The sequence below is a fragment of the Muscardinus avellanarius genome (genome assembly GCF_963383645.1).
Source record: "Muscardinus avellanarius genome assembly, chromosome: 14".
Classification (NCBI taxonomy): Eukaryota; Metazoa; Chordata; class Mammalia; order Rodentia; family Gliridae; genus Muscardinus; species Muscardinus avellanarius.
In genome coordinates, this window is record NC_137800.1 from 13,628,896 (window position 1) to 13,771,582 (window position 142,687).

At 49.9% G+C, this 142,687-nt stretch overlaps 1 protein-coding gene across 1 annotated transcript; it reads left to right on the forward strand.

Moving 5' to 3' along the window:
- Window positions 1-21,491: 21,491 nt before the first annotated feature.
- Window positions 21,492-105,313, forward strand: GFRA2 (GDNF family receptor alpha 2; the record flags this gene model as incomplete). Its single annotated transcript, XM_080710574.1, has 9 exons — window positions 21,492-21,531; window positions 26,619-26,933; window positions 33,706-33,789; window positions 56,451-56,805; window positions 93,680-93,789; window positions 94,489-94,629; window positions 96,552-96,724; window positions 104,303-104,356; window positions 105,191-105,313. 9 exons carry the CDS (start codon window positions 21,492-21,494, stop codon window positions 105,311-105,313), a joined length of 1,395 nt encoding a protein of 464 aa, XP_080566700.1.
- Window positions 105,314-142,687: the final 37,374 nt, after the last annotated feature.

Consider the following 142,687-nt stretch of genomic DNA (forward strand, 5'->3'; position numbering starts at 1 on the left):
TCCAGAACCAAGCAGAAACTGGTGGCAAGCCGATCAGCAAAGCTGGCTATGAGTTCCTGCTTCCTTTGCAGGTAGCAGCCACTCAGCCTCTTACGGGAAGGAGGATTAAGTAAATATACACAGTCCCTGTTATTTTTGAGGATATTTGGGAGTTGGATTGTGGTTAAAAGGGTAGGGACTCAGTCGGGCGTGGTGGTGCACGCTTGGAATCCCAGTACTTGGGAGGCTGAGACAGGAGGATCGCAGGTTCGCGGCTAGCCTCAGCTACACAGTGAGGGTCTCTGAAACTTAGTGAGACTCTGTTTCAAAATAAAGAATAAAAAATAGGGTTGGGAGTGTAACTCAGAGGTAGAATGCCCCTATTCAATCCCCAGTACTGAAAAAAAAAAAAGGTAGGGACTCAAAGCCACTGTAACTTGGGTATAAGAAATGTGCCTCCCAAGCTGGGCATGGTGGTGCACGCTTGTAATCCCTGCGCTTGGGAGGTGGAGACAGGAGGATCTCACAGGTTCGAAGCCAGCCGCGCTGGTTTAAGAGACCCTGTTTCGAAATTAAAAAAAAAAAAAGGTCTGGGAGTGTAGCCCAGAGAGGTAGAAGGGTTCCATCCCCAGTACCACAAAAAAAAAAAAAAGAAAGAAATAAGAAAAGAAATGTGCCTCCCTCCCTTTATACTTACAGACTTGGGAGGCCTAACTATTTGGTTTGGTCAATCAATGAACTGATAGTATAAAATCACTCCTGGCAGCCTTGTGAAAAAAGGAGACACTGGCATCCAGTTGGCAGTGCACTTGGGCGCGCTAAGCCTCTGAGAAATCCTCTCTGAACAGGGTTGCTTACCTTGCAGATCTCAAACTTCTTCACTGAGAAGAGACCCCTCAGTGCACCACAATAGTCTATCCCAACCTTGTTCAATGCACTGATTTCATCTATGACGTGGATGAAGACTCAGACAGCAGGATTATTAAATTTTTTCGATGACAGTTAGAAGGGATAATTGAAGTCCAGAGAGATAGCCGAGGGTTTGAAAACATCCTGACAAGCTTAGAGGTTGCTTGAAACAAACAAGATGAAATTTAACAGGGACCAATATGAAGCCCTATATTTAGGTAATAAAAATGAATTATGTAGGTACAGGATGGGGAAGCATGACTTTAATTTCAAATTAAAATCCTGGAGCCCGGTGGCTTTGAGTGAAAATTGTCTGATGGGGGCTGCCTCAGGGGCTGCAGGTGGCCAGTGGACTGGGAGGGGAGCTGTCCAGGGCAGCAATGAACATGGAGTCTGAGTGGGACAGGGAGTGATCAGGGAGACCCCAGATGGCCAGATCAGAACTGAGCCGCGGTGTTTGGGCTCCAGGTACGTGGGCTGTCTGCATCCAACAGAGGCAGACAAGGTCTGGGGTCACTTTGTCCTGGGCCACCTGCTTTGGCCTGTCTCATCTCAGCTACGATACTGTGAAGTGGTTTCAGTGGCCACCGTTGAATGGGACAGAGACTAGAAATAACAAAATGTCAGAGATGGAAAACAGATTAGCCAGGCAAGAGGGAGGGAAGGGAAGAGAAGGGAAGGGAAGGGAAGGGAAGGGGAGGGGGTCTGTGTGGTTATAGAACCGTTCTGGATCTTCATTTTAGTAAAGGCTACACAAATCTATGCTTTCCCCCCTCTTTTTGGTAATACTAGGGATTAAACCAGGAGCATTCTACCTCTGGGCTACACCCCCAGCTCTATTTTTAATTTTAATTTATTTATTGTGCCATTGGGGATTGAATCCAGGGGAATTCCATCTCCAAGCTATACCCCCAGCCCTTTTAATTGTTTTTGAAACAGGATCTCTTTAGGTTAATGAGAGTCTCGCTGTATTGCTGAGTCTATTCTTGAACCTGTGATCCTCCTGTCTCAGTCTCCCAAATACTGGGTTTACAGGGGAACCACCATATCTAGCCTTTCTTTCTTCTTTCTTTCTGTACTGGGGATGGAACTCAGGGGAATTCTACCTCTGAGCTACACCCCACCCCTATTTTTTGTTCTTTATTTGGAAACAGGGTCTCACTGAGTTTCAAAGGGCCTCACTAAGTAGCTGAGGCTGTCTGAGAACCGCGATCCTCCTGTCTCAGCCTCCCAAATGCTGGGATTACAAGCGTGCGCCACCATGCCTGGCTTGACTGTGAAACAGGGTCTTACTAAATTGCTAGGGGGTCTCACTAAGTTGCTGAGGCTGGCCTTAAACCTGTGTCAGCCTCTCAAGCACCAGGATTAAAGGTGTGCACCACCATCCCTGGCTTACACTTAATGAAATGGCACAGAAGTACACATACACATTGTACCATGTGGATTTCCTGGTTTTGTTATTATAGTATAGTTATGTAAATTGTAACTATTTAGGGAACCTGATCAAAGGGTCTATGAGCCGGCTCTGTGCTATTTTTACAACTTCCTGTGAATCTCTACATTTTAAAGTTTTAATAAACAAAACAAAACATAGCTAATCTCTCCTCTGCACTGAGCATGGGGCTGGGGTACTTCCTTCTGGGGAACCTAGCTGTTAAGACAGCCTAGGGTTTGGAGGGGGAGATTTTTTTGTGTGTGTGGCACTGGGGGGAACCCAGGGGCATTCTACCTCTGAGCTACACCCTCAGCCTTATTTTTTTAATTATTTATTTTGAAACTGGGTCTCACTGAGTTGCAAAGGGCCTCACTAAGTAGCTGAGCCGTGAACCACCATCCTCCTGTCTCAGCTTCCCAAATACTGGAATTACAAGCGTGAGCCACCACACCCAGCTCCAGAGGAGTAGATTTAAATGCAAGAGAACCCCAGGGTCCCAGATACTTGAAGAGCTGTGACGGGGGCTTTAGGACATTAAGACTACAAGTGTGAAACAAGAGGGAGGCAAGGGCTGTTGGCCAAGCTGACCCAGGGGGAACCCAGACATTCACCATCCCTGAATACCTGCCTGGGAGTTTGGTGAGTAGCTGCTCAGGGGAGAGGCTTAGGGATTGAATCCTTGAAGGGACACTTAAAAGTTATTTGATCCAGCGTGGGAAAACACTCCCAGAATTCTCTAAGAGCTGGTAAAGCAAACTGCTTGGTTCTCCTGGCCTGGGAACTCAGCAGGGAGGAACGGGCCTCAGGCACAACCTACTGACCAGCCACAAGGTCACCTCCCAGGGAGTCTGGTCCTTGCCTCTGATCCAGGGAAGGTGGGGCAGAAAGTGCAGGGGAGGCTGCTGGCCAGGCTTCCTCAGGGTCCTTCCTGACTTCCCAGGAGGTGGATGAAATCTGCCTGCGGTCTTCTCCCCAGGCTTGAAGAACCCTGCTCTCTGCAGGCTGTTTCTTCTGTCTCCTGGGGCCTGGCGGGCAAGGAGTTGGGGGGGATTCTTGGGCCTGTTTCCAAAACCAGTGCAATTTGAAACTGGATTTTGTGGAGAGGACAGGAATGTCAAGGGAACCGAGAGGCAGCCCTTCCCCAGATGTCCTGACCGGAAGTCCGGCAGTTTTCCCAGTCTCTCGGCCTCTCAGGGTTGCTTGGTGGCCAGGGGCTTCTCCCTGCCATCCCCCACCCCAGCCTGTGCACCAGAGCATGAGCCTCATGGGTGCCTCAGGGTACCTCTCATCTGTTTTCCTGGGGGAGCCCCCTTCCTGGAGCCTGTACGCCTCCTCTTTTTTTTTTTTTTTTTAATACTGGGGATGGAACCCAGGCACATTCTACTTCTGAGCTACACCCTCAGCCCTATTTTTTATTCTTTATTTTGAAACAGGGTCTTACTGAGTTGCAAAGGGCCTCACTATTGTAGCTGAGGCTGGCTGCGAACTGGGATCCTCCTGTCTCAGCCTCCCAAATGCTGGAATTGCCAGCTTGTGCCACCACGCCCGGCTCCGCCTCCTCTTTTGCCACAGGGTGTCTCAGAACTCAGGCTCTGCGTCTGCCATCCTTGCCACCTCCCCTTGGCTCCATCCATGGAGTGCCCGCGGCCCATGCTGCAATGGCGTGCTCCACAGCCCTGGTTGCTGCCCCCCCGCCCCCCCGCCACGGGTCTCTGAGTGACAGCTCCTTTGATACCCCCATTCCCCCCAGTCGCAGCTAGAATCTGCTGCATCCCTGTTCCCCTCGGACCACTATTTTGTATCCTCAGCACGCCAAGCAGTTGGCACCAAATGATGGTGAATTCTGATCTCCACGGTCAGGGAATAAGCAGGCAGGACTCTGTCAGAGAAAGACTCGAAGAGATCCGGGAATCATGTGAGGCCAGGGCTTCATTCATTAGGAAGGAGGCGAGAGGGAGGGTGTCTGGCCACACCTGAGCTAGAGACCTGGCAGGAAGGCAGTGGAGAAGGCTTGCACCCTGTGGCTCATGTCCACTCCCTAGATCCAGCATTGTGGGTGGCATGTGGGGATATGTGTTTGGGGCACCTGTGTTCATCAGAGAAGGATGCAGAAGAAAACCCACAGTGGTATCAGTGTGGAAGGGGTTGGATCTCCGGTTCTAGCTGAGCTGAGCTGCTGAGAAGCCATGGCTTGTTGGTTCTGCAGTGTGTTTCTGACCATGTGATCATGGGGATGCTCAGACAGGGCTGAGTTGTAACTTAGAGGCAGCACCACCTTCACTGGTGCAAGATGATACAGCCTGCCGAGAGGCGCGTGGCATCTGCACCTGCTGGTCTCACTTCCCTTCCCTGGGCTTCTCAAGAAATCACTGTAATGCTGACGTTCGCAGACCAGACAGGGGTTGAAAACTCAAGAGTCATTTGTGGGCCAGATAGCCCTGTCAGCGTGTGGGAAACCATGTAGGGAATGGTAGGACCCTCAGGGGAACCTCGGGTGCGTGCGTCACCCCAAATCATTCCGAGTGAAATTGTTCAAAAACTCAGTGTCTCTTGAAGAAGGTAGATCTGTACGTAAATGAAGCCTGTGTGCCTTTCCCTTCTGTCCTCAGAGGTGGAATCTCTTCTGGTCCAGTTCTCCTGAAATCCAGGGACAAAGAGGAAAGAGTTTGGAGTGTATTGGGCATTCCTGTACGATTCTGAGGAGACACATGAGCTCTATCTTCCTTCCCTCTTCTGCCAAATGGGTACAAAGTCCTCTTCAACCACTTTGAAGCTTTACCCTGAGGGCGAAGAGAGATAGTGCGTGTTTTTAGAATTCGTGCCCTGCTTCATTTCACAATGCATTTGAAGCAGCTTCTAAAAATATCTATGAGATAAAGAGATGAAACTAAATACTATGTGAAATCCTTTTGTGATTGTATTCTAAGCACGTTTTCCTTAATCGTCACTCAGAAAGATACGGAAGTGATAATAGGAATATTCCTGAACTCGTTTTTGACGTAACCTTGGCCTTCAGGGCTTTAAGTGAGACCTGAAGCTGGTCACTTACCAGGCTTTTGCTTGAGAGGGTTCGGGTGGCTCAGTAGGGGTCAGTCCTGACTCTTCTGCTGCTCTGGGTAGAGCTTCAATTAGCTACTCTGTTATCAATAATGCCCCACCTCCCGGTAACTGTCCCCTCTCTGCCTTGTCTTGTGCTGGGTGCTCAGAGAGAAGAAAACCACCGAGTCCCTCCAAAAGGGCTCACAAGGAAAGGGCCTGGGAGAGAAAGCCACAGCCAGATGTAGCTTGACTTGGGAAAATTGATGAAGTCTTTCTTATCTCAATTCTTGGACCACAAGATGGACATTAAGACGCCTCCTCTTCCTCCCTCACAGCCAGGCTGAGAGGATAAAACCGAGACTGTGCTCTGATAGGAAAAATTACTATGCAAATGCAAGAAATCAGCATCTCTATTCAGCGATGCTCTAAAGTGATTTTCAAAAATAACAGAGCCATTAGGATCGGGAAGCAGAGCTGACCAAGTGGCTTTGCCTTAAATACTCCAGCAGAGTTTCTCAGGGCTGGTGCAAGGCTGGGAACCCAGACCACCAAAAGAGCCTTTGCCACACACACAGGAATGCTACCAACTTTGGAGCATGTATCCAATATGGATGTGTGCCCAGTGCTGAGGGGTAAGAAAGGGCTATGGGTTAAATTGTGCTTAAATTGTGTGACCCAAATTCACAAGTCTTACTTAATCTTGGCACCTCAGGATGGGATGGGTTGAATTTGCTGATAAAAATCTTTAAGGAAGTGATTAAGTTAAAATGAAGACATTGGGGTGGGTCCTAATTCAATGTGACTGGTGTTCTCATAAGAAGAGGAAATGTGGATGCACAGGGATGCACGTGCTGGAGAAAAGGCCCTGTAAGGACACGGGGAGGAGGCAGCATCGTGAGCCAAGGAGAACGGCCTCGGGAGACAGCAGCCCCGAGGACACCGCCATCTTGGACCCGCAGCCCCTAGACTGTGAGCAAGTAGATTTCTATTGTCTAAGCCACCTGGTTTATGGTATTTTGCTATGGCAGCCTGGGTAAACTAGCGGTGATTTATATAGAAAGGTATGAATTATTCCTTCATTTCTTTAATAAGTACGTCTGAGCTAGGCATTGTATTAGGTCCAGGAGACTTAAGAATAATGAGAAAGATGTGGTTTTTGTTCTCAGGAAGCTTAACATCCAGTGGGGTCAGCTGCCTTTGAAATGGGGAGCTGAGACCATCACCCTGAGAAAACAGGATGGCATTTCACTGTATGTGCTGCCTCATAGGAGGCAACTTTATATTAAACCGAGTGGTGCTGACTTCACGTGGCGGAAGCTCAGAGAAGATAAAAATAGGAGACCATGAGGCGCAGGTTTGGTGAAGAGAGGGCTAGTTATAAGTCCAGAAAGATGCAGTGCCTTTATAGAAAGCATCCGCTCCCTGGGGACACGGCTGTGCTCCAGGGGACCGGTGGAGGCAGCTGCCCCCCACCCCAGGGAGCTGCCACCCTTTCCTCCTGCGCTAGAGCCACACGGGGCTTGGCTGGCCCTCCTGCGTGTATTTGCTGCCATTTCTCCAGGCAGATGGGGACTGCTGGCTGTTCATCAAGTTAGCAATTAACAAGTAATTCATTAGGCGCCTAATGAACAAATTATTAACCTGGCAAGCCATGTCCAGCCACTGACTGGGGAGAGAAATGGCTATTAATAAGGTCTTGGAGTGGCAGCTGTGGTTTCGTGGTTAAGGCATTGGGCAGGACAAGAGATGTGGGTTCTGGACTCTGGGGCCAAATCACTTTTCCTCTCTCGGCCTTATTTGGCCGCTCATGTAGTAGGGGCAATAAAACCCAATTAGTGAGCAAATTGAGTGTCAGAAACAGTTGTATGAATGTAGGGCACTGGATTACATAAACCTAAATTCACTTAGTTTTGACCTTCCATGGCTGTCTTTTCAAGCCACTGTACGTGGCACCAGGGCCATCCTCATAATTCTCTAATTGGTAAGAATAGTTAGCCCTCTGCATCCACAAGAAATTCATCTACAGAGTCAATCAAATGCAGGTCAAAAATATTCTTAAAGTTGGATGTGGCGGTGCACACCCTGTAATCCCAGTACTGGGGAGGCTGAGCAGGAAGATCACAGGTTTGAGGACAGCCTCAGCAACATAAAAAGACTCTCATCAACTTATAGAGAGTTTGTTTCCAAACATAAAATAAAAAGGGCCGGGGGCATAGTTCGGAGGTAGACTGCCCTTGGGTTCAATCCCTTGTACCAAACAAAAAGCAAAAACAAAACCCAAAACCAACCAACAAAACCCCATTGTGTCTGTACTGAACATAGGCAGACTTTTTCTTGTCACCATTCCCTGAACAATACAGCATAACAATTCTTTACGTAGCATTTACATTGGATTGGGTATTCTAAGCCATCTAGAGATGATTTGAAGGATATAGAAGGATGTGTGTAGGTTCTATGCAAATATGCCATTTATATAAGGGATTTGAGCATCCTTGGATTTTGGGTGTCTCCAGGGGCCCTGGATCCACTCAGATGTGGGGAGGACCGTGCTCACTCACTGCTGTGTGGAGGGCTGCGCAGGGTAGAGGAGATGCGGTTAATGTGTCCCCTGCTCTTAGGGAGCTTACAATTTGTCTGAGGATATCAGATGTTCACACACAACAAACTAACTAGAATATAAAGCAATTTATGATAGGGCTGAGAGCTGTAGGATTTCACAGAAGAAAGGGAGCTGTCAACTGGGACGAAGGGGAGGAGGCTCACGGGAGGGTAGGGGGCAAAGCATGACTTCTTGTGTTTTTCTGATTATAAAAATAAGTGCTTCTTCCTCAGATCTGCAAATAGAGGAAATTGGAAAGAAGGAGATAGAGATAATCTGTAATCTCATCACCCTCAGGTAACTGCTGTTGACATTTTCATGCGTGTCTGGGGAGGGCTTTGACAAGCACAGGCAGGTGGAAGAGCAGAGGTGGGGGAGCGGAGGGCTCTGGGTTGATGACAAGAGACATGTGGTCCCCAACTTTTGGGGACAAATGTGTGGAATGGAGCGGAGGTCCTGGAGCAGAAGGGAATCCAAGGCTGGCATGGAGGAGAAAGGGCTGGAAGGCGAGGCAGGGGCCAGGCTTTGGGGTGGAGCAGTGGGACCTGGAGCCCAGCCAGCCGGCCAGGCCCTCCAGTCTTCCGTAACCCCCTGAGGCAATGGAATTTATTGATATGGCTGTCCCACTTAGGAGAAATACTGCAAAACTCTCTGCAGGAATAACAAATACAAGGCTGTGGCAGAGGTGCCAAAGAGAGTATGGCTACACTCTCTCTTAGCTTTTGGTGGGGACTGTTTCAGGTGTATCAGCAAAGCCTCACGTGGCAGGGATCTGTCTCTTTTGCCCTGTCCAGCAGGTGTGTCCTCCCTGCAGACAGCTCTTGCCTCATCCCTGGGGGACACCTGATCCACAGCTCTTTCTTTCTTTCTTTCTTTCTTTCTTTCTTTCTTTCTTTCTTTCTTTCTTTCTTTCTTTCTTTCTTTCTTTCGTATGCTATGTAATAGTAGAGCATTTTTAGCTGACAAAAATTCTTTCCTATAAGATAATGAAAGGAGATAACAGACATTTCTATTATGTCCTTTTTAGAAGGGAGAAGGTAGTGGGGATTGAACTCAGGAACATTCTACCTCAGAGCATACCCTTTTTAAAATTTTTTGTTGTCAAACAGAGTGGAGGGTACTGGGAATTGAACCCAGGGACATTCTACCTCCAAGCTATATCCACAGCCCTTTAAATTTTTTTTGTTGTTCTCAAACAGGGTCTCACTAAGTCACTTCTTGCTAAGTTGCTGAAGCTGGCCTTAAACCTGCAATTCTGTCTCAGCCTTCCAAGTACTGGGATTATACACATGTGCCACCACACCTATTATATCTTTTTAATAGATGAGAAAATTGAGGTTCAGGGAGATAAAGTGACTTACCTAAGGAAATATGGCTAGTGACAGAGGCTGATTATACAGATCTTAGGATTGTAAATGTAGGTGTGTGTGTGTGTGTGTGTGTGTGTGTGTGTGTGTGTGTGTGTGTGTGTAAGGAGTGGACCCATTCCTGTGGAAAGTAGTAGAATTTGGTGGTAGAGTGAATGATGTTTGGAGACAGGGTAGTCCTGCAATCAAGTTTTTGCTCTAATATTTTGCTAACTGAAGAATATGAAGAACCTTGTACTTTTTCTTTATTTTCTTCTTATGTCCAATGAGCTATCAATACCATTTATCTCCTTGGACTATTATTGGTGAGGCTTAAATATGACACTACAGGTGATTTGAGCTTTGTGCACGCTAAGTACCCAGTGCTGACTATAAGTACCATTGTGTTAATTCTGTGCTCATTGGAGTCACAGAAACAACTTGAGTTGTGTGGTTGTTCCTCAGTTCTCCACCGTGGCCAGCCACTTAAGAAGAATGTCCGCCCAGTCCTGAGCCTCGGAGATTGCTTTTCATTAAGGGAACCAGACTCCGAGTTCTCTAACAAACCCTCCAATTTGCCCAACAACCACCTTCTGGGCGACAGAGTCTGTGACAGAGAGCTGATGCCCAACAGACATTCCATCTGTTTCCCCCATCTACTAGTCCCAGTGTTGTTAGACAAGACCATGCAATTGGCCCTGACCAATGGGTCATGGGTGAAAACGATGTGTGTCATTTCTGGCCAGCTATCTGTCCCCCAGCTAGCTCTCCTTTTACTTCGAGGACTAAAGGTGCCTCGTGTTCCAGGAGAAGCAGCTCTAAGATGACGATGCCCGAGTCAGCCTGGATTCCTGAGTGACTGGCGGAGCAGAGAGGTCTCTGCCAGCCTGCGCTGAACATGTTGCATGAAGAAGAAACAGACTTCTGTGACATTAGTCCTCAGAGACTTTGCAGTTGTTTGTCGCTGCAGTAACAAACATAACTTAGCTCAACTAATACAACATAATTTGGCTGGCCAGAGTCTGACATTTTACATGAACACCTTGCATGGCGTAGCAGTCCTACAGCTTTTTATAGAGTAGATCCGCAACCCTCATCTCTTTCCATCCTTAGAAATTATATGGAAATGCCCCCTGTTAAAAGAGTTAGCAAGTGTTGTTTCTTTATGAAATGACTTCTCTGAAAGCCCTATTTCTCTATATACCCATTATTGGGTCAGTCTCTCCATTACTCCCTAACTCGATCACTGTACTTTCCAACTTTATTGCGCTTATTTATTTATTTATTTATTTATTTATTTATTTTTGTACATCTTCCTCTCCCTACAAGCTGGAAGTTCCTGTCCCCTGCCTTTTGAAGATAGAGTAAGTAGTGTATTGTTCCTTTAGACAATGGGAAAAGGGGCCAAGGCAGGGAAGAAAGGTTTAGCTTGAATTCTAGAGAGACAGGTCTCCAAAGGGGGTGGCTGGGGTGGAGGACATGCCTAAGTCCCCATTTTTCACCTCCCTCTGACTGTGTGAATTTCCTGGGGTCTGTGTCAGGTCCCTGTGAGCATGGCAGGGCTGGGCTGATGCCAAGCAGGTAATATTGAACATGGCTGGCTTACTGTTGTGCCTGTGTGACCCACTTAAGCACGTATGACCAGCCTCCTCACAGCTGGCTGGCTGGCTGGCTGCTCCCAGGCACCTGATGGGAGGCCCGTTCTCCATCTCTGGATGTGAGGAGGGTGATAGAGCATCTAGTATGAAAGATACAGCAAGACCTGTGAGTGAGCCCTTGTAAAGAAATCCCTGCTTCCTCTGGGCTGTAGGATGCAGAAGCCCTTCTGCAGCAGGGATTTGTTTTAATTGGCAGTCAAGCTGGACATGGTGATGCATGACTGTAATCTCAGTACTTGGAAGGCTGAGACCAGAGGATCACAGGTTCAAGGCCAGCCTTAGCAACTTAGCAAGACCCTCATCAGCTTAGTGAGACCCTGTTTCAGAATAAAAAGTAAAATAGGGATGGAAGTATATCTCTGAGGTAGAGTGCCTTTGGGTTCAGTCCCCAGTACCATATACCCACACATAATTAGTAGTCAGATAACAACAGGGGCTACTTGCTTTTCCTGGTGCTATAGGTCTCCTACAAACGCCTTCCCAGGTTTCCCTGGGGAAGTAGGATGATCTCTCTCTCTCTCTTCCAAAATTCTTCGTAGATGTCTCCACTGACCTATCATGGCATGGCTGGGCATAACAAGGGTCAGCCCATATGCCCTTTGCAGGGTGCAGAGTGCTGTCTCTAGCTGCCTCAAAGAACCACAGATCCTGGAGCTGGGGGATTGAGGATTCCTGAACTTAGAGATAAATTAGATGAACTTGTGTGCACACTCCAGTGACAGTCATGGCTGTAGTGCAGGAGGTCTTAGCTTTGATCAGTGAATATCTGTGGCACGGTTAGGCACGGGAGCCGCACATGAACACTGCCTATTCTCCTTCTCCCATCTCATTTCAATCCCTCTCTCCTGGTGCCCAGTTTCTTCTGTTAGCCATTACCTTGCATTAAGGTCTTGTCTATCCGTTAACATTTTTAAATGCATATGTGTCAGAGAGGAGTAATAAGAAGGCATTGAAGAATTCAATAATTGATTGAGATTGATTGCAAAAGAAAGACCATTATCAGTTTTGCTGGGTCTGGAAAACACAAGGCCCTGGCAACTGGAGATAAGTAGATTGTCACTTTGGTTAGGATCTGTTTACTACACTGTCTTCCAGAACTGCAGCGGGCAGAGAGGAAGCAAAATGAGTGGTTAGTTTGGTGGAAGGCGAGGTGGAAAACTTGAGGTTCCCTCTCTCATGCCAAAGTGCCCCCTGTAATGAGGACATCAGGAGCCCAGAGTTACGGAGGTGCTGACTCCTGTGGATGAGCCCAAGATCAGCCCTCTTCTTTTCTGTTTCTAACTGGCTCTTGACCTGGCCTCCACCCCAGAGCTGTGGTCATTCTGTCTGCAGAGGAGGGTGGGTTCTCTTTGCAGGGAGGGGTTCTAGGTTCTAGTGCCTCCCTTACCCACTTTAGGGGGTAGCCAGGGGGTAGAACTGAGCTGGCTGTTCTTTTATTTTCTTCTCCAGATTCAAAATTTATTGGGGTCACTGGGCTGGAGCATAGGGGCTGGGGGATTACACTGCTAACAAGCAAGAACAAGGCGGTTCATTGTGTTGATCAGGAATGCTAACGAGTCTGACTTCCATTAATGTGCTAAATCTTTATAGAATTAGACTTTAAAGTCAAGAGCCTAAGCCAATCTAGTTTGAATTAAAAGAACTTAAATGGCCAAAAAATCCTCCGGTCAGATTTATCAATTTTTCCTAAGGATAGCAGAATGGTAGGAAGCCAAGCATTTATTATAAGGGTCAGTTAGACCCAGGGAGACCAGAAGCAGGGGATGAGTGATGGGGATCAGGCCACGAATCCCGAGTTCGAGTCCCTATGCTAAGGTTATTTTTGGATGAGAGGCATTGCTTACTCATTCATTCATTTGTTCGTTCATTCATTCATTCATTCATTCAACAAATAGTTTTTCTTTTTCTTTTGTGATCCTAAATATTGAACCCAGGGGCATTCTACCTCTGAGCTACATTCCCAGTCCTTTTTTTTTTTTTTTTTTTTTTGGTGGTACTGGAGTTCCTGGAAGCCCTTCTACCTCTGGGCTACACTCCCAGACCTATTTTATACTTTTTTATTTTTGGAAACAGGGTCTCTTAGGCCAGCGCGGCTGACTTCGAACCTGTGCGATCCTCCTGTCTCTGCCTCCCAAGTGTGGGGATTACAAGCATGCGCCACCATGCCCAGCCTCCCAGTCCTATTTTTTATTTTGGGAGAAGGACTCACTAAATGGCTGAAGGTCTCACTAAGTGGCTGAGGCCAGCCTCGAGCCTGAGATCCTCCTTTCTCAGCCTCCCAAGTACTGGGATTACAGGTGTGCACTACGTTGCCTGGCTTGAGCATTAATGAACCAGCCCCTGATGGTGATGATGGAGATGTAATTTCTGTCTGTATAGAGCTTTTTGGGTTGAGTGAAAGTTACAGATGTGAACATGGGCATTTTCAACAGGATGTAAGAAGGGTCACACACTGTAGGACCTGGGGGCCTCAGTCTCCCCACCTGTGAAAAGGGCATGTTCCTCTTTAACACAGAATTCCAAGTCACTAAAGTAGCTATCCCAGGTAGTACAGTGGGCACAGGACACTCACTCTGATTGAGAAGGGTGGTCCCCAGAACTCACCACCAGGCTGTGTGCTGCTAGAAGAATGCCATAGTCTTTTGCACCTGTGGGGTGGTGTCTCCTACATTTCTTTCTTCTTCTTCTTCTTTTTTTTTTTTTTTGGTGGTACTGGGGTTCCTGGAAACCCTTTTACCTCCAGGCTACACTCCCAGACACCTATTTTTTATATTTTTATTTGGAAACAGGGTCTCTTAAGCCAGTGAGGCTGGCTTCGAACCTTCGTGATCCTCCTGTCTCCGCCTCCTAAGTGCAGGGATTACAAGTGTGCACCACCACGCCAGGCTCCTACATTTCAAAGTGCTGTCAGGTTCAGCATCTCATTATCCTGCTCCCTCGTGAGCTCTGGGAGCAGGAAATTGCTAGCCCAGAGAACCTCAGGTCACGTGGTCAGCTGGCAGCAGAGGGGGCAGCTAAAACCCATGTTCATTTTGCTGGCTTATTCCAGTGGGTGAACTGGATGGATGATGGATTGCAGGAGCTGGGATGGAGCACAGAGACAAGATTGCAATAATACACATTTCTCCTCCCCTCCCTCCTTTTTCTCTTCCTCCTCCTCCTCCTCCTCCTCCTCCTCCTCCTCCTTCTTCTTCTTCTTCTTCTTCTTCTTCTTCTTCTTCTCTCTCTCTCTCTCTCTCTCTCTCTCTCTCTCTCAACTTGTGGGGGCTGGTGTCACTGTTATGGTGCTGTGCTAACTCCAGAAAGTACCTAACCATCCTCTGAGCTGACAGCAAGCCCAGGTCCAATCTGGAACAATCTGGAACTCAAGCCTTCATCTGGGCTTTCCCCACAGTGCCGGGCCAGCTACCTGGGGCAGTGTCTCAGGAGCCAGGGAGCAAGACAAAGAAAGGATGGAGTTATCACAGGCAGAGGCTCATTTTCTTGGGTAGCTGGGAAGCTTGCCCAATGCTAAGCTTCCTCTGAGGCCAAGAGAGCAGACACCCAGCCCAGCCAGTCTCTCCCCCTCTCCTCCATTTTGGAGCCCAGAGGCAGCAGGTGCCTCTACTTCTAGGGATGCCCATCCTGAGGCCCACTTTGTGAGTGCGGTGACTTGGGTTGGAGCCTGGGAGGTGATGGGAATGACCTCTGTCTGTCCTTCTGAAAGCAAATAGCACCCACACCAGGGTGCCTGTGTGCAATCTGTGTGATCTGAGGGGCTTCCAGAACACTCTCCTCATATGTCAGTCCTTGAGAGGGATGTTTATTATTGCAGCTGTGGAAGTTTCCTTCCATCCCTAAGAGGTTACAGCCGGAGGGCAGATGATGGTCAAAATTCTACTGTTAGTGATTCATCCTTTTGGGTTAAACATTACCCTTCCCCTTGGGTTGCCTATTTTGGTTTCAGTGAGTGGAGATGGCAGAGTAAAGAGAGATGATTGGAAAAGAAGGTCCCAGTATAAGAAATACAGGTAAATGTGCTTATTTGGCCAAAGTCCACCTGGGGCCAAGGGAATGCACATCTGCTCAGGGAATACTTTGGTCTCCATATTCTGTCCAAAGCTCCCTGTGAGCTGGCTTCCGAGCCAGGAGACGGAGCTGCGCCCTTCCAGTGACAGTCCATCTCAGACCTAGGCTGATGCTTCACCTGCCTGGCCAGCTTGGCTAAATAAAGACATGGTCCCAGCGGGGAGCCGCCGGGGCTGAGAGCTCTCCTGGGGCGCACCAGGCAGCAGGAGCCAGTTCCCTGCGGCTTGGCAGAAGCAGTCGCTGCCCCTCTCCCTTGATTCTGCCTTGGCCTTGAGTAACCTGGCAGATGGCCAGTGCCCGAGAGCTGGGGAGGGTTGCATTGCTGGGGGGGGGGCTGCCAAGCACAGCACTGGCACCAGGACTAAGCTGGGCGTGGCCTGTAGGGTGCCAACTGCAGATGGGGAAGTGCAGTGGGGCGGTGGGGGAGGCTAGGCAGTGAGCTGGGCTCATTTAGGCTCAGTATAGCACAACAGAGGGGCCATTTACTAGCCGGGCTCTGCTGCCTGGGGACTTGTGAAGGGGCAGGCGAGGCCCGGGGTCAGCAGTCTTCTTCTGGGATGTCTGATGAAAGAGGCGTTTGGAGCAATACTTCTCTCCTGGCTTGTCTTGGCTGACAGAGACAATGTCCCGCGAGGCTGCCTCCGGCGCCCTCTCCCTGCCCTTCCCTGGGCACCTCCGGAGGATGGATGCTCCTTTCCCTTCTACTTCTGGAAAGCAGACTGGAAAGCTCGCTGGCCGAGAGTGTGGAGGACCAGCCTTATAGTCCTGCCTCCTGCACGTGCTGGTGGGATCCTGACACTGGCCATCTTCAAGCCCGAGAGTTTGTTCACTTAGGAGGAAAGTGAATTTGGCCACGCCTCTTCCCAGGTGTTATACCTGGAGGCCTTGGATGTGGAAGAGACTCTGTGCAGCTGTGAGGGGTGGAATTGAAGCCAGGGGGTAGGTTGAGCACCTTCCCATTTCTGCCCTTTTTCCCTGGGGGTGGGGGTGCAGGGGAGACTGCAGCAGCAGCAGCAGCAGCAGCAGCCCCTCCCCCTCTAATGGGCTACCCTGGAGCTGGGGGCGGGGGGGGGGCTCCCCAGGTTGGGTGGGGCTGCAGAGAGGGCTGGGGGGAGGTCCTCAGAAGAGGCTCCCTAAAGCCAGTTCCCACCCCCTGCAGCGCCTGCCTCTAAAGGGGAGGGTGAGCACTGAGAACATGCATTGAAATCAGTTAGAGCAATCAATGCCCCAGTGCGGCCTCTCTCCCCTCCTCCCCTGCTCACTCTCTGGGAATCAGAGAGTTTGGTTACATCCCTGCTGGTCTCCATTCCCACTCTAGCTTGCTCCTTCTGGGCGGGGCCTCTGGGATTGAGAGGGATCCCACACAGGCAGTGTTGATGAGGGAGCCATCAGAGGGAGAATGGGGTTGCAAGAGGGCTGGGAAAGCCCAGGAAAGATCCAGGCCCGGGCACAGAGCTGGGCACAGTGCAGCCATGCTTGAACTCCAGGGCTGAAGCCAGACAAGGCCCAAAGAATAGGCCAAAACAGGAACTTTGACTCGATTTTTTTTCTTTCTTCTTTTCTGTTTTGCGGTACTGGGGATTGAACCCAGAGCCATTCTACTTGTAAGCTACATCCAGCCCTAGTTTTTAATTCTTTATTTTGAAACAGGGTCTCACTAAGTTCTAGAGGACCTCACTAAGTAGCTGAGGCTGGCTCAGAACCTATGATTCTCCTGTCTCAGCCTCCTAAGTACTGGGAGCCACCATGTCTGGCTCTCTTGATTTTTTTCATAATGTTTTTAGACAGGGCAGGGAGAAAGAGATTATCTTAGATGTTCTTAACGCAGATATTAAAATATATAGGCCTCAGTAACTGTCACCTTGCTTATTTATATGGGGGCTGGAACTATTACACGATGCTGGATCCTCACTGCCTGAGTTCTAATCCTAGTTCTGCCACTTAAACTATGACCTTAGGGGAGCTAAATCACTTCTCTTGCCTCTATTTTCTATCTCCTCCCATCCATACTCACCGCCATCTCCTGTTTCGGGCCTTCATTACCTGGGGCTGAGACTGTCATCATCTCCTCCTAACCGGTCTCTGGTCTCCGGTCTCCATCCCTCACCCAGTTGTCAGGTCAGTCTTGCAAAACCACTGTGGTCATGTGACTTGTCTGCTCAAACTCCTTTATTGACTCTAGGGGCCCATGACTCGGGCCTGCAGTACTCGGTCCCCCTCTAGGCATCTCAGATGGGCTGCAGACCTTCCCCTGCAAGGCCATCTCACCCAGGCCCTTGGTTCCTCCTGACTGTTGGGTGCTCCTGAATCTTTCTCATCACCGTGGCCTTGTCTAGGTAGTCCCTTGCCTGGAATGCCTTCATGCTCGGCCAAGTTCTGCTTGCTTCCAGGTCCCTGTGAGCAGCAAGTCTTCCCTGAAGGCTCTTCCCCTCTCCCTAGGCAGCAGATGCTCTCAGGCTGCCCATTCTCCTTGCAAGGGCGCATGGCCAATTCCATCTGTAAGTGCTTCTGTGGCGGGAGCACCTCTGCCCTACTCTCCTCAGCCTTTGGCACTGTGGGGGGGGGGGCAGGGAAGGAGATCAGTCAGTTTGTGCTGGTTGCCCGGTGGCGGGATGCTCTGGGTCAGTCAGGATGCTGTCCCAAGGCCTGGGGCACCTCCGCCTGGCTGGCTCTATGGTTCCTGGTGTGTCTTAGCTGGACGGTGAGGCTTGGTTTTCTTTTCATTCCTGGATTATCTTTTCTTTCTCTTTCTGGGGCAAGGAAACTGTTAGTCTTCTTCCCTCCAACAAAGTAAAGGAAGGGATGAGATTCTGGTCACTGAGCAGGTGTTATGCCCTGTGGTGATGCATGTGTGTACATGTATGTGTGCACATGAGTGTGTATGTGCATGCGTGCATATGTGTGCCCCCCATAGTCATAACAAGCTGAATGTTGTTGGTGGGTGCTGTCCACTGTCCTTGTGATGGGTGGGGCCGTCCTGAGGAGTCTCAGCCACTCACCTCCTGCTCCCAGACTCTCCTGTCCCTGTTCCCATGGGAACTCAGTGGGAGCCATCCCTGGGTGTCCATTGCTGGTTTCTTGGCCCCCTTCAATGAAAGGGTGGGGGAGGCAAAGCTCTCAGTGCTGCAGTTCTCTCTCTTAAACTCAGCTGGGGTTAAAAGAAAGTAAAATTGTATATATATATAATGTATTATGTATATGTTTGTATTATATAACACATGAATATATGAATTTTCACTTTAGTGTGTGTGTGTGTGTGTGTGTGTGTATGTGTGTGTGTGTGTGTGTATAGGAAGGGAGAGGAATTGCTGAACAGTAACTTTGGAGTCTGATGGGTGTCCTTGGAAGGGGGAAGGCTTGCTTGTTGAACAAATGGGTGGAGGTGGGCAGTCTTTGGACCACCAGAGGCCCTAGAAATAGGGGAGGGAGGGAGAAATGTTTGTTTTTTTTGGGGGGGGGGTTACTGGAGGTTTAACTCAGGGGCATTTTATGTCTGAGTTAAATCCCTGGCCCTTTTTATTTTAAAATAGGTTCTCTTTAAGTTGCAGAAGCTGGACTTAAACCTGTGATCCTCCAGTCTGAGCCTCCCAAGTACTGGGATTCCATGCTACAATGCCTGGCAGAAGAAAAAAAAATAATAAAAAAAATGATTTCTAAACCCAGGGTGGTGGCGCAGGCTTGTAATCCCAGCAATGGGGAGGCTGAGACAGGAGGATTATGGTTGCGGCCAGCCTCAGCTACTTAGTGAGGCCCTTTACAACTCAGAGAGACCCTGTTTCAAAAATAAAGAATAAAATACAGGGCTGGGGGTAAAATGCCCCTGGGTTTCATCCCCAATACGGCAAAAAAAAAAAAAAAAAAAAAAAATCCCCCCTAGGCTCTCAGCCTCTCCTCTGGCGGGAGACAGCAGAGTTACTACTATCTTTTAACATATGTCGTCTGAGGCTGTTTCCTAAAATCCCTAATTTTTGGAAAGCAGCTAGGAGACCTTGCCATATGGGAAGTAATTTCCTAGAACCTGAAGGACCAGGAAGGCAGGTCTGTAGGGAGCTCCAGGCCCCAGGCCCTTTGTGGGGTCTACTAACCTAGCTGGTCTCTGGAGGACACCACCCGCTGGAAGGAGGGAAGATGCGAGGCAGAGGGCCACTGCCCCACAGTGGGCCAAGCGCAAGGGGCAGGTGGAAGAGACCAACATCAACATCCTGCGCTTTCAAAGCACAGAGAAGCCGCGTTCCCGCCTAAATCCACAAGATGGAAGGTGCTCCCTCTAGCTTTCCCACTAGCCCAGGCTGCTCGTTTTGTGAGTGACCCCTCCCTTCGTCCAGTCGATTTTTATCATTCACTCTCTTACAGACTCTTGCTATTTAAAAAATGGATCTTCAAAGGCACTACTCCCAAATACATCTTAGATACAGCCCGGGTCCGGTTCAGAGCATCTCCGGAAAGTTTACGAGGCATTGCGCATCGCCCCAGCCAGCATCCTGCGTGCGCGCGGAGCTGCACGCGCGAAAGCCCAGGGATTCAGGGCAGCGCTAACCAGCTGAGGGTGTGTCGGAAGCCAGTGTGAAACCAGGGTGCCCGGTGTGCGTGGGTGTGTGCCCCGTGCGCGCCGCGCCGTGTGCACCAGCGTGTCTGCAGCCCGCCGCCTCTCCCGGTCTGGTCTTGCCGGAACGTGTCAGAAACCTCCCTTCTCCTTCAGCCCTTTCCCAGCCAAGCGCTTCCTTTTCCATGTTTCTGGGCGTTTATTGTAAATTCCGTGACTTAAAACACGCCGGTGAGCCCGGCCCACGGACAGATGGATCCATCGCCCCCTTCCCGTCTGGGGGAGGGGGGCCCCACTTGGAGCCTCGGGTACCCGGAGCTGTTTCGGGACGAGCTCCTCGGAGCGCAGGGGGCGGTGGCCGCCGGGACTGGCGCGGAGCCCAGGCCGGGGTTGGTCTGGGGCGACCCCGCCGTGGTGGGATGCTGGCCCCCGCCCGAATCTTCCTGCGCAGCTCGGGCAGGTTCCAGCGCCTGGGAGGCGGCGGTCAGGGCGCCCGGGCACAGCGGCGGTCTCCCTGATCCAGGGTGCGGAGACCTACTGGGGAAGGGGAGTCTCCAGGGCTGGGAGGCTGGAGACGAGCGCGCCGCGGCGTGCGGGGAAAGTTCTCGAGCTCCGCGTGGAGAGCACACGCGTGTGTTCACGCGGGGCTAGACCCGGGTCTCGGGTGCCGGCGCCGCGGGGTGTCCCCCTGCTCCGGCACCGTAGGGGACGCGCTCTGCCTCGCCTCCCGGACAGAGGGACCCGCCAGCCAGCGGAGGTGGAGCCCCTCTCCAGACCCGGCCACAGTTTCCCCAGCGCCCTCTCCCCTCTCTGGCCTCCGCAGGCCTCGAGCCCCGCAGCCCAGGGGTCGGGCGGGCGTGGGGTTGGAGGTCGCAGCCGGGAGGGGGGCGCGGCGGGGCGGCGGAGGGGGATGCGGGGGCTTGGGTGGTTTTGAGCGCGAGCCGCAGCCCCGGGAGCCGGCCAGTTTGGGCCAAGGCTGCAGGTCAGTCCGGGGAAGGGCGGGCAGCTGAGCGGAGCAGCGGGCGGCGGAGTCTCTCCCGGCGCCCGCGATCCTCGGCGCCGCCGCCGCTGCAGTGTCGCTGCTCCGCCGCCCGGGAGCCCAGCGCCAGCCCGGGGCGGAGGAGAGGGGCGCGGAGCGAGCAGGGGGAGGGGGCGGGCGGAGGGCGGGAGGGGCGGGAGGGCGGGAGGGGCGGGAGAGGAGAGCGAGGGAGAGCCGGAGCCGAGAGCGAGGGCCGGGAGAGGCGGAGAGGCGAGGGAGGGAGCGGAGGGAAAGGCGCACGCAGAGAGAGACACGCACGGTCGCTGGAATTCCATTAGAAAAAAGTGAGCCGAGCAAGGGTTAGCGGGAGAAGATTTTTTTTTTTAATCTCTTCTTCATCTTGGTGCGAGAGAAGCGACTCCGGGCTCGCGTCCTCGAAGCTCCGACTGGATCGTTCCCTGGCGCTCACGCCCGTCGGTGGATTCCTTCCCCATTTGCATTTATTCCGACCCGCTTCCTCGCCGCTTCCTTCCAGCCCCCCACTCTCCAGTCGCCTCGCCCCCTCCTCCCCATCCCCTCCTGGGAAGCGCAGGGGAATTGGACCCGCGGGGACTTGCGCCTTCTGGGACGAGCCGAGGGGAGGACCGGGCTGTTGGCTTATAAAGCGGTCAGAACCGCTGCTACGTGCGTGTTTGGTTTCCGTGGGCCAGGGGGCGTCGAGAGCAGCCCACCGCCCGCCTCCCACCCCACCCCCTCCAGCCAGACGCGAGGATCGCAGGACCCTGGATCTTCAGCGGGCGGACTAGCTGGATCTCCGCATTGGATTTGGGACTGATAATCGCTGCTTGGCTGTTATTATCGTTGTTATTTTATTTCATTTTTTTTCCCAAGGGAGAGAGACAAAAAAGAAAAAAAAAACTGTGGGATTTATTTAACATGATCTTGGCAAACGCCTTCTGCCTCTTCTTATTTTTAGGTGAGTACCTGCGGATGGCGAGTCTGGGGGGCTGCGCGGAGCCGGAGCCGCGCACTCGGGAGGGGGCAGCGGGGCGCCGCAGGAGCCGAGAGCGAGCCGAGCCCGGGGAGAGCCGGACCTCAGCTCCGCGAGCGAGCTGCCGGCGCTGTGGACCCGAGCCGTGGCTGGGTGGCTGAGCGGGGGATTGGACAGGAGACTTACAACACACACACACACACACACACACACACACACACACACACACACACACAAAATCTGGCTCATTCGCTCTCATTTCCCTCAAAATAATGGGTTTAAATGACAGCAACTTAAGAATAAAAAAATTCCAACTCCTAATCTGGAAGCGAAGGAGGGTGGGGAGAGGCTAGTGCCCGGGAAAGAGAGACAAATGCCCGTCCCAGCTGGTCTCCTCTGCTCGGCTTCCCGAGTCCATAGCCCTGGAGGGCCAGGGATTGTGCAGGAGCTCCTGCTTGGACATCCGTGGGGAGCCTGAGCAGTCACTCCCCGCCTGCCAATCAGCCTCTAGAAAATGCACCCCACCTCCCTGCTCCCTGGAACACTTTGTAAGTTTCTCCCACCCTTTGCGGGCCCTCCCACCCAGACCCGGGTCAAAAGGGTGGGCCGGAGGGCTGCTGTCTGTGCCCAGGTTGGGGGCAGCCCTGGAAGGCCCCTGTTGCCCTCCAGGGACCTGGGCCCAGTAGCTCAGGGAAGAGGAGGGAGGAAGGAGGCCAAAGTTTGGTTCTTCAGGTGAAGAAGATAGTGAGGGCAAGGGAGGGAAACCGATTTTGAACCCTGACCTCCAGGGCAGAGAAAAGAGGCTGCTCTGTCCCAGGAGACAGCAGTGTCTTTCCCACACCCTTTGCCCTCTTTTTGCTGTGAAATCATGTTGTCTGAGATCTGAGCTGCTTGGCAAATCGGTCTAGAGAAAGCAGTTTCTGGGTGCAGGTGAAGAAAGGAAGGTGTTGATAAGGTGGTGTGCTGAGCAGAGGTCCCAGGCGAGGCTGCTGCCAGGGGCAAGTGTTCCAGAGAGAGAGAGAGAGAGAACCAGTGTGTGTGTGTGTGTGTGTGTGTGTGTGTGTGTGTGTGTGTGTGTGTGTTGAAGGAGCACACATCTGCTTCAGTGCGGGTGCTGTTCCAGCCATACTGGCTTGCTGTAGTGGGTGGGTGGTGAGCCAGGTTGCCTCGTAGGGTCTTGAGCCTACCTTTTTCTTCCAAGCAGGAGGGGCTCTGGAAAGGCCCAGATGCAGGAGGTAGATGCTGGTCACAGAAAGATGTGTGCTTTCCAGATTGGGATAGGGGGTTGGGAGTCCATGGGAGTCAAGGTCCTAGGTATGAGTTTCCCAGGGGCATGGTCTTGCCCTGGGGTGTGGCCTTCAGGGTTCTACCTCCATAAACCTGTGGCAGCTTTTCTCTGGGGTGGGAAGTGCAGAGCGAGGAGTCTGGAAGGTGCTCTGGGCCCCCGGAAATCCTGCAGCCCTTCCTGGCAAGCCTCTGGAAGTGGACTCTCATTCTGAAGGGGCTGTTATAAAATCTGACCTTTTCTCCCACTGCTGGTTTGAAAACACAGCTTTGAATGATCAGGACCAAGAAGAAAAGAAAATTGTATTTCTGGCAGAGCAGCCAGCTTGCCTGCCTGCTGAGCTGCACACACCTCATGCCAGCAGAGCTCCCAGGTGTGGGCGCCTTCTAGGGCTAGGGGCGAAGAGCGGCCCCCTCCAGGCCCACACCCCCATAGTCCAAGCTGACTGTGCCCAGTTGAGGAGTCAAGTCTCCTCTCTTTCCCAGAAGTGTGGCTTTAGGGATGCTGCTCATGGTGTGTGTGTGTGTGTGTGTGTGTGTGTGTGTGTGTGTGTGTGTGTGTCTGTGTGGAGTACGGGCAGAGATGCCCACCCAGTGTCTGTGACCTGGGGGATGAGCGGTGGATGGGGAGAGTACAAGAGCAGGAGAGGACGGGGTGCTCAGCAGCCTCTTGGGTCACAGCCCTTCCGTTCCCTGACCCTTGAGAAGCCCCTTTCCAAAGCTGGGCTGAGGACTTAGCTGAGTGATCACAGGATACTGAAAAGCTCTTTAGAGGATGGGATGGATTGGTGCTAAGGAAACTTTAGCCCTAGGGCCCTTTTCCTAGGGAGGAGCCCATACTGGGAATTGCTTGGCAGTTTTGCTCAGGGCAGAGGGTTTGAGAAGCTTGGGACTTGGTAGGTAGTTTCGGCTGAGGGCACGGTGAAGGGTGCTCTCAGTAGCACGGACTTTCAGGGTGCTCTTCCCAAGGTTCTGAGTGAGGTTTAGGGGCAGAGGACGGTGGCAGACAGAGAAGCCTTTACACCCAGCCATCCTGACCTCTAGTGTTGGGGTGCAGGGAGGGAACAGGATGAGGGAGTGGCTGGGGGCCCAGAGGCCCACTTCTCAGCTGCATTCTAGAACGCATTCTGGCTTTTGGGGAGGGGACATTGGGTGCAGGAGGGCAATTGGGGCTCCATGGGGTCTCTTGGTCTCCCCTGTGTCTCTAGAAGCTGCTCCACGTGCCTCTGCTTGGTGAATCCCAGTTTCCCTCCTCTAGGCTTTGGAGATATGCCAGGATGCTTTCTGTCCTTTTCTCTCCTAAGATTCTTGGCTGAAGGCTCCAGGTTGTCATGATTGCCTTCTCTGGTGGGGTTTGGTTACTCTTGGCTGCAGAGTCAGGGAAATGGGCAGCCTTTTTGCAGAGTGTGTCCCAGGGCCCTCGTGAGGGCCAGCGGGTAGGGTGGACAAAGGCCTTGTGTGAGGACCATCCCTCGAAGCTCTTGGCCCGCATACAGGACAGGCAGGCTGAATGTCCGTGTTACCCTAGTTACCGAAGCTAACACCCTGACTTGAAGGCTGCCGTGGATTCTGAGCCACAGAAGGTGGAGGATGCGAAGACGGTCCCCTTCTCAGTGCTCCTAAGATAGTGCAAAGCCAGCTGCCTGCTGGGACCCTGGGGTGAAGTCAGAGGAGAGCCGGGGGTTTGCTGGCTGGGAGGGGGCAGCAGGTGTGGGTGGGGGTGTGGGCTCAGCTGCTCCTGGTGGCCCAGAGGCACCCGGGGCCTGCTTGGGGTTGCAGGAATCCGCTGAAGCTGAGCAGGAAAGGTGCTACCTCAGCTCCTGTGGAGGCCACATCTCCAGCTGGCGCCTGGGCCAACCTGCTGCCCCCTCCTACTCCGCAGGGCTGTTTCTGCTCCTTCTTGTCAGCCTGGCTGCATCTTTCAGCTCTTCCGGTGGTTCTGGGGCAGAGGTGTGGTTAATGTGAGAAGGGAGGACTTTTGCCCTGTTCCGGAAGGCCTCCTCCTCCCCGGGCTGATCCCCTGTGCCTCTCCTCCCTGTCTGCTTGTGGGGCAGGCCTCCTTTGGGATTGATTCCTTTTCCATGGTGGCTCTGGAGAGCAACCGGCTCGCTGTGCAGTGCTCTGCCTGTAGGTGTCGCTGTCCCCCTGCGGTTGCTCCCCCCCCTGAGCTGGGCCTCCTAGGGGAAGGCTCAGAGTGGCTGCTTTTGGGTGGGGATGGAGGAGATTCTGCAGTATTCTGAGGAGGGGCCTAAGAGCCCAGAATTTTCTTGTGTTTTTGTAGAGAGAGGGAGTGAGGGAATCCTTCTAAGTCATTCTTTGGGCCTTAGAAAAGGGAGTTGTGGCTCTGGCTGTTATGGGGCTTTTTGGGGGGCAGGGTCTGGGGTTAGGGGTGTAGAAAGGAGAGGGAGATGGGAAGAAGATGTTCACATCTGGGAGAAACCATTTTTGGAGCTTGGCTTTGAAAGGGCCAGGCCAGCCTACCCCTGCACATTACCTCCAAATTTCCCCACCCCCTCCTTTAGGAGAACCCTGGGGGCAGAGGCCAGAAGGACCTGCTGACAGGTGCTCATTCATTTTTGAGAAAGTGGGGCTCAATTTGCAAGGCAGGGCCTGAAGGAGGGAAGCTCTGTCTGTCTTGCAATTGATTTGATATTTGGCTTTTGGAAGGAAGAAAAAGTAGAGAGATAGAGGGAGAGGGTTTCAGGAGAGTATAGGATGGAAGAAAATAAGAGAGGAGAGAGAGAGAGAGAGAGAGAGAGAGAGAGAGAGAGAGAGAGAGAGAGGAAGAAGAAGAAGAAGAAGAAGAAGAAGAAGAAGAAGAAGAAGGAAGAAGAAGAAGAAGGAGGAGGAGGAGGAGGAGGAGGAGGAGGAGAATGAGAATCCAGGAGAGGAGAGGAGAGGAGGGAGGTGAAGCCAGGCCATTTCAAGAGAGAAGGCAGCAGCAAGTCTGTTGGGGAGCAGAGCTCTTGGGAGGTAGTGAGCAAGAGCAGCCACTGGTGGAGGGTGGCTGCCGAGAGGGTGGAGAGCGGACGAAAGTTTTTTTTCTGGAGGGGCTGGGGGGAACTTGACCATGGCTGGCAGGCTCTCAGGCCTCAGTCTGGTGTGAAGTTGGATGGGCAGCTGTGGAGAGGCTGGACCCAAGCAGTGGCTCCTCCCTCTTGGCCAGCCATGACCACAGAGCAGGGCTTGGCTACCACTGTGTTCTCGGAAAGCCTAACAACTCAGAATGAGGGCTCAGAGGGGGCTTTTCCATCTCTGTGTACGACCTTGAGTTGTCATCTCCCTCCTCTGGGCCTCAGTTTCCCTAAGGTATAGGGGTCGGACTCTGGGGTCTGCAGAAGGCTGGGACAGGTTCTGAAAGTTAAATGACTCTCTGGTGCCTTCAAGGCTTAACCACAGTTCCTCTTGAGCTGGGCCTCAGGCTGGAGCAGAGGGACTGGAGGGAGGTCGGCTGAGATCAGCCCTCTGTATACCCTAGCAAACCCTGCAGCCCCAGCTCTCTGATGAGGCCATGATAGTTCTGGACTCTTGGCTTCTTAGACTGCTTGTGGTCTTGAGTGAGGGTCTTCCCGGCTCTGTGCTCCCAGGTCCAGGGCCTGTGTTGAGGAGGAACAGCATGCAAACCACAGGGCCTTTGGGTCTGAGAGGACCGATCCTCTGAGACGGCTTGGTGTGCTTTGGGGTAACGTGTGTGATGGTCCCATTAGGGCCTGAGCTCCAGGCCTGCATCCCTGGTCGGAGATCCTGGCGGCCCTCATTCATGCTTGTCTTCCCTCCCCACCACCCAGACGAGACCCTCCGCTCTTTGGCCAGCCCTTCCTCCCCGCAGGGCTCCGAGCTCCACGGCTGGCGTCCCCCGGTGGACTGTGTCCGGGCCAATGAGCTGTGTGCAGCCGAATCCAACTGCAGCGCCCGCTACCGAACGCTGCGGCAGTGCCTGGCCGGCCGGGACCGCAACACCATGCTGGCTAACAAGGAGTGCCAGGCGGCCCTGGAGGTCTTGCAGGAGAGCCCGCTGTATGACTGCCGCTGCAAGCGGGGCATGAAGAAGGAGCTGCAGTGCCTGCAGATCTACTGGAGCATCCACCTGGGGCTGACTGAGGGTAAGCCCCGCGGGCCCCGGGAGCGGTGTGCGGCATCCATGGGAGCCCTTGGTAACGGGGGGGCTTGGCCTGCTCCCTGTCTATCTACCAGCAAAGCCTAGAACCCAGAGGAAGGGACTGGCCCACTTAGGAGGGCAGCACGGACAGCTGGAGGAGGAGAGAGGAAGGTGATGGGAGGATGGAAGCTGGAGAGAGGGGACTGTGGGTGTTCAAGCAAGGAAAATGTGAGTGGTCTTGTCTCTGTGGGGTGAGGCAAGAAGGCCCAGGCAGGTGGAGATAGAAAGAGAGAGGCAGCCATGTGCATACCGAGCCCTGCTGTCCAGAGAAACCAGCCCTGCCACTCCCCACTGTCCTGTCCTCAGACCACAGCCCAGAGCCTTGCTCCCAGGAGGCCTGCCCTTCCTGTGGCTTCTTGACCCCACAGCTGCAGGGCTTGGGGCAGGGTATGGGAAGCAGGCCCCATGGCCCTTGGCCAGCCTGCCTCAACAGTGCCCAAGGCAGAAACAGTCACAGCCCTTACGCCCCTCATTCTAGGTTGGGGCACAGGGGGTTGCATAGACTTCAATTTTGTGTGTGTGTGGTACTAGGGGTTGAATTTAGGGCCTCACACATGCTTGTACCACTGAGCTATATCCCTAGCCCTTGCAGACATTGCAGGAACGTTGGTCACCTTGGCTGGATGCTCCTTTATTAATTCAACATTTTTAAAGGAGAGTGTTGCCTGCTAGGTAGCATGGGAACAATGGAGAGAGGGTGGGTGCAGCCTCTGCCTTCACAGAGCTCATAGTCTGAGGCGGGGGGCGTAAGAGGGGATTCTGTCATTTGATGGAGCTAGGGCTGTGGTACAGGGTGCAGTGGTAGCACCTTTGAGGGGCATCTGACCCCTTGTTATAACATCTAAGAGCCCTTCTGGGAGAGGCAGCCTCCATGAAGAGGCTGAAGAGCAGGTCCCAGTGAGTGAAGAAGAGTGGGGAGGGTGACACAGGTGAAGGGTGTAAAAGAGTGGGGAGGTGGGGGGAGCAGCATGGGCAGGTCCAGGTGTGACGGCCAAACCTGCTGGCAGAACTGCAAGTAACTCCATAACATAAAGGGTAGAGTAGGAAGGGTAGGGAGGTGTGGGTCTGATGGGCAGGGAGCCCCAAAAGATCTTAAGGGTGATGATCAGGTCTACGTGTCAGAAGAATGTTCATGTGGTTCCAGTGAAGAGGCACTTATAAAGACTGCTTAGAAGTCACACTGTGATACAGGTCAGGAATAATGGTGGCAGGAACAGGGCGGTGGCAAAAAAGGGGAGAGGAAGCTGGTGTGATAGTGTGTGCCTGTAATCCCAGTCTTTGAGACAGGAGGATTGCGGGTTCAAGGCTAGCTTCAGCAATTTAGCAAGGTCCTCAGCAACTTAATGTTAAAAAAAAAGGCTGGTAGCTTGAGGGTAGAATCACCTGGATCCAATAGGCAGTATAAAAAAAAAGGAAGGAAGGAAGGAAGGAAGGAAGGGGGAGAGAGAGAGAGAGGAAGAAGAAGAAGAAGAAGAAGAAGAAGAAGAAGAAGAAGAAGAAGAAGAAGAAGAAGAAGAAGAAGAAGTTGTCACTCCATTTCAGCCAGGGGCATGGTGGCAAACACCTGTAATCCCAGTACTTGAGAGTCTAAGACAGGAGGACTTCAAGATCGAGGCCAGCCTTGCAATTTAGCCAGACCCTGTCTCAAAATAAAAAATAAATAAATAAAAAAGAGCCAGGATGTAGCTCAGTGGTAGTGTGCCTCTGGGTTTAATATCCAGCAATGCCCCCCCCCAAAAAAAAAAGGGAAGAGGAATCTAAGAGCTTTTACGAAGATATAATCTATGGGTCTTGTTGGCTGATTACCTGTGAGAGGGGGAGAGAAGAGCGGGGTGAAGGAGGGCACAACTGTGCCCTGTTCTGGGCATCTGGGTGGGGTAAGGGCTTCAGCGAGGATTTTGAGTGGAAGGGGTGGTGAGGTTATTCGGAGGCCATATGGTTACTGTTGGCCATACCCTGCTGACATGCGGATCTGGAGGGGAGGTTTCAGAGTGGACATCGGCCTTGGGTGGTAACCAGAGCCAGGGAAGTGGGTGTGAACAAAGTTGAGGGAGGGCAGCCAAGGAGCCAGGACCACTGACATTAGAGGATGGGGTGGGGGCTGGGAGTGATTGAGGAGGCTCCAGGGAGACATCAGGGGACCAGTGGGAAAACAGGAGTGGCCATTCTCAGAAGGAAGGACAGTCAGAGGTGTCCTATATATTAGGTCAACACAGGGAGTGTCCCCATTGCCCTTGGGGTGAACATCAGAGGTGGCTGCTGGAGGCAGGAGCGCAGCCAGGGAGTGGATGGGAGTGTGGCCAGGGAGCAGGGGTTTGGAAATGATGAATGCAGACAGCTTTTTCCAGAATGAGAGAGAATAAAGGATGTCGTGTGTGTGTGTGTGTGTGTGTGTGTGTGTGTGTGTATGGATATATAGCCCCTTGTGTATATATACACATATACATATATGTACATGATATATACATCTCCACATACTTGTAACCTATAACAATATATGCACATATACATATAGGTTACATGTACATATATACATATGTAATATATAAACAATATGGGTATGCATACATATATAACATAAACAATATATATATATGTGTGTGTGTGTGTGTGTGTGTGTGTGTGTGTGTGTATAAATATATTTAAATATGGGAGAGAGTAAGCCAAGTGTGGCACATGCCTGTAAGCCCAGTACTTGGGAGATTGAGATAGGAGGACTGCAGGTTTGAAGCCAGTCTCAGCAACTTAGCAAAATTCTGTTTCCAAATTAAAAAAAAAAAAAAGACAACAGATCTGGGAGTGTAGCTCAGAGGTAGAATGTCCCTGGGTTCATTTCCTAGAACTACCACCACACATAAACACACACACACAAAAAAAAAAAAAAAGAAAGAAAAGAAAAGAAAAGAGAAGAGGAGAGGGTGGGGGAGTTCAAATTCTGGGGTGGAAATGCAATGGAAGGAGACATGAAGGTCCCCATGTGGCCCTGGGTGCAGGACCAGGGCTGGGGATTAGCCTTAGGTCAGACAAGAATTCCCTCCAGGGCTTGAGAAGGGAAGGAGGATTCTTGCTGTAGCTGTGGTGGCTGGAGAGAGGGGGAATCCTGAGCAGTCTCTAAGATGGCTCAAATATGCTCTGAACATAGAAAGTGTATATAGTCATTACTATTACCACCATTAATATCAAAGGAATTCCTCATGTATCAGGTGGCCACTTCTTAGCAACTGGAATTTCTGGAAATAGAATAAGCAAAGAGGGAAAATGGTCTTAAAGCGTGTGTACTTTGTTCTGGAACTGCTTACCCAGAGGCTGACTGCATCATACAGAAAAGGAGGCTCCTGGTTCCCGAGTGGGCTAGTTTTACTTCTTATTTTCTTTTTGGCCACCTTCACTTTCAACGCAGCGGACAGTGGGCAGCTGGCTGGGGTGGCTTCAGAGTGGACAGGGACAGGCCGGACAGCTGCTGCTGGAAGTGTGGCTGTCGCCTGGGCCTTTCAGCAGCACAGCCCTGTTTATCTCGGTGGCTTTCTCTGTCACTGCGCTCAGCAGGAGCCTGGTTTGGTGACCCCAAGGAGCCTGATATAGCTGCACACTCTGTGGGGTCGCCAAGGTCCCTTTAGACCTGGGACTGTCTCACTGCAGGGGGCTAACCCTGCTTCTGAGCCTTGAGTTGTTCTTGCTGTTACAACCATCTATTAAGCACCTACTGTGTGCTTCACAGGTGGTGGTCCTGCTAAAGCCACAGCCCCATGCTAGCACCATACAGGTGGGGAGACTTTCCACGGGCCTCATCCAGAAAAGCATCCCCCGCGTGTCCCTTTTCTCAGAAGCCTGTCCGCTCCCCCCGGGGGTTCAGCCTTCTCCTGGCTCTTGGAGTCAGAGATCATTCTGCCCAGGGTTGACCTGGGGAAGCCAGGAGGCCTTTGAACAGCAGGTCACGGCCCTGTGACAGCAACGAACTGAGTTAATGATTCCTGCTAGCATTGAGCAGTCTCCCTGGGGAGGCTGCCAGAACCTCCTCCCTGCTCCTTAATAACACTTAATAGCAAGCTTGCTTGGGCCTGGGGCTGAGGGGAGGGCAAGACTCCCCAAGACAGGAGAGATGTGCATAGGTTTGGATTTTCATTCTGGTTTGCCACTTCTCTTTGGCCCCTGTGGGTGGGCATGGTCCGTGTGGGCCTTTCCTCTGCCTTCTCTCCTCTCAGGCTGAGCTCGCGGTGCAGGGCCCTCTGCCTGTGCAGAGAGCTGGCGGCAGCAGTGTTGGGAGTGGGCTGTGGCAGGCTTGTGGCCTCTGAAGGGGTGGCTGCCAAGCTCTTGGGGTCTGAATTGCAAAAGACTTGGAGATCGCTAGGCTACCCCTTGTTGAATGGGGCATAGAGGGTGGGACGGCTGCCCAGGGCCCAAAGGAGTGGAATCCAGGCCGGGACCCAGGGTTCTCAGCCCCTAATTTAGATCTCTTACCACGGCCTTGGGGAAGATCCTATGGCCTGGGGTCTGTTTCCTTTGCCATTACCTCCTGCAGTGTTGACACAGTGGGGCTCCTAACGGTGGGCTCCATGGAGGTTTGAAGCCACACTTCACACTTTCTCCAAAAGCTTCACTGAAATCTACGGTCCCTGATCCCAGTCCTGAAGAGCAGGGGCTTCTTCTCCCTTGGGTCTGTTTCCAGCATCTGACATTCTAGACTTGGCTTCTGCAGCCCAGGCCTGGGATTTACCGCTGGTGCGCCCTGCTGCAGGAACCAGGGACTTCAGTGGATGCACTTAGGATGGGGCTCTCCACACTGGCCCCGGCAGAGGCTGTTTCCCCCAGGGATCCCTTTAGTCCAGGATGCTGGTTGACAGGACGCAGGTGGGTAGCTGCACTAGATGTGAGCAGGGGACAAGCCCTGCCCTGGGATCAGTCCAGCTGGCGGCAGAGCGCTGCTCTGAAAAGTGCAACCACAGTGCTTCGTTAAAAGTGCTTTGGTGTCAGTAACACTGCTGTTTTGGAGACGGTGTTCATGGTGGGGTACGCCAGGCCCCGGAGCCACCTGCCTGGATTTGAAGCCTGGTTCTGCCTCTCACTAGCTGTGTGACATTAAGCAACCTTGGGCAAGTTACTTAGTCCTCGTGTCCCTTGTTTCTTTGTCAGGACAAGAAGGAGAATAATAGTGCTCAGATCACAGAGGAGAGAAGAGGATGGAATGAGTTAACGTGTCTAAGCCACGTTCAGGAGCGTGGGCACACAGAAAGCACCGTGTAGCCTTACTTTTATAATAAAGGGGATTCCTAAGCTCTTCTTTTGTTGGCCCCAACACAGAGCGATGCTGGTGGTCCCACCACCAGGCATTTACTAGGAGAGCGTATAAATGCCTGTGGGTGGAAGCAGAGCACTGAGATCATGTAGGCTGAAGGCCCAGGGAGAGGGGCCTGGGCAGAGCACGTAAAGACGGAGCCTTCTGGATCAGGTCAGCTGGCAGATTCCACTTGGACACCCACTGTATATCCTGGATGTTCCCTCCACCCAGCTAGCTTCATCTCAAGTCCTGGCCTCTGGGGGGCCTCGCGGGCAGCCCTGAAGCAGCCTCCTACAGGAGCATCCCCAGGCCCCTCTTCTGGGCATGCATACCTTCCTGCAGGTGGACCCCTGCACGCTCCCCTGGGCAGGAGGTGCCTGTCCTTGGCATCAGAGCTGGTGGATAGGGAGTCAGTGCATGAGGCTGTGGGTTGTTCCCTTCCTCCCCACCACCTCACTGCACACATAGAGCAAGCAGGCATTGATTTCTCCTCCTCACTCAGGTCTCAGGAGTACCTTTGCGTTCCCGCGAGGCACTGGCAGAGGCGGTGGGATTCTTCACGGCATGGTGGGGGTCCCCAGGGCAGCCTTATGCCCTTTATGTCCTGTCCTTCACTTGCATTTCCATTCATGAGCTCTGATGCACCCCCAAACCTTGAGAAAAGGTCTGAGGTGGGGGATCCAGCAGACAGGTGCAGAGGGTCAGGCTCCCACTCAGCAACCTTCAGCCCCTCCACCCAGATTCTTGTGGCAATGTGACGGGAAGCAAAAAGAGGAAATTCTGTCCTCTTGAGCTGGCTGAGAAGAGCCAGTGTGGAGTGAGGGCCAGAGACCGGAGTCTAGGTGTACCTCTGCCACGAGAAGTTGGGTGACCTCAGACAAGTGGCTTTGCCTCTCTGCACCCCTCAGAACCCTCCCTTGTGAAAAGAGGAAGTTGCCCTTGATGGTCACGGGGCCCTTGGGCTTCAGATCCTGTGATTTGTGCTTGGTCTTTTGCAGGTTACTGCTTCACCTCCCTAGTCTTTCTTTCTAGTGACTTCTCGGGGTTGAGGGTGTAGCTCGGTGGTAGAGCGCTTGCCTAGCACAAGGCCCTGGGTTGTTCATTCTTCAGCACTGCTGAAACAACCACCACCACCTAGTGATTTCCTGGAAGTCCTTCTGGGAGGGCTGGTTGTACAGTAGGTCATGAGAGAGAAGTGTCGAGAGAGAAGTGTTGGGCAGTTCTGCCTACTCTGTTTGGAGAGCAAGAACTTGCCCAGGTGAAATGTTGGACATGTCCTTTTAACTGGTCTGCACAGCCCTTTTCCTCAGGGAGGGGCTGCCCTTCTCTTTCCTCCTTAATGGCCGGAGCCCTAACTGTGGAACTTTGTTGGACAGAGTTGTACACGCTGCAAATGCGCGGGACAGGAGGAGCCTGTGTCTGACTCGGTTCTTTCTTCCAGGTGAGGAGTTCTATGAAGCCTCGCCCTATGAGCCGGTGACCTCTCGCCTCTCGGACATCTTCAGGCTCGCTTCAATCTTCTCAGGTGAGTGTCTGTTCCGTTGTCCTTGTGGCGTGGCCCACGGCGCTCTGGACCTGGGCTTCGTTGGTTCCGCCTCTCATCAGCCATCACTAAGGGCTCTTAAGAGCACATCACTACGTCCCTTAGTGTTTCTGAGCCTGGGTTCCTGGCCTGTAAGGAAGGAGACCATCAGGCCTACCTCCTTCGGCAGTTGTCTGGACCAAAGAATTTGAGGTCCTTGGCCGGCATGATGGCTATCATGGATAGGTCTTGAATCTGAAGCCCAATGTCATGCTCCTAGTACGCCATCCATCTTGACCTTGTTCCTTCTTTGCAGTTCCCTGGCTCTTCTGCTTTGGAGCTTTCTTCTCCTTGTTCGAGCTGCTGAACCTCTCCGTGCCCCAGTTTCCTCAGTTGTGAAGTGGGGGGAGTAGTCGCGCATACCCTGTTGGATTGTCACGAGGTCTAAAGGACTCAGTAGATCATAAAGTGCTTAGCATACTACAGGGCTGTGTGAGCATCAGGAAGCGTTAGCTGTGTTTGTTGGTCCAGGTTGAGCATCCTAGATCCAAAATCTAAAATTTGAAATGCTCCAGAATCCAAACCTTTTTTGAGTACTGACATGACACCGTAGGGAAAGATTTCACATCTGACCTCATGTGACGGGTCACAGTTAAACCTCAGGTGCACTAAAAATATTGTATATGATTACCTTCAGCTGGTGTGTCTCAGGTGTATGCGAAACATAAATGAATTTTGTGTTTGGATCCTATAGCCACATCATCTCATACATATATACAAATATTCCCCAAATCCAAAACCTTCCAAGCAGCACACTTGGACCTGAGAAATTCTTTCTTACAGGAAGAACTGTCCTGTGTCTTGTGGGATGCTTAGCGTCATGCCTGTTCTCTGCCCACTAGATGTACAAACATATCCCTAGGTTGTGACAACACTCTGCTTCCAGACATTTCCAGGTGTCCCCTGGGGGGCACAGTCCTGCTGGTTGAGAACTACTGCTGCATGACACTTTCCAGTGGGACTCTCACCCCTTTTCTATGAAGACTTCTAGACAGTATTTCTCAACAAATTTTTTTCTTTACTCTTGTTCCCTTGAGGAGTAAAGTTAATTTTCCCTAACTAGAGAAATTAAGTACCAAGAAATAAAATTTATCACAAAAGATTGAGTTTTGGATGACTGAAAACTGTTATAATATCTACCTTTTGTTTTTGCCTACCTAGGAACCAGTTTTTGCTCCCTTGAGAGGACAACCCCTAACCTCCCTCCAACCACACTGAAAATGCTGGTGTAGGTGATGGAGATGGGGATGGCGTGTGTGTCCTTGCTGAGAGAAATACTGGACCCGTGTGAGAAGGGAGCACTGGCTAGTGTGTTAGTCAGCTTTCTATCACTGTGATGAATACCTAAGATAGTCAACTTATAAAGAAAAGAACTACTTGGGCTCACAGTGTTAGGGATTTCATTCCATGAGTTTTTTGGCTCTGTGGTAGCACATTGTGGTGGGAGCATGTAGCAGAGCAAACTTCCTACTTCATGGCTGGGAGATGAAGTAGAGGAAATAGAGGAAAGAGAAGAGACTGGATCCCCACAGTCCCATTCCAGGGCCTGCTCCGAATGACCTCCCATTAGGCAGTTTCCTCTGCCTCCCAATAGTGCCACGCTGAGGATCAAGCCCACAACACATGGGACTTTGGGGGACATTTAAGATTTTAAAAAAATCTTAAATTTATTTAATTTATTTTTGGTTCAGGGGATTGAACCCCAGGCATTCTACCTCTGAGCCACACCCCTAGCTCTTTTTATTCTTTATTTTGAAACAGGGTCTTGCTAAGTTACCCAGGCTAGCCCCCAACTTGCCATCCTCCTATCTCCACCTTCCAAGTGCTGGGATTACAGGTGTGCAACACCGTACCTGGCTTTGACCTTTAAGATTTAAACTATAGTGGCCAGAGAATGTCTGACTGGACATATCCTTGGGCTTTAGCTGTAGTTGGCAATTGTGGGAATGGAATGGAGACCTGAAAGCCGGGCAGTTACATGAGTTGAGTGCCCTGCCCTTGGCTCTTACCAGCATAACCTCCTAGTGGGGCCCCAGCAGAGACACTGGGTTCCTGCTGTGTGAGTCTTGTGAGTGCTGTGATAATTCAGATAAATTTCGCCCATCCCACAAGGCTGGACTAGATGATGGGCTGACTGAAGTCCCTCTAACTGACATTCTGATTCTCACATTTCATGATTAGTTTTTAATAGAAATTCACCTTGGCTCAGTCCTTTTGAGACAGTGCCCTGGAATTCAGATTCAAGATGAGGACATTGTTGGCCTGTCTGTGCTATGGTGGTGAAACCCTGGATGCCCAAAATGCGTCCATGTCCTGCCTACCTGCCCCTCAGGTATCAGCTGCCTGTTACTGCATAGGCAGGTGCCTTTGGGTTTATTTCAGTAAATAAATAATGTTGGCATGCTCTCTGAAAGCTAAAGCTCCAAGGTCATTCCCTTAACCCAGGGCCCTGTTGCTTCTTGGACTCAACACTTAAGTATCTTCCTAGCAGAAAATCTTTATGTAATGGACTTCACACTCTATGGGACAAGGATGCTGACAAGACAAATGAGGAAATTACTGGATGGCAGCTCACTGAATCGGCTCCCTGTTAACCTGCAGCCCGGAGATAACTGGGCCCCACACGTCTCTGGATCTCTGTTCTCTGGGGATCGCTGCCCACTGTGAGGGCCAGGCTCTGGGGACTGTGGTGGTCTCTCCTCATTGCCCTGTGGACTATGCTTCACCCAGGAGCATCCTCGAGTGGGTGGCTGTGTGTGTGTAAACTTGAGCACAGTTGGAAGGGATAGCTCTGGCCGTGCCACCAAGAAACCAAGCAGCCTGATGTGGGCAGCATTGAGAAGCTGGGCACAGGAGCCCGGAGGCTGGATTCCAATGTAGCCTCTGCCCCAAGTGACCATGGCGCCTTCGGCATGCCAGTCCTGGCTTTGGACCTCAGGCTTCTTTACTGAAGAATGAAGACATGGCTGAGAACAGGGCTTCCTGTCCTCTGTCCCAGAAAATGGTGGTTTGGTAGGGTGCGGGCCAGTGTGGAGCTCATGGGCCCCCTGCCTCTGCTGTGGGCTTACATCGTTCTGTAGGATTGCATGCAGCCTGGTGGGGAGCTTCTCCCTGCTTCCGTGTGCCCAGAATTGGTTGTTTGCTGTTTTTGTGGAAAGGCTGAGGGAGGGTGGAGTCTTGTGGCTCCAGCCAGGGCACCAGGGAACGGGGCTGTTGTATCTGGGTGGGGGGCAGTTGCCTCTATCTCTTCATGACATTCTGTGTGATATTTGGGGCACATTCTAGGGGCCTCCTGGAGTGTATTCTTCTCCACTTAACTTCTTTCTCTGTTGGGGTTTTGAGAGGTCCTACTGGGATTCTCTTGGCAAGGAAAGCTGCCAGGTGTCCCGCAACACCCTCTTCTGGCCAGATGACTAGCCCCAATGGCAGGGCCTGGGTTTAGATGCAGGTCACCAGGCCAAGGCCAGGTGGGGCCAGTCTGGATGAGCCCTGACCATGATGTTGGAAGCATCCTAATGTCCCACGCTCACCTTAAACGTGGGAAGAGAGATTTTGTGGAGAAGCAAGGCCTGTTGGTTCCTTGCAATACAAGCTATCCTTGAAAACAAGGAACAGAAGTTTGTTTATTTAGATACTAAAGTTTTAAAAAATTATTTTAGTTGGTTTTTTACTGGTGCATTGTAATAGCACATCATAGTGAGGTTGCAGTGATACATTCATGTATGCATACAGTGTCACTTGGTCTGTTTCCCTCCCCACATCTCCTCCCTCCTTTCTTCACTTCCTGTACTTGTTAGTGAGATTCAGAGTGATACGTTCCTATACATACCCAATAGTATTTAGTCTGAAACAGAACGCCCTGTGCCTGGGAAGGGCATGGGCTGGGGCCAGATGATCTTGGGTTTGTATCCTGGCTTAGCCTTTTAGGGTGTGTGACAGTCAGCTTTCTGTTGCTATGACAAAATACCTGAGATAAGAAACTTATAAGGAGGAAAAGTTTCTTTCGATTCATGTTTTCTGCCTGTAGTTGTTTGGTTGTTGTTTTGGGCCTGTGGTGAGGCACGGCACTGTGGTGGAATTGTATGCCAGTGAGAAAGCAAAGACAGAGAAAAAGGGGTTAAGGTCTCAATTTCTCCTTCCAGGGAACATCCCAATGACCCCAGTGAAGATTCTATGACCACCCAATAGCACCATCAGCTGGGACCAAGTCTTCAATACCCGAGCCTTTGCAGGACATTTAAGATCCAAACCCAAACAGGGTGTGTGGTCTTGGGCCTTGCTGTGACCTTTTTGACCCGTGGTGCCCTGTGTGTCCAGTGGACATGTGCTCCCTCCTGACATGGCTGGTGAAGGGGATTCAGTGGGCATAGACACGGCTGTGGGTGTGTTGAAGACTGAGCCAGGCTGGACGGGAAGTGGGCCTCCCTCAGCTGTGCATGCGCAGTGGACGCAGGAGGTAGTCTAGAGGGAGTGAAGGAGTTGATGAGAGGGCCTTCTGTCCCCAGGATTCTGGGACCCCTGAGCACAGCTGGGGAGGGAGGCAGGAGAGGGTGGAACAAGGCAGAGAAGAGGTCTTTCACGCAGCGAGCGGTTGTCCTGGGAAGCAGGTTCTGGGAGGGTGACCAGGAGCCAGCGGGAGTGTGGGCCCCACTGGAGGGTAGGGTGGGGAGTCGCTGGAGGTCAGTAAGGATGAAAAAGACAGGCTGATATACCTTGTAATCCCAGAACTTTGGAGGCTGAGGCAGGAGGATCGCAGCTTTGAGGTCAAGACATAGTCACTTAGAAAGACCCTTTTTCAAAATAAAAAATAAAATAGGGCTTGGGGGTGTCGTTCAGAGATAGAACACCCCTGGGTGCTCAATCTCCAGAACCATCCCCCCCGAATATGAGGGGGACAGTGAGTAGTGGAATCCCTTACAGGGGCCAGGCTGAAGGCACAGGGACAGGGAGACACCGGGCACATCGCCCTGGCTGTCGTCACGTGTCTGAATTCTGGATGAGGCTCTGGGGGTGTCAAAGGCCTTGGCTTGGGACGCCAGCCTTGCCCAAGGTGTGGACATGGAGCCAACTTATGGACCATCTTTCTTTTTTTCCTTGTGGCTGGAAGGGAACTAAGGGATCATGTAGATCCATCTCTTCACCTGATGGTAAAGGAAACAGGCTTCCAGAGATGGGGCAGAGGTAGGTCAGAGTTCACACCTGGCTCCAGCCCCAGCCCTTGTGTACCTTAGGCCAGAGCCTCACCTCGGAATCCTACTTTCCTCTTGCTCAACACAGAGCTGGCAGAAACATCCATTCTAGGATTCATATAAGCACCAAATGAGATAATGCAGGTAAATAGTTGGGCCCCTGCCCGGAATGTTGCACGGAAACATGTTAGCTATTTAAAAATGATCACAGGGTGGTTTCTCCAAGGTTGGTGGCAGACGGTGGCGGGGCTGGCCTGGCAGCCGGCATTTGGGAAGTGGTGGCATACCTCTGGGTGGTGGGAGGCCGCCTTCCAGAGAGGGGGCGACTGGGTGATTTTCAGAGAGCCGCGGGCCTCTGGGCTCAGCAGCGGTCTCCACCAGTGGCAGCCTTCCTGTGTCAGGGAGTGGGCAGAGGGAGGCTGCTGAGATGCCTGGCTTGGTGGTGTTTTCTAGATCAAGGTGGACAATTGGGTAGGGTGGTCAGCTGGGTGGGCCATGGTGCTTGGATGGAGCCAGGTGATGGCCAGGGAGGGTCTTGCTACAGGCTCTGTGGTTTTCTTTTTGGTTCAAGAGAGGCGGGAGTCAGTGCTTAAGCCTTCGCCTTTACAAAGAAGCCTTTGATCCTCCAAGAAGTGAGTGCCTTCCCCTCGTGTCCTGGCGTGGTGTCCTTGTCGTGGTGTTTGCTCTCATGTGTTGGGGCCCATGTGTGATTGTGACATTGGTCTCTCCATGTCTCCTGGGTGCTCAGTACTGTGCTTTAAGGGCTTACGGTGGAGGGACACGGATGTTGAAGCTGGCCAGCCCTAATCTTGAATCCCGGCCTGGCGCTTGCTACCAGCTGTGTGACTTCAGGATCACTGATACCGCTGAAACACATTCTGCTCATCTGCAAAGCGGTGCAGTTCGGCCACCCTGCAAGGGCCAGCGTGACACAGGGCAGCTTCTCAAGTGCTGCCAGGTGCATGGGAATGCCCTCGGTGGGGGAGGGTGGGGGTCGGTGTGTGGGTACCGAGGGAGCGAATGTCTTGGTGGGAATGTTAGACCTGCCCAGGACAATGTAACCAGAAACCCCAGTGACTGTGAGGCATCCCTGTGTGCTGCGTCTTAGGAGACCTAAGGTGTAGAGATGTGGTGGACCCTGTGGGGACGTGATCATGGGAGAGGTGGGGTTGGGGCTGGATCCGGGAGGAGCATGTTTTGTTTAGTTCACATGTAGTGTATTTTGGAGCTGGTGTGGGCCACTGCTGTAAAATGTCAGGCCCATGTCCTTACTGCCCAGTGGGGCAGCCACAAACACTGGGACACCGTGTAGGTGGTTTATGGTCCCTGCAGCGTAGACCGAGTGCTGCCCCAAGACCTCCGGGAGGCAGAAATTGGCAGAGCCCTGGGAAATGGGGGAAGCCTGGAAGAGGGGGATATGCGAGCCGGCAGTGGCTTTTTTGCGGCATCGTGGCAGGGAGGCCTGGCTGAGTTTTCTGAGCCTGGTGAGTGAATAGTGACCCTTATGGCAGACAGGGGAATGCCCCTCTGTTTTTTTTTTTTTTTGGTGGTACTGGGGTTCCTGGAAGCCTTTCTACCTCCGGGATACACTCCCATGGGCTACACTCCCAGACCTATTTTTTTAACATTTTTATGTGGAAACAGAGTTTCTTAAGCTAGAGAGGCTGGCTTCGAACCAGCGCGATCCTCCTGTCTCCGCCTCCCAAGCGCAGGGATTACAAGCGTGCGCCACCACGCCCGGCCTGGGAATGCCCCTCTGCGCGGCTCCTGTCCAGGACTTCCTTATGGTAGAGCTCTGGGTGACTGCCTGGTTAGGGTGCTGGCTTCCTGGGGAGGGGATGGGCTGCCTTGGAGAAAGGAGGGACATGTCCTTGGAGAGGCAGTTCCCCATTAAAAGCATCAGGGAGGCCCTAGTGGGGCCAGGGAGGGAAGCCCCCACCCCACTGAGGCAGGTGGCCTAGCTTTGTACCTGGACCCCCTCCCCTCAGGCTGTGAAGGGGGATGGGGAGAGTGGGCCGTGGCTCCGGGGCCAGCTGTGCCTGCAGAGGCCCCTGCGAGGCGTCTAGGGGATGTGGCTGTAGCGGGCAGCCTCTGTCCCTGCCCCCCTTCATGGTGGCTCAGGCGATAAACTGCTTATCCTCAGGTTGTCTTCCTGAGCTGCATGCACAAGTGTGTTATTTAAATTTCAAAATCACATTCTTCTTCTAACAGCTGTCAGAGACTCTGAGTGTCAACGAAAATTGGGCTTTAGCTGCACTCTGTCACCTCTCCCACCTCCCCTGGAGAGAAAGCCTCTGCTGATCAAGGGCAGGTGGGCTGTCTCAGGGCTGGGGCCTGGTGACCAGTGGCCGTCACCTTGCAGGTGGGTGGCTGGGACCGACGGGGAGGGAGTCAGCTTCCCCACCCAAGAAGGCTGGGACTGGAGAGATCTAGGAATCCTCTCTTTCCTTTCCATTTTCTCTCTCCCTGTAAAAGCAGGGACCTCCGGCTCCTGTCAGTCAGTGGGAGGATTTGCGTGCACCGAGGTGTAAGCGGGATGTTGGTGACTTCATCTTTTGGTAGCCTTTGTGTCCAAGGAAGACATTGCTACGGACAAAAGCACCAGCAGGGAATAACTTTAACCCTAAAGAAAGCCCTTCTCATGGTAGAATTTCAGGTGCTGTGGTTGGGGTGAGATTTTTGGCAGTGTATTCTGGTGCCCTCTGAGGAGCATCATCTGGGCAGCCACCCGTTTGCTTCTCCTGTGTCTCATGGGCTCTCCTGGCAGCTGGCATACGGGCGGTTCTTAGCTGGACTCTTCCTGTCACTACCAGCTCTTGGGGGGGTGCCCCTGGCGGCAGGATTCTGTGCTTCCTAGGCATGCTTCTCTGGCATAGCCACTGGCTGCACGCACTCTAGCGTGTCCTGGTAGAGAGCAGGATGTTGGTCCATGCTGAGAACTCTGCTCCCTCAGGTCTGCCCACATGCTCCTGCAACCCCGTGTGTGTGTGTGTGTGTGTGTGTGTGTGTGTGTGTGTGTGTATGTGTGTGTGTGCACTGTGTGTCACGGTGTGTGTGGTAGGTATGTGTGGATATTTGTGTGTGAGGACCACTGTGTGTGTGTATGTGTGTGTGTGTGTGTGTTAGTGTATGTGGAGATGTGTGTGTGATATGTTCTTGTGGAGTGGTGAGTCTTTATGGGGTGATTGTATGTAGGTGTGTGCCCATGTGTGTGGGTATTGTGTGTCAGTGTATGTGTATAGGTATGTGTGTCAATGTGCATAGCTGGGGGTTTGGGGTGGTGGCCTCCTCTCTGCAGGTGTGGAAAGAAGGAAAGGATGAAGAGGAGGAGGCCTGAGTGGGATGGTGGAGATGAGAGCCCTGCTCTCCCCTGGTAGGACAGAATCTTCGTTGTCATCCCCCAGGGGAACAAATACTCTTGTAGGCCCCTGTCTCGTCCATTTGGACAGCTCTGGGACGAGTGGTCCAGGGATGAATCCTGAGCAGTATGTGAAGGCCATGTTGACTTGACCGACAAAAACAAGTAGACTTAGCTATGTGTGTGCAATTTGGGGCATCTGGTCCAGAGGCTGCTTCCCTGAACTCTGGCGCTCAGGTGTCCCCACTGCAGGAGGACTGGGTTGTGAATTCATCTCCACACAGTCCCTGAGCATCCTTGGTGGCTCTGTCCTGTTCCGGCATCTGAGGCTGTGTCAGTGGCCAAAACAAAGGAGGCTGCTGCTCTTATAGAGTGAATGTTTTATTAGCTGGAGACAGAAAAATAGAAAACAAGTCAATGAGTAAATCAACAAGAAAGATGTAAGATTTTGAGGCATGCCAAGCAGAGATTAAGATAGACGATGGGACAAGGGGACTGGAAGGTCCAGCTGTGGGAAGACCTGAGAGGTAGGGAGAGGTCCCAGGTGGGGACTGTGGGTGGAGGCGGAACCTGTGGCTGTGCCTGAGAGTGGAGCCCAGGCAGTGGCGTGGGAGATGGACAGAGGCAGGCCAGACCTCTGAGTTGTTGCAGGTCAAGTTAGGAGTTTGCATTTTCTTTTAAGTACGATGAGAAACCATTGGGGAATTCTTGGCAGTTGAGCAGCACAGCATGATTTATGCACTTGAAAGATACTCTTGTGCTATGGGAGAATGGGTCATGGGGAGGAGGGGGCACAGACACCCCCGTGAAGAGGCCATTGCAGGGGATCTGGCTGAGGGATGGTCGGAGGGGAGGTGGAGGGAATGCATGGCCTTGGGATGTATCTTGGAGGTGAGTTGAGAGCTGGAACTGTGGCTAACTCTTGTACTTTCATCTTGAATATCAATGATGCTACCATTAACAAGGCTGGAGAGATGGGGGAAGGGGCAGATTGGGGTGGGGTGGGCAGACATCAAGAGATCAGTTTGGGCCATGTTAGGGTTGAGATGTCAAATAGACCTCCACCTGGAAATGTCAAGGTCAGGGTTGATATATAGAGATCCATTAGCATATAGATGGCATTTTAAGCCATGGAACCAGGAGGGCATCAAGGGAGAGAGAATAGTCAGAGAGGAGAAGGAGGCTGGGGCTCTCCAAGCAGAGGGGACTGAGACGAAGAGAGAACGGTTAGCAGCATCTGGGATGCTGAGACAGGTACAGGTCTCAAGAAAGGAAGCAGCGATCCGTGCCAGAGGCAGCCAGAAGGTCAAATAAGAGAAACAGCAATGCCCCATCTGACTGGCCAATGTGGAGCTTATGATCTGGTTAGAGCATCCTTAGGGGGTGGGGTGGGAAGGGCAGCTGGGGTGCTGGAGGAGGAGAGGATGTGAGGATCTCAGGTCAAAAGGTAGCCTTTCAGTCTGTGCTATGGAGGGGAACAGTCAGTAGGGACCTGGGTGGGACCAAGAGCAATTTTTTTGACTTGGGTTTTGCTCTGTTTTGTGATGTGCAATGATGCCGGCACATTTGTACACCATTGGGAACAGCCCATGAGAGAGGGAGAAATTGAAGGGCACAGGAGGGGAGGGGTGACTTCAGGATGGCATCCTTGAGCAGTGAAGAGGGCTGGGGTCCCAAGGCACACTGGAGCACACGAGGCAGGGCGGTGTCCCCCTAAGTAATGGAGAGATGATAGAGCCGGGCTACAAGTAAGATGGTCTGCTTGGGTGGTTTGGCTGTTGCCAGGGTGGAAAGTTGAGGGAATTTCTGTACAAGTCCTCTTGTTTTCTTTCTCTCTTTTTTGTGGTGTTGGGAATTTGAATCAAAGTGTGTTCTACTTCTGAGCTACACCCCCAGCCCTATTTTATTTTTTATTTGGAAACAAGTTCTCACTAAGTTGCTGAGACTGACCTCGCTAAGCTGCTGAGGCTGACCCTGAGCCAGGATGTGTTAGCTTCCCGAGTACTAGGATTACAGGTGTGCACCAACATGCCCAGTTCCCTGTTTTCTCTTAAAACACAGGAAAGTTGCTATGATCTGAGTGTTACTGTTGTCCCCATATTTCATATGTTGAAATCACAACCTCTAATGTGATGGTATTAGGAGGTGAAGCCTTTGGGATGTGTGAGGTCATGAGGCAGAGCCCTCGGGAATGGGATCAGTGCTCTTATAAAAGAGGTCCAGAGAACTCCCGTGCCCCAGTGGGCACACCGTGAAAAGATGGTGGCCCATGACCCAGAAAGCAAGCCTTCACTAGATGCTGAATCTATAGTGTCTTTTTCTTGGGCTTTCCAACCTCCAGAACTGTGAGGAACAACTCTTTGTTATTTATATACCACCCAGTCTCTGGTATTTTGTTATAGCATCCTGAACACCCTAAGACGCAGCACAGTTATATTAGAACAAAGGAAGAGGAGACCATGCAGGGAGACTGAGGCAGGAGAAGGTGTGAGATGACCATCTTAAGACATGCGAGGCACGAGGGCAGGAACTTGGGATGATTCCAATCATCCTGGTTGTGTGTCTCTTGGTGACACTAGGCTGCTTGGGAGTGTGCACGGGGTAGGAGGGTGGCTCGGCTTTGCCAGGGTTCTTGGTCAGAGAGCTTGAGGAGGGACCTCACGGTCTCAGATGGTAAGGGACCACCGGAGGATAGCAGGAGCCCCAAGGTGTGAAGAGCATCCCTGTCCAGTGGGGGCCATGGGAGTGGTGGTGGGAAGGGGGCTGGTGAGCCAGATGTGAAATCACTGGTCATGGAAGGACAGGGTGGTAGGGGACGGTCCCACAGGAGAGTAGGGGTGGCAGACAAATGGCATGACTGTCACAGGAAGACGGATGGCACATTCTTGGTGAGGCCCCTCCACCTCTGTGGGCCTGGGGGTCGGTCATCATGAACTGCCCAGAGGCCCTCCTTTCACAATTAGTATGTTAAATGATCAGGTCACCACTCTTACCAGAGGCATCGATTTACTCAAGCTTATTTCTGTGAATTATTTAAAATGTTCTTAGAAGTTTATATTGAATGTGTTTCATGGCAGTGGAAGATTTTTCTAGATGGACTTTGCATTGTAAGATATGTTCCTTTTTCCTTTTTTTTTTTGAAATCTAAGGGCCATGAGTTAACGTAGACTTCCTAGGGTGAGCAAAGTATAGTTTATAATCAGTAAACAATGTTTTAGATTATTATTGACACCTCAAATTGTGCATCCATTCACCATAAATTAAAAAAAATACTGAGGGAAGATTCGGGTCAATCACATCAATTTGATATGCCTTGATTTTGGTTTTTAGTTATCAATACAAAATTAAAACTGATATGCCATTGTGAGAATTGGTATGAAGGTGATTAAAAAAATCCTAAAAATAAAAAAATCCCGAAGACTAAAATTCTGTATATTTAAAAGGAAAAGAGCATATGTGGTTAGAAAGTCTCTTCAAATGGGAAAGAATGAACCTTAAATTTTTAATTGTTAGAACCACAAAATTAAGACTAATCTGCCTTTTGAAGAATTAGAGAGGGAATTTAAATGTGGTTAAAAGCTGACAAAATATAAAATGATATTCAAAGCATCCAATTGATTTTTGTTCCCTGTCAGCTTTCAATGAATTTGCCATTCGTCAAATTGATTTTTGGTGGGTTGGCCTGCTTCCCCCAGAGAGGCCAGGGTGGCGGGGAGGGGAGGAGAAAGTCCAGAGGGGAAGACCAGGCTGTAACAGAGCGTGTGCCAGGACTTCCAGTGCAGGTTTTAGGTGCAGAGGACATGCAGAGCGTAGGGTAGGAGTCCAGGTCCCTGGTTTTGAGTGACACCTAAGAGGACTGGAGGGTGGGGAGAAGTGTCAGGATTGGTCCTGTCATCCTGGGGAAGCCAAGATACCACTTCCAACTACAGGTTCCTGGCCAGTGCTCCTGAGCTAGTGGTGCCCAGAGGTGAGAAGGTACCTGTGGTCCTGCTCTGCTGGGCTTCCTAGATGGAGCAGAGATGCTCCGGAGGCCACTTCTTGCTCATGGAGAGGAATCTGGGGACCCTTTTCTCTCTGGGACATGGGTGCAGAGATCAGAGTACATGGGTCTGGACTCTACTCAGAGCAGGGTGGCATGCAGTAGCAGTAATGTAGAGATGGGAGGGAGGAGCTTTCCAGCCAGGTGACACAATTTTTAAATTTAATTTTTATGGTATTGGAGATTGAACTCAGGGGTGCTCTACCTCTGAGCTACACCTCCAGCCCTATTTTATTTGAAACAGGCTCTCACTAAGTTGCTAAGGGCCTTGTTAAAGTGTTGAGGCTGGCCCTGAACCTGACACCTTCCTGTCTCAGCCTCTGAAGTACTGGGATTATAGAAGCATGCCACCACACCCAGCTGATGAGGTGACACATTTTTACACAAGCCCTTACTGCATATGTGCCATGGGTTGGAAACTCTGAGGCCCTACATTAGTCAGCCTTGTGTTGCTACAATGAAAAGCCCGAGGCACCTAACTTATAAAGAAGAAAGGTCTATTTTGCTCACAGTTTTGGAAGTTCAAAGTCCAAGCTCAGGCAGCCCCATTGGCTTGACTTCTGGTGAGTGTGTGTATGACGGTGCAGCGGGCATAGGAGCAAACAGTCACATTCTGAACCTGAGCAGAGAGAGGGTGGGACAAACTCAGGCTTTTTTACTACACACTCTTGAGAACTACCCTCCAGTTGAACATTCCCAGTGACCTAACGTGCTCCCACTAGGCTCTGCCTCCTAAAGGCTCTGCCACCTCTTAATAGCGCCACCCTGGGAACCAGACCTTTGCACATGGGCTTTAGGGGGACACCCAAGCCAAACTGAGCATTTTCATCTCCATTATCCTGTTCTGTGTTTAGTGTGGTCCTGTGTGTAGGCAGGGTGGGTATGGTGTCCCACTTTAAAGATGTGGTAAATAAATGAGACTCAAAGAGGTGACGTAACCTGTGTATACTTGTGCTGGTCATGGGCCAGCTCTGGCTCACCCTCCACCTCCCAAGCCCCTGCTGGGCCACGGTCCCCACTCTCAGCCAGCAGCCCCTGCTGGATGGAGAGAACCTGGGCAGTGGGGACGTTTTCATTTGTTTGCTGGACTCTAATTCCTTCTTCACTTAGAATGGATGCTCTGTTCATCAGTCCAGCGGGACTGGGCCCATGGCGGGAGCTCAGTATGTTCTGAAGTGCATCTGGGATGAGGTCCCACGTGCACTAGGCTGGGGTGATGTCTGGGGTGGCTGCAGCCCCACAGGAAAGGCTGGTCTCCATGATGGCAGCCCCTTGAGATCTCTTCTCTCTGCCCCTTCCTTTCCCTAACTGTCCTTCCTGCCTCCATCCAGTGCCGATAGAGCTTGTTTATTCTAAATCTCATCATTTGGAATAAGTTGACTGTCCTCCTCCTTCCTCTTGGAAATGCTTGCCTTGATCCATGGAACCAGTGTCTGTTGATTTTCTGCCAACTCAAAAGCCATTCCTCCTGGTCTCCCTTGGAGATTATCACCCCAGCTTTCTGTCCTGGCTCCTTTTCTTTATTTCCACCTTCCACCTAGATGACCTTGCTGAGTTATATGGCTTTAAAGAGCCTCTAATGTTATTTATGCATAGTTTGGGGTCTCTTTCTCCAGCCCTTTGTTGGTATGGTGTCCATCTCTTGGACAAAGGCTCCCTGGGCACTCTGCCTCATCACCATCTCGCCTTCATACTTCGTAGACCTCAGGCACTTCCCAAGCCCACACTGAACTCTCCATTTCATTCTGCTCCTCCTTCTTCCAATTTTTTCCTATTTTCTAAGAGGCTAGCCCCATCCTCCTGGGGCTTAGCCAGAATCCCAGGGCTTTTCCTGGAGTTCTAGCTCTCATCTGACTTGCAGTCTACCGCTCCTGAAGATAACCTAAGTTATCCGAGCCCCCACCACTTCCTCCTGCTACAGCAGCCTCTTACCGGTCTCCTTTGCCCACCTCTCCTGCTCCAAGCATGTGTTGTCTCTCTTCTGTCTGCAAATAAGCTCATGTGGCTCCCCTCCTTCATGTTATCCAATCACTTAGCATTTTAGAATAAAACCTAAAGTTCTTACTCTGCCCTGCAGGCCCCAGAGACCTCCCCTGACTGTCCCTCTAATTTCTTTTCCCTCTGACTTTTGCCTCCTTCTGGAAGCTCTTGCAACCCTACCTCCTCCCCTTTCTTTTTTGTTACTGATTATATATGAGGCTCCTTTACACGTGCTCTCAGGACCTTTGCATCCGCTCTCCCTTCTTTCTGGAATTCTCTTACATTGAATTTTGTGTGCATTTCACTCCTGTCTAGCATTTCATCTCAACTTGTTGGAGAGACTCTCCTTTTTCCCTTCTCATTCTCTTCTGATTTTTTTTAAATTTAATTCATTGCCCTTATCGTTATTTTATTTTCTCGGAACCAGTCTTCTTTTTGCTAGAATAGAAGCCCCTGGAGGGGAACGTTCTTGTTCACATTCACAGAAGCTTTCTAGGGCCTGGTGGTTGATGATATTTGTTGGCTGGTTGCTTTTGGATCAGCTGCTAACTGTAGGGTCAGGGTGCTGTCATGGAGCCTCAGGTGTGGCCAGGAGCCATGGTGTGTGTGTGCGCATGTGTGCGTGCATGTGTGTATGTGTTGCTGTGTGCACACATGCTGTTGCATTTGCAGGGTAGACTCTTCTGAATCTGCCGTGGTTGACCTCTGATCCTTGGTTCCAGAAACCTGGTGGGAGAGGGCACTTTCCTAGTCCTCCAGCCCCCCCGCCCAAATCTTATATCTGGTGGGTCGCCGGGAGACTCATCAAATGTTTCCACCTTGTAGCCCCAAACCCATAATTTTTCATGTGGATACATGAGACCAAGAAAGGAGTAGGGGGTTCCCTGGGGTCTTTTATAACTGGGAGAGGCAGACACAGATTTTAGGATCCAGGGTTCTCTGACTCTCCCCTTTAGTGGCAGAGCTGGAGAGCCTGGCCCAGGGCCCAGGAGGGCTCAGACACTGAAGCTGCAAATGGGGTTTGGGGGCAAGTGACCCGCTGGCAGCTCCCTGGAAGGGCAAGAAAGAAAGCTGAAACTCTGGCTCCCTGTAGGCTTGGGAGTATTCAGAATGGTGAGATTCTTGTTTTTCCTGCAGGCCTGTGACTGTGGCTGGGGAATGGGCCTCGGTGGGCTCATCCTCGCATTGAAGTATTGGTTCTTAAACTTTAGAGAGTGGCTTTGGAATCATGGGGAGCGTGTGAACCCATATACCTGGACGCTGGCCACAGAGCTCCTGGTTGGTGGGTCCAGCCTAGGGCCTGTGAGTCCCAGCTGCACCAAAGTTTGTGCACCTCTCTTGTAAATCACACCTCTCTCCAAGTACAAGGTCTACCACAGCTGGAAAGTGAGGTGGGCCCGGGGAGAAATATTTAAATTTCTACAGTGTGCCTTTCAAGATGCTAGAAAAATCAGAACTAATGGAAATATACTCGTTTAGGATAACTCAAGGTAGGCCCTGAAAAATTTAAAAAGCGAGTTGGGGAAATTAAAAAAATAATCCATTTTAAAAGAATTAAGGGTTGTAAAGAAATAATTAAATATGGGTACAGGTGATCCTATTAACAGGGCCCAAATTACATAGGCAAGCCGGGAGTGGTGGCGCACGCTTGTAATCCCTGTGCTGGGGAGGCGGAGACAGGAGGATCCTGCAGGTTCGAAGCCAGTCTCACTGGCTTAGGAGACCCTGTTTGCAAATAAAAATATAAAAATAGGTCTGGGAGTGTAGCCCGGAGGTAGAAGGGTTTCCAGGAACCCCAGTACCACCAAATTACATAGGCAATACTTGAGTTATGGACGTTTGGTTGAGCCCAAAATATTGAGTAACTGCAGAAATATTGAGTAACTTAGAGAGTGTCAGTTTGAAGGATGCTAACATGGCTGCTGGCTGAGGGGGTGACTGGGGACAGCCTGGTCCTGCAGATGGGCCACTGGTTTGGGGCAGCACCCCTGGAACAAGAGAGAGATGGGACTCTGTCGGCCAGGATGCTTGCAGGGGTGTGGAGTGTCTGGTGGTGATGCCTGGCTGGCCCCTCTGCAGCTGGCCGGGCCCCTCCCTCCCCACAACTGCCTGGCCCTCACAGAGTGAGGGGTAAAGAACCCCAGCTGTGTCCTCAGGGGCTGGGACAGGCAGGATACATTTATTGAGGTTTTGGAAAGTGCCAAGCCTTATTAAATCCCGCCTTCCCCTCTCTTGGGCAGCTGTTTACCATTGACACCTCTCCATCTCGGCTCTTCTCTGCAGGCTTGGAAGACCCACATGGGGGAGGGGCCGGGACAGGCGTTGGGCACAGGCCACCCCGGCTCAGCCAGGCCTGGCGTGCATTTCCAGCTCTGAGTCCTGTCAGGTCCTGTGTGGTCTCTGCTCTCTGCACAGGGAGGGGGTGGGGAAGCTGGAGGGGCCCAGGTTTCCAGAATCCTCATCCCCCCTATGCTCTCTGCATCTTTTAGCTTAGGGGCTGTGGCCTGCGGCAGCTGGCTGAGAGGAGGGTGGGGGTCCTGGTGGGTGAGGTTTGTGTTTAGAATCCTACAGTCCTTCCCTCTGCCCGGTGAGGACTTGCCTTCCAGATACGAGGGAGCGGCGCCTCATGGGGGTGGCTGGGGTGGAACGGCAGTGGGCGCTCTGGGAAGGGGGAGACAGTGCATGACATGTTCCCCATGGCTTGTGTGTACTTGGCATGTGCTGAGCCCTGTTCTGGCTGACGGGGCTTGAGACTGAGCCCGGGTGAGTGGGCAGCTTGCTTGGAGAGAGACCTGCAGAGCCGGGTCATTTGCTTCCGGTGAGATCAGAGGGGCATCTGCTCAGTAACCAGGCAGTTGCTGTGTACACCGCCACTTTTCTTGATTTTTTTTTTTTCTAGGAAATTTACCAAGTTCGGGCCCAGGGGTTTACATTTCCCACCCCCTAGCAAACGCTTTTGCTATTCAGGCTCCAAATGGAAGCCACCGAGGCTATAATTACCCTGGCATTAGCTCAGGAACATGCTGCTAGGAGCGGGAACCGAGCACCTGGGGAGCCTAGAAGCAGCCACAGGCTTAAATTAGCTGCTGTTCCGCTTGCAGTTGTTGCTTGATCCTCAGTGGAGTCCCTCCTTGCCTTTCCTCCACCTCGGCCCCAGGCCACTCCACTTTTCCCCACATCTGCCAGGTGCACGGGCCCCTCTCCTGAAGGCAGGGTCCCGTGAGAGCCTTTGTGATGACAGTCATCCCTGTGTCCTTGTGGGGCGTGGGAAGGCCGGGCTCCGTAGCAGCTCGCAGCACTGCCTGGGAGGCCGAACGCCCAGCGCGGCCCTGGCCTGGCTCCTGCCTGGCTCTCCAGCCCCCTTGCTTGTCGCTTCCTTGCTGGGTGTCTCTTTCCACTCGCGTTCCCCTCTGCGGTCCCTCTGCCGGGCACCTTTTCTACTCCCTTCGCTGATCTGACTCATGTGTCTTTGACCTGCCCCCAGCTCGGGGCAGAGCGGCTCTGCCTGCGCCCTGACTTCTTCAGTGCAGTACTTAGCACTACTGTTGGCATCAGCTTCTCTGTCTGCAGCTGAGCCTCAGGCAGGGCTGCAGACCCAGTGGCTGTGGAAGTGTCTCACACATAGTAGGCTCTCCAGAAAAGGTATGTTCATTACTTGATTAGGAAAACAAACCTTGATTCCTTTTCTGCCCCAATTTTCTCCTAATCCCCCCCCCCCTTGTTTTGTTTTTTGTTTTGGTGGTACTGGGGATGGAACCCAGGGGCCTTCTACCTCCGGGCTACACTCCCAGACTTATTTTATATTTGGAAACAGGGTCTCTTAAGCCAGCTGAGTCTGGCTTTGAACCTGCACCATCCTCCTTTCTCAGCCTCACAAGCGCGGGGATTACAAGTGTGTGCCACCACGCTGGCTAATTCCCTTATTTTTTTAAGGATGATGTTTTTAGAGGAGTTTCGGGTTCACAGCAAAACTGGGGGGAAGGTCTGGCGCTTCCTCATGCCCCCCTGCCCCACACACGCGTAGCCTGTCTTCCACTACGGACATCGGAGCGGTGCGTCTGTTACAGCTGAGGCTCCGACAGCCACGGCGCTGTTGCCACCGCAGCCCTTAGTTGAGAGCAGGCTTTGCTCTTGGTACGGTACATCCTCTGGTTTGGACAAATGCACGATCGCACACGTCTACCTTTATAGCATCAAGAGGAGCCATTTCACTGCCCTGAAAATGCTGTGCTCCACCTCTGCGTCCCTTCCTCTCCCCCAGCCCTCAGTAGCTGCCGATCTTTTTCCTGTCTCCATTGTTCTCCCTTTTTCAAACTGTCATATCTGGGATTATACTTCTTTCATGTGTGGCTCCTCCGTGTCATTTCCTGGCTCAATGGTACATTTCCTTTTATCACTGAACGATGATCTATTGTCTGGGTGTGCCCGTTGCCCCTTTACTTTTACAGCAAAGAGTGGGAACTTTCTCTTTTCCGCCTCTGCGGGGCTGCTGTTGGCTAGCAAGGTGCTGTGTTGTCTGTCTCTGCCCGTCATCCCCAGCTTTCGCTTCCCAGCTACTTCTGGCCCGGTGTTCATACTTGGCTACATGTGGTCCTGTCTTGACCGCTTGGTGGCTGCTCAGGGTCCTTAGTCCTTCCTTAATAATACTGGTAACTTTTGGGAGAATTTGCCATAAATCTGACATTGTTCTAAGGGTGTCTGTTCCTTCAACACTGGTCAGCACCCTTGCATCAAACGTGATACCCTGAATGGATGTAGCCGGAAGCTTAACCTACAAAGTACCTGCCCTCATGGAGCTTGTATTTGATATAAAAAGTGTAGGTGAGTACATCACATGGCAGGCGGTGAAGAGTGCTTTGGCGGGGATAGACCAGAGTAGGGTGAACTGAAGTATGAGAGTTGTTATGGCTTGCAGGGTGCTCAGGAAGGACTTACACATAAGATAACATTTGAGCAGAAACTTAAACCCAATGAGGAAAGCTGTTGTGTAGTCTTGGGGTAGGAGGAGGACAGAGCCTTCCAGACCAGGGAGCAGCAAGTGCCCAAGGCCCACAGTTGGCACGTGGGGTATTGGAGTAGAGTTAGCAGGGGAAGCAGTGGTTGCTTTGGGTTTTAGGAATGATATCTGTCTGCCCGAGGTTCTAGAAGGTTCTCTCCAGCCACCATGATGAGGAATTTGCTGGGGTTGGGCATGGGGGAAGGAGGCAGTGCAGGGGGCTGGGAAAGAGGCTTCCACCAGGCATAGAGCGATGGCAGCGTGGACCAAGGCTGCAGCAGTGGTGTCGGCAAGAGTGGTGAGCAGGGATGTATTTTGAAGGTAGAGCCTCTGAGTTTTCCTGGAGATGTGTGATGGGAGATGAGTCAAGGGCCTGCAGAGAGCTTCAGCTTGGGCTGCTGAAGGGTGCAGCTGTTTGCCACCCGCCCAGGGGTTCAGCTGGGTGGAGGGCAGCCTTTGGGGATCCAGGTTTGAGATGTGGGTGTTTTCAGGTAGTTGTTGAGTAGGAGTTGGACAGATAAGTCTGGGGTTCAGGGCAGAAGTCTGGTTTGGGGAAGCGAAAGCTTTTTGATGGTGTTTAAAGTTAAGAGAGAGGAGGGCTGAGCACTGGGGAGGGAAGGTGGGAACCAGCAAATCTGGCTGGGTGGGGAGTACGGGGAGATGGCTGGCATGATCCAGGCTGCTGTAGCTAGGGACTGTAAGGCCTGAGGCTTCCTGGCCACTGATGACAGAGGTGGCCACAGATGCCAGAATCACGTTGGTCCAAGAGGAAATGGGAGCCGAGTGAGAGATAGTGGTTTTGCTTTAAAGGGGAGCAGAAAAATGGGTGCTAGCTTAAGGGGATTTATGATCATGAGGAATCTTTTTTTTTAATTAAAATGGGCAGTGGAATAGCCAAGTGGGTAGACAAGGCAAAGTCTTGACGAGAGAGAGAGAGAGAGAGAGAGAGAGAGAGAGAGAGAGAGAGAGAGAACAATGAGCTGTCTCATCCATGCTCACAACGGCCCTGTGCAGTAGGCGCTTTTTTAAAATTCATTTTTATTGGTGCATTGTAATCATATATCACATTGGAATACAAGACTTGAGAGGATATACAAACACACATCATCCAATTAGCCCTCATCCAACCCCCATCCTATTCCCTCCCCCTCCCTTGGTCCCATGCTTCTTTGGTGATTAACTTTGATCCATATGTTTATGTACCTCCTGCTTTTTAAAGAGGCTCCATCCTCCCCTATTCCATACCCTCTGATTGGTCACCTTAATTGCTTCACTATAGGGCCCTTTCTATAGTTCGACCACTTCCTGTTGCCCCTTTCCTCCTAGTTATTGCTGATTAGGGGAAGCATCTGGTTTTAATTTTCTGCGATATTTCTCTGTGCATGGGTAGGCGCTATTTTGCAGACATGGAAACTGAGGCAAAGGTGGGTTCAGTTACTTGCCCTGGGTCGCACAGCTAGTGAGAAGCGGGGCCTGGAGTTGAAGGCTGGTGGCTCAGCTCTCGAAGGCTCGATCCTGGCCCCTGTGCCATTCTGCATCTTGGTTTCTTAGCTAAAAAAAAAATCAGCCCTTCTAGAGCAGGGCTCTTCTACCACGTTTATATGCAACACAGCACTCCGCAGAGGACTGTGCAGAGGGCGATTTGATAGAGCTTTAATGACCAAGCAATCAGAACACTAGGAACAAATGCTCAGTCAACAGGCCCCCCAGGGGCCGGAGTGCAGCCTCCTCCCAAGTCCTCCCCACCCTCTTGCAGGGCCATGCATGGAGGGAGGGGCTCAGGAAAGGCCTTGAAGTATTGCAGGTGGGTGGAGAGTGGATGAAAGGTCTCTGCTGTCTCAAGGGGCTGACCGAGCTCCTACTGTGGCTTGCTGCCAGTGCACCTGGGACCCTGGGCAGGCCTTTGCCCACCAGGTCTGCATTTTTCTTGTCTGTAAATAAAGAAGTTGGGCTGGATGGTCTTCCATCTGGCTCTCACCATTTTGGGAGGACACAGACAGCCTGGACCCTGCCCCTTCCCTCTGCCCATCCTCAGCCAGAAGAGGTGGTCTGAAGGTGGTAACTGGCTGGGGAGGACCAGCTGGTCCCTGTGCCATAGGCAGTGACCACAGAGGGAATCTAGCAATTCCTGGGAATACTGCTTTGTAGCCAAGGTGTTTTTCTGTGTGGGCACTGGTTGGGGTGTTAATGTCAGGGTCACAGTACATCTACCTTGTGGTTGGTGATGAGCTCAGCCCTTTAGGGTCCTAGGGTTCCCAGCTCAGTGCTTCCTCTTTATGTGGCAATAGCAGTTCCCCTCCCCACTCTGGACACAAAGCAGATGTCTGAAATGTCTAGGGGCAGGTGTGGTGGTGCACGCCTGTCATCCCGGAGGCTGAGACAGGAGGATCGCAGATTCCAAGCCAGCCTCAGCAACCTAGTGAGATCCTGTTTCAAAACTAAAAAATAAAATAGGGCTGGGGGTATAGTTCAGAGGCCGAATACCCCTGGTTTCAACCCCTAGTATAATCACACACACACACACAAAAGAATGAAATATCCAGGGACAGCTTCTATGGGGGCGAGGAGGGTGCTTGTGTTTGTGTCCTTGCTTGTCCCCTGGCTGCTCGAGACTCCATGATAAGCACTGCTCCCCTCTGAATGCCCACAGCACCCTTCCCTGTAGCCCCCTGCCCAGTGTGCTGCAGGGTGGGGGGCTTGGGGATGCCCCCGTTGTACGACCTTGACAATTGCATTATTTCCTGCCTTGTGAGCAGGGCCAGGCACACCTGGATGCTGCCTTTTAGGCTTGTGATGAGTCTGAGAGAAAACTTCGGATTAATACTCATCCAAACAGCTCAGCACAGTTGCCGCATACCCTGCGCCTGGCACTGTCCCTTTGGGTCTGGTATTAACCCTTTAATTCTCCTCACAGCCTCAGAGGCAGGTCCTGTCTCACAGAGATGGAAACTTGAGGCAGAGAGTGGGGACACGAAGGACGATGGTCTGGGGCGTCTGTGTCCTCCGTGCGGGCCTCTGACCTGCACACTCTTCCTCCTCCAGGGACCGGGGCAGACCCGGCGGTCAGCGTCAAGAGCAACCACTGCCTGGATGCCGCCAAGGCCTGCAACCTGAATGACAACTGCAAGAAGCTGCGCTCCTCCTACATCTCCATCTGCAACCGCGAGATTTCGCCCACCGAGCGCTGCAACCGCCGCAAGTGCCACAAGGCCCTGCGCCAGTTCTTCGACCGGGTGCCCAGCGAGTACACCTACCGCATGCTCTTCTGCTCCTGCCAGGACCAGGCGTGTGCCGAGCGCCGCCGGCAGACCATCCTGCCCAGCTGCTCTTACGAGGACAAGGAGAAGCCCAACTGCCTGGACCTCCGCAGCCTGTGCCGGATCGACCACCTGTGCCGGTAAGAGCGCGGTCTCGGCCTTGGGGTGTCGGCTGCAGGCTGCTCGCGTTGAGAGCCCATGCTGTTCTCTCTCTGCAGTCCCCGGGGTCCCCTGGATTATGACCCCAAGTCCAGCAGAAGGTGTCAAGAAAGTTAGAAACAACGTGGACATGTGCAACAGCAGCTGTTATCCATCCATTCATCTGTCCATCTATGAATTCGTTAATTCATTTCATTTAGTCATCTGTCCATTTCTGAAATAATCGACTAATTAGTTAATCCACCCATCACCCACTTATTCATTCACTCAACACGGGTGTTTTGTTTGCCTACTCTGTGCCTGGCTTCATGCTAAGTACCACGAGGGAAGCCAAGATCAGCCAACCAAGGAACTTATGCTCTAAAAAATCATAGACTCCTAGTGTCTTGGAAGGAGGGACCTTCAAAAGATTTGCTTCCACTTCTAAAGGAAGCCTCTGCCTATTGTCCCAGCAGAGGAAGGGGCTCTCGTAGACCAAGAGCCAGCTCCTTGCAGACCGCAGTCTGAACCAGGCTGGTAGTTGGGTAGAGGATGGGTTCTGGAGCCTGATGGTATTGGGTTTGAATTCTAACTTGGCCATTTATTAGCTCTTGTGACTTTGAGCAAGTTTAAAAGACTTCCTCAGCCTCCATCTTCTCCCCTGTGAAGCAAGAATAAAAATATCCATGTCACAGGGTTATTGTGATCGTTAGATTACAGTGTCCAAAGCTTAGCACACAACATATAGTGAATGCTTAATCAGTATAGCCTAATTATTAGCAAGTGGTTTTTTTTGTTGTTATAGTGACTTGAAATTTGCCTCTTTATAATTCTATGTTGTCCTCGTTTGCTGAGTATTACTCGAGCCCCTCTTGGGTGCAGCACTTGGTTCTGCGGCCTGTTCATACAGAGGTGGACATGGTGACCGCAAGGAGACAGGCAAGGAGAGAAGTGGTCCTAATTTAGATGGATGAAACTGAGAGGAGGGAGCTCAGGGAGGAACATCAGCCACAGCCTTGGGCAGGGGCTTCCAGCGAAGCTTGGGAAATGAGATGAAGACAAAATCCCAGGAAGAAGTCATCCAGAGGATGCTGGAGGGAGAGAGCCTGGGCTTAAGGGAGCTGCAGGGGGTGTGTGCATGTGGAGTGGGCCCCATGGGGAAGCTTCTGGAGAAATGGGGATTGACAGAGTTGCAGGTGTTCATAGATTGTCTGCTATGTTCTGGACACTGTGATAAAATCTTCACATCTCATTTAATCCTACTATAAAGCTATGAGGTCGGTGCTGCTATCATCTTTATCTATCAGGTGAGGATACAGACAAAGTAGCTTGCCCAAGGTCGCGTGGTACTCACATCTCAGAACTGAGATTCCTGTAATGCTGTTTTCTTGTCACTAGTGACATACTTCCTTGGACTGAGAGAGTGGCTGTAGGGATGGAGAAGAGTGGATTGTTTCAGAGAAGCATGGTGGGTAGATTTGATGGGACTGGTGGTTGGCTGAAAGCCCCCTGGAGATGAGAACCATTTCTGTTCTGTTCCCTGCACCGGAGCCTGGTGCACAGTGAGCACTCTGTGTTACTTGAGTGGAGGAATGGATGGCAATGGCCACATTTCCCAGTTGGGTGACTCTGGGGTGACAGAGCCATTCATTGGGGATGGTGTTGGACATGCAGTGAATGAGGTGCCTGGGGGATGGTTGCTGTTTCCATGGCAACATTTGGGGGTATTAGAATTCTTGGGTCTAGAGTTCAGTAATGAGGCTAGAGAGAAGGGATAGGCTTGGGCATCTTATTGGTGACTAAAGCCACAGTGGTGGGTGGTGTCCTAGCATAGGGAGGCTTGGAGGAGGTCCAGGCTGGAGATATCTGTAGACCTGGGCATCCTCAATGCTCAGGGGGTCAGTGCAGCCATTGGCAGGGGTGGAATTTTGCTGGAAACACTGGTGCATATGTAGAGGAGGTGAAGTGAGAAACAGGAGGGTGTGGAGGTTGGAAGATGAGGGAGAAAGGGGACTTTGGAGAAAGGGGTGGGAGGGGAGAGAGAGACAATGAGAATGAATGAATATGAATTGTGAACGCTGGTCCAGGTCTGCTAGGGAGTCAGAAGAAAAGGCATTGAGTACCGACTACCCTCTTCAGAAGGCAGCAGGGCTGGAGCCAGGCGCTGCAGAGGGACGTGGGATGTGGGGTGGCTTCTTTTTAGCCTGGGCAGGTTGGTTCTGTGTATACACTGGAGGGGAAGTGCTGCTTTGTTTGGTTTGGGAAACAAGCTCAGTTGGAGTTCAGAGACGGGCTGAGTGTGGAGCTAGCTGCAGGGCTCCAGGAGAGCCTTGTGAAGATGATAAGATTTTCTCTTCTGCTTACTTAAAAAATACACCTGGTACACAAACCGAGGTGATCTGAAATAAACCCATGCCTACAATAATAGAGTAAGGTAGGCAGTAAAAGCTGAGAGCCCTAGAAAGCAGGGTGCTGAACTTGAGCCGTGAGCTTCTTCTTGGTCCCTGGGATTGAAGGGACCTGTATTTCCCAAGACAGGATGGAAGGGAGCATGCTGATTCTTAAATGGAGACACACTCTCTCTTTGGGCTATCCCCAGAGCAGGTTCCCCTGCTTAAGGAGTGGGTCAAGTAATGCCCAAACTTCTTGTGGAGTGAGTCTTGGCCCAGGAGTCTTGGGGCAGCTCTGCCAAAGCCTACCTGGCATTACATTAAAGCCAGGGCATTGATTTGCTGCAAGGCACGCCTAGTGGCAGGCCTCATACATCACCTGTGTGATGTGTAACAGACTCTGCTCTGTGGTCTTATTAAATGTCACTACTGATAAAGTGTTGGAGCTTTTCCTTGATCTGGGGTTTGAAGAAGCCTTGGTTAAATAAGGATATCTGCTTGCGGGGCCTCGGGGTTATTGGAAGCACTTCTGAATCCTCCCGCTGTCCTTTGGACCAGGGTCAGACGGAGCCTCTGGGAGTGGAAGCTTCCTGTTTTCCCTACAGTTCCAGCTGGCTTAGCAGCCACAGCCCAGGAGCCCCCTCTGCCCTTCTCCTTAGTGTACTTCACACCTCCGGAGCCTCGGGGCTATAGACTTAAGCTAGCCAGAGATCCAGAGAAGACCAGGAGAGACATTTCCTTTAAAAGGTTCTGATAGGGAGTCTGGAAAGCCCCGGGGAACTTGCTGGAATGGATCCCTGGAATTTGGGCTGGATTCTCTCCAGCTCTCCAGGGGGCTGTGATATACATCATAACACACACACACACACACACACACACACACACACACACACACACACTTTTAGTTTCTATACTCTCAGCTTGTACTCATTGCAAGAGTATGAGCTGATTGTGTGTGTGTGTGTGTGTGCACGTGTGTGTGTGTGCGCGTGTGTATGTGCGCGTGTGTGGGTACACGTAGTGGTGGTTGGGGGCCTTTGGGAAGGATGATTCTGGTGTCCTGTAAACTGTGTCCCTTCTAGGCCACATTTGGAAGCAGTCCTCTGCAAAGTCCTGTTCCTCTTAGTCTGCCAGAAGGATATAAATAACTCCTTGCTGGCCCTGTGCCACGTGTGTGGCTGTAATTTAACCTCTGGGTGCCAAGGCTGTGTATAAATAGATTCCAGCCAGGAGCTACCCTGTCATCCAGGGCCCCTTTGTGCGGTGGACACTGTCCATGTCTACTGGCATCGTGGAGGTGCAGAGGGAGTTGGGGATATCTTGAGGAATGGACAGAGCACCTTCAGTAAGCACTTCCTCTTGTCTAGCTTGGGGAGTATTCTCTATCTGTGGGCAGTGAGGGTACACGGGTCTGGGATTTAATTCTCAGCTCCTTGGGACTGTCCATCAGCTTCTTTTAGACTCTATAGGATCTGTTGGCTGATGTTTTTAGCAGATCATTTCTAAATGGTAGAAAGTGATTATTTTAGGGGAAGGTAGACTTGAGGGACCTCCAACCCTTTTTCCTTGAAGGGAGAAGTCCTTGGATATCTTGAAATTATATGCCATATTATGTTGGCATATCCCAATTGTATGTTGGGAATATCTTCCAGAGAGAAACTTGTTGCATCCATTAGATTCTCACAGGGTTCCTTCATCTCCCAAAGCTTGAGAACCTCTGCCTTCTCTGGAAGATCAATTTGGATGATCCTGCTCCCTGGATGATCCTTCTCCAGAAGGATCTTGGATCTACCTCTGACTCAGTTACAAAGAAGGCTATGGTTGATTAGTGAAGCCCGACACAGGCATTCATGGGGCAGCATGGATCCCAAGCGGGAACTCAGCTGGTCATTCCTGGGGCCATTGGGTTGCCTGTAGCAAGGGAATGGGGGGTGTCTTGTGGCTATTCCTTTATTAATTTCACAGTAATTTATGGTTGGCCACATCGGGCCTGATGTGTTAACGAAGGTGTTTAGAGTCTAGGGAAGGGTCGCTGTCTTTATTTCCTCTGTGGTGGAGTAGAGCCACGTTACAGTTAGATGGTAGCATTCCATTCTGCTCCTCTTGGAATCCCAGTTCTGCTCTGCCATCTATAAACTGGTCCACTCTGGTGGCCCCGTAGAGCATCCCCATCTCAGGCGAGGTGAGTCTCATGTAGACAGACCTCACTCAGGCTAGAGCAGAGTGCAGAGCCCAGCCTCAGCGCCCATCTGCACCCAGAGGGTTGGGGCAAGGCAGCCACTGTCTTCCTGAGCAGAGTCTGCGTGGAGGAGGCTGTCTGTGGAGGGAGGCACCGCCTGTGGGAGGCGCTGTGGTTCCTCCGCCCTGCCAGAGACCAAGACCTGCCTTCCCCTGAGCATCCCGTACCGGCTCCTGTTGCTCCTCTCAGTAGGGCCCTGCTCACCTTTCACTCTGGGCCAAGGGCACCCAAACAACTTTTCCTGAAACTTCCTATGGCTTGTTGAGGCAAAGCTGGCATGCTGAATATGACTTTACTAAAGGCTCTGGAGAAATAAACTCAGAGGGAGGCTCCAACCTACATATATGCAAGATGGGATTTGTGCAGCTTGCTGCCATGGCCGAGGCAGGGGTCGCAGCCCGGCTGTGCAGGGAAAGCCTTTGACCTTTCCTGTGTAGCCCACTCTCCAAGCCTTTGGGCTCGGCTAAGCTCACGCCCACACAGATGATGTACAGGCCGGTTCAGGGAGGGCTTCTAAGCATGCAGTTGTGATTAAGGACCTTCTTTGGGGGCTTGTGAGGGGATGACATTTAAACTGAGACCTACAGAATGAGGATCCAGATGGAAGAAGGAATGTTAAATGCAGAAGGAAGGGCACGGGCAGGAGCTGCAGGAGGGAAACACTTGGGGTTCCTGGAAGGAGGAGAGTGGCTGGGGTGGAGGGTCCTTGGGGCAGAGGCAGGGGACAGGGCTGGGAGACAGGCAGAGCCAGAGGGCAGGGGCTTGGGGGCTGTGGTGAGGGTTTTGCAGTGACTGAGTACAGGTGGAAAGGAGCTCCTGAACCGTGCGTGATGTTACTAAACTGATGTGAAAAGATGACTGTGCCTGCTGTGTGGTGATGGAGAGGAGGCGGCGAGAGTGACTGCAGGAGGCCAGGGAGGTTATGTTCTCATCAGCCCAGGGTGGGGGGTCATGTGGAGATAGATAAATGGATCATTTGGAGAGATTTGGGAGATGGGAGTGATATGCCCAGAATATGGGGCTGAGGGTGATGGGGAACTCAGGGGTGACTCAGGTTTCTGCTCAGTGGGCGACCATGTCATTTTCTGCTTGGGGTGAGGAGATAGATCAGGAATCCCATTAATTTGGAGGAGTCTTTGAGACATTCCTGTCTGGTGCTTGGATGGGGTTATGGATTCTGGGGATCGTCAACATGGTGATGGGAATTAAGCTAAAGGGATGGGCAGGACTCTACTAGGGAGAATTGAGCTTGAGAGAATGAATTCTGAGAATGTGGGCACGCAGGAAGTGTTTGGCATTGTTATCATCAGGCCCAGGAGTCAACAGAACATTCTCTGAAAAAGAGGCAGAGCCAGGCGTGGTGGTGCACACCTGGTAGTACTGGTATCTTAGTACTTGGGAGGCTGAAACTGGAGGGTTGCAGGTTCGGGGCCAGTCTCAGCAACTTAGCAAGGCCCTCTGCAACTTAGCAAGACCTGGTTTAAAATAAAATAAAATAAAACAAAATAGGACTGGGGTTGTAGCTCAGAGGTAGAATTCCCCTGGGTTCATTCTCCAGTACCCTCCACCCCCATAGAGGTATTGGACAGCTAAGCCAGATACTGCTGAACATTCAAGGAGCTGGCTCGCTTGCTTGCTTGTGTGCATGTGTGCACACTCACACACACACACACACACACACACACACACACACACACACACACGAACCACTGGGTTTGGGAATATGGAGCACCGTGGTGACTTCTACAGCAGTTTTGATGAACCCAGAAACCTGATCAGTGCTAAAGAAAGTCTGGCTGATTGGTCAGAGTCTGCTGGGAAAGTTGCCAAAGGACAGGAAGACATTGGTTGTTCAGTAGAGGAATGACCACGGAGAACCCCGGCTTGGCTTTGGCAAGTATGGGGTGGGAGCAGAGGTGGGCAGAGAGAGAATGGTCTCTACCATCATGGGCAATCCCAGATCCTCTGCCCTGGAACTCTGTAGTCTGAGGACAGCAGCCTTATCCTCAAAGAGTGACATATGTTCAGTAAGAAGTGTATTTTGAAAAAAATATTTTTATGATACTGTGGATTGAACCCAGGGTCATTTTACCTTTGAGCGCTGATCATTTAGAGTGTGTGTGTGTGTGTGTGTGTGTGTGTGTGTGTGTGGTAAATTTTATGGTAGCTGCTTCTACCCTGTCTGTCTGGCCTGAGTCCTCCTGAGCTGGCAGTTCCTCCTTCTCTCCATCCTTGGAGACAGCTCTGTGGGGACTGTCACTTGCTCAAGAAGAGAGACAAAGAGCAGCTCAGAGAGGAGTCAGACAGTCCCGGTGTCAGACCCTTAGTTGCATGAGCTTGGGCACATCTTTTTTTTCTTTTGGAAGTGGGGATTGAACCCAGAGGTCTTCCATCCTACCTTTGGACCATACCCAGAGCCATTTTTACTTAATTCTTTTGAGAGGGGGTCTTGCTAAGTTGCTGAGAGACTCACTAAGTTGCCAAGGCTGTCCTGGAACCTGTGACCCTCCTGTCTCACACTCCCAAGTATTGGTATTACAGGTGTGTGCCACCGGGCCTGGCTGCGTTCTTTAATGTTGTTGGAGGAGCCCGTTTTCCTTGTTGAAGTAGGGGAAGCTAATGAGAAAATACGGAAGAAAAAGGAGTGCAGATAAAAGAGGAGAGAGACCAGTAGGGTAGTGGAAGGGGACCTAGGGAGGGAGGAGGGGAGGGGAAAAAGAGATTTGAGGACAGAAGCAGATCAAATAACATCATGTTCCTATTTGAAGGCACCACTACCAATCTCCCTAACGTGTATGGGGCGGGAGGAGCGGGGCGATGGATGGGATCCAGAGGGAAAAGTACCAAGCGATGTGTGCATACATAAAGGTATCACTTTCACTCTCCCTGTGATGTATAATTAAATGCATCAATAAAATTATAAAAAATAAGGACAGTGGCATAGCATCTTCCTGGAAGCTTCACAGCCCATCCAGGAGGGAGTGTGTGGTGCTCTCCTTCTGGGTGCTTAATAGCAGGATGCTGGGATAGACCCCAGGCCTGCCCCAACCTCTGTCCCACTCCCAGGCTGGTCCTGGCTGCAGGGAGGAGGGCTGGACCGCTGGGCTTTGGGGCCATCAGGGAAGGCTTTGTGCAGGTGATTTCCCTGCTGGGTGTGAAGGAGAAGTAGGCTTGCATTAGTAGGTAGCTCTTCTTTTTTATTTTTATTTTTAAATATACCTTTATTGATGCATTTTTTATTGGTGCATTGTAATCATATATCACATTGGAATACAAGACTTGAGAGGATATACAAGCACACATCATCCAATTAGCCCTCATCCAGCCCCCAATCCATTCCCTCCCCCTCCCTTGATCCCATGCTTGTTTGGTGATTAACTTTGACACATTTGTTTATGTACCTCCTGCTTTTTAAAGAGGCTCCATCCTCCCCTATTCCATACCCTCTGATTGGTCACCTTAATTGCTTCACTATAGGGCCCTTTCTATAGTTTGACCACTTCCTGTTGCCCCTTTCCTCCTAGTTTTTGCTGATTAGGGGAAATATCTGATTTTTATTTTCTGCAATATTTCTCTGTGCATGCCGTGTTGCAAGTACCGATCCCACTCTTGACGACCCCAGTAGTGGCCTGGCTACCTGGTGGACTGATACAGACCTCGCTGGCTCAAGCAGTGACCTTGCCTCATGGGAGGCCCCGATTCTGGTCTCGCTGGCCCCGACACCAGCCTAACCCCTCAGCTGGCTCCGATCCTGGCCTTGGAGGCCCCAATAGCGCCCTTGCCTCACGGCAGGCTCTGATGCCAGCCATTGGCCCCGACACTGGCCTAACCCCTCGGCAGGGTCCAATCCCGGCCTCGGAGGCCTCAGTAGCGGCCTTGCCTCACGGAAGGCTCCGATGCTGGCCATTGGCCCCGGCACCGGCCTAACCCTTTGGCAGGCTCTTATCCTGGCCTCAGAGGCCCCTGCACTGGCCTTACCTCATGGCAGGCTCCGATGCTGGCCTCGCTGGCCCCAGTACCGGCCTAACCCCTTGGCAGGTTCTGATCCTGGCCTTGGAGGCCTCAGTAGCGGCCTTGCCTCACGGAAGGCTCCGATGCCGGTCGCTGGCCCCGGCAACAGCCTAACCCCTTGGCAGGCTCAGATCAGGGCCTCCGAGGCCCCAGCACCGGCCTAGAAGGTAGCTCTTCTGCTTCTTGCAGAGGGGATGGTCTGTGTGAAAGAGGGGTGACTGTGGAGAGCAAGTTTTGCTATGTAGTGTGATTTTCTCCAGAAGACGGTGGGGAGTCATGGGGTATTTTATTTTATTTTTTGCAGTACTGGGGATGGGACCCAGGGGCATTCTACCTCCAAGCTACACCCCCAGCCCTATTTTTTATTCTTTAGTTTGAAACAAGGTCTCACTAAGTTGCAGAAGGCCTCACTAAGTATCTGAGGCTGTTTGTGAACCGCAATCCTCCTGTCTCAGCCTCCCAAAAGCTGGGATTACAAGCTTGTGCCACTCAGGTGAAGAGGCAGATAGGAGCAGGGAGGCAGAGAACCTCAGAGAACCTCAGAGCTCAGTCTCTGGAGAATCATTGCAGGTGGACAGTAAAGGGGGAATCCAGGGAGATGTCTCTAGGTGGCCAGCTGGCTGGCGACACCATCACCTGAGAGATGCGAGGAGGCAGTGGTCTGGGTATGGCGGGCAAGATGTGTGCATCTCAAATTTGTATTTTGAAAGCCTTTGAAATGTGGGCGTGGAAATGCCAACTATAAAGTATTTGTTATCTGGGACTTCAGGAGAGAGGCAGGGGATAGGGGAGGAGTGGGGTTAGCGTAGCAGTGGGTAGCCTTAAGCTACCTGTGTGCACCTCAGTGGGGAAGAGGAGGCCCCTCTTCATTCAGTGTTGTGAGGATCCAGTGGCCGGCTGCAGGCCTGGTGTAGGGCAGGCAGGGGGCCTGCAGCTGGGTCAGGAGGGAGGGAGATGTCCCATGGCAGCTTGGCCCGAAGGAGGGACTGTTTTGCCCAGAGCAGAAGGTACCAGTTTATGGAGTGGCCTAGGGGAGTGTGAGACTGGAGCTCTGAGATGCCCTAGGAGATCCTGAGCAGATGGGTCTCCCCCAGACACTCTCCCCACCCCAGGACTCCCTGTCAGTCCCTGATGTCAGCAGGCTCAGGGTTCTCACTGTGTTGCTTAATAAGGGGACAAAGCCGGCTGTGGTAGCACATGCCTGTAATCCTGGTACTTGGGAGGCTGACACAGGAGGATGGCAGGTTTTAGGCCAGCCTCAGCAATTTAGAGAGATCCTTAGCAATTTAGCAAGAATGTTTCAAAATGAAAAATAGAAAGGGCCAGGGGTGTGGCTTAGAGGTAAAATGCCCCTGGGTTCAATCCCCAGAACAACAACAACAAAACCCAAAAAAACAACAAAGAATACAGTCAGGTGGGATGGGTTCTAGACTAGGAGTTATTCTAAATCCTAAGGGATCTGGTCATTGGTGTCCACCCAGAAGCTTTACATCTATGGTTTCAATCAATCACACATTGAAATATTTAAAAACAAACCCCACAATAAAAATAGCATAACAATAAAAATAGAGTATAATAACCATTTACATAGGATGTACATTAATTAGGTACTATAAAGAACTCAGACAGGATTTATGTGTACAGGAGGATAGTGTAGATTATAGGCAAAGTCTGCATCACTTCATTTCAAGGACTTGAGCATTCTCTGATTATGGCATCTGAGGGACCCTGGAACCAGTTCCCTGAGGGACTGAGGGAGGACTCTACCCCCCTTGCTGATAATGCCCTCTGTGATCTTGCTGGAAATTAGAACAAGTGGCCTTATTAGGTGGCAGGTCTCCACCCTCAGCCGGGCAGAAGCAGGAAAGAGGCCCCTGGACCATCAGATGAGTGTCTGAGGCCTGTTCAGGTCCTTTTTGACAGTGGAAAACTCAGACTCCTGTCTCTTGGGGCAGGTGACCGAGTAGACTCTGCGACCAAGGGGCTTCTTCTCTTCTTGTTTTCTCTCTTTTCCTTTTCTTCCTTTTTTTCTCTTTTCTTTCCTGATTCTCAAAAATTAAATTCAGTTCACTGTGTTGCTGATTATAAAAGCAGTATGTGCTCGTTATAAGAAATAATGCAGGTGAGACAGAAAGGGAAAGAAAGTAGATATCATCTCCAAGTCGAATACCCTGGAAGAAGCCTTGGCTAACACTTTGGAGAATATACGCTTCCAGACTTTAAATAAATGTACACACACACACACACACACACACACACACACACACACACACGTGCACACATACACACACACTACATATATATTTGATGTTGTGCAGTACATGCTGTTTTATAAGCGATTCGTTTCTCTGAATACTCAGTCCATATTTTTCCAACTTGATCCATACAGGTGTACTGGTGTTTAATGAGTGTCTGGTTTCCCGTGTGGACTCTGTCCCTGTGGATGGCTTGCACAGTTTGTTTTTGTACTCTTACCATCTAGGAAACATGTCTGGATGCAGCCTGCTGGGCAGTGGGCAACAGCCACATTGTAGGCTTTCGGGAGAGAGGGGATACTAAGACAGCAGACACTCAGGGAGCTCTTGGGACTTACTTAGGACTTGCTGGAGGAGCAGAGAAGGACAGGGAGGTGGACTGAGGGCCCTCTTCATGTCAGGAGAAGTGTTTCTGGGCAGCCCCCATCTGTGGCTTGCCTGCTGTCTGCTGGGCAGGTCAGGGAGGGGAGTGTGGTCTGTTTTCCTGTAACTGAATGCAGTGCTTACGGTGAGGGCTGTAATGAGCCTGTGGATTTTAGAAGTATGTGGAGGCCTCTTTAGCCACCATCATGAGACTCAAGAAGAATCAATGCCCAAGCCAGGAAGCATGGCCCACACCTGTAATCCCAGTACTTGGGAGGCTGAGACAGGGGGATCACAGGTTTGAGGTCAGCCCCAGAAACTTAGTGAGACCCCCAGCAACTATTCTGAACCCTACTTTAGAATAAAAATAAAGAGCTGGGCATGGTGGCGCACGCTTGTAATCCCCGCGCTTGGGAGGCAGAGACAGGAGGATCGCGCAGGTTCGAAGCCAGCCGCGCGTGCTGGCTTAGGAGACCCTGTTTCCAAATAAAAATGTAAAAATAGGACTTCCGGGAAGATGGCGACCGAGAAAAGCGGGGCTTAAGAGCTCCGCTAACAACCAATCTCCATTACCACAAAATCAGCGCCTTTCATAGCCAGAAAACACCATCACCAGAGAAACAAAAAAATCACCAGGCTCCAGAGAGAAAGCGGACTGAGAACAGAGCCACAGACGCGGCAGCAGCGCTTTACTGCCGGCGGCAGTGGGGAGTTCACCGGACGGCTACAGCAAGCCGAGGTGAGCCGCTGCGGAACAGCCAGGCAGGATTTCTCGCCGCAGGTAAAATCTAAAGCTCCCAGTGGCTGAGCTCAGCACACACTGCAGGGATTCAGAGTGGAAATCAAAACCAAGAAGAAAAACGCCAGCCCCACGGCCGAGGGTGTAGCAGCGGTGCCATATTGCCACTGGCGCCATATTGCCACCGGCGGCAGCAGCAGCGAATTCAGCGAAGCCAGTACAGCTACATCTGTGTACTCAAGAACAGTGAGTCAAATTGCGGGCCACAGAGGAGAAATCCCAGTACTGTACTCCCTGGGACTTGACCCAGTGGAGGAGGGGCGGTGGCAGAGATATCACACCATAGGAGAACGTGCAACCTGGCACCCCCCACAGTCTAAAGCAGCCTCTATCGACTCTCTGGGTCGGAGACTCTGTGATACAACCCAGTAAAGGAGTAGTGGGGTCTGAGATACTACTGACTTGAGATCCAGAACACCTTAAGTGAAGTCATAGTGACCCAAGGGAAGAACCCAGAGAAGGCACAAACATCCGAAATCATGGGAAAGAGGAATAATACTGGAGCAATGAATGCCCACAACCCCACAACATCAGAACTTGATAAAACAGAAAATCAGAGATTCTAGAAGAGCAAATCAGGAAAATAACTGTAGAAATAATAGAGGTGCTTCGAAAAGAACTCAGAGAGAGCCAAAAGGAGATAAAGGATGCAATTAATGAAGTAAAGGCCTCAATTCAAAGTACAAACAACTGATTAGAACACATGGAGAACAGAATCTCGCTCTTAGAAGATGATCATTCCAAAAATGAACGCATAGTTTCTAATCTAGAAAAAAATATCCGACAGCAGGAATCTGATATTGAAGAAATATGGGCCCATTTTAAGAGAGCTAACCTAAGAATACTTGGAATAGAGGAGGGAAAAGAAAGTGAAACCAAAGGGATCAACAATCTCTTTAAGGAAGTAATAGCAGAAAATTTTCCAGACATAAAGCAAGAGGTTGATACACAGGTCCAGGAAACTTATAGAACTCTCTTTAGACAGGATCGGAGAAGAGGATCCCCATGCCACATAATTGTCAAAATGACCAATGTGGAAGCCAAGCAGAGAATCTTAAAGGCAACAAAAGCAAAGGGCCAAGTGACATTCAGAGGCAAACCAATTAGAATCACTCCAGACTTCCCAAACCGAGTCATGAGAGCCAGAAGGGCTTGGAGTAACATATTCCAAACTCTGAAAGAAAACAACTTCCAGCCAAAACTTTCTATCAAATTAGATGGAGAAATAAGAAGCTTCCATGACAAACAGAAACTGAAGGAATTTATGTCTTCAAAACCAGCACTAGAGAAAATACTCAAAGAGATTAACTACAAAGAAGAAATAGGTAACACACACCAGAACCAGAGAAACAAGATTCTCCATCCAACAGACAACTAAGATTGGTTATCTGTGGAGATTCATTATTTATGTTAGTCTTTTACCTATCTCAAAAGGGTATTGTTTGCCTTTATTGTTGTTAATTTTTAGGATTTCTAGTTGGAATATTAATATACCTTCAGATATAGCATTTGTGAAATATTTTATCCCATTCTATTAGTAACTGTTAACTCTGTTTACATTGTCTTTGGATATACAATATTTTTTAGGGAGTTTGTATACTCTTCGGTTGCCTGTGCCATTGAAATCATATCCAAGAAATCACTGCCAATTTCAATGTTGTGAGGTTTTATGACCCAGATTTTCTCCTAAAAGTTTATAGTCTTAAGATTTATATTTAGGTCTTTTATCTATTTTGAGTTAATATTTGTATATGGGATTAGGTAAGGGTCCAATTTTATTCTTTTCCATGTAATTATTATTTTTCAACAATATTTAGTTAAAAGATTATTTTTTCCACCACCAAATGTTTGTGGAAACCTTGTCAAAAATAACTTGGCAATATAGGGAAGAATTTAGCTCTAGGCTTTTATTTAACTCCAATGGTTTATATATCTGCCTTTAGAATAGTACTACACTGTTTCAATTATTGTAGCTTTATATGGTTTGAAATTAGAAAATATATATCTTCTAGCTTTGTTCTTTTTCAAGATCGTTTTGGGTATCTAGAGTCCATATTCCATATTAGGATAGATTTTTTTCTGAAAAATAAATATATAAATATATGATAGTTTCACCTAAAAAATAGAAAAAAATATTCTCTGGTAAGAAAAAAAGTAAAAAGAAATATTGAAATGTTATCTTTAAGTCATCAAAAGCTTGGTATCAGACAAATGAAACTGTTATGTGAGATTATCATTTTTAATTTTGGATAAATTGCTATAATACTAGATGTCAACCACTAAGCCAAGCATGGGAGGGAGGGATGGGGAGAGAATGGGGTGGGGATCGGGTGGGGGCTGACTGGGCGATGTGTGCATGTATGTCTACAAACGTTTGTATCCCACTATGATGTATGAATACAGTGCACCAATAAAAAAAAAAAGAAAAAAATGTAAAAATAGGTCTGGGAGTGTAGCCCGGAGGTAGAAGGGCTTCCAGAAACCCCAGTACCACAAAAATAAATAAATAAATAAATAAATAAATAAATAAATAAATAAAATAAAAATAAAAATAAAAATAAAATAGGTCTGAGGGGTAGCTTGGAGGTAGAATGTCCCTGGGCTCAAACCCTAGTAAACACACACACACACACACACACACACACACACACACGCACACACACACAGACAATGCTCAAAGTGGAAGATTTTAGGAATGGGCATGTGTGTTGGCATTACTGAAACGCAGGCTGGCTGGCACTGTGGGGAGCGGAGGCTGCGGGGCATTGGAGAGGGCTGGGGGATTTGGCCGGGTGGGGCCTCGGCGGTCTGGGGTGGCAAGCTTTCTCCTCTCAGTTTTCCTAAGAGATTTGTTTCTCTGGGGGCGTTTTAAATAAGCCAGACAAGGATCTTTATCTGCCACTTGCTAATTCTTCCCTAGTTCCTGCAGGGATAATTTGAAATCCCTAGGAAATCAACAAGTAGTAGCTACCAAGTGGCAACCCATGAGCTTCCAAGCTTGAGGGTTGCAGCAACCTTAATTAAGCCTTGGTGGAAAGGAGTGGAGAGGGCTCTTGGAGGAGGGATGGGCGGCTACCTCCCAGTGGGGCCAGGGCGGGCAGAGGGCTGGAGCAAGATGCAGCCTTCTCAGCTCTCCCTCCCCTGGCTGTCTCTTTTCCAGAAGCCCAGGGTGGAGAAGTGCCAGCTAGTGCACCTGCAGTGGGTGGGAATGGTGGTCTCCGCTCTCTGGAGTCTGTGCCACAGGCAGCCCCTACCACCGGCCCTAGCACCTCCCTTTGCCCCCTGCATGTGGTGGTGGTGGTAACGGGAGAACTGGCTTGCTGGAGAGTTCCTAATGTGATGGTGTATAACAAGGGGCCTGGCAGGGGTGGGGAGACCCTGTGTCTGTGTCTCTAGTGTGCTGGGATAAAGGTGCGCACATGTTGAGGAGGACATTGTTGTCCCTGAAGATGTTGCTGATGAGGCCCCAGGGTTCCACAATTGCAGCCAGAAGTAGAGGAGACCCGAAAGATCGTTCCCACAAAACTTCATTCTTTGCAGATGAAGAAGCTGAAGGCCAGAGAGGTAAAGTTATTTGGCTAGTCACACAGCTTACAAGTGGCAGGACCAGAACACAAAAGATTAGGTTCGCTTCCTTGGCAGTACCTGGCTCTGAGAAGCAGGCTGGTATCGTGGAGGGCGAACTGGACAAAGCAAAACACCTGGGCCCCAGGCTTTAGTGATGTATCATGTCTGAGCCTCAGTTTCCTTATTTAAAAAAAAAAGGACAAAATAGAATCTGTCCTGTCCACTTCCTGGGGTTATTGTAGAGTATGGGAACAGCTGTGAATGTACAGGTTGACTTTGCCTTTCTGAATTGTTAGGAACCAGAAGTCTTTCAGATTTTTTTGGACTTTGGAATATTTGCATATACATAATGAGTTATCTTGAGGATAGGACTTGAGTCTGAACATGAAATTTGTTTATGTTTTATATATACCTTATACACAGAGTCTAAAGGTAAACTTATTTTTATGGTGCAAGGGAATTGAACCCAGGGCTTTGCTCGTGCCAGACAAACGCTTTACCACTGAGCTACACCACCAGTTCAGTTTTATACAGTATTTTAAACAGTTTTATACAGTATTTTAAACAATTTTATACATGAATCAGTTTCATGGGTAGAATTTTCTATTTAGGGCTTTACATCTGTGCTCAAAAAATTTTAGATTCCAGAGCATTTCTCATGGAGAGTTTTGGACTAGGGATGCTCACTTATTTTGGATTTCAGATAATGCAAAGTTTAATAATGGGATGTCTCCCAGCCCCGTGCCGGCCTGCAGTCCTGGGCCTGTCCTAGCAACGGGGATGTGGGGCAGGTCCCTCAGAAGGGCAGGGGCAGAAGGGCAGGTGAGGCTTGGTGCTTGGATAAGGCGGAGCCTGGAGCTGGCTTTTGCTTCTAGTTCTGGGCAGAAGGTCTAAATCCAGCTGGACCGTGGGCCAGCCTGGGCCTGGAAGAGGGGAAACCATCTCTGCTTCCTTCCCTTTTCTTCCTGCTCTATGCTAATGTGCTCCATAGACTGTCTTGAGCCCCCACACACCTGTTCAGAGCCCACCAGTCCATGGGGTGCTGAAAGCTGGGCAGGGAGGGGAGGTCCCCAGCCTCCCTGCCTCCAAGAGGACTCAGGTAGAGAGTGCTCATCTCTCTCTCCCCTTTGGAGCAGCTTCCCAGAGGTCAATGGGGCAGACACAGAAAGGATGATGACTTTGATGTTTTGTCTTCCTTCTGTCGGAGCCCAGGGAGGGGGGTTGTTTTGCTTCCTGGACCTCGCGCGGAGAATTCTCTGCCAGACAATCATCTCGGTGCTTTCATTGCTTTCTGCTGCTGCTCGAACTGCGCAGGGTCGGCTATTAAATGGTCATCAAACCTCAGCCTCGGTCCCATCAATAGTCATAAAGTTGGGGAGATAAAAGCCATCAGTTTTCCATTATAGCTGAAAGCAATACTGTAGATAGCTATTTTCTGAATGCTGCAGATAGATGTATTTTAACTAGAGCAGGGTTTCCAGCGGCCCCTAGCTCAGGGTAACCTGCCGGTGGTTAAAACAGAGGCGTGGCCAGGGCTTTTTCTCTCTCAGTCCCCTCTCTTTTTTTGGAGAACCAAGTGGGCAGATCCTCAGGCTTGGGGTGCTGGGTAGAGGCCTCGGGGACGATACTATGGCTTTGATCCTTTGTGCTAACCAGATACTGTGGATAGATGCAGGGGTGGATGATCTTCTCAAGCTAAAGAAAATTGGCCCTTTTTTTGCCAGATACTGGGCTTCAAGCAGGCCGGGGGCCAGGTGCAAAGGGCCACCTAGGTGATCTGCAGGAGCTTGGGAGTTGAAGGAGGTCAGGGCCTGTAGGCTGGGCCTGTGGACCTGCAGCCGCCCTTGCTCGAGGAAGCTGGCACGGTGATGGGGGAGGGCTGTAGAAAGTTGGGAGGACAGCTGCTCCTGATATACCGTGCCCGCAGCTCCTCACAAACGAGCAGGCCATTTGGAAATGGATTTTGCAATCAAACAGCCTGGCAGCGAGCAGCCAGCAGATAAGTCCTCAGAATGAACATTTCTAAGTGTTCAAACCCCAGGGCCCTCCTCTCTCAGCTCTTGTTCAGAGAAGAATCTGGACTCTGACACCCCTGCCTGGGCCCATATATCTGCAGCTGCCTTTCTGCCCTTGCTGAATGGGTAACTAGCCGCTGCTGCTCCTCCTCTGGGCTCTGGCATGCCTGGTCTTCATGCTGGGACATCTCCTGACTCAACAGGAAGTGCCCTGTTGCATTGGGCCTCTTGTGCAATCCCAGCCTTTTCCAGGAAGTTGCCTTCTCCATGTCCTGGGCTCCGGCCCGCTGTGCCCTAGCTCCTGCCAGAGCTATTCTTAGGCTGCATCGCAGTGGTTGAGGGTGTGGATTTTCCTCCACAACACTCTGGGGGCAGTTCACATTTTCCAATAATTCTAAATCAGTTACAAGCTACCCACTCCTCACACTGACCAGCAGGAAAGCTGTCCCATTAGCCCAAGCTGTGGGTCTGGGGCCTGCAGGATTCACACAGACCAGCCTGGGCTTCAGATTCTGCTCCCCCTCTGGCCTCACAGTGGGGCCTGGGCAGACCCCTCAGCACCTGTGGGGCACTCTGTCCTAGGTGGCTCATGTCCCCCACTGGCAGAAAAGTCTGCTGACCCTACTTGCCCAGAGAGACCCCCTCCTGCCCCGCAGGCACCTTCCTCAAGGAGATTCTGTGGTCCCCTGTGTCCTCATGTGGGTCCTAGAGCAGAGAAGCTCAGGTCACCAGGACCTAGAGCCTTTTCTCTAGCCCCAGTGGCCATCTGCTCCACATACCCTGGGTATCTCTAGCTTTTGGTCTGCCCCTCCCTCTCTCCATCTGCCCTCTCTCCCTCCTTTCCTTCCTCCTACGGTACTGGGGATTGAACCCAGGGGCATTTTACCTCTGAGCTATACCACCACCCCTATTTTATTTTGAAACAGGGTCTCACTGAGTTGCCGAGGTCCTCCCTAAGCTTCTGAGGCTGGCTGTGGTCCTCCTGTCTCAGCCTTCCAAGTACTGGGATCATAGGCATGTACTGCCATACCTGCCTTGGCCTACCTTTTTGAGACTTTGAAAATGACATCTCTTTTTCCAGGTGTTCCAACTGCAAAATCCTGCCTGTCCTGGAAGGGACACGTAGAGGGTGGAGGAGGGGAAAACACTCTCATTATTTTTCTTTCTTCTTCTTCCATTGCACCCTTAGGAAAACAGGAGCCACGTTCACCCACAATAGCACTCCCACGGTGATGCTAACCTCTGTGCATGGCCTGGCTCATTCACCCTGCTTCTGGCTCAGGGCCTGGCAGGATGCGGGGTGCACTTGTGGAGTGTTTGAAGGCTTTTTGTCTCCTAAACCAGAGACGGTAGCAGGCGCTTTACCCTTTTCTCGATGATATTGTGTCATCCATGATGACCCGGGAGTTTCACAGACAATGCTCTGGGTGCCTTCAGGTGCTACTGACTCCTCTGGGACTGTTCACCCTACACTAATTAGCCCCAGTACTGTGGCTTTTGAGCCACCGCCGTTTGCTTTCCTGGTATTTCTGTCTCCTTCGCAGTGTTTGCTGTCACTTCTTGCTGAAGGTCCTGTCTGCCCCTGTGAGCTTCCTTCTGTCACCCTTTCACCTGAGCTGGTTTTCTGAGGAACAGAACAGAAAACCTGATGACTGAGTATTAGAATTATCCATGCTCCAGGAGCCGCGAGGCTGTTAGTGGAGGGAGAACGGATTTTCTTAGGAGTAAAAAGATCAGTTTTAGTGTACAAACTTTATGCTGCTGATACGGGCGACTTCTTTGTTCTTGGCAGGCTGCCAGATGAGTGACCTACAAATGTGCTGTTAACAGCGAAGCCTTTTTAGATTTTAAAAAATATATTTTTAAGATGACTTTGGAAAAAGGACAGGAGAACGTAAGAAGGCCTTTTGGAATCAGACGTGGCCATTGAGATGGATCAGCGTAGTAGATGTCCCAAGAACTCTGTTTCTCTGCAGAAATTCAACAACATCCTCCTGTCCTCAGCTTCCCTGGATGACCCGTCCCAACATACCCTGTCTTTTTGTCACTGGATCCATGGTTTTGGATGAGGACAGTTTTGGCCTCAGTTTGTGGCAGCATTACAGACTGGTGACTCAGAAATGAGGTTGTCACGCTGAAGCTGTGACACCCAGTGCTTTGGTGGCAGTGACGGGGATCAGTGGGAGATGGTGCCTCTCAGCTTTTCACTGGAGAAGGAGGGAGCAGTTTTGAGTTAGTGGAGCCCTAGCAGGACTCCCAGGGTTCTGGTCCTGCCCCTATTCACTGCGGACGGCTCAAGGGATGTGTGTAACCTCTTGGGCTTGTTCCTTTATCTGACAACAGAGGAACAGAATAGTACCCATCTCAGACTCTGTGCTTCAGGAACTATGTTTTGCCTTCTCTCTGGAACCTGAGGAAGGGAGTATATGATCTGAGGAGAAGTAGGGGCTTAGGGCATTAATAATAAAGTTCATGTTACCCGGCAATGTAGAGAAGCCAAGAGCTTTGCTTTCATTGACATTCTACATGTCTTCTAGAAGTTCGTATGAGGACATACAGTGTGTGTTTCTGAGAGCTGCACATGTTTGTACATGTGAGAGGCGCCGAGGGAAAAAGCATGGAGGCTGAGTGGTTGGAAGAGGGCTTCTCACTCAGCATTGCAGGGCGAGCTTCAAACTCTGCTTACTGTGGAAAGCAGATAGTGCCTCCTCCCCTGCTGGGCAGAGTAGCCTCTTCATTTTCAGAGGGAGAGGCTGGGCTAACTGGTCTTTTAGGTCCCTTCTCGTGCTGTCATATTGAGAACCCAGGAAATTCACCATCTGCCTTCCTCCTGCTCCCAAGAGGCTGTGGAGGCTGTGCCTTGTGACTCTGTCTCTTCCTTGGATTCTCTGGGTTGGCGTGGCTATAACAGGTCATCTCCCTGGAGCCTCCCTAATTCTAGGTTTTCCAGCAGATCCTTGGGCCCACTGGCTCTTCTGTGTAGCACCAGAAACATTAAATCCAGGGAGGTAAGAGAAGGGTCGTCTTTTCTTAATGCACTTGGGCAGGAAAAGCAGCGCAGAGAGGAGTGGTTATCTATGGTGGCTCTGCCAGGTCACTAAGCCTGTTGGGGCATGTGTGTGAGTGTGCACGCGTGTGTGTATATATGTGAGTGTGCATGCTCAGCGTGCTCATCTCCTGGGCTGCGAGTGTGTATTCTGGCGAGGGGTCCTGAGTGAACCAGTGTGTGTACCTTGCAAGAGGGATTTTCTATGTGAGCATGTCTGTGAATTTGCCAACATGTCTCCCCAAAGTGTTTCTGAGCTGGAGGTGTGACTTCTGTCAGGAAATTGCCATCTGTTAATAGCACCATCACGCCCTGCTTAACGATAGGAATGCTCTCTGAGAACAGTTACTAGGCGCGGTTTTGTTGCTGTGTGAAAATCATAGAGCTGCACTTCCACAAACTGAGATGGCTACGATGTCACTAGGCGACAGAACCTATTCCACATAGGCAGTGCATTGTTGACTGCAACACTGTCCTGCAACGCCTGACCGTAACGAAGTCCAGGTCCTCCACGGTTGTGAAAAGAGAAAATCTATAAGTAGGAAGAAGGGCTTCCCAGGCTCTAGTCTCATCTTTTGGGACCCCTTTACCCTTGGGATTGCTCACAGATGACCATGTCCCTTTCCATGGACCTGAAGGAGAAGAGGTAGCCTTGCTCTGTCTGCATTAGCCAGTGGGGACATCTGTCCATTCTTATGGCTCATGGCGCAGCTGATCAGGCTGAGAGCCTTATTACTGCTACATTAAGGCTCAGGGGAGACGAAGAGATCAGCACAGAGAGTGGCCTGCTCTGTGCTGATGGTTGTCACCAGGCTTGGCTTGTTCTCTGGGACTGGAAGGGTCTGTTCTGTTTGGTCTTGATCTGCTCCATATGATGGGCACCACTGTGGAATCTGCCACCTGGCCATAGACTCTTCACTTTTCAGACCCCAGGCAGCTGGTTGCTGGGGGGACCTCCCCAAGCTGTACTAAGGCGTCGCTGATTCAATTCTTGAGCTTCTTGACCGATAGGCCATGCCACCTGCTGGGAATTGTCATGCCCGACCTCACATATTCTTACAGGCAGGGGAGGTAGGCATTCTACCTACCTCCAGATAAGGAAACAGAGGACCAGAGATATTAGGGGACTGGCACAAGGTCATACTGCTACTGAAGTGTAGCAGAAACTTGAACTGGTACCAGCTTCAAAGGCTGTGCTCATCACCATATTTTATATTGTATCTCCAGATGTGCGTGTTTCATGGACCCCACACCTCAGCTGACTGTGGTATTTGATAAATTCCTGATTCTGAGATCTTCCCAAAACCCATAGAAATGGAATATCGATATCTGGAGCCCAGGAGTCTAATTTTTCTCTCGCTCCCTGAGTGATTTTTTTTTTTTTTTTGGTCTGGTAGGATTGAGAGCCATTGTGGGCAGAATCACCCTGTCCAGTTCTGGGGTCCATACCCCAGAATCACTGTTGGATGGTGGCCTGGGAGGTGGCCCCACGATGGGGAGACTGGGGAACTCATTGCTTCCCGTAGTCGGTCTGGTGATTAGTTTATTTGCTGGTGTCTCTGTCATCTGTGTGATCTCTAGATCTCTGCCAATGGTAGATTGGAGTGTGCCTGGGCAGGAGAACCCAGATTCACTTGCTCTATCTCCCTGTGTGCCATTATCTACAAACATCTTCATTCACTGTGTTTTTGCAGTTAAATTTTATTAACTGCTAATCTTTGGGAAAACAAATCAAAATATTCCCCCCAAGTCCAGATGGTTAATGGAAATAGATGGTCATTGTGGGAGACCAGTGTGGTGATGGGAACTGGATATTTGGGATGGCCTGAACCTCAGACACTGAGGAAGGTCCAGTGTGGAAGCTGCCAGCTATGGCCAGGCAGCAAGCTCTGTTCTTGCTGGTCAGTGTCCTGCGTGGACTCTCTAACTGGGACTCAGCACCCTTGGACCTGGGGAGGGAGGCTGGGAGTTGGGAACCAAAGGAGTTATCCTCTACCTGTCTCCTACAACCAGCTGTGGTGGGTGGTGGCAGTGTCCAGATGTGGAACATCAAGGCCCGGGCAGAGCACAGGGAGGAGGCAGGGGTATGGTGGAAGCTGCTTTTCCTGCACATTGTTGAGCAGGGTACAGGGCCTGGGGACCTGGTTCAGGAGGTCCGTCTTCTCTCCCAGACAGCCCTGCAGAGCCTACCCAGGCAAGACAAAAGCAAGGGAGGCTCTATCAGACCCCTGTGGGGAGCAGGGTCCAGCCCAAGTGGACGACAGAGACTGACTAGTACTCTGGGAGTTGAAGCCCTGTCCCCGCAGGAGCGGCCACCCAGCTGGACACACAGAGCAATCAGCTGAGTCCGATTCAAGCTGAGGTGGGAGATGAGATGAATTATCTGCTAGAACTGTGAGGGTAGCGGGCTGGATTATGTTTCCCCAGATTCATGTCTACCTGGGACTTCAGAATGTGGCCTTATTTGGATATAGGTCTTTGCAGGTGGAATCAGTTAAGATGAGGTCATACTGTATTAGGACGGGCCTCAACTCCAATGACTGGTGACTTATAATAAGGAGAATGGAGAATGCAGAGGCACACAGGGAAGAAATCCATGTGACAACAGACACAGAGATTGCAGGGATGCCGCCACAGGCCAAGGGATGCCGGCACTCCCAGGAGCTGCAAGAGGCAGGAAGAATCTGCCCTGGAGCCTCCAAAGGGAGTCCAGCCCTGCAAAAATCTTGAATTTTCATCTTCTACAACTGAAAGAGAACAAATGCCTGCCATGTCAAGCCGCCTAGTTTGTGGTCATTTGTTACAGCGGCTCTAGGAAATTCATAGAGAGGCAGGGTCTCCCATACTTCTAGCCAGAGAAAGACTGCCCTGATGTTGCTTCTGCTTTGCTCCCCACAAGGACCCCTGAGACCTGGAAACTTTAGGACAATTGATACGTCCCTGAGAGGCAGGTAGGAGGAGATTAGATGGGCAGGTGCTGCTGAGAATGCTGGGAATAACTAAGGAGGGTTGTCAAGGAAAAGAGTGATGGGAGGGTGGAGTGAGGGTCGACTGTGATGTCTCAGACAGAGGGAGGGCTGAGAAAGACCCTGGTGTCCAGGGTGGAGACCAAGAGCAGGTGGGTTGTCACCCTATTAGGCACCAGCTTTCTTAATGGTACCAAAGCCCATAGCCCGCTGAGCCCAGAAGTGATTCAAAGGGAGACCCACGGCTTTCAAGGTTGCACAACCCTGGCTCTGCCCTCGTGACTGTAACCCCCATGTCGGTGTTTCACTCTTGGACTCAACTGTCACCGCACTCCCCAAGACCCAGAGAGGGATGTTATGCACGTTAGAATAGCCATCCAACCTGCCCATGGAGGGGACTGACAGCCTCGCCCTGGCTCCACCAACAGCTCAAGTCCAGCCCTAGCTCTTCCCAGCTGGGCCACAAGTCATCTAGTTTCTCTGAGCCTCTGCTTCCTTGCCTGTAAAGTGGGGAATTTTGCACTACCTGTCTGAGGGTGCTTGTGAGGATTAAATGCATTAGTGGTTTTAGAAGTGCTTAGCAGACACATAGTAAACACTCAAAATTGTTAGCTATGATTATTTATTATTAGTATGGTAGGTCTCAGTTAATGCAAAGGCAGAACTAAAAGGAAATAATTATAGAAAACATAAACAGCATAAAAATACCAGTTTGTAAAGTACAGGTTTCAGCCCAAGTGTCTGGGTGTGCTCAGTAGCCTGGTGGCTCTCCCCTGCCCTGAGCTGGGCACTAGGCTTCTGTGAAGGGTGCCTGCCCTGGTCCCCTTGTTCTAAGCCGCTCAACCTCTTCATCTTGGTTTGGAAGGGTTCTGCCTCAGGCTTCTAGCAGTATGTGTGTTAAATCCATTAATGGCAGGCCTCCTGCTGCCGGAAGCATCGCCTGGGTATTTGAAGACTGTCCCTCCTATCAGCTATACATCTGGTCTACCTTCCTCATTGCTACAGATTCACATATATCAGACTTAATTACACTCCATGTGAAAGCCGGGAGTGGTGGAGTCTACTCTTGCTTTCCAGCATCCCCATATCTGGATGAAATTCGGGTTATCTGTAAGGACTAGGCTGGGTCTAGGCTGTGGTTTTCAGTGTTCTTCCATTGTACACCACCGGCATCTATTTCTTTGCCCTGCTTGGCTCCCTCCCTTGGGGCCTTGCTTGTTGAGTCAGATCCTGCCTTCTGCCACCCACCACGGGCTTCATATCGACCAACACACCAGGATGCCGCCTTCCACCTTGTACCCCAAATGCCTACCGCAGAAGTGGGGTGAAGGAACCGGAGATTTTCTTACAGGAAGCACTGGGTGTCCCATGGTATTAGGGCTCACCCACTTTCAAGCTTACTGGAAGAGGACTGAGGGAGAAGTCTTGGGAATCTACCTTCTGGTTCAGAGTTTTTCCAGAGAGACATGAAGCTTTCTAAGTGGGCCCGGGGAGCCCTGACTTTTACCCTTTCTGAAGAGAATGAGAGGCAGGTGGTGGACCTCGTAGGGATTTCCTTCTGCCCTAGGCTGGTACAGGTGCCTTGGAAAGGCTTCCATCTGTGGATCCGGTTCTCTGGGCATCTCTCAGTCCCACTTCCAAAACTCGTTCATTCATACTTTCCCATAGCCAGATCCCTTCTCCGCTCTCTGCAGATGTTGCTGGCCTGCCTGCTCTTCTTGGATCTACCCTGAGGGTGTCTCGGTTTTGACTCAGGTTTTTCTTCTTTCTGTACTCTTCTGTCTTGTATCCCATCCCTTGAACTTCAGCCTTGGCAGAGCCCTGCAGAGCGCATTTTGGGAACCCCAGTAGAAGAAGTGAAGAGCTTTACCTGGTTCCCAAACCTGCTGGCATCAACATAAATACACTTGAATACTTAATGAGTGAAGATCCTCCTTGTTCCTTCTCGCTTGGTGTTATGTCACTGTGTAACTGTCACCATCTTTCTTCTGCCTGGTGGGAATAGTCAGCCTGGATACATCTCTTTGTCCTTGGTTGAAGCCAGAGGCGCTGGTTCAACGTCTGGAGAGTGAGTGGCTAGTCCACTGGAGCCCCGTGACCTCCTGCTTTCCTGGCTCGAGTTACTTGCAGTGTCCCCTCTGATTCACACGCAGAGCACGCATTCCACATGGGGAGGCACCGCAGCCCCATGCGATCAGCGCTGAGCATGAAAGAGCTTCTGATTGGAGGGATGAGGACTTTATCCTGAGGGGCCTGGGGCCTTGTGTGGCTGTCGGGGTGGCAAGGACCTTCACATGGATGTGTGCGTGTGTGTGTGTGTGTGTGTGTGTGTGTGTGTGTGTGTGTGTCTTGGGAGGGACACACGTAAAAGCTTCCTGCACCCAGGAGGCTGGGAGGAGATGAAGCGCCCATGCTCTGTCTCCCGGATGCCGTGTTCCATGAGCCTGACCTGAGGCTGACAGGTTGGAAACCCCCAGTTTATAGATCTATTTTTTTTTAAACCTTTTTTTTTTTTTTTTTGTAAAACACTAACCTCAGCGAAGGGGAAAGAAGGAAGAAAAAGAAAAAAAGCTGAGTTCAGCAGCTACAGTTTGCTGTATTTTTCATCTTGCATCAGCAAGTCGGGACCACAAATAATCTGGTCTTATATGCTCCAGCGATGCTGCTGCTTAAGTCTGCGCCCTCCCCTTAGGCAGCCGGTCCCCGGAGGCTGGCCACACTCTCCTTCCTCAGGGGCCTGGAGGTGGGCGGCTGGGCAGGGGGTCTGCGTGGGAGGAATGGCTCAGAGGGAGATAGCACCGGCCAGCAAGGGGGTGGGTAATTAATTTCTGAATGGTTTCTGGAATCAGCTAAACATTTCCTTTTAACCACTTTCTCCAGCCTCATATCCTTTGTTAGTTCAGGAAAAATGTCATTTATAATGGATGTTGCCTTGATAAATTGCTCCTGAGAAGCACAGCGTTCTCATTAGTCTATATAATGAGAAAGACTCCTAGTGGTGGCATAGCTGCCCAGATATTTGCCTGATAGGAAAAAAATATTTGTCCAGGGAGTTTGTTTTAGATGGCTGGAACAGGAAGGGGAGGGCCCTCTGTACTTTCTCAGAGCAGATTCCAGCCATGCCTGCTCCCTCCTGCTTCCTGGTGGGTCCAGGCTGCCTGTGTGCTGGGCCCACATAGGTCTTCTTACTCCAGCTCCTGTGCTGGGGCCTTGTCTATCTAGCCAGGTGAAGAAGAGAATTGGATGCATTGAACTGTCATGTTCTCTTTCTATTACTCCTAAGAATAAAAATAACAAATGCATAATAGTGTCTTCTAATTTTCAGAAGATTTTTAGTGTATGTAGTTGTACTTGGTCCCCAACACTATTTTGTGTGTGTCTCGGCCACCTAGGCACTGAGAAGTACAATGATGTTTCCAGAGTTCATGAGTTTGTAGGCAGCAGGTGTTTTGACCCCATGAGTATGGCCCATCAGTGGCTTCCTTTGCCCTATGCTTGTCTGAGAATGGACATGTTAGCCAGCTTTTCTCCATGGGGACACATTGGCTTCTCCTCTGTACATCTCCAAGGCACTTCTTCATGTTAAGAGTGGTGCTTAAGGATGTGTGTTAATTCCTGTAGGCCACTGGGGCCTCTTTTAGTGAATGGCTATTATCAGAGATGGCACACAGAATTTTCTAAGATCTTAACAACCACCAGGCAGGATCGGAAGAAGGCAGGAAGACAGGCCCACCATAGGGTGTTTTTTGGGTCTGAGATATCTTGGTGCCCAAGTATACGCAACATTGACACCACAATTTGCTGTGCTGTCATCTGGAGATCTGCTTGTGATTTTAATTGTCAAGGGAGAGGTGTCAGAATAGTTCTCAGATCTTCTGCTTCTTAGGGGAAAGCCCTCCTTGCTTCAAGATGCAGTTTCCATTTGTCCATTCATCCATCCATCAACCCACCCATGCATCCTCCACTTACCCATTCACCTACCCTTCCCTCCCTTCATCCCTCCATTCATTCTTCTATCCTCCTATCTACCCACAATTCCATCCATCCATCCATCCATCCATCCATCCATCCATCCCTCTATCCACCCATCCACCTTCCCCTCCATTCCTCCACTCACCTACACACCTAGCCATCCATTCATTCATCCATACACCTGTCCACCTGCCCTTCCATCTCTATACTCACCCATCTACCTCCCCATCCATTCATCCACACACCCACCTATTCATGTATCCAGTTTTCCTTCTATTCCTCCATCCAATGGTCACTGATTTCCCTGGTGTGCGTTTGGCACTTCTTTTGGCATTGAAGATAGGAATATGAATAAGATGGTTTCTATTTTGAAATAATCCACAGTTTAGTAGGAGAAACAGGTGTGAAAAAAGTCAATAGTGATATAATGTTGCAAACACAATAATTGGAGTTTGTGAACTGTGTTCAGAGTTGGGTTAAAGTATTCAGGGAATGGTTTCTAGAAGAAATAGTACCTGGCCTGGGTTTAGAAAGTTTGGAACTGGAAAGGTTTTAAGAAGGATGTGGTTGAGGGAAGAGAGTACAGGAGCAGACACATGAAACATGATTGGGGACATGTGTGGTCATGTTGCTGTAAGGGTTTGGGGGAAGGAGACAGGAGGAGGAGTTGAGGAGAAATGAGGTGATAAACACTGGCAACATCCTAATTATGAGTAGGGCCTGGGGTGACACGTGATGTGCTGTGGAAGACAAGGAGTTCTCCTCCAGGGGAGTTAGTGTAGACATACAGAGGACCTCTTATAAAAGATAAGTCTAGCATGCCAGGTGCAGTCCCAGGAATTCTAGGCCATCTTAATTACTCGTCCCAGAATTTTTTCCAAAAAGGATTGTGTCCTTTGTGATTGACAGAGCTGGAGTTTGAACTCAGGTGTCTGGGTACCTAGGATTTTGTGCTTAACTGCCATGCTGTCTGCATCTCCAGCCAGCCCCACGTACTGTTTCAGGATGTATGGTTGGATGTAAGAACCCACCTTTTTTTGTATCTCTGTATGCCTTGAAATAGTAATAGAGTTCGGATGGATTGCAAAGACCAAGAAGCACATTCTGTGGAGGTTGGGAGGAGGGGAAGTGCTGGCAGTAACAAAGTTGGAGAAGGGTCTGAAGGCTCCTCAGCATCAGGCATGGAAAGAGTAAGGCTGGAACTCACTCTAAGAAAAGAAGAAACTGACCTGGTGAACATCAGAGGTCAGAAGCTTAGGATGAAGTACTGGTCTTAGGAGGACCATTTGCTCCCTAGTGGAGAGAGGTGGACCTGGTAGACCTGGAGCATTTTGCTCAGAGGAGAGGATACACACACACACACACACACACACACACACACACACACACACACGAGAGAGAGAGAGAGAGAGAGAGAGAGAGAGAGAGAGGAGAAAAGAAGGAGGAGGAGGAGGAGAAGGAGAATGAGAAGGGAGAGACTGTGCAAAGGGCAGAGAGGAAGAAACCTAACCTCATTCACCATATCAACATTCAGAGAAAGTTGAAAGGAATCTTTCAGCTGGCTGGCTACCTAGCTCAAGGCTAACCACACTCTTAACACAATAATAAGTCAATCCTCACTGAATAATTAAATAGCGAGCCTTCATAAGTATTGACTTAATGTGACAGCAAGTCTATAGTGACTTGGGGTTTGCTTATGTAAACACAATCTCTTGTTCAGCTTACTTAGCAGTTCAATGAAATAGAACAGTCCTTCAATTAAAATCAAATGATGCATATGTTTAATTCTGTTCTCCTCTTACCTGGTAATGAAAAATTTGGAACATAGGTGCAGGGATGGGGGAGAGCTGGTGACCAGAGGACCTGTTTTTGGAGGACATGAAGAAGAATATCCAATGATGGCCTTTTGGAGCTGGAAATGGCCTTGACTCCCATCCCTGGGCCATGTGGGAGGTTCAGGTGGGCTTGGGATGGCTCCTGATCCTTCCAGGCCCTGTTGACTTTCCCAGAGCAGGTGTGGGTGGGCCCACTACTGTGGCTGATTGTCTCTTGATGGTGGACTGGGTATAACTGATTGCTCCTGGTTGGCTGGGGTCCAGTGGCTCCAACCACAGCCGTCTCCCAGGTCTTCATTTCTCATGCTCATCTTCATGTCTCACTTGGAGAACAGACAGGGTGCTAGGTGAGCTCCAGATGGGACAGGGGCAGGGCGAGGAGGAAGGTGACACCCAGTGATTTTCTTAGATGGCTTTGGAAGAGAAATGAGCCTCCCTCCTTCTTATAGCTTCAGAATGCTGGTAGTAGCAGGCTGGAAAAAACGGGGAGGGTGGGGAGTGATGCAGTGGAAGGGAAAATCCGCTGGCCTTGGAGCTTGGATTTGAAACTAAGTCTTCTGGCCTTACTTCCGTGATATTAAATGAGTTAATTAGCCTTTCGAGGCCTCCTTTGCCTTATCTATAAAGTAAGGGTAGTAATACTGATGCTGAAGGATTGTTGACAGAATGCAATGCGGAGATTGATGTCAGCAGAAGTGCTTTGCTGACACTGTGCTAACACAGGTGGCCCTTGTTAACAAGCCAGAGGGACAGAGCTCCTGCCTTCCAAGGTTTCTGGAGTTAAGAAGTGACTAGTGGGGCTCCTTTTATTAATCCCAACCACAGTGAGCCCTGGAGGAGCATGCACCATGCTGGGTATCATATTCTTACATACATCCCCCCATTGGGTATCTCATTCAGTCCTCCTAAGCACGTGAGTCAAGTACCATTATTAACCACATTTTTCAGATGAGGATACTAGGCCTCATTGGATGACGTGCTCAAGGCCACACAGTTAGTGAGTTGCTGAGCCACAGTTTAAACCCAGTAGGTGTGACATCAGATATTAGAAGTCACGACTGGGTGTGCTTCAGTGGCGGGGCAGAGACAGATCTGGTTCTGGAAAAACTCACGGCTCCTGTAGAAGGACATCAAACATTTTTACTTGCAGCCAAGCCCTGAGGCCTGTGTCATGTCTAGAAGGGTTTGGTGGTCATTTCTCAGGTATTCCATCGCTAATCTACTTGCTCCTGGGTATTGAGAAGTGGGGAGCCAATTCTCCTCTGAGGGTGAGGGGAGAGGTTCTCTCTCAGACTCTTTGTCTTGGAACAGAGAGTCAGTTGAATTTGATGATGTTTTCAGTACCAGTATCATTTTCTCTTAACTGAAGGCTTAGACAAATCATTGTTTATAATAACTCAGGATTCCTGAGGCCTCATTCAATTAAACTTCAAGAAATAATTACAACCTTCAAGCAACTTTATTAATACAAAAGAACATAGTAGTGTTTTCTGTTAGCATCTTTTGAAATTTTCTTCTGAATCTCTTTGGTTCATAGCTTAACATTTTTTCCCTGTTTGTAACCGGGGGGCATAAACTATACTGACTCCAGCATTTTAATCCCTTAACACGGCTCCATGTTTAAATTTTCATATTTTGACACAATCTGTGTCCTTGTCATTTTTGATAGCGACGTGACTCCTGTGTAAGCTGGAGACAGAGTCCGAGGCCAGGACTGTGTTTCTGGAGGGATCGTACTATCCCCTGTTTCCAGAGTTGCTCTTTTTTTTCCCCAATTTTATTTTAACAGGCCAGAGTTTATTGGAGAGTTGCTCTTTTTACCTCTGCTACTCTCTCTGTTTTGCATGGACTACACAGATCTCTGTAGATTTTATTTTTGGCCTATGGTCTTCTTACAATGTGCTCTCCCCCCTCACACCTCCATTGCTTAGAACTTGGACAGAAAAGGTCATGTAATATTAGAAAGTGAAGCTAAGTAGTAGTCAATATCTTTTTTGTTTTGAATGACAGAGACTCAGCTAACTTAAGAAAAATTTAAAAGGGAATTGATTGGCTTTTATAATATAGAAAGGACAGGGGATTATCTCAGGGAGTCAAGCACAAATTGAATTCACTCTCTTTGTCCCTTGTTCTGTTTCTCTGTGCAGGTTAGCTGTGGGTGTATTCTCATTGTGACTATAAGGCTGGAACTATAGTCTTCATACATCTGCTTACATCTGGGTGTCTCTTAACCAGAAAGAAAAGAATGTTCTGCCTCACCTAGGAATACTTTAGGCCCAGCTTATCCCTGAACCATGGGTGGCCAGAAGAGAGGGGTTCTGTGGTTGGCTCAGCCAGGGTGGTATCCACTTTGGTCCAGGTGGTGGTGGATAGCCCTTATTACAACTTCACCACCCAAGGAGGAGGTCTTCCACCTCTAGACCATCTCAGGGAACTGCTGTTCTAGGCAGAAAGAGTAAGTCTCCCTTGGGCAGTTAGAGAATAAACAGGAAGGAAGCAGGGTTGCTCCTTGATTTTATAAAATCAATGGTGGCTGTCCCCAAGAGGTGGCATCAGGTTGTCCACTAGGAGCCCCAGGATCTGTAAGCAGTTATTTGGGTGAAAACCTTGTTCTCCTTTCTCAGTATCAGGCCAGTGAGAACTCACTTAACCAAACCCTGCACCACCCAAGAGGACCCCAGAAAGCCAATCCAGAGGCACTTTCATCTATTGGAGCCATTTTCTCTGGGTTCCCATAAATTGTTCACATAGCCTATCATGAGTTACTTGCACTTTCTGGGAACCCTTCCTCCCCTGCATGAAATATTCAAGTGCCCCACTCGTTTGCTTTAGGCAGTGCTAGAGCAAAGAAGACTTTCCTAGCCTTCTCAGCACTTGTCTGCCACGGTGTGCTTGCTAGAGAGTGTGTAACTGTGCCATCTAGCCTTCCTGCGCTATCATGTCTTCATTGTGAAATGTGTCTACTTTGCGGGGTTGTTCAGAAAATGAGAGATAACAGCATCTAACACAGAGTAGGTCCTCAATAGATATTAGCCCCCTCTCTGCCTCCAGTTTTACTTGTACAACTGTTAGAAACTCATTGGTTTCTATAGTAGCTACATAGCAGCTATAACCTGATAAAGGGGAACTTTGGGAAGAGGATAAAAACTTCAGCTCAAAAAGCCATGAGTTGGCCAGCACTGGAAAGCTTTGGTGTTCTGTAGGTGTAATTAATCCGAGTATTTTTCTAGACCGGACACATTTGGGCAATTGTATGTTGGGAAAGTGTTTATAGTCTAGGCCAAGGGTGAGTTTGTTGCCAACAGGTGCCTGAACATTTTCTTTTGACTAAGAATAATGCATAACACTGAGAAGGAAGATCCAAGCCTAATTGTTAGGACAGGAGGTGTGTGTGTGTGTGTGTGTGTGTGTGTGTGTGTGTGTGTGTGTATTGACAATCTGGTATAGTCTTTACCTGTAACCACATATCTCCTGGTGCTATGGCTTGAAGCATTCCTTCCATGGCTGGACCATCAAATGGAAGAATTTAAAGCTGAGACCAGAAGGTGGGGTTTAAAGGGTGCCACAAGCCCAGTTCTGAAACCTCTGCAGATTGGCATTCTTTCAATCTGGTGCCTGCCTTCAAATCATGTGGAAGACTTGTTAAAGCAGATTTCTGGCCCTACCGCTAGAATTCTGGGTCTTATATATCTGGGCTGGGACCTAGAGAAGTTAAATTTCTAACAGGTTCCCATTTGGTGCTGATGCTGCTGGTCATTGGACATCACCTTTGAGAGGCACTGTCCTAGGGAGGAAGTCCCTCCTCTCCCAAATCGGGATGATTTCTGCTTGTGTGGTTTGAACCTTGTACATCCATCCCTGCTTTTCCCCCTTTGCTGGGGGAGCCTCATCAAATAGGGTTGTCAGAGCTAATCAATAAGAATATAGGATGCCCAGTTAAAATTGAATTCCAGATTTAGAAAACCATTTAGTATAAGTATGTCATACTAAAAAAGTTTACTTATACTAAAAAATTATTGTTTATCTGAAATGCAAATTAATTGGATATTTTGCATTCAATATGGCAACCTTTTCATTAAATTGGGGGTCAAGTGGCTCTCTCTCTCTCTCCCCCCTTCTGCTGCTTTTCTGTGATTGAACAGGCTGCAGCTGCTGAGGAAACAAGTCCTAAAAGAATCTGTGTTTTTCGGACGATCCACCTGCTGCCCTGAGCTCAGCGGCAGTTTTCTCCCCACCTCAGCGAGATAGACTTGGCTTGTGTGCGTTTTGATTCTCTTCCTGGCTTTCTGCTTTGCTCTCTATTGCCTGTCTGCCTCTCTCTTGTCTGCTTTTGTTATGCCATCTCTTTCTGGGGCCTCTTAAAAGAAGAAATCTGCAAAGCGAGGGGATTGATGCAAGAAAGGTCTGTTGTTGGCAGCAGGGATGGAGTCTAAGAGACCAATGACCTCCCAGTGCACGGGGGGGGGGGGGAGCGACAGCTGGCCTCAAGATGGTGCACAGATCCCCAGTCGGCTCATCATTGCCTTGGAGAGCGTTGCCCACCGGGACTGGGCTGAGCATTCTTGCAGCCAGTTCCCATCATGGCTGGAGTTGGATGGTGTCAAGGGCTTGAAGGAAATTGACACTACTTGATCTCTGGTGCTGGCAGAGGGAGCTCGCGTGCGTGGACTTTATTGTGCATTGAGAGTGGAGAGAGACTTGAGCAATCAAAGGCCTCCTGGAGACTTGGACGTGGCAACTTCCTAAATGGCTCCATTTGTCACTGTGGCTTGATGCTGAGAGGGGAGATGGACGAACAGAAGGCCTAGCGGCTTTGCTTCCCTTCGCCTTCTTCTCACTGTCTGCTGGTCCAAGCCTGCTCCCTCCCCCTCCTTTCACTCTCAACAGCTTCCTCTCAGAGGCCCTGGCCCCAACCATGGCCTTCTGTGAAGGAAGCAGGCTCTAGCCACAGAGAAAGAAGATGGCGCTTCACCTGTGGGCCGCCCTGTGGCCTCTGTGCACGTGACCAGCTCCCAGTGCCTGTGTTCCTCCTCCTGTGTCCTCAGTGTGACATGGAGAGGGACAGCGGGGTCCGGAGGCTGGCGTTTGCCTGAGGGCAGAGCCTGACAGAGATGGAGAAGAAGCAAGCCATCTTAGCATAAACACCTCTTTATTCCTTCTGTGTGAGACACCAGCAAAGGCTATTCCCTGCTGGCACTCGCCTTCTGTGCCCTGGCTTGCTTTACTCCTGCCTCTTTTCCTGATGGCTGGCCTCTCTGTGGCTGGCCAGGGGAATATTCCAGAGTCCCCAAAGGGCCTTTGCCAGTGCCGCATTCATGTGTCAGCTCTTTCTCCAGCCTCTGGGGCTGGTGACATTTTGTGAGGCCTCATGGACGGTGAGGACAGCCACCATGCTCAGGTGCCATGTCAGTTGATTGTAAGTCTAACCTTGTCAGAGGGGAGCAAGGCCCTCTGTGAACCCCTGGGGCCTGGAGTGTCCAGAGGCTCTCTACGCCTGCTAGTCCCTGAGCCTGCTGTGGCTGGCTGTGTTGTCTCCTAGGAAGTGAGCTGACAGTGACTTCTCACCCAAGCCTTGGACCCTACTAGCTTGGTAGGCGTGCTGCCCTGACTCCCTGTGGGGTCTTCCCTTCTGGTGTTGGGTAGATATGCATGCGATTCCCATCTTTAGTTGGTCAATCACACAGCAGGGGCGTGAAACATGTATAGATCCAGGATGAATGGATGTCTCCTGTCATCCCCATTCACAGGGGCTACAAAGGAAGTGGATAAGGAAAGCAATAGAGTCTGCCACTCTGGGATTGTGTTCCAGTTGCAGAGACCAAATGAGACAGGACCAGTAAGTTCTTGTGCAGTTGAATTGCATGGTCCAGACTATAGGAGTAGCTGGAATACAGAGCCTTATGGCCAGGTGGGAAGGGCTTCCTGGAAAGACGGTAGGTGAGAGGCAGGCCCTGTGTGTGATCACACAGCATTGCAGCGGGCTCCTGTGTTTCACTGAGAGATGGTGCTGGGGCACCTCTTCGGTGTGGAGAAGATGTAAGGAGCAACTTTGCTGGTGATGTAGCAGCCTCGGCTGGCACCCCGCAGGAGCTCTGAGCTGCCTCGATCTGGCCATTCTGCAGCCCTCCTCAGTGATGGGGCCTGCTGCTGCTGTCTTTTAGTTTCTTCTGAGAGAGATTTGGCCAAAGCAAACAACGAAGTGTTTGAAAGTCCTAGGGCTTCTCTAACCACGTACTGGAAGCTGGGTGGTTTAACATGACCGTGCTTTCTCTGGAAGCTAAAAGAATGTGTTCCATGCATCTCTCTGAGCTTCCAGTGTTGCTGACAATCTTTGGTGCCCCTCTACGCTCTCCAGTGCAACAAGTGTGTTACTCAGGTCTGCCTCCATCATTACACGGCCTTCACCCTCACGCCTGTGTCTCTTTTCTAATAAGGACGCCAGCCATTGGACTTTATGACCCTCCTTAGGCTCAGATGCTGTGCTGCATGAGGCCGTCTGGCAGGGGACACTCACCTGTGAAGGTGATGGCTGCTCTTTGATGCAGTGGGCCGGGCAGTGTCCTCCCAGCCCAGGCTGATGGGAATGCCTGTGGCAGGCACTAGGGCAGGAGGAAGGAATGAAGACTGTGCCTAGCAGTATGTTAGACCTGGGTGCGTGATGCTGCATGTCATCCTCCATGTCCAGCTCTGGGGCTGGGGGCTGGGGACAGACCTGGTCGCACCGTGCTCACCTATAAGCAGCTCATGGCCGAGTGTGGAGCACAGAGCTGCGCAGAGGTTAGGATGTAGCATCAGAGAGGAAGAGGCAATGACTGCCTCAGTCACCAGGGCTGATTCTAGCTGGTGGGACCGGGCAGGTGCTGTAGGGTGGCAGGGGGGCCTTTACTCTGACATGATGCAAAAGAGGTAGGCAGGAATTCCTGCTAAAGAGACTTCTTTACTCTTCCTGGGGCTGGCTCCTTTGAGCCTGATGGATCCTATGAGGTGGCTGGCAGGGCTTATTGGGCCCATTTTGCAGGTGAAAGAGTTGGGTGAGATCACCCAGCTGGGTAGTTTAGCAGAAAGCAGAGCCCAGCTCCCCTGCCCCATAGTCTCTGTGAACCGAGCCTGGGCCATCTCTGCTCTTCTGAGAGAAAGCTGCTGCAGCCTCTTTTTGAGTCCTTCCGTCATTCCGTCACTGGGCTTTTCTCAGGCTGCATGATGTGCCTGGTTCTCCTGGAGAATTGTCCTTCAGTTGCTCATAGCTTGAGGTCCCCAAGACTCGGCTCCCTGCGCTTTCCTCTTTTCCCTCTCCCTCCTGGCTTCTCCGGCTATGGAGGGAGCTGCAGGGAGCAGAGCCACTCTGCCATGGCCGGGCAGAGGGGGCGAGAAGCTGTGGACTAAACTCTTCTCTCCCCTGGGTTTTCTCCTGACACTAGGTCCCGGCTGGCGGACTTCCACACCAACTGCAGAGCCTCCTACCGGACGCTCACCAGCTGCCCTTCGGACAATTACCAGGCGTGTCTGGGCTCCTACGCTGGCATGATTGGTAAGCTCCTACTGCACTTTTGGGGCTCACAGTGGAACCTGCTGCTTAAACCATGTTGAAGACGATGGAGATGGTCTGATTGCAGCCTTCTCGGGGCAGATTCAGAGAGAGCTTTGAGGGGAATCAGAGGGAGGGCCAGCTGGTTATCATGGGGAGGGAGAGCTCCAGGGGCCTTGTAAAAAGTAAGAAGTAAGAAAAGGTGACATTTATTGCCGACATTCTTAGTACTGTCTTATTAGACCTTCCTGTAGCTCTTACTAGAGAGGTATTGGTGTCCCCATTATATAGACGAGGGAACAAAGGCTAGAGAAGTTGGGTAATTTATACAGGCTTTCCTAGCTGGCAAGTGTTGGCACTGGGACCCAACCAGGGTGTGAGACTTCATCTCTCTGATTCTAGAAGACACTCTGATTGTTGGTCAAGGGGAAAGCAAGGGTCTGTGTTCTGGGCCAGAGCTGTTGGGATCTCCCCGGCTGTCCTGGTGATGAGGAGCCTGTTTCCTCTAGGGCTCTGGCCTCTGACGACCCCGTGGTCACAGGGATAGTAATGCTTAAAGTTGAGATTGTCAGTTGGGCTGTCTGTGTGTTGGGGGCAGGTGGGAGAGTGGGTTATGATGCAGTTAAGACTCTCTGCCTCCCATTCTTTGGTCTAGACACCCAAAGGGAAGGCCCCACTCATCCTCCCTTTCTTCATGCCCAGGGTTCGATATGACCCCCAACTATGTGGACTCCAGCCCCACCGGCATCGTGGTGTCCCCCTGGTGCAGCTGTCGTGGCAGCGGGAACATGGAGGAGGAGTGTGAGAAGTTCCTCAGGGACTTCACCGAGAACCCGTGTCTCCGTGAGTCCTGGGTGTCCCCCATCCTTGATAACTTTTATGCCCATGCCAGCCTATTACCTGGGTGTTTGCTTCCCCTTCCATAGGCCATTGGCTTCTCCTATTTTTGAATGGCCAGTGATACATATGGGGCTTTTCTACTATGGGTACTGTCTGCAGGAACCCTGGGTTTGGGGCCCATGGAGAGCCACACTGGAGCTTTCCCTAGGCCCCCTCATTTTGTCACCAGAAGTCTTGAGCCTAGGTCAAGTCAAGGCTGAAGGTTTCTGCTCTGTTATTCCAACAGTTTCACCAGGTTCCTTTGGAGATGGAGCCTTCTCCTAAGGATTCAGGCACTTGGTATTCTTCCTTTAATGAATAATTCCTCATAGCATTGGTGGCTTTGAGTTATCTGACTCCTAATGCAAAGGCTACAGAGAGAAGAGCCACCGTCAAGCCCAGTCAGCTTTGTTCTCTGTATTCCGATGCCCTTCGCGGACCACTCCACTCGCAGGTCTCTTCCCTCTTGCCTTCCCTCTTTGCTTCCTTCCATCTCTCCATCCTTTCTCGGTGGCAGTGGGAGTTCAGAGATAGAGATTCCAGGGTCCATCACTGAGGAGTGTGTAGCAGGATAGAGATGAACTGAGGGGTCACTGCGATCACAGTTTAGAATGAACTAGAGCAAAGTTCTCTGCACCAGCAGTTGGGCACCAGTCAGGCAGGGAGCACCTGCTGTCCACCCCACCCTGGGGCTCCCCAGATGATCATAGCTTATTAAGGGGACTGCAAAATGCCTAGCCTTGCCATGTAGCATTGAAGGTGACTGGAGCGACAGTTACCTGGGCAGGTAGGACATGTCCTCTTCACAAAGGGCCATGCAGACATGAGACGCTGGGTTTTCTTTTCCTGCAGATGGCAGTGGGGTGGTGTGGGTGGTGGGAGGGATGCCAGCAGGCGGGGACAGAACACATAGGCCTGACTGTGGTGTGGAGGTCATGGGGGTTAGGGATATGAATCTGATGGAGGACCCCGTACAGAGAGTCCCATAAGAAGATTCTAGTATGGGAGAGGAAAATAACAGCCATGAACCAGAAGAGGGGGCATGATAAAAGGTGGACTGGAGGGACCCTTAGGAGCAGGGCTCAGCTGACTGCCAGGAGGTCAGTAGGGAGGCACCATGGGTTACTGCCCTGTCATGGTGGGGAGACTTGGCTACATAGACATGACGCCTCCAAGATTGGTAATATAGAGGGTGAGAGGCGTTGGCAATGGTAGGAAGAGGTGCCCTAGTTCAGGTGTAGACACGAGGACTTTGAGGTTTATTTGGGACATGGAGGTAGAGATTTCCCAGAGACTTGGTTATCGGGTTATGTCTAGGGAGGGAGTTTCTTTCCAAGAGGTGCAATTAGTTAGTCCTCAATGTATTAGCACTAGTTGATAGTATGAGGTGGGGGAGGCGCCCAGGGAATATATATAGTATGAGAGGGAGGAGGGCTGAGCCTGGAGCCCTGGAAGACTAGTAGTGGGGCCCTGGAATGAGGTGGTGGTGGAGCTGGGGCACCTGTGCCCAGGGAGCTGGGGAGGCTTCCACAGGAGAGTCTGCAGGAGGACCCCCGGGCAAGGCCTCCTCCCTGAGGATTCCACACATCCCGCATCCTTTTCTCCCTCAATTATTCTGCTACAGTCATCACCATGTATGTTTCTTTGTATTTTGTGCTCTGTCTTTCCAACTGCCTTCTTGCTGTTTGCTTCTTTGGATGTGAGCCTTCGTCAGTCTGCAAAGGAACCTGAGCAAAGTTAAAGTCATCTAAATTCATCTAAATTCATCTGTTGCCCTTTGCCTCCAGCTTCTGGGCTGTTCTGGGGAAGGTAGTGGTCAGGATGGGAACCAAGGTGACAAGAGTGAGTTCTGATTTCTCTGCATCTATCTGTTCCCACATCCCCAGGTAATGCTATCCAGGCCTTTGGCAACGGCACAGACGTGAACGTGTCTCCCAAGAGCCCCATATTCCCAGCCACTCAAGTCCCTCGGGTGGAGAAGACGCCTTCTTTGCCGGATGACCTCAGTGATAGCACCAGCCTGGGAACCAGTGTCATCACCACCTGCACATCTGTCCAGGTGAGGCACGTGGCTCTGCAGCCGGGGACCTGGTCAAGGTGCCCCGGGGTCTAGAGAAGCACTGTGGTGTCATGGAAACCACTCAGCTGGAAGTTCCTCCCTTCAGCTTGGGGACCCAAGAGGCAGGGAGGAGCTGGTGGGACCCTTTTCTACATGTTCATTCATTTAGTCAGTCATTTTGCAAGTAGGAAGCTCCTTACATCACAGTATTGCACTAGGCAACACAGGGGTCACAGGGGAAATGTAACCACCATCACGAATCAACTCTGCTAATTATCAGGTAGTGTGCTAGTAGATTTTCTGTCTCATTGAATTCTTATACAATGACATATTGACATTCTTGTTTTACACTCAGGTAACTGACCTAGAGGGGTTAGATGACAGCTCAGATCACATAGCTGACTGGTGTGGAATATGATTTCAAACTTACATCGGACTCCAAAGGCCACAATCTGGGCTTCCTGTCCATCCATCCATCCGTCCGTCCGTCTGTCTGACTGTCCATCTATCCATCATCCATCCATCCATCCATCCATCCATCCATCCATCCATTTGTTCACTCACTAATCCATCCACTTGTTCTTCCATCTATCCATTTATCCATCTACCCCCACCCATCTGTTTATCCACTCATCCTCCCATTCATACATCCACCTGTTCATTCACACACCCACTCACCCACCCATCCATCTATCCACTCATCTTCCCATTCATACATCTACCCATCCATTCACATACACACTTACCCACCCATCTATCTACCCACCAACCTCTCCTCCTATCCACCATCCATCCATCCATCCATCTATCCATCTACCTACCCATCCTCTCATCCATCATCCATCCATCCATCCATCCATCCATCCATCCACCATCCATCTATCTATCATCTACCTACCCATTCTCCCATCCACCATCCATCCATCCATCCATCCATCCATCCATCCACCCACACAAGCATCCACCCAACCTCCCATGCATTTGTTCATCTATCCATCCACCGACACATCAAGTCTTACATGAGATGACAGGGATACATTGGTGAATTAGGCTCACACTGTAACTGGGTTTTGTGGTTCTTATGATTATGTTGAGGGTGAAGCAATACAGTAAGCACCAGATATGGGCAGCAGTCAGTACCTCTGTAGGAGACACGTGGCTGTGTGGAGGTGCACCTTAGGGTTCCACCCAGCTTCATACTCTGCTGAGCTGCCCTCTTGCCATCACACTATTCACCACTGAGGGTTCTTTGCTGAAGAGGTTGGCTCCGGACACACACACATACACACACCAGACTTTATTTATTTATTTTTTGTGGTTACTGGGGATGGAACCCAGGAGCATTCTACCTCCGAGTGATACCCTCAGCCCTATTTTTTATTCTTTATTTTGAAACAGGGTCTCAATGAGTTGCAAAGGGCCTCACTAAGTAGTTGAGGGTGTCTGCGAACCGTGATCCTCCAGTCTCAGCCTCCTAAATGCTGGGATTACAAGTGTGCGCTACCATGCCCGACTCACACCAGACTTTAGAGGAGAACCTAGTGCCAAATACCAGGAGAGGAGGGGTGGGAATTCGAGGTTGTGTGTGGTGAGTGTAGGGGACATTGCAGGCAGAAGTGGGCGCTGACTGGCCGAGAGGTTGGCGAGGAACAATAGCAAGGTACAGGGGAGCATGACTCGGTGGTTGTGAGGCAGTGGGAACACTGGTCTGAAGGGGCCATGGTGCCTGGTATCAGCAGTACCTGGTCTTCACAGTGCCAGGGTGAGGACTCTGAGTAGGCCCTGTGGGCATCCACTGCCTGGCAGTGTATGTGCTGCTGCCTGTCCAGTCAGGAAAGCTCTCTAACCCCTGTTCCTTCCCTCCCTGATGGGGCCAACCAGTCAGTGACACGGACTTCCAATGCCCCTGCCTCTGGCTCAGTGTGGAGTTCTGCCATGGCCTGTTCCCTCTGTTAGGCCATCTTTCCTGATTTGGACTGAGGTGTCCAGGTCATATCTAGGGACATCCTAGTTACACTGGGCATGCCAGGGCAGGGGGCTCAGGGACCCACTCCACAGATAGTCGCCGGCTCAGTTTCATACTAGCATGGTGGGCAGTTTGGCCAGTCAGGGCTGTGTACCTGATGCATGACCGTGCTCCGGTGTGGCCCACCTGTTCCCCTGGGCCCTTGCAGGCTCCCTCCCAACAGTGCACCCTGCTTTAGAGTCCTTGGGGGCTGGCTCTCCTGGGGAGATGCTGACACAGCAGGAGCCTTCTGACCTTGCCCACGCTCTTCCTGAGATACCTTGCAGCACACAAAAGTTCAAAGCTGTGGCATCATGCCCCCGATTCCTAGTGCCCAGTTACTCTAAGTCCCCTCTGGCCCACCCCTGCCTCTCCTTAGCAGTTTGCTAAACCAACCATTCCTTGGTTTCTTTGAATCACCACCTGGTTTTTTATCTGGGGGCTTGTCTCAATCTTGGTGTGATTCCAGGGAAGATGATGGGTGATCTGTGTATGATGTATGAATTAGAGTGCGGCCTGATTGTTGGCTGTTACCAAGCCTGGGGACTGGGGAGGTGGCTCCTGCAGGCCTGGCCCCAGGAACTGTCCCTTTTGGGGGCTTATTGGCTAAGTCACTCTGGGTAGGACAATTGGAGATGGCCATCCCAGGAGGAAAATAAGAGAAACAGACCCTGGAAAAGGGCCCCATTCACTATCACTCCTCGTGTTCTTTCTCAGAAATAGAATGGAGGCATCCCTGATTCTGTTGAATTATAGTCTTGTTAATAAGCACCTATTTCAGCTTGCCAGGCCTAGGGGTGCAGTGTCAAAAACCTTCAACCCTGCCCTCGGCTCAGGGAGTCCAGTGTGGATGTCTTATTTTTGCCCTAGACTGTACCCCTCTTTGCTCATCAGCTCTGCTAGCTTCGATCATCTCTGATTGAATGGCCCTGTGGTGACCCTGAAGTTGGGAACCCATAGTTACTAAGGGTTTCCTGAATGAGGGCAGGAACTGGAAACTGAAGTGTGGGTGGTGGGGAGCCTGTGTCCTCCAGACACATCCCAGACAGAGGCAAGGCCGTTTTCTTCATCTCTGCTCTCCTCTGCCCTTCCTCTTTTTTTGGAGAAGCCTTAGGAGTTCCCAGAGTTGGCAGCCTGTTGGGGACCCCCATGGGTTTCTGGACATTAGGATTGGAAGGATGCTCCGAGATCCTCTTCCCAAGCCCAAGGGACAGGAGGCCCAGCATGGGGAGTAACTTGTCCATGGATACTGAGCAGGGCCAGAAACTGAGCGTTGGCCCTCATGCAGCCCTCACCTCTAGTCTGCTCCCCTTGGCAAGGTGGATGTGGGATGGGGGCACTCCTGTCCCGACTGTGGGACTGCTGGGCAGGGAGGTGGGCACCTGGGACACCAATGACGAGCCACGAGTGGTGTGGCCGGGAGTTGGCTCTAAGTCCTGCATCTTCAATGTGGCTTCCGGTTCTGTTCTCAGAACTTCTCCCTCTGGCTCTGGCCCCCTCGCTGACTATCTGGGGCTCTCTAGAACTCGGAGAGGGCCTGGCAAGGCCCAAGGTGGTCTCTGCAGGGCCTCTGTGTGGATGTATATCTATACTCTGTGTGGATGTCCTTGACCTTCCTCCTATCCTGCTGGGTTCGTAGAGTCTGGAGGCAGGCCGGTCTTGGACACTCCCCCAAGGCCTATTCCTGAACCCTGGGAAGGCTGCCCTATGGAACAAGCTCACAGATAGGTGAGCAAGGTCCTGGTTCAGGAGCATTCCAGCTCCTTGGAGTGAAACGCCCCTTGTGCCTTGAGAGTCCCATATTCCCTGTGGGGCTCTCTTCCCTGAATCTGCCCGTGATGAGCTGCCCTCTGCCTCCTTAGAGCTCCTGCTTGCCTCATTTGAGCCCTGTCATCTCTTTCCTACTGGGCCAGTGCTGCTGGAGGCCCGGGGTGTTACCTTCCCATTCTGTTCCTCAGAACCAGCCACAGGGCGGCACGGAGAAGGTGCTCCACATGGGTTGGAGGAAAGAATGGAGTCCCCAGTTGGGTCTGTTGGAACTTGCTGCTGTCAGTTTGAACGGGGCCCTTTTATTGTTCTTGGCCACACTCTGTGCACCGGTTCTGCACCTCCCAGGTGCTGGCTGGGTGCACAGTCTGCGGAGGGGCAGGGGTGATGGCAATGTTTTATAGAGGGTGTAGGAAGATTGGTCAGGAGGCTCTGGTCTCTCTGGTCTTGTGAAGGGGTCTGGACCAGGGTGATATCCTGGAGACTGAAGAAGGCTGAAAGTGGGGTTGGGCTTTGCCTGGTTGTGAACTATTTCTACCAATCCTGGGGTTGGTCTGGGTCCAGAATGCTAGCCTGCAGGGCCCAGCAGATCCATGAGCCATTCACCTTTCCTAGGGCTGGGAAGGCCTAGCAACACTAGTTTCCTCGGCTTTCCTTGTCCCCGCCAGCCACTTTTCACTTTTAAAGTCTACATTGCCAATCACATCTTGAAACAGTTGACAGTGACTTCAGAGGGGTTGCCACGAGGCCCCTCTCCTCACACCTGAAGCAGGTTTAGCAGCCTCTTCTCCCCTCCTATGGTATCTGCTTCCCCGGGCTGGGCCTTCTACCCAGTACACAGGCCCCTGAGCACGGCCCGAGCGGCCTGCTAGTTCATGTGTTCATTTATTCAATGTAAATTCTAACTGCGTGTCACTCTGTCCTGGGCACTGAGGCTGACAAGCTCAATCAGCCAGCTTCCTGCTCCTCATGCCAACAGGCTGACAGGAGGCCATTCAAATGATTATGAGGGAGAAGGCAATTGCCTAGCCAAGAGGATTAATAAAGGGAGATGTGGGGGAGGAGGGAGGGCCACCTTTAACAGGGAGTAGAAGCCAAGGACTGACAAGGGAAAAACCTGCTGCCAGGTTTGGAAGGATCTGGAGGTGGGATTGGGATTGGGATTGGGGTGGGAGAGCCACCCCTGGGAGGAGCCAGGAAGAGCCCACACCTGGAGCCAGGACAAGGTGGCCTGTGTCACTCAGGGCTCCACCCTGCCTGGTTTTTATAAAGAAAGTGTCTGGGCCTGGGCCAGGGTCTCAGTTTGGCTGCAGGTGGAGGTTCCTGCAGTCTTCATGTCTGATCCGTGCAGAGAGCAGGAGTCTGCCTTGAGGTCACTCACTGGCCCTGGGCTGCTAGCTTACCTGGTTTCCCCTCCCTCCCATGGCTCTGCTCCCGGGCCTGCCTCAGGGCGTGGTGGGGGGCTGCACTCCACTCAGCTCTGTGCTCTGTGCTGTGAGCAGGGAGCCTCGGGGGCACGGGGGCTTCACTGTGCCATGGCAGCATCTCGCACACTCTCCAGGGTCGCTAAGCCAGGCCCACTTGTCCATCCCTGCTTTATAGATGAGGAAACTGTGGCTCAGGAGACTTGTCCTGGGTCACTGGCAGAACCAAGACTTGGGCCTGAGGCACTGGCCTCTCAGGCTTCTCGTCCTGTTTCCAGGCAGCCTTGGATTGTGGGGCTGTCCTGTGGGCCTCGAGGTCAGGCCTCTGCCATCTAGAAAATGAAAGGCTTGGATGCGTCTCTGTGGACAAACATCTATAGACCAGATATTGCAGCACTCCAGTGTCGCTGTCCAGGGTAGCCATAGGAAGCCCGAGGTGCACCCCTACCTGGGTGTGGCCAGTTGGCCCTGGAGGCCTGCTCACCCAGTGCCCACAGGTTCGGAAGGACTCTTCCTTCTAGTCTTTCCTGTGTGATGTTTCTCATCACCCCACCCTCTCGCCTCTTGAGGAAGACCTGGTGGGGGGCTGCTCATCCTGGGGAGCTAAGTCCAGGGTGAGGCCAGGGGCTCCAGAAAGCACTAATGTTCAGACTGGATCTCCTCACATCTGGCTGAGCTGGTGAAGGACACTCCGGGCTCGGCCATCCTCCCTGCGTGTTCACTGTGGGGGAACCCCTGCCGAGCCAGCTGTTTCGAGGTCCGTTTGGGACCCCAGGCCTGCCCGAAAGCTGGCATCTTGACAGTCACAGAATGTATGTGCTGGCCTTGCCTGGGCCCAAAGTTGTTTTTTTCAAACCTTTATTCCCTTTTTTAAGCAATAGGTTATTTTAAAGCCAAATTTATATATCCCTCCAATGTAGAAAGCAAATAAAAACAGAGCAGGGTCAGGACCTTGATTGAAACAGGGTCAGGACCTTGAGTCCCATGGGGCTGTGTGCCTCTGTGATTCCATGGGCTTCATATTTAGTGGGTACTGTGGGCAGTGGGGATAAGAGAGAAGACAGGGACCCTCAACGGGGGTAGAACGGGCCTGCCACCACCAACCATTAGAGCAGGAAGTGATGCTAGGCCTAAGTAGGTGTGGGCCATGCACAGTGCAGGTGGGGATGGGCGAGGGGTGTGGGTGGGAGCCAGTCTCAGGTCTGGGAGGGCCTCCGGGCTTATGTCCTGGGGAGGGAAGCAATTGGTGAGGCCATCTCTTGGCACCTGGAGACACTGGTACATGATCTTTAACAGGATTTTCCTGGGCTGGGTCTGGTCCTGTTCCCACTGTACTAATCATTACTGCGGGTCTCTCTCCCCTACTGCCAGTGACCGCTTCTGGCCGGGATCTCCGTGTGACAGCTGGGGCCTTGTTTAGCTCACCAGATGCCTGGGTAGTCGATTGCCTATGGTGTCCCAGGGATTATTGATACTTCTGGCCAAGAGCAGTGATTTGGGCATGATTTCTTGGGCTTCCCAGTCACTCCTGGTAGCCAGAGCTTCCCCATAAATGCCTCGGGAATAAGCCATCTGAAGTTAGGATAGAAGCATCTTCCATCCCTAGCTGCATCCCCCAGATCTCTCTCATGACGATGGTACCAAAGGATTGTTCTTGATGCATACTGTGTGGTCCTGCCTCCAAGTAGTAATGCCAAGGCAGGGAATCCTGGAATCACCAGTAAGCCATCTTCTCTTTCTACTCATCACCTTATTTGCGGAGTTCCAGGTGCTGCACAGTTGTTTGGGTGGAAATGGCCTGGCACAGTTGCCAGATGTCCACCTATCCTGTGCCAGTGGCAGACATCACTAATCAATCACAGCTCTCTGTCCCTCCAGCTTGTGGCCTTTTTCCTCTGGGGCCCTCCAGCAGTCATGGTAAATAACAGGTGCCGGCTCTCGGATGCCATTTCTGATCTGTGGTACTCATTCATTTATTCATTCGTTCATGCATTCATGTATTTGGTAAAAACATAATTGAGTGGCTGTTATGAGCCAAACATTGCTCAGTGTGAATAAAAGGAGACATGGTCCTTACCGTCGACATGTGCTGAGCATGTAGACAGACATGTGAATGGCCAGTTACTAGAGAAGGCTGCAAGCTCCTGGAGAACAAGGTTTAGAACTGTTCTCCAGGAGCCTGGAGGAGCCAAGATCTAACTGACAAGGGTTTCAGAGGGCACCGGGCCTTCTGGGCTACATGGGACTGAGCAGTGCTCTTTATTTATGCACCTTCTGCTCAGCGGTGCCAACATTGGATGCCAGGGCTTTAACCGAGTCACTCGGCAGAGCCTGGCCAGAGATCCTGGTGACCTGGCCTCACTAATGCCTTCTCTCCCACAGGAGCAGGGACTGAAGGTCAACAACTCCAAAGAGTTAAGCATGTGCTTCACAGAGGTGAGTAGCCACAGAAGGGGGACGTGTGTGCAAGAGACTGGCTAAGAGGGGCACTTTCCTAGGTGAGCCGGAGACTCAGAGCCCTTGAATCCCATTGCATGAGCTGGGCCAGCTGAGCTTCCCCCCTCACCCTGACCCAAGGAGTCTGCTGGGTGGGGGTGGGCGAGTGCAAAGACTGAAGCAGGACCCATGACAGACTCCTAGGGGGAGATAAACAGAGGCCCTCCCATACGTCCCTCACTCTTTAAGACAAATGTATTAAGTGTCTGCTCAGTTCTGGTTCTGTGATATTTATGAGACACAGAGACAGAAAAAGTCACAGTCCCTTCCTTCAAGGAGCCCTCTGGGGGTGGGGGGAGTGTATATCCGACTTATAGATCCAAGACCAAGTTGAGAAGAAAAGCTGGTGGAAGATTCTGCAGAGGGAGCAAGAGTCGCTCAGTCAGACGTGTGCAGGGAAGGCTTTGCGGAGGAGGAGACGTTTCAGCAATTTCAGACTAGGAAGAATATGGGCTCTGTCCCCTTCCCCTCACATCACCCCTTTTCTCTTTGGAAGCAGGTCCTTGTGGACCGTGGAGCTTCTCTTTGGAGGTCTTTGTACCATCTCTGTCCTCACTAGGACAAACACGCTCAGCCTGATGCAGGGACGAGCTCGAGGTCCGTGGGGGCAGAGTGTCCCTGTGTTCCACACAAGCCTGACTCTGCCTTCAGAGTGCAAGAGAGGGTCTCTGGTGGCCAGAAAGGACAGGGCTGGGGGAGGCCTGTGCCAGCCCTGCTGATAAGTTTTTCTGTTGTCATTCTTTCTGTCTGTTTCTCCTTTGGCCGTGGACTCAGCTCACGACGAATATCCTCCCAGGAAGCAACAAGGTGATCAAACCTAACTCAGGCCCCAGCAGAGCCAGACCGTTGGCTGCCTTGACCGCAATCCCTCTCCTGCTGCTGATTTTGGCCTTGTAGGCCCTGGGAACCTCGTCATGAGATTGCGACAGACAACAGATGAGAACTCCCGCCTGACAGAACAGAAACACCCAGACACACACACACACCCCTTGCAAAAAAAAAAAAAAAAAGTTTCCCCCCTTGTTTCTGAACCTGTCTCCTTCCAGGTTTCTTCCCTGGAGTTTTTCTAAAACAAACAGACAAGCCGGTGGGGAGCCTGAGAAGCCAGCCAAGGGCCCCTGGCATGGGTGCCCAATCCCGAGAGGCACAAGGCTCTAGAAAGGCCGCCCTGCGCTGTCTCCTTGGCATTTTTCTCTCTTGGACCCTTCTGAAGTGAGAGACCAAGAAGAGGCCCCTGCTGCCGAAGGGACTCGTGCGTGTGCTGCCCGATGCAGGCTGAGGACAGGACAGCTACAGCCACCCTCTCCAGCTGCCCACTCTGGGGACCTGTGGGGTCTGGCAGAGGGCGACGTCAGAGAGAAGTGGGCTTGGCCACTGGGGTCTGGTTGGGCCCTGTCAGCCCTTCTCTTGGCTTCAAAGATAGAGATGGTTTGGGATCCCTTTCTGCCCTCAGGTGGCTGGCTGGTCTGCGTCTGTTGTGGGAACCCCCATAGTGTGCTGGGTCTCCTGACCTTAGCATGGAGGGGGGCTGGGGCCAGTCCAGGATGGCCTGGGAGACCCTGCAGGAGGGAGCAGACTTGGGCCCCAACTCCAGGATGCCTCTGGCTCTTTGGTGGCAGGAATTTTGAAGTCAAAGAGAATATTTTGTCAGCTTATTTTGTTTTTTTGGGGGTTTCATTTGGCGGGTTGTCCCCTTGAGGATGGGAGCTTCTGAAGGGGGCAGAAGACACCACAGTGGGATGTGTATCTACAACACTCTCTGGTCTCTGGGTCACGCTCCTTCTCTATCCTCTCCCCTCCACCTTTCTACTCTCTCAGCTCATTTTTAAGACATGCGTCAACTGTCTGTACAGAACGAGGCTCCTTTCTCAACATAAGTGTATATACGCATTCATACACCTATATCCTGTGGCTTCTCCTTTTCTTTCCTTTTTTTTAAGAAACAAAACTATCGAAATAATACCCCACAGATGAGCGAAAATGTATTATTGTAAAGTTTATTTTTTTTAATAATGTTGTCTATAAAGGGAACAAAAAGGAAACCTAGGCCTGGAGGCCCACTGTGGCGGGGCTGCCGGGGCTGTGGCGGGGACTCTGATCCACCTTCGCACTTAACCAAGGCTCCAATAAACATACTAGGAAGCAAGCTGTCTCCTGCCTCGTTCCCCTGCGCCTTCGCCCCGCTGTCCTTGGTCCTGTGTCACCTGTGGATGCTTACCTGGAGCTCCCGTATACGTGTGTGTGTGTGTGTGTGTGTGTGTGTGTGTGTGTGTGTGTGTGTGCGCCTGCACACAGGTCTCCTCCGTGGGCCCCGGGTGAGTGGGTGGATGATACTCCCTTAGGAGAGGATGTATCTTACACCTGGCGGGTCCGGTCATATTGTCTGCAGAGCCTTCTTTTGCCTCCTCTTCCTTACCTTTCCAGTTAATGCAAATTGCTGTTGCTCCCAGATTGGAGAAGAATCAAAGGAGGGGAGGTGGCAATAAAGGGGAGAGAGGTTAGTGTCATGCCTGATGTATGTTCTGGTTTTCAGGCAGCCTAGGGGGCCCTGTGTTTTTGTTTTCTTTTTTTCTTTCTTTCTTTTCTTTCTTTCTCCTTTCTCTCACTGGGGATGGAACCCAGGGGCATTCTACCCCCAGAGCTACACTCCCAGCCCTATTTTTAATTCTTTATTTTGAAACAGGGTCTCATTGAGTTGCAGAGGGCTTCACTAAGTAGCTGAGGCTGTCCATGAATTGTGATCCTCCTTTCTCAGCCTCCCAAATGCCAGGATTTCAAGTGGGTGCCACCATGCCCGGCTTGGTCAACTTTTTAAAATTGCTGTGACCAAAAATATCCGACAAGAATGGCTTAGAGGAGAAAGGGTTGTTTTGTCTCTGGTTCAGTCCTCCCTTGGCTCCATGGAAAAAATCTATAAGCAGCAGGGAGTGATGGAGGAAAGCTGCTTGGCTCACAACAGTGGCTGGAGGCAGAGAGGGAGTGGAGGGGCCAGAGATAGACATAGTCCCCAAGACCACTCCTCCAGTGGCCACCTCTTGAACCACGTCCCACCTCGGAACCTGCCTGCAATGGGAACTGTGCTTTTAACACATGAGCCTTTAAGGGGACATTCCAAACCATAATGCCCAGTTTGCCTTGTGTGGAGTGGAGGAGAATGTTTGTCACTGGGATTCTGGTGTGTGTTGGTGAAGGTAGAAATCTGGCATGGTGGGGCCCACTAAAGAAGAAAGATGACTGTCTGTGTTTTCAGGGTCAGGGTTCAAAAAAAACAAACGTATTTTTGTCTCCCTCCTCCCTTTCCTTCCCTTTTTCTCTAACAAGACACTGGATCTATCATTCTCCTACAGATTCTCCCCAGAGAGCACAGGAGGATGCTTGTAGGAAGAATATGTGTAACTGTGTGTACACTTGTACATGTATGTGTATATATTTGTGTGTGCCCATGCATGTGAGTATGTGAGTGTGTGTGGACAGGCTTGCATGTGTTCGTGTACATGCATGAGTGCACACAGGTGGCAAGAAGGGTAAAGGAGGCGAGGCCTGTCCTCAGGGCTGCATGGGAGGCCATCCCGTCACTATCAGGTGAAGGGATGTCACTCTGTTCCCTGCTGGCTAGAGAAGTCTTTTGCCAGGATTTTCGAATCTGTGCAGGGAGTTAAATCAGGTACCACCTGCCAAGCAGGTGAGAACATCTGGGGATAAAGCCAGTTACTTACTCCATGTTAACACAGGGAATGTAGTCATAGTCTGTTGCCTGTTCTTTTAAAGAGCCTTTTTGGGGATTGGTATTCACCCTTTAAAAAGGGCTTAAAGTTTTTAGGAAAAGTCAAAGTCATTCGGAAACCAAACTGATAAATTAGGTGGGTGACAGTCTCGGCGATGGGTCTGAGTGGCTGAGAAGCTGGCTTCTGGCCTTGTCACTTGGTTCTACCTTTGGTTGGGTGATCTGAAAAGGTACATTGTATGATGATTAAAGTCCGTCTTGATTCTAAACCAGCTCTGGAAGTGGGGGGAAGAGAGAAAGAGAGGAGTGGGGCGGAGGCTAACTCTGAGGTGGATTCTCAGCAACAGGAGCGTGCCCAGTCTGTGGGGTAGCTGCTTTGCGTTTTTAAGTGGCTCTGATGTGCTTTTCAAAACTGCAGCTGTGCTACTTCCTTGTAAACCTTCTATGCTAAAACAAGCAGCAAAGAGAGCTTTGAAATCTTTGCAGAGATGTTAACAAAATCAGGACAGTGCAATGTACTGACTCACCAGAATGTTATTTACCACGTTATAAATGTGTGAAGTAGGGTTTTGTGGTATACCTTCCAGGGCAGAAAAATAAGACTGAACATTTTAAAGGATTTAGTAGTTTTCCTGAAAACAACAACAAAAAAAGCCAAATATAGATACTGTAGAAATATTTACCTCCAAGATTGAACTCATGCTCACATAGTCAGCATATGTACCAGATACTGTTCTGAAATTGTATGCATTTTAATTCACTGACACCCCACTGGGCCTCAGAGAGGTGTGTGCCACACCCCCAGTCTACAGAGAAGTAGACTGAGGCATAGAAAAGCTCCTTTCTTCTCTGAGATATTACAGAGGGTAAGTGGCAGTGCTCAGACTCAAACCTGGGTGGGCTGGCCCCAGGTTTGGCACTTTAACTAGGTCCTGCCAGGCTGGCTCCCTGGCCTGAGCTCACATGTATGCGCCCTGCCTGGGCCGGTAGGTGGCTGCCTGGATAGAGGCAGCTGCTTCCTTGGCGGCTCCAATTAACCTGGCCTTGCTGTCTCTGCACCTGCCATTCCTGTCCAGCATCCTTGGCACTTGGGAGTCTCAGGGAAGTGGGGAGGAAGTCCTATAAATTATGTCCTGAGGTCAAGGATGGCATGGACTTGGAGGAAGAGAGGAGAGAGAGGGAAGGAAGAGGCTGCTTAATGACACAGCTCCAGCTCAAGGTCTTTCTGGTGAGAGGGGAGGATGGAGATGGGCACTACCTTTAGTGTTTGCCATCTTGATTTTGCTTATATGATAATGACCTTGTTGGAAATTGGCTTTGGCTGGAAGACAGCCTTTTCAGGAAAGAGATTGACCAGCTGGGATCCAGCTCGCTTGACCTTGGACTGCTCTAGACTTGGGAAGCCCATGGTTAGGAGGAGAGACTTAATTTAGAAATCAGGACAGGCGTGGTGGCACACACTTGTAATCCCAGTACTTGGGAGGCTGAGATAGGAGGATCCTGGGTACTCAGACAGCCTCAGCTATTTAGTGAGGCCCTCTGAAAGTTAGTGAGACCTTGCTTTAAAATAAAGAATAAAAAAAATAGGGCTGGAGGGGAGTAGCTTTGAAGTAGAATGTCCCTGGGTTCCATCCTCAGTACTGCAAAGAAATTAATAAATAAATAAATTTAGGAATCGGGAACACCTGATTTGAATTCGTGGTCTTCCCTGACCAACTGAAAAGTCATATCCAGTTTGAGTTTTAGTTTCCTCACTGTAAATGACTATGTCAGTCTCAACCCATGGGGTGGTGTCAAGAGCCCATGAAATAACTTGCCAAGTGTCTGGCACACAGCTGGCTTTCAGCCACTCCGCTCCCTTACGCCTGGGGGCCCACTACTGTGGGGCTTCCTCCTGCCCTTCTGCCCAGGACCTTTCTTTTGGTTTAACCTTTGGAACTTCTCCCACCATCTCCTTTCTGTGTTCTAAGAAGCTTTTGTGGATCTTGTCTGTATGGGGCAAACAAGAGAGTAGGGCTGTCCCCAGGCCCCTGGGCTGTGCTCTTGGAAGCATTGCCAAGAGAAGCCAAGAGGGCAGGAAGATTGGAGAGAGAAAAAGGGAATGTCCTTGTGTTATTTGTAAAGCACAGTGAATTTGATCTGCAAGTCACCAGGGACGCAGGCTACAGAGCATCCAAATGTCACCCTCTCTGGAGTTCCTTTGATTGGCTGCGCCTTCTCCACGCATGAAGGCAGAGGACTGGCTGCCAGAGCAAGTGTGCCAGCTTAACACTGAGAAGGGGACGCTTTGACTAGTCCTGGGAGCGAGTGGAGGGGAATGTCAGCGCCTGTGGGTGTCTGGCTACCGTGTGGCCCTTGACGGCACTCAAGGCAATAGCAGAGTGAGCTTTGCTAACACAGGGCTCCCAGGGGCTCCGTGCAGGCAGTATCCCTGGGCCTCTAGAGGTAGGTCTGGGGGAGTTTCAAGTCACCCTGTGCTTCTTGAGCAGAGCTGTTTCCTCTGTGTGCTGCTTCTTATAGAAAAAGTCTGGCAATGGATAAAGGTTCTACGACATATTAGTAATTTTCTTTCTTCATGGAGGCTGGGCTACGAGGGAAAGAGTCAGAGGTCCTCGGCTCAAATCCTGGTTCTGTTTTCCTTTGGGTAGTGACATTATCCAAGTCCCTGAACTTCTTTGAGGCACAGACAGATTGTTCTACATCAGGGATCAGTAAACTTTTCCTAAGAAGGCCCAGACAGGAGAGATGACAGGTTCCATGGGACATGTCATCTCAGATGTACCACAAACTCTGCCACTGCAGCTCGAAAGCCGTCACAGACAATATGCCAGTGACCAGGCCAGGTTGTGTCAATAAAACTTTATTTACAAAAGTAGGCACAGGCCCAATCTGGCTGGTGGGCAGTGGATTGCCAATCCTTGCTCTAGATACCCATGGGGTCCAAGCTGTCCGTCCAGGAGATGGAGCACTGACTGATGGCTGATGGGGCTGGAATCAGCCTCAGAGCAGAGAGGGCAGGTCAGCCAGGGAAGGTATGCGAACTCCCTGGTGAGCTGGTGGTTGGAAAGTTCAGAGGAACGGCCCTACACTGGGGCCGGGGTGCAAGGAAATTTCTGACACTAGGCAGCCTGTGTGCCAGACCCACTTAGTGTGGTCAGGAGCCTGGGGCTGCCTGGATCATCGTGAGGTTGTGCACTGCAGAGGCCCGCAGAGAATGGGCTGAAACCCAGGCACACTCCGTTCACCATCCATGCACCTGCTCTGAGCTTTAGCTCCATGGAGGCGGCCTCACTCCTTCACTGGCACAGATACTCCTCTGTGCCTGAGGGAGGCTCCCATGTGCACTGGTTGAGGGCCTGAGACCTAGAGCAGGAGGAGTTGCCACTCAGAGGATAGAGGGGAGGAGGGCTGGGCGCATGGAGAGGCTGAGATGCCCTGAGAGCCCCAGGTGGCTGTGGGCAAGTCACTTATTCTCTCTGGCTTCCACTTTTCTTGGCTGTGAACCAAGAGGGCACAGGGCCTCCTCTCCAGGCTCTTCTCCAATAGGCTTTAATAGGCTCCGGTGTTTCTGAACTCAATGGTCTGGTGCAAAATGACTTGCAAATACTGCCACCCTGCCTGATTGCTTTGATTTCTCACTGCACGCCTCACACAGGGCCCTGGATGGCCGCTCGCCCTGGGTACAGATGAGGGACGTGTGCCTCAGTTTCTGGCCTGTTCCTTCTCCTGCAACATGGCTTTTCTAGGAAAGCCAATCCTGGGACTATGAGGAGCAACAACCCACCCCAGCCGCAGATGTCCCCACCTCATTTGAGCCACCACCTCGACCTGAAAACCCACTCAGCAGCCACAATGTATGGAGGGGTCTCCAGCATCCTGCCCACCCAGGCAGAAAGCGACTAATTCCCCTTAAACATCTCTGCAGGTGGGAGTTTGTACAACCACTGTGGTGTGCTCCTTGGGGCATTGAGCCTCCTGAAGCCAGACTAGATGAGAGGCTTCCAGGAAAAAACACTTCTTTGCTTTTTCCTAGCCATGCACCGTGACTGCCCCCTCCCACAAGAGGTTGACAATTCAAGATGAAGGCTTCTGTTTTCACACATTCTATTTGAACATCAGAGTCCGGCCTGGTTGGTCAAATAAATCCTGTGGGATGATACCCGCTGGCTCAGGCCACCCTCCACTTTTATCCTCAGTGGAAGATGAAAGGGCTCTTTTAGGGGCCCAGAAACCTGAAATTGCTCTTAATTCCCATTTTGCTAGAAAGCTGGCTGAGTGTGAGGCTATGGTGACAGGAAGGATCTGTGCTAACATGCTTCCTTCTGGGAGTGCATTTAGAGCATTTCCACCCACAAGTGCCTCAAGGCGATAGGGGCTGCTGAATGAATCTCTTCCAAATGGAGGGCATGACTTTACTGATAATTAGAAGTTGTCCAGCCAGGCATGGTGGTGCACACTTGTAATCCCAGCACTCAGGAGGCTGAGACAGGAGGACTGCGGTTTGCAGATGGCCTCAGCTACTTAGTGAGGCTCTTTGCAACTCAGTGAGATCCTGTTTCAAAATAAAGAATAAAAGCTGGGCGTGGTGGCGCATGCTTGTAATCCCTGCTCTTGGGAGGCGGAGGCAGGAGGATCGCGCAGGTTCGAAGCCAGCCGCGCTGGCTTAAGAGACCCTGTTTCCAAATAAAAATATAAAAATAGGTCTGGGAGGGTAGCCCGGAGGTAGGAGGGTTTCCAGGAACCCCAGTACCACAAAAATAAATAAATAAATAAAGAACAAAAAATACAGCTGGGGCTGTAGCTTGGAGGTAAAATGCCCCTGGGTTTCATCTCCAGTACTGAAAAACAAACAAACAAACAAAAACACAAACAAACAAACAAACAAACAAAAAAACGTGGTCCAAAGCTGCTGTCGTCCCATCCCTGTGATGAGTCCTCACCCAGCCCCTCAAATGCGCCTTCTGGCATTTCACTGCACTGCCCCTGGGCAGCACTGGAAAGGACAGGACTAGGAAATATCTGAATAGTCTGAGGAAGGTTTGTGCATGCATCCATGACTGCCGAGGAGGAGGGTTCTGCTGTGGTTGGAAGGAAAAAGCAGATCTAGCTCTGTTGACAATCATGCTTTTTTGGACAACAGCAGGCAGAACTGGGGAGGTCCCACCACCCAGGACCCACCTCCCTGCGTCTGCATCTTACAATGGACCTCACTCAGAGGGCAGGCCTAGCCTTGTCATCTCCAGGGGAGAGCTCAGCCTGGGCCCGGGTCTGGGCATCTGTGTGCACTCGGTGATCTGGGATTGCATAATGGAATTTGACAGTGGTAAGACTCAAGGGGCGCTACCTCCTTCTGCAGTTAACAAGATTGACTGGGTGATTGGTTTCTGGCAGCAAGATGATGCTCCTAGGGATCCCTACCAATAGGAGTCTTTCCCAGGGTGCTCCCGCAGGGTTCTGTTTGTCCTCCATAAGACCTCTGACTTCTACCCTTTGAAAGCTGCTGCCCCGGGTACCCGGGCCTTCGCTGCTATCTTGGCCCTCCCTCTGTTGTCAGGCCAGGACCACCTAAAGCTTCACATGAAAGCGTGGGTGTGGGACTCTGGGTATGTTATGTGCACACACACGAGTCACCCACTAGTTGCTGGGTCCTGTTAGCAACTCAGCTCAGTATAGACTTAGACTTCAATCATGCTCCTCCCAGAATTCCTCCAGTCAGGCTCTTCCCAGAATTCCTTCACTCATCCTTAAGGACCTTCTCTGGTTGGCTTCTTGCTATCCCTTTCCAGTGCAAGTACTGGGCTCAGCGCTCGTAGAGCCTGGAGAAGTCAGGGTGCTGCTTCAGTGAAGAATCGCTCTTCTTTTTGCTGACTCGGGGATCCTCCACCCAAAGCCCCTTCACTAGCTGCTTCCTGGCTCCATCTATGGTTCCATCTTGCCTTCTTCCCAGGGTTCAGTACAGCCCCTTTGGGGGCTCTTTTCCCACCACGGGGAGAGGAATGGAGAGCAGAAACCCACTGGGCACATACCAGTGTGTTAGGCAGCCTCATCCCACCTGGAAGATTTGGCCGAGGATCACTATGTTTTTCCAGTTATTAGACTTTTCACTGTGTGCTTTCTGCCTCTCTCCATCAACCTGGAGCCAAGCTCCCTTCACTTGAATTAATCGGATGTCTTAAGGGAGGCTCATTGAAATGAATAAAAAATCGGAATTAGGAAATTTTGCTAAACAAAGAACATAGCTTAATCTCTTGGAAGTGGGATTTGGCCTTTACAGTGGCCTGTGAGGTGCTCTGTGGCCTGGCCTTGGCTCCCTTTCTGACCTCCAGCTGCCCTCCCCAGCCATCTGCTGTGGACGGCAGCCCCCTTGCTCATCTCTGCTCACCCCTGCGGCACCCACTTCTGGGCAGCTCTTCTAGTGATCTTTACAGCGAGTGAGCTCACTTCCTCCAGCTAATTCAAGAGGCCTTCCCTGTCCAGAGCACCCTTTTTTGCCCCCTATTTCAGGACTCTCTATTTCTATCACTTTTCTGAAATAATTTCCACCTTCTGATAGACTATGCATGCATCAGTGTTTGTATGCTATCTCGTGCTGGTCAACGATGGACACATTCTGAGAAATGCACTGTTAGGCAATTTCGTCCTTGTGTGAACACCATACGGTGTTTGCACAGATCTGGATGGTCTAGGTCAGTCACTCCACATGGCCTCTCGGTGTAGTCAAGAGATGTTGTAGATACCAGCTGCACAAGGCTGCTGTTGGCAGAACACAGCATGTGGTTCTATCGTCAACTTTGTTTATCAAGGAGCACTCTAAAATAATTATTAAAAAGTATAAGAAAAGGGCTGGGGATGTAGCCCAATCCCATCTAGGGATTTCCCAGAGTTTAAGTCCTAGCCCTGTAAACAAACAAACAAACAAAAAAAGTATAGTAAATACACAAACCAGTAACAGTTACTTATTACCATGATCAAGTATCGTGTAGAACATAACTGTTGTGCTATACTTTTATAGTACTGGGAGCACAGTAGGTTTGTTCACACCAGCATTATCACAAACACACCGGTTACAGTGCTGCATTATGACAGCTCTGATATCACTAGAAAATAGGACTCTTTCAGCTCTTCATTATCATCATATTGGACTTCCATCTTTGTTTATGCAGCCTGTTGTTGACTGAAACATCATTATATTATGTGGTGCAGGACTGTATATGCATGTGTGCACTTAAGATTTACCTTTTCCCACTAGAACATAAGCTCCGAAAGAACACGGCAGTCATCATTTATTTTTCTTCCTACCTCTATCCTTAGTCCCTAGGACAGTACTTGGCAGAGAGAGGGAGTTTGTAAATGGTTGTTGATCTACTGAAAGAAAGTAGGTGGTTGAGTGTCAATGGGTTCTGGGAGACTGTTCAGGGAAAATGGGCGAGGGAGAGGCACAGAGGGATTCTAAGTTAGCACATCAAAGCAAAAGGCTGGCCTTCAATGTGTGTGTGTGTGTGTGTGTGTGTGTGTGTGTGTGTGTGTGTGTATGTGCATTTTTCTGGGGATTGAACCAAGAGGCATTCTACCGCTGAGCCATATTGCCAACTCCCATTTTATTTTTTATTTGGAAACAGAATCTCACTAAATTGCTGAGAGCCTTGCTAAGTGGTTGAGGTTGGCTTGGAACCTGTGATCCTCTGTCTCAGCCTTCCAAATCCTGGAATTACGGGTGTGTGCCACCACATCCGGCTCTTAGATGCCTTTTCCTTACTGTTGGAGCAAGTCCAGTGCTCACACCTCATTCCAGACCACACAGTGCATTGTTAGCAGCAAGGCTGAGATAGAACCCTGGATATTTCCTAGTCTAATCTACCTTCTGCCACTGTGGAAATGGTTTGTCCTCTTACGTATTTACACGGAGTCCTGCAATCTCATGTTTAATGATTAATTTGCTAAGCAAACTCTTCTCACGAGTAGAACAGAACAGAGGCGCATTCAGTCCAGCCACAAAACACCACCGTTTTAGACCTGCAGGATGGAGGGTGGGTGTTTGATGAGACCCTGCAGGGTGGTGAGTGTCTTGGCTGGCCACAGCCTTGGGCAACTCTATGAGCAGGCTCAGCTGAGTTCCTCGGCTGGCAGCCCACCTTACAACACAACCCTCAGTCAGTATCTCCAGCCCGCTCTCTGAATAACTGCCAGTCTTGGTTTACCCAGCATCTACCTCTTACTTAAAATTAAAAATGACATCCTAGCTTCAAAATACGTCTCTACCAGCCTCTTTCTGAATGTGCACCAGGGGTGTGTGTTTGCTTTGCACTGCCATCACTTGTCTTGGTAAATACGCTGGGAAGTTTAGCTAGAAACATCTCCCCAGTGCTTTGTCTAGCCCTGGAAGGGTTAAGTGGAGCCTTGGGAGAGCCAGGAGGGGAGCAGGTGAGTTTTATTTACTAAGGTGAAGCTAATGATAATAGAAGGGGGAACATCAAGTCTTGCTTGTTCAGGTATGTGATTGAGAAAGGCCATCAGCAGAGGGACGAGGAACTTGTTAGAAATCACCAGGCCATTATAACCGAGATCAACACTGCCTCTCGAAATGGGAAGGAAATAGATACAATCTCGGGAGGACGATCAAATTGAAAGATTCCAATGTGGCGGGCATACAAACATAACTTCCTGAACTGTCCTCTTGGGCGGGAGAGCAGCTCCTATGATAATGACCTTCCCGAGTCATCACTGTGTGTGGGTGGGGGCGTGGGGGCCACCGACTGGGGTCCAAGGTCAGGAGTGAGAGGCAAAGGGGACGGAACAGACTAGCTGAAGGGAATTTCAGGCTCTTTTCAAGACAAAAGAGAGAGGATGAAGCAGAAACAGTAAACCTGGGTCTGAAATTTTCTAAATTTATGAACAATTAAAAATTTTTTTTGGTGTAAGCTAGGCATGGTGATATACTCCATGTAATCTCAGTTCTTGGGAGGCTGAGATGGGAGGATCACAGGCTTAGTAACTTAGTGGGAATCTGTTTCAAAATAAAAATATAAAACAAAACTGGGGGTATAGCTCAGTGGTAGAATGCCCCTGGGTTCAATCCCCGGAACCTCAGAAAATGCTTGGTATAGGCATGACACTGTGCTGTCCCCCCTGGGGAAAGGGAGTTGAAAAGGCTTTGCAAATGGTACTGTTTCCTGAAACATTGTTGTCAGCTCAGCCAGGTGGAGGGGACCACAGGTGGTTTCTGCTACCTCTGTTCCCAGTTCCATTGAGTGGATAGTGATATGTGTACTAGTGGGTATGCGTATGCACACAGGTAGAAATCTCTCATTGGCACAGCACAGGGGATCAGTGGAATTGTTTATGACTTCACAACTCTCTGAACCAAACCGCGAGCTCCTTCAAGGGAATTTGATTGACTATTAGATCAAAGGGAAGAGGGCTGAAAAATGACAGACCACAGAGACCAGACCTCTTGGGCCTGGCCCTGCTCTGACACAGCTTCCAGGGGTCAGAGGTGAGCACAGGGGTCTTGACTAGACCTGGCAGAGGGTTGGAGGGAAGCCAACCCTGCAGGTGGGTGCTGCCTGCCTGCCTTTTTTTTTTTTTTGAGGTACTGGGGATGGAACCCAAGCTACATTTCTATTCTTATTCTTTATTTTTAAACAGGGTCTCACTGAGTTGGGGCCTCACTAAGTAGCTGAGACTGTCTGCAAACCACAATCTCCCATCTCAGCCTCCCAAATGCTGGGATTACAAGCATGCACCATCACGCCCGGCTCTGGCTGCCTTCTTGTCTCAGGTTCCAGCTGAGAGCTGGCAGGTCCGGGGCCATCTCTCTGTGTCCCCATGCTGACATGAAGATTTGAAACTGGGAGTCCTGACAACCCGAGCTCCTCCAGTGTGGGAGCTTGGCTGCTCCCCTTCTGCAGCCTTGACCATCTGACTTGACCCTGGGCACTATGGCTCCCAAATCCTGGGATCAACTTCTAAACCTTATCAGGCAGAAGGGCCAGGTACACAGTCTGGCTCAGAGATGCCTGTGAGCACAGAGATGTGTGAGGGACTGTGGGGGTCAGGTAGTATGACACTCCATTTTATGAGAAAAACTGGGGTCTAGGCAAATGATACTCTGGACCTGAGCCCCTGGTCTCAGGCAGGAACACCTACCCTCCTTTGTGTTACTGCTCCGGCACAGACACTCTCAGGGCACGGGGAGCCTGGCCAAGATAGCAACCTTCCCAGCAGGTGGCTTCGGGTACTTTCCAGAAGCAGCAACAGCTGGCACGCTTGTAATCCCAGCATTTAGGAGGCTGAGACAGGAGGATGGTGGTTTGTGGACAGCCTTGGCTACTTAGTGAGGCCCTCTGCAACTCAGTGAGACCCTGTTTCAAAATAAAGAATAAAACATTGGGCTGGGGGTGTAGCTCGGAGGTAGAATGCCCCTGGGTTCCATCCCCAGTACTGCAAATAAAATAAAAACAAAACAGAAGCAGCAACAGTGATGGCTGTTGTGAGACCCCAGGTGCAGGCACGCATGAGCTCATCCCGTCCTCATGGGGCGCCGTGGAGCAGATTGGGCGATTGTTTTCATTTGGTTCTACCTGAGAAGCTTGAGGGGCAGGGAGTAAGTGTGGGAGGAAGCTCACTCAATAGTCTGCGGCAGAGCTGGGACAGGAGCTGCAGCCCGTGCCCTGGGGGAGCGCTAGGAGGGACTGCACGGAGCCATGGGCACTGGTTCTGAAGTTTGCTCTGGATAAGGTCAATGCCTGAACCCAGGCAGTCAGGCCCACAAAAGCTGAGAGGGCTGGCCTTCCCATGAAGCCTTGGCCAACATGGCCCGGTGGTATCAGAGGAAGACCAGAGGCCAACCAGAAGGCCTTCATTTGTCTCCAGGGCTGAATCCAAAGTGAAAGGCTCTGCCAGGCAGCATCGCAGAGATGGAATTAGTGACAGAATGGGGAGAGCGCCGCGTGTCCAGGCGAAAGGCTGTGGAGTTTGCCTCTGAAGCTGTGATACATGCACACACGCCTCCTTCCGGAGCGGGCACTGGGCACACGCATGGATGGCATTTAGCAACTTTCCAAATGTGAGTCACAGTATAAAATTAAACCTACATTCAAGGGCTTTTAAAGCATCGCCTATTTATTCAGCGGCTTTTTATGAAGCCCTGGCCGATTTATAATCTAGGCGGCAACGCACTGCATGTTGCTGAGGGTTTGCTGTTCGCCTTTAGTTAGGAGGAATGTGTTGCTCCCTGCTTGGACAGAGCCCGTCTCAGCTCGGGGGCCTGTGTGGCAGTGGAGGGCTGGGAGATGCTCCTGAGTCTAGGGGTCAGCTGGGCATGTGGTAGGGGTTTGGGAAATGATCTGCCTGCCATCCCTTCTTCCACTCTGATGAGCCTAATTCCCCCCATGGCACTCTGGGAACCCTGTTGGCCAGGAGCCCAGGATGCAGGGAAACACACGTATTTACCCAGAACCTTTTTCTAGAGCCTTCTATATGCTGATCCACAGGGCTCCCAAGGCTAAACACCCTTTGAAAGTCCCTTTGAAAGCACAGAAGCCTGTGCTTTCTCTCCTGGGTGTGGGGTACTCGCCCATTCACCCGTGCACACCATCCTCTCTCACACCTTCGCAGGGAGCAAAGACGCCCTTGGCAGCCCCTCTGGGAAGGTGCCCGGGCTTGCCCTGTACTCATCTCTTTGGGTTGGCAGGCTGTACTGGGAAGAGTTTAAATTTAGTCTGGTCTAGGGAGCAAAATCCTTTCCTGATACTGGGGCCAATGCAAGCAACTCTCTCTCTTTCTGTCTCCTTCTAGAGAATCAGCTGGGCCTGAGGGAATGTTTCTTCTACTTTTGTTGGGGAGCATTTGAGCTAATTATTTGCCGCCTTGGTTACATAACCAGGGCTTTGTCAGCAGTTTTCCGGTGGGCCCTTATGCGAAGTTGGGGTTTGCTGTTCAGCAAGCACTTCTGATGTATGTTCCAGAAAGTCCATGAGGCTGCAAGTGTGCTTCTACCCTGCAGGGTTCTGAATTTCTGCTGGGGTCCCATCCCAGATTGCAGAGCTCTTATGATGCGCTCAGACACTGTTATGGAGGCGGCTGCTTGGAAGGACAGCACATCCGGGAAATTGTGAGTCATCTGGAGAGGCAGGCTTGCACATCTGGCTCTGGCCACAGCTGTAGAGGAGATAATTTATTGGAAAGGGCCAGAGGGCGCTAGGAAGAGCCCTCCTTTCCCCCTCTACTTGAGCTCAGTCTGGGGCTTTTTCATTAAATGTAAATCTCAAGTTTGAAACCCCATTAAGTAAAACCTTATTAGTAGCAGCTATAGTAGCTATCATTAATCGACCTTTTTAGGCACTAGATGCTGGGACAGGTGTTGAACATGCATCCTCTTATTTAAGCCTACTAATAATCCTTTCAGGGAGTGTTACTCTTCTCCTCGGTCCACAATCATGGAAACTGAGGCTGTGCTAGGTTAATACTTTGTCCAAGGTGTCTTAGCTCTTGGGTGAATGGAGATTCAGGATTTGCACCCAGGGCTTTCTGCTCATTGATTTGAGTGTTCATTTTTACAAACACAATTGCATTTTTTCTATGTGTTCATCACTTGAACACAAATGATGTACTTTCTCTGGGACAGCTCAGAGTCAAATGGAGAAGACCTTCTTTGATGCAAGCAATGTGGGTATGGAATAAGGGGATCTACACAGCATAGAGCACTGGGCTGCTCCAAAGAGGTGATGTATTAGGGTTTTCCAAAGAAATGACCAATAGGATATGATTGTGAAGTAAAATTTATCACAAAGAATTAGCTGGTGTGATTAGAAGAGAATTCTCATGATCTGCCATCTGCTAGCTGGAGGACCAGGAAAGCCAGTGGTATAAATCCTCACCCCAGTTCAAAGGATTGAGAACCAAGAACACTGGTGATATGAATCCCAGTCCAGGGTAGGAGAGAGGGAGAGGATGAGAGAGAGGAAGAGGAGGAGGAAGGAGGAGGAGGAGGGGGAGGAGTAGGAGGAGGAGGGGGAGAAGGAGGAGGAGGAGAGGATAGAGGTTGAGTAGGTGGTACCCACCCACATTGGAGAAGACAGACTTTCTTTTCTTAGTCTACCTATCCAAACCCTAAGCTCTTCTGGAAACAACCTCACAGACACAGAAAGAATGTTTAATCAGATGTCTGGGCACTCTATGTCTCAGTCAATCTGAAACATAAAAGTGGCCACCGCAGTGGCTGAGTGTTGGCAATCGACAGTGTAAGGAAAGGGTCAGGTCACTGCTTCCTGATGGTAGTGGGGTTCTTGAGCTGAGGCTGGGAGAATGAATAAGAGAAGCTAGGCAGAGGAGGGAGGGCATCCCAACAAAGGGAAAGGCTTGCCAAGCACACAGGGGTGAGAGCGGTCATAGCCTCTGAGCCCCCTGAGTTGTTCTGTTCAGTTGGAAGATGGTGGACCCAGAGCCAACAGGAGACTCATATGTCTAGGGGAAAGCTCCAGGGGATAGGGACGAGACCTAAATGGCAAAGACAAGAGGAAATTTATTTCAAGAAGCCTCAATTCTTTGCTGAGGCTCCCCTCTGATGTCCACAAATACTTCTCTCTCTAACCCTTAAGACTTGTGATCCATTTTGCTATCATACCCCCTTTGATATCAGTTTCATCCCCTGTGCGATAGTCTGAATGTTCATATGTTGAAACCTAAGCCTTAAAGTGATGGTGTTAGGAGGTGAATCCTTTGGGGGGTAATTAAATCAGAGGGCTCCATCCTCATAAATGGGGTTAGTGCCCTTATAAAGAGGCCTGAGAGAGCTGCCTGCATCTCCTGCCATGCAAAGACACACAGAAGATGCTATCTTGGAGAAACAGGCTCTCTCTAGAGACCCAATTTGCTGGCACTTGGTCGTGGACTTCCCAGAATCCAGGACTCTAAGAGATAAGTTCCTGTTGTTTCTAAATTAGTCATTCTAAGATACTTTGTTATAGCAGCTGAATGGACTGAGACACCCTACAGCTTGTTAAGCTGTCGCAAGCTGCTAAACCCAGCTATGTGCTCTGGGGGTGTCTGAGAATCTCTGTCTTCCTGCAAACTCTTTTCCTGGTCTTGGCACACAGGAAGTGCCCATTAAACTTCCTTGTAACTTGTTTTCTGTTTTCCCCTTGTCCCCTTGGCTACCTTGGTGACACTGAGCAATTCTAATCCTAAACGGGATGTTTAGAAGATTATGAAATTAGATCACATGCTCAATATGTCCTAAACTGCCTTAATGTCCCTTCTGTCCTCCCATAAAATCTCAACTAATAGGAGGAAACTGTGAGCAGCTAGGGTGGACTCTGGCCACAGATACTCTGTATTATAGCAGGGATAGCTGGGTGTTTTGGTTAGATACAGAATGACTCCCCGAGAAGCTCAGAAATTGGTGTTTGGAGTTGATATAATTGAGTCTTTAGGGTTGTAATCCCAGCAGTGGATAATCCATCGTAAGGGAGTTGCCTGGGTGGTACCTGGTAGGGTGTGGCTGGAGGTGGGTCCCTGGGGATGCTGCCTTGGGGATTATATCTGATTCCTCCTACTCCTCCTGTGTTCTCTCTCTATCTCCTCACGTGAACTGAACCTGAAACTGTAGGAAAATAAATTTTCTTTCCTTTAAGTGATGTGGTCAGTCTTTTAGATTAGAGCTGTAGGAATGCTGGCTGGAACACTGGATAACATGTAAATTTGGATTTAACACTCACTATGCTGCTCCACTATTACACATGTGTCCCAGCCTCAGGACCCTAAATCTGGAACTGATTCTTTTTCCATCACCCACCATCTTGTCTCCATGTTCTTAGGAAAAAGACTCAATACTATAAAGGTCAATGTCCCTTAGGGTTCATTTACACATTTAATATAATACCAATAATATATCAATAGGTGTCCCTCTCTAGAACAAAACAAACTATTCAATAGTTTATATTGAAAAACAAACAGGTGATAAGTCTGAGAAATGCCAGGTGTGGTGGCACACACCTGTAATCCCAGTACTTGGGAGGCTGAGATAGTTTCAAGGCCAGCCTTAGCAACTTAGGGAGATCCTGTTTAAAAATAAAAAATAAAATAGGGCTGGGGTTTAGTTGAGACGTAGAACATACCCCTGAGTTCAATCCCCAGTACTACTATGAAAAAAAAAAAACCCAAATTTGAAAAATATCTTAAATAGCAAATGAGCAGTGAGGGTAGTCTAGCTGTACCAGACAAGTGGAGAACACTGTGCATTCTCAGTCACTAAGGAAGTACGGCAGAGGCAAAGACAGATGGACCAATGGGCCAGAACCGAGATGGGCTCAGAATGTATGTAAGGAATTAGTAAATGGTACAGATGGCATTTCACATCAGTGTGGTAAACATGAATTTTTAATAAAGGCTATTGGGACAATAGCCATTTTTGGAAAGTGATAATAGCCATTTTGGGCTCCATACTTTATGTGATGCATTGAGAAAAATCTCCAAACAGAGCAAAGAGTTATATGTTAAAAACAAGCATGCAAGTTCTTTATGGAAACATGGTGGTCACCTTGGATGGGGGCAGCCTTTCTAAGTCTGATTGAAAATCTAGAAGCCATGGAAGAAAAGATGGGCGAGCCTGACTATCTAATTAAAATGACCATTTGCATGCCCACAACACCCTGTGCAGAGTCAAAAGGCAAATGACAAGCAGGGGGAAAAAGCATTTGCAATTCATATCACAAAGAGCTAATCTTCCCAATATAAAAGGACTTAGAAATTGAGAAGATCCATAACCCAGTAGAGAAATGGGCAAAGGACATGAACATAGATTTCACAAAAGAGAAATGCAAATGGCCCCTTATCATGTGAATAGATGTGCCACCCACTCATAATGGGAGAAATGCAAATCAAAACCACACTGAAATCAAATCAAAACCATTTCTTACATCTCTGATTAGGCAAAAATCCAAAATCTTGACAAAATGCAGTGCTGGCAAAGTTGTGGGGAAGCATATGGTCTCTGCCAGTGCAAAATAGAAACACTCTATGGTGGTAATACCTTCCAATATTACAAATGTATCTACCCTTGACTCCACTGCTGGGAACCTCTGCTGCAGAAACACCTACACGTAGAAGCCACATGTGCACAAAGCCATCCTTTGCACAATAGTTTATAAAGCAGAAGCTGGAAACGACTCAGTGCCTGTCAACAGAGCACTGGATGAATGGATGCATTCTGGACCCGTACATAGGGGAAACTATGCAGGGGTAAAGAAAGGAAGAGAATCTCTCCATGTGTAGATATGTAGAGACCTCCAGGACATTTTGTTAAATGAGTAAAAGACCATTCTGTCAATGGCATCCCATCTCTGGTAAAAGAAAGGGAAGAAATCAGAATGTGCATATTAATTTGTGCTTGTGTTTCCATGAAGGACCATTGGAAAGGTAAAGAAGATACTGATGAAGGGCTATCTGTGGTGGAGTGTTGAGGGGGGATGGGAAGGCTTCTCTGGGTGCCTCTGTGTCAGGCTTAGGACATGGAATGAGGTGCATTACCTGACTTTTCTGGAAGTCTGTGTGTCTTCATTGGGTTTGATCAGAGGAATCGTTTGAGCTACCTGTTAAATTAATTCTGAGTTCCAGGCTGCTGTTTGTGGTAGGCCCAGGGATGTGCATTTCCCTAGGGGAACCAGTTTATCACGGAGCAAGGGAACAGGAAATTGCTGAAGCTCATTTCTGGAGTCCATTGGGGTTGCTTATAGGCCAGTCAAAGGAGACCCTCCCAGGGTCCTGGTCCTCAAAACCCCTTGTCCAGATCCGAGGTGGGTGATCCAGATCTCGCCCTGAAGGTCTGCTAACACTTCCACTGGGAGACACAGCACCGCGGGGTGCCTGTTTCCAGCAAGTCAGCTTATTTTGTCAGATTTCATTTCCCACAGTTTGCAGGATGAAAAGGATACAAATTTATTTTTGTTTGAAAATACAGAATCATAATGCTGAATATTACTTTTCAGACTCCACCCTTCCCCTATCCCCAGGGATCTTGATAGCTTAGCAGACATTCCTGTTCACCCACCCAGAGATATCCTGTTCCCACCCAAGAAGCTCCCAAGAGGGCCCTTAGGGAGTCCTGCCTCTCCTTCCAGGATGCTCCCCCTGCTTCTGTACTGCAGAGGAAAAATGCTTGGTCCTCAGAGGTGGCTGGGGCCATAGGGAATTTCTTGGTTCCAAGCCAAATTCCCTTTCTCTCCTTTTTGGAGTATCCTCCTTATTCCAACAGCTGTGTGTGGGTGGCAGGCTGCCCTCTTGCTGACTCTGGATCTAGACACATAGGCCCTGTTCTTAGGGGGACTGTAGGGAGCCATCTAAATCATGACATGGGAGAGGCTCAGAGGCTAGGAAATGAGGCTGGTCTTGGTCTAGGGGCAGTAGTCTTGTGGCTGTTTCTGAAAGGCTATCTAGAATCAGGGAGATGTTTGTGGGGAAACTGGAGCCAAGCATCGGCCCCTTAAAGCATCATCCCCCAAGAAGCATCAGCTCCTTGCTAGGAGTCTGAGCATTCTGCCAGGAAGAGCCTGGAGGGGCTCTGGATGAGGCATTTTCCAAGCAAGCCTGCTGTAAACCCACAGTTTGAGAGGCAAGGCCAAGGGAGAGCCAGGCTGGAGCCGGGACCAGCAGTCCACCTAGGGTGGTGCAGGTCCTCCGAAGCCTCTCCTGCCTCAATTTCCCAGATTAATTTTGCTTGTTTGTGTTTCTGCATTAGAGGAAAATGTCTGTTTCCTTTCTGCTTTTCCATGAAGTCCCCAAGGACTAATGAGAGGCTGTCTTGGAAAAATTGGGGGTTTTAGATTTGCTGTTAACAACTGGGAACTGGGAAGCAGATCTGGTTTGCCAAGTGCGGCCTGTGGTAGGTACGTGGTGGGAGGTGTTGGCCAGAGCAGCTCCAGTTCCCCCATCTCCCTCCCTGGCCTGGGTCTGCCTGTGATGCCCCATGCCTGGCATGGCTTCGGGTCCTGTTGCTCCTGGAGTCCTGTAGGGGAAGAGGAAACGGAAAGTGGCCCCTTCTCCTCTGAACGCCTCAGTCTCCTCTCCAGTAAAACTAGGGTTGCCCTAGGCCACCTCTGGGGGTGCTTCAGCCAGACTCCCATCCCTGCCTGACCCCCCACTGCACTGGGACTTCTCTCTATCAAACTCCTGGGGCAAGGAGAAGGACCTCAGAAAGGCCACATCTCTTGATCTCTGGCAGAGAAGACAGAATGGCTGCAGAACTTCTTACTGTGGCTGGCTGGAGGGCCCAGGGTATGAGACACCAAGGAAGCCCCCACAGATGAGGGCCAGCAAGAAGCAGGGTCCCCGGTGACCCCATCCCTTGCTGCCTGGCTGTGCTGTGTGGCTTCTTTCTCTAGACACGGAGGGAGAATAAACAACGCATCCAACCTTCAACCCCATCTGGAGACAGATGCCCCCCCTTTATTATTTTCTGTAGGTTTGCATGAGTTCAGGTCCATTTCCTGCCACCCTACCCTCACGTGGCTCTCCTCCCAGGTTTTTGAGTCAAAGGCTGTGGGGAGAACCAGGCTGTCGCTGGGGTGTTCAGCCATCCAGGAACCCCAGGGCCCCCTCACCCTCCATCTGCTGCCTGCCTTTCCCTTCTTCTATAGCTGAACTTTGGGCAGCCCTGAGGGACTCCCAAAGAGACCCATATTGTTAAGAAGGTTCTTGTGTTTATGGAGGACCAGAGGCACTAAGGAAGAATAACTGGGCCGGCACATGTGGGAGGCATTTGCTGGGAACTACTGCTCACAGAGGGCAGTTTCCTAGACTTCCAAAAACACTCCTACTTCCCTTTTTCTCCTGACCTCTTGTAGGGTCTCTTCTCTTTCTTTAATCCCATGATTACCCCTCGTGGTCACTGATATAAGTCCCCTGTTTCCTGGGGTTTCTACCGCAGAGCCCTACTGCCAACACATGGCTTTTCACTTAGTTAAGCGACTGTCCCTTGGAGCACTGGGGACACGGAGTGTACCACCACGGAGCAGCCAGCTCTGCCTTCAAGGCAGGGTGGCCAAGTAGAGGACAACATAAAGAGATGACATCAGCTCTATAAATGTTGTGAGGTCTTAGCACCATCCACGGAGTTCAGCAAAAGCCTCTGGAAGCAAGACACATAATTCTCCTTCCCTTCTCTGAAACTCATCAGCCCACAGAATCCAGATGTTTTGAGGATGGGACAACTTCACTGGCCTATGAAGTTCTCAGCTCAGTCCTCTATGGACCCCCTCCCCCCCATAGGAAGGCGCCTGTTAGCCTATCTGCAGGATGGCTTGCCCTGGAGCCTGACTCCTTAAGGGTCTGGCCTGGTTCCAACCTACCCTTTACTTCTGAAAATCCACCAAGTTCTCATATAGATGACCACCAAATGTGCCTGTGCCTTTAAACACTATTTTTGGAAGGCGGCTGGTCCTAAGCATATAGGAACCTGGATTTAGGCTGCTATTAATGAGCTTTGTGGCCTGGGGTGGGTCATCACACCTCTCTGGACCTCGATTGAGTTTTATAGAAGAAGGCAACACTCTGTACTGACTGTGCTGGCGGGGATGGTGGGGAGGATTAGAACGCCTCTGTGTGAGTACCGTGCCAATGCTTGGAAAGGATCCCCCGGGGACCAGGGATCACCCTGCTTGTCCTCATGCTCGGTGGCACTAGTTCACTCCATTTGTCAGGCTCGGGCTGATTCCAGCTGCTTTCTCTCTGCTTTCATGTTCCAGCTCACCCCTTCCCATTTCCCTGAGTCCCTGCCTGGTGGAGAGAGCTTTGCTTCCAACAGCCAGGCCTGAGGGAGGCCAGCCCTGGGGCATGGGAGCTGGTGAGCCCCAAGCTCCTCCTCTGACTCGGGAGTAGAGGAGACCAAGACTAAGAGCCAGTTCCGGGCAGCACATCTCTGACATGAACTGTCACTCCAAACTCGCTCTGGGGGATCTGAGACTTGGCCTGAAATTCTCCTGGGGCTTTGGCTTCATCCCCTCCCAATCCTGTGTGCCCTTCATTCCCGCAGGCTCTCTAGAGAGCACTTCCTTAATAAATCACTGGCCCACCGATCCTGGCCTCAGAACATCTGGGATGTTTCTGAGGTAGCTTGGCTTTGAGAGAAAACGTTTTGGAGATGAGGGGAGTTACATTTTATTGAGGTAAAAAGACTGAAAGAGAAAGAGAAGCGGTTAAGCAGTCACAGTGTGCCCGGCACTGTGCTGATGTCTGATATTTCATCTGATCTACGCACACACACCCTGTATGGTTGCTACACTCCTCGTTCTACAGATGAAAAAACTGAGATTCAAAGGGTTTATATTAGTCATCCAGGTAACAGAGTGAATTTAAACTCAGACCTTACCCGTTTCTGCTTCTTTCTTTTGGCTCGTTGGTGTGCTGAGGGTTGGGGTGTCCGAGGCTGGCTTGGGGAGCATCTGTGAGTGAGACATCTTCACCCTCCCCTGAGCAAGACTAGTCCTATTTCTGAACAACCTTGAGTCCTTTTGATTCTCCTTTGGAGAGCAATGCACGACTGTGTGTGTGTGTGTGTGTGTGTGTGTGTGTGTGTTTACGCGCGCCTGTGTGTGTGGCGGGCAGGGAGAAGTGTGCCCTTCACTCTAGCAATGAGTTTCATTATGGCTCCCCTTCAGAGGCTCTGAAGGTAATAAGCTGGGCAGAGAGGCTGGTTTTAAATCTGAATCTGTCACAAGCCAGTCTTAGGCCATCAGATATCTTTGGTCTCCTCGTCTTCACTGTTTGTTCTTGGTCTTCTGTAGCCACCGCCACTGCGCCTCTCCTGCCAACTGGAGGGTGTGGGGAGGAGATGGGTGTTGCTTTCTTTCTTCCCTGCTCTATCGAAAGAAAGGGCATTCCTGGGGGCTGGAAATGGATGCTCAACAAAAGGCTAGGTAATAATGTACTTTCTTGGCCTCAGTTTCCCATCTGTAAAATGGAGCTGGCCAGTCCCCAATCCTTTCTCCTGGGGTTGGTAGAGGACAGAATGAGAGAGCAGACACTGGGGCTTGGTGGGGAGTACGGCCAGGCAGCCCCATAGGAGTGCTAGGGTCTTGAACCTGGAGACTCACCTGCTCTGTGTCTCTACCTCTTGTGCTTCAGGGCTTCCCCTGGAGTGGCCCTCGCTTAGGGAGCAGAGTTGGCGCTGTCGGCGGATCCTACAGGACGGGTCCCCTGGCTGCGGTGCAGTCGGACCTGCGGCTTGAGTCCCCACACAGCCCTATAAATTGCCTGTGCTGCATTCTGCACACATCGCAGTGGAAGGGGAATTATTTCCAGATATACGGTGTCTGAGAGAAGGGCCTCTTATGAGTCAGTGTTCAAATATGTTACCAGCTCAATAAACAGAGGTGGTTTGCTGTAAATTAAGGGAAGGAAGCGAGGTACTTGCCACAGCCTTGTTCATCTACTGTTTCCTATTAGCAGCACTCCCCCTAAGTAGTGCATAATTCCCTGGGAACTGCCGGCTGGGCAGCTTGGAAGGAGATGTAATTGGATTGCAGTTGTGAGAACCACACAATAAGGTCAAGAGATAGACAGGGCCACCCCTCGGGCCGAAGCTCGGCTCCCGGGCTGCCTGATGGCTGATGGGTTAGGATCCAGGGGCCAGTGGCAGTTCTGAAAAAGGAGGATGAATCAGGGTCACTGGGTTCCTGGTGCCCGTGGCAACCCCGTGCTGCTTGGTTGGCAGGCTGGTGGCAAGGTGTGCCTGGCATTGGGGCTGCCAGGGTACAGTGTTCCCCTGGGAGGAATGAGGCCATGGAGGGTGTGGGGAGGGCTTTGAGGTGAGGAAGTACATGGTGGACAGGAGACCTGGTGCAGAGAACCCAGGCAAAAATCCGACTTGTTGGCAGGTGCCTCAGAGGGAACTGGCTGGAGGTGGGTCTTGCCTGGCAGGCACTGACTGCCACTTTCCACTTCTCACCCCACTCTTTCAGCCAGGTGCCACAGGGCTCACCCTCCCACAGCCCTCCATTCTGAGCAAGTCCTGCCCGAGCAGGGCGGGTGTAGCCATTCCAGTGACCATTGCCTTGGCCTCCTCTCGGCCGCACGGTTTCCATAGCTCACCCTCATGTCTGGGATCCCAGGAGCCCGGCGGGATGTTCTCTTGGACTGTGAGGTATGGATGGGAGAGGGGAAGCCCATCTGTTCCTTGACATCAACTGCCCAAGCTGGCCTTCGTCCCCATCTGTCCTTGGCTGCCCCAGGTCACTCCTGGGGGCATCCCACCATCTGGTCTTTTCCATTGTGTCTCTTTTCTTTCCATTAAGCCTGGGGGAAAAGTACTCAGAAAGAAAAGAGGGCATCCTTGAACCCTCAGTCACTAAGGCAAAGCCCGAGTCCTCACATTTCCACAAGGACATGAGCTTCTGGCACACCAGAGGCCAGAGGAGGCACTGGGCCTATTTCCAATCCTGCATCGCCCTTCCCCTGAAGCCAGGGTCCAGTAAAGGGGCTGCTTGAATAGGGTGGGGAGGGGAGCATGAAGGAAAGAGGGGTGTTAGTATTCCCCAAACTCCTCGTACTGCAAATTATCATTCTCCGTGGCCCTTGGACAGCATGGAGTTCAGCCCCTTAGTTTATGGACGGGGATATGAGGCTCACAGTGAGATAGCTTTTAATGGCACAGGGTCCCCCTCTTCTAGAAGAAGAGTCTGCAGCTGCCATACATTTTATGTGAATAAATGAATGAATGAATGAACAAAGAGAGTAGGCCAGAAAGGAGGGGATTCAACCAGAGCTCCAGAACCTCTCCACTTTTTTTCCCTTCTTCCCTCCTTTCTTTTCTTAATCATGTTGAAAATGATAACATCAGCAGGGAACAGAGGATCTATCAGGGAGGCAGACAAAGGCCAGGCTTGCCAGGCACCATGAGGGCTGGGCTGGGGGTTGATAGTTCAGTGCCTTCTGAGCTCATGACCCACTCTTGGTCCTCCAGTGGGCTGCTGCAGGATGGCTGGGAAGCTCTGGACACACATCCTCCCTGGGAAGATGGACCTGGCTGGACGCACCTGCAGGTCTGAGGGGTTGAGCAGAAGAGGATAGTAGTTTCTACCACAGGCTTTGAAAGGGGAAGAGGCCTCGTTCAGTTAGTGGCGCAAAATGGCCATGGGTTTCGGTGTGTTCTACCTCTGTTTCCTGTTCACGGCGCCTTGCGGGAGCTCTTTAGTGGCTGGAGGCCTGCAGGCCTACCATTAATGCCCCTCTCTCTTGTCTGTCCCGCTTCCTCTTCAACAGCTTAGCATCCAAAGCTAGCTGTACAGATCCTGCTCCACTGTGCTGAGTGCAAAAACTCATTATGGCAGGCAGGAAAGGTACTTTAAGGTTTTTGGGATTGAAAGAGAGATTACCTTGGTTTAATCAGGGGAGCTAGAAGATGTCTTTGGAGAACTTGAGATTCTAGCAATCTCTGTTCAATGCCCAGCCTTACCTTCCAGACTGGATTAAAAGGATGAATTCCTTTCTTGTCCCTTTTCTATTTTTTCTTACTTGGCCATGTCTTTTCTACACCAGAGCTGAGGATGTGGTTTCTTGTGTAGGATTATCATGTTGCCCAACTCCAGGGAGCACTGTGAGTGCCCTATCTTGGAGCTGGCAGTTGAAGGCCCTGTTCCCAAGGCTGGTCCCAAGACCTACACTGCTCAGAAGCATTCCTGTTCTAGTCCTTCTCCAGAAGTCACCAACTTTCTCCCTCCCTCACTCTGATACTGGGGTTCCCTCCAGTGTGAGCCATGTGATGAAGGGGAAGAGCCTGAGCCCAGGAAACCAGTTTCTGAGTTTGAATCCTGGCTATGTGGTTTCACCTTGGGCAGTCAGGGAATAAAAAGAGCATGAGAAATGTGAAATAAGATGGCAAACATAACTCACAATTTAACGTCAATTTATAATAATGTGAAATGGATTAAACTCATAATTCAAAATGTAGAGACTCTTAAACTGTATTAAACAACACAGGATTTAGAAATATATTTTAAGTTTAAAATAGATAAAAATGTACTTCACAGGGTTGAGGCAGGGGTCAATGATGATATGATTCTAAAGGTATTTAGCAACATTCTAAACCACTTTTAAAGTACTTGTTATGATTGCAGTTGGTCCCTGGGATCTCTACATTCTACTTACTGTTGAGCTGACTGGCCAGACAGGCCGTGAAGGACACTCCTTCTCCTTCCCTATTATGAGCCTTAATCATGGAAGGATTAGGGTTAGGGTTAGGATCAGGGATGGGATCTGGGGCAGCCTCTAACACAATTGGTTTTCACTTAGCCTTCCTTAGACATTCATCCTGCAGATGCTATTGAAAACCTACTCCAAGTCTAGGTGCTTGGGATACAAGAAAGCACAACAGATTCATTCATCCAGGCCCACTGAGAGATGCCACGATGGAATTATATTTCCTAGGGGAGGAGCAGGAACAAATGAGAGAGCCCAAGATGGTGACGCAGGTGTGACACTTACAGAAGGAAAGGGGGAGGGGCTCAGAGCAGAACGAGCCTCAGGCTCAAGCATGATTCTAGGAGTAGTTGGCCAGGCTGGTCAGGAGGTCTTGAGCCAAAGTTACCCCTAGGGAACCTTTGCATTTTGTGAGAATGGACCTGCCTTAGTAACCTTGCTGTGCTCAGCTGCTGGCTGGGAAGAGTGCATGGGAAGTATAAAGTCCACATGAATGTGGGTGTGAGTCCCAGAGGGCAGAACCGAGACAGATGGTCCATTTTGTTTCTCACAGCAGAGACACAGAGCAATGTGGGTTTTGTTTGTTTTCAGTACTGGGGTGAATGCTAGGCAGTATTCTACCAGTGAGCCACATCTCCAGCTGTTTTTAGTTTATTTGGAGACAGGATCTCACTAAGTTGCTCAGGCTTGTTTCAAACCTGTGACCCTCCCACCTCAATGACACAAAGACTTCAAGGTAGCAGGATACCTGGCATGTGTGAATAGTAGCAAAAAGCCAGAATGATGGGAATGGAGTGAGGAAAGGGAAGACTAATAGGGGTGCCCATGAAGGGTGAGCCTAGAGGCCACCATGAAGACTCAGCTTTATTCTTGAGCAGGCAGTGGTGAGTCTGAGCAGAGGAATGACATGCTCTTTGTGTTTAGAAGCATCCTTTCTGGTCCTGTATTGAGAATTGACTCTTAGCAGCTAAGATGGAAGCCTGGAGACTCTTGAAAAGTGATGACCTCAGTTCAGTTAAGCCATGATGGTGTCAGTCCTGAGGAATAGAAGGAAGAGGGTCAGATTCTGGATGTCTTCTGAAGATCGAGCCAACAGCATGCTCTGATGAATTGACGAGATAAAGAGAGAAGCTGAGGTTGATGTTCAGTCTTTGCCCTGAATTAATAGAGGAAATTATCACTGAAAACATAGAGGGTAGAGCTTTCAGATCAACAAAGGGAAACTTTATCCAGTAGGAAAAAGAAGGAAAGGAAAAAAGGGTATGGAAAATGGAAAATCTAAAGTAGGATAGCAATCATAACACCTGACATCAATTTGCAATAATCAACATAAATGGATTAAACACATAATTTAAAATACAGAGACTCTTAAATTATGGACTAAAACATAAGATTTAGGAATATACTTTCAACAAGAAATATGCTTTTAACTTAGGACAAGAGATTGGAAATAAAGGGATAAGAGAAAAGAAAGTAAGCAAATATGAACCAAAAATTTATAAGAAATAAAAGGAGAAATGTTATATTTTAATAAAAGGAATAAAAGATCGTGAAACTATAAAAGTCATGAAAAATATATATGCCTAGCAGTATAGCCTCAAATATATGTGTATATACTTATATACATGCATACACATATAAAATGTAGCCGTAGAAACATAGAAAAAATAGATAAATCAACCATTTTATTTGAATATTTTAAACACACTTCCCTCATAAGTTTATAGAGCAAGCAGACAGATTTATTAGGTATATAGAAGATTTGAACAACTTGTTTAATAAGCCTCAATATGGGTGTGTAGTTACACATAAATATATAACTTTATTTCTACCAGAAAATACACATTTTCTGATTATAGGTGGAACATTCACGAAAATGACCATAAATTAGGGCACAAAAGCAGTCTCAGCAAATTCCAAAGGATCAACATCGTGCAGTGTTCTCTGACCAAAATACAATGAATCTGAAATAGCTGGGAGAGAGGATTTTGAATGTTCCCATCACAAAGGAATGGTAATGTGTGAGATGGTGTGGGTAACCTAAGAATCACAAGATAATCAACACACAACGTACAAATGGACTGGAAGCCCACCGTACACCATAAAGATGCACGATTAATATTTATCAAAAAACCCAGAACACCCAAACCCAGAACCAAAACCTTTGTCTGGAGAGTAAAAATTGACAATAGAAGTTGTTGATGAGTCCTTCATCCTAAATACTTATGACCAAAAGTGTTTTGGATTTCAGATTTTGGAATATGTGCATATATATAATGGGATATCTTGGGATCCAAGTCTAACCATGAAATCAATTTACATTTCATATATGCCTTAAATACATAATCTAAGGTAATTTTATACACTATTTTTAGTGAGCCTGCATTTTGATCATGACCCGACACCTGAAGCCAGGTGTGAAATTTTCCACTAGTTGGCATCATAGTAGTGCTTAAAACGTTCTGGATTTTGGAGTATTTTAGACTTTGGACTTTCAGATTAGGGATGTTCAATCTATACTAAAAAGTCTCAGGATTAAAGAATAAATAAATAATAAAGAATAAATAATAAATAAAGACAATTGAAAAATATTAAGAACTAAGTGACTGAATGAGCCACTTGACAGAATTTGTGGGGCGCAGATAAAGTGATACTTAGGAGGAAAAGTACAGCCTTAAATACATTTAGAAGAAAACACAGAATACCAGAAACAAATGAGCTCAGTGCTAATGTCAAGAGACTGGAAAAGTAGCAACAGAACATGCTTAAAGAAAAAGGACACAATAGATAGAAAGTCAGACATAAATGAATTGCAAATTATGACAAAAAATCACAGAAGCTTAGCGGAGCTGCATGTGTGTCTTTTGAAAAGATTAATAAGATAGATAAATCACTGGCAAGACTGAGAGAAAAAAAGTGACATAATAAAACAAAACCAGATGAAAAAGGAAAATGACAGACAACAGATTTAAAAAATTGAGAAATAATACTACAAAGAAATATTGTGGAGCATTAATAAACTTTAAAAATTAAACGACTTGGGGACCTTTCTGGGGAACTGAGAAATGCTAAGATTTGGCAAAGAGTAAATAGAACACTCAAGCAGACCCATAATGAGTAAAGAAATTGAAATCCTCGCCAGTTACTCTCTTAGAGACCCAGGCCTGTACTGATTTACAGTTGAGTTCTACAAAGCACTTATAGAGAAAATAACCCTCATCTCGTAGAAGCTATTCCAGGAAATAGAAAAAGAAAAAAAAAAAAAAAGAACAAGAAAGCTATCTGATTCATTTAATGAAGTTGGTTTAATTGTTACTCTTAAACTAGACAAGGACAGGAAGAAAAAAAATTATAGGCCCATTTCACTTGCAAAAATAGATGAAAACAATCCTAAATAAAACATCAGCTAACTGAATCCAGCAGGGTATTAAGAACAATTGCCACAGTCATGTTGGTGGGTTTATGTGAAGAATGCAGGGGTGGTTTAACAGCAGAGCGTCGGATAATTCCCCACCTTCATGGACCAGTGGAGAGAGAAAAAAAATCATACGATTATCCCAAGAGTCTTAGAGAAAGCATTTGATGAAGTTCAATGTCTATTTATAATGATTATCATCATCATAAAAAAGATGAAGTTCAACATCAATTTGTGGCAATAATCATCATCATAATATGTTTTTTCAGAAACTAGGAATAGAAGGAACTTCCTCACTCCAGAAAAGCTGCTTACTCAAAACTGCGAGTAAATCACACACAGTGTGTATGCGTGTGTGCGAGTGAATCATGGTGTGGAGGAATACTGTGGGCATCATCATTTCTTTTTTCTTATGATATTGGAGACAAACTCAGGCCTTTGCAAATGCTAGGCAGTTGCTCTCCCCACACATCCAACCTTCGTTGGTTTATTTCTAAGAAGAAACCACTGCTCAGGCTCATGTCTGGCTGGCTCCAAACCTCTTGCCCGTAGCTGTCTTCTCACTGCAGGGGAGACGCAGCGGCCTGTATGGGCTGTAGGGGTGTTCTTGGAGCAAAGTCCTGTTGGTTCATTTTAACCAGAACTCAATTCAGTTTTACAAAACAAAACAAAAAAACAGGGCCTGGATCATAGATATGACAGGGACCAAGTGCTAGACTGTGTTGTCAGTACTAGACTTAGTACTGTCTCTCACCTGAGCCTCTCATGAGCCCTATCTGTGGGCGCCCAGGGGCACTGGCTTAGTTCCCACAGGGTGAATGAATGAGTCACTTTGATTTGTTCTCCAGTACTTGGCAGCAAGCCGAGAATGGTGGTCAGTTCTTTGAACAAGGCTTTGTGCAGCCATCTGCCTGTGTTTGGTGGGGGGAATCAAACCACAGGGGCCCAGAATCCTCTGGGAGGCCAGGGACCCTGGGAAGAGAAATGGCTGACATTTTTAGAAATGTGTCTTCTGGTTAATGTGGTTCCCTTGCCTGGGCTCTTTAACAAGATCTTTAGTTTTGCTTTTGGATATTTGGTGTTCCATACATGAGGTTTTATTTAATTTTTTACCTTCAGTGTATTTCCATAATAAAATAGGAACCAAAAAGCCACATTGTTTTTAGGCCACATAAAGAAACAGGGTATATCTCCACAAGTGTTTTATCCCATTAAGATGTATGACTACAATGCACCAATAAAAATTTATTTAACAACAAAAATTAAATAAAAATAAAAATAAAAATTAAAAATAAGCATAATGCTATTAGTTAAAAATATGCTTATAATAGACATTTTTGTGCTATTAAAAAAAAAAGAAACAGGGTGTCATGAAGCCCAAGGGTACAAGGTGTAGCCTGGTACCAGAAGGTCCCAACTGGGAACAGAGCTGCTGCCCACTCAATGCCTCCCCTTCCCTGGCTCTTCTGTGGTGTCTCTCCTGGGACCTCCTCCTTCCTGCTGGATCTCTTGCTGTCCTGCTCACTCTCCTTCTCCTCTTGTGCTCGCTTGCTCTGTCTCTCTCTCTCTCTCTCTCTGTCCTTTGAACCTTTCTGAATCCATACAAATGTGAGGATTAGGAGGCGATGATCCTATACAAAGTTTGTGAACATTTCCCATATTTATTTATTTATTTATTTATTTATTTATTTATTTATTTATTTTTGGTGATACTGGGGGTGGAACCCAGAGGCTTTCTACCTCTGGGCTATACTCCCAGACACATTTTATATTTTATTTGGAAACAGGGTCTCACTAAGTTGCTGAGAGCCTCACTAAGTAGCTGAGGCTGGCTTCGAACCTGCGCGATCCTCCTGTCTCAGCCTCCCAAGCGCGGGGATTACAAGCGTGCGCCACCACGCCCGGCTAAAATTTCCCATCTTTAATTCAGGGGACCAACCAAGACTCGTGGTCCCTCTTTGACCCAAGTTCCAATTCTTTATAAGAAGAGATCTGAAGGCCCTGGCCCTGGCCAGGGACCACCCAGTCCAATCGGTTATGGTTAGTGGTGGGGCAGTGGGAACATGGGGACAGGGTCACTGGCACAACCACGGCCATAGGGGACCGTGTGGGTCGGAGGTTGGCTCTTAGGAAAGGGACTGTGTTCTCTGCATCTGTTTTCACAAAATGTGCGGTCTTCATGAAGCCAGAGTCTGGCTGGGAAGGGTGACATGTGCCTGCATGGTAGGTGGCCCAGAACAGCTGCAGTTGAGATACTGGCTCCACAGAAGTAATGTCCAGTTGATGTCTGAGGACACGGACTAACTAGCAAGAACAAAAGGGAATTCATAACAGCTTGACACCCTCCAGGCTGAACCCAGCGATTTTATTTTTACTTGTTCGGGAGGGGGAAATGTCGTCCCCGATTTCACATTTACTTCATTCTGAGGGACTTGTGAAAAATGACCTCAAGTGTAAAATATTGTCTACTAAAGAATTAACTTAATAGATAATTTGGATTCAATTATTGGCTCAATTCTAAAATTTGCTGGGAAAAGCACAGGCAATATTTTATGACTGTCACATGATGCAGCGATTGTGAAATTAGTTATTAATGACTTAGGAGAGAGACACTTGGAAAAAGTCAACTGGGGGAAGAAAATGCATCACTTAGGCTCAGATTGGGGAGGATTGGGCCTCCTTCATTTCTCGAGGGATTCCAATTTTGCTGACTGATTCCTCGCCTTGGCTTCTGTCCTTCCTCTCTCTCCCTGCGTGTGTGATTTGGGGCTGGAGTCATATGTGAGTTCTCTGGGAGCAATTAGAAGCTGAAGGCTGCTGCCATCCATCATGGCAGGGTGGACGCCGTCTCTCTCTGCCCTGAGAGCTGGGTGCTGACCTCTCACCTTGGCGCCAGGCCTTTGATTATCTCTGGCCATTGTGTGAGTACTGCATGAACTTTTAAAACCAGAATGAATTGCCGGTGGTTTATGACTATTCCTTTCCGCCTGTAACCTGCTTCCTAGTCAAAGGGGGGATTTTTTTCTGAAGTCCCTTGGCTCTCCTTGGGGATGAGGAGGGCATACCTTTAAAGTTACTGCTGAAACTACTTTTAACTTCAAATGACATTTTTTCATCTACTCTCAGCAATGAAGGCCATCATGGCCAAAGCACTAGGTGGTCCATACGGAGGGTCTTGGGGACAGAGGATCTCCTCTAGAGGAGCAGGGTAGGGGGGCTGGATTCAAACACCAACCCAAGAGCAATGTTAAAGGACAGCTCATTCACTCAACAAACCCCCAGTTACGGCTTCCAGGTGCCAGAAGAGTCCCACCAGGCTCCAGGTGCCTGAGACACAGTGCCGCAAAGCAGACCGATGCGTTGCACACACACATTGTGTGTGAGTGTGTGTGTTTGCATGTAGAGAGATGATGTAATCATAAGATATTTACTAGTTATGTTCTAGATCAGAAAAAAAATCAGTGCTATAGAAAATAAAAATGTAGTGGTTTGAGTTGGGAACAGTCTGGAGAGAGTGTGCTCAGGGCGTGTAAGCCGTATCAGAGGAGGCAGCAGGTGTAAGTGTGTGTCTAGGCGAGCAATTATGGATATGGAATCAAGCTAATTTACATGGATAAGTGCAGCCGGTGAGGCTTGGCTTGCTGGATCTGATTTATGTAGGGCAGAAAAGACCTGACAGGGAGCTCCCCCAGGTGAGTGAGCCCAGGTTCTGCCAATGGTGTAAATAATCCTGCTGTGGGCCCCAGGGGAAGCCTCTGTTCCGCTCTTTGGTGCTAGAGAAGGCACCAGCGCTGTTTCCCAAACATTCTTTAGAGACACTGGCCTCTCTCACCTCTCTACACTTCCTCTAACTGGAGCACTGGAGGGTTAATCTTCTATAAAGAAGCTTGATTGCTTTTAATCTCAATTAGATACCTGAATATATTCAGTACAGAACACTTGAAAATACAGAGTGGCAAAAAGACACAGCCCCAACTCTGTTACTCAGAGACAACCATTATTAGCATTTTAAAGAATTTCTTCCAGTCTTTTTTCTATGCATAAATGATTTTTAAATAAAATTTATTACTACATTTCTGATTAAAAAATTTTTATTATATTTTTTATTGGTGCAATGTAATTATACGTCGTAATGAGATTCAAAGTGATATAAACACACGTGCTCACATCACTTGATGTATTTTCCACTTTTTAAACTTCAGGATTACAGTTTGAAACTTTTCCTCTGCCACTGATGTTAAATGGCCTGCATAGTCTAGTTTATAGATACACTGTTTATTTAACTAGTATTCAATTGGTAGACGTCAGGGTTATTTTCAATTTTTTGTTCTTATAAACAATACTGCAACAAAAACCATTGTGCATGAATCTTTGCATTTATCTTATTTAGAATAGAGTCATGGAGGTTGAAGAATATTTGTTGCCATTATTTTATTTTAATTAATTTCTATTTCTATCAACAATTATTGGGAATGATCATCGTATGGCTCAGGATATTACTATTAAAAATGTAATGGAGCTGGACATGGTGGCGCATGCTTGTAATCCCAGTGCTTAGGAGGATGAGACAGGAGGATCGCACAGGTTCGAAGCCAGCTTCAGCTAATTAGTGAGACACTCAGCAACTTAGTAAGACCCTGTTTCCAAATAAAATATAAAAAATTAGGTCTGAGAGTGTAGCCCGGAGGTAGAAAAGCCCCTGGGTTCCACCCCCAGTACTATAAAAAAAAATGTAATAGCCATTTGAATTTTTATGTAGTAATCTATATCCATTGCCTTTTTTTTTTTGGTGGTACTGGGGTTCCTGGAAACCCTTCTATCTCTGGGCTACACTCCCAGACCTATTTTTATACTTTTTTTTTTATTTGGAAACAGGGTCTCTTAAGCCAGCACAGCTGGCTTTGAACCTGCGTGATCCTCCTGTCTCTGCCTCCCAAGTGCGGGGATTACAAGCGTATGCCACCATGCCCGGCTTCCATTACCTATTTTTAAGTGTTATAGTTTTCTTTTTATTGTTAACCACGAGATCTTCAGGTATGTGAAAAGGATTACTTCATTGTTTCCTTCTTTTATTTTTCCAGTGGTCAATTGCCTGTTTATCATGGAGTTCTTGACATACACACATTTTAATTTTACATGTAGAATTTTTTTATCTTTCTCCTTGAGGTTTCTTTTTTGCTTGTATGCTTAGACAGTCTTCTCTACTGTAAAGCAAATAAATTATTCACCTGTATTTTTTTACTTATTTTATTTTATTTTATTTTATTTTTTTTAATTTTATTTTATTGGTGCACTGTATTCATACATCATAGTGGGATACAAACTTTTGTAGACATACATGCACACATCGCCCAGTCAGCCCCCACCCGATCCCCACCCCATTCTCTCCCCATCCCTCCCTCCCATGCTTGGCTTAGTGGTTGACATCTAGTATTATAGCAATTTATCCAAAATTACAAATGATAATCTCACATAACAGTTTCATTTGTCTGATACCAAGCTTTTGATGACTTAAAGATAACATTTCAATATTTCTTTTTGCTTTCTTTCTTACCAGAGAATATTTTTTTCTTTTTTTTAGGTGAAACTATCATATATTTATTTTTCAGAAAAAAATCTGTCCTGATATGGAATATGGACTCTAGATACCCAAAACAATCTCGAAGCAAAAACAAAGCTAGAAGATGTATATTTTCTGATTTCAAACCATATAAAGCTACAATAATTGAAACAGTGTAGTACTGTTCTAAAGGCAGATATATAGACCATTGGAGTTAAATACAAGCCTAGAGCTAACTTCTTCCCTATATTGTCAAGTTATTTTTGACAAGGTTTCCACGAAGATTTGGTGGTGGAAATAATAATCTTTTAACTAAATATTGTTGAAAAATAATAATTACATGGAAAAGAATAAAATTGGACCCTTACCTAATCCCACATACAAGTATTAACTCAAACTAGATAAAAGACCTAAATATAAATCATAAGACTATAAACTTTTAGGAGAAAATCTGGGTCATAAAACCTCACAACATTGAAATTGGCAGTGATTTCTTGGATATGATTTCAATGGCACAGGCAACAGAAGAATATACAAACTCCCTAAAAAATAAAAGAAAATATTGTATATCCAAAGACAATGTAAACAGAGTTAAAAGTTACTAATAGAATTGGATAGAATATTTCCAAATGCTATATCTGAAGGTATATTAATATTCCAACTAGAAATCCTAAAAATTAACAACAATAAAGGCAAACAATACAATTTAGAGATAGGTAAAAGACTAACATAAATAATGAATCTCCACAGATAACCAATCTTAGTTGTCTGTTGGATGGAAACTCTTGTTTCTCTGGTTCTGGTGAGTGTTACCTATTTCTTCTTTGTAGTTAATCTCTTTGAGTATTTTCTCTAGCGCTGGTTTTGAAGACATAAATTCCTTCAGTTTCTGTTTGTCATGGAAGCTTCTTATTTCTCCATCTAATTTGATAGAAAGTTTTGCTGGATAGGAAATTTTTGGCTGGAAGTTGTTTTCTTTCAGAGTTTGGAATATGTTACTCCAAGCCCTTCTGGCTCTCATGACTTGGTTTGGGAAGTCTGGAGTGATTCTAATTGGTTTGCCTCTGAATGTCACTTGGCCCTTTGTTTTTGTTGCCTTTAAGATTCTCTGCCTGGCTTCCACATTGGTCATTTTGACAATTATATGGCGTGGGGATCCTCTTCTCCAATCCTGTCTAAAGGGAGTTCTATAAGTTTCCTGGATCTGTGTATCAACCTCTTGCTCTATATTTGGAAAATTTTCTGCTATTACTTCCTTGAAGAGATTGTTGATCCCTTTGGTATCACTTTCTTTTCCCTCCTCTATTCCAATTATTCTTAGGTTAGCTCTCTTAAGATGGACCCATATTTCTTCAATGTCAGATTCCTGCTGTTGGATATCTT